We start from the raw sequence: 144,179 nt of genomic DNA, 5'->3' as shown, positions 1-144,179 counted from the left end.
TTTTTGGAACCTGTTTTTTCTTTTTTTTTTCTCTCCGGGATCCCGCACCCTCCATGTGTTCTTTCTCTTATGCTTAAGGCTTCAAAGATGGCGCTGGGGGGCGGGCTGTGGGCGTGACTTCCGGAATCAGAGGTTACCTGGGAGGTGTAGTCCGGCAGATTTGAGAAAAAGTCCTCGTTCCCGCATACTCGAGCTGTGTTTGTAGAGGCTTCTGGTCACCGGGGTTCCATCTGTGGGAGGCGGGATGCGGCACCTACTCCATCTGGAACTTGCGGGTGAACTCGGCTCTTTTTGGAACCTGTTTTTTCTTTTTTTTTTCCCTCCGGGATCCCGCACCCTCCATGTGTTCTTTCTCATGCTTAAGGCTTCAAAGATTGCGCTGGGGGGCGGGCTGTGGGCGTGACTTCCGGAATCAGAGGTTACCTGGGAGGTGTAGTCCGGCAGATTTGAGAAAAAGTCCTCGTTCCCGCACACTCAAGCTGTGTTTGTAGAGGCTTCTGGTCACCGGGGTTCCATCTGGCGGAGGCGGGATGCGGCACCTACTCAATCTGGAACTTGCGGGTGAACTCGGCTCTTTTTGGAACCTGTTTTTTCTTTTTTTTTTTCCTCCGGGATCCCGCACCGTCCATGTGTTCTTTCTCTTATGCTTAAGGCTTCAAAGATGGCGCTGGGGGGCGGGCTGTGGGCGTGACTTCCGGAATCAGAGGTTACCTGGGAGGTGTAGTCCGGCAGATTTGAGAAAAAGTCCTCGTTCCCGCATACTCGAGCTGTGTTTGTAGAGGCTTCTGGTCACCGGGGTTCCATCTGGGGGAGGCGGGATGCGGCACCTACTCCATCTGGAACTTGCGGGTGAACTCGGCTCTTTTTGGAACCTGTTTTTTCTTTTTTTTTTTCCCTCCGGGATCCCGCACCCTCCATGTGTTCTTTCTCTTATGCTTAAGGCTTCAAAGATGGCGCTGGGGGGCGGGCTGTGGGCGTGACTTCCGGAATCAGAGGTTACCTGGGAGGTGTAGTCCGGCAGATTTCAGAAAAAGTCCTCGTTCCCGCACACTCGAGCTGTGTTTGTAGAGGCTTCTGGTCACCGGGGTTCCATCGGGGGGAGGCCGGATGCGGCACCTACTCCATCTGGAACTTGCGGGTGAACTCGGCTCTTTTTGGAACCTGTTTTTTCTTTTTTTTTTCCCTCCGGTATCCCGCACCCTCCATGTGTTCTTTCTCTTATGCTTAAGGCTTCAAAGATGGCGCTGGGGGGCGGGCTGTGGGCGTGACTTCCGGAATCAGAGGTTACCTGGGAGGTGTAGTCCGGCAGATTTGAGAAAAAGTCCTCGTTCCCGCATACTCGAGCTGTGTTTGTAGAGGCTTCTGGTCACCGGGGTTCCATCTGGGGGAGGCGGGATGCGGCACCTACTCCATCTGGAACTTGCGGGTGAACTCGGCTCTTTTTGGAACCTGTTTTTTCTTTTTTTTTTCCCTCCGGTATCCCGCACCCTCCATGTGTTCTTTCTCTTATGCTTAAGGCTTCAAAGATGGCGCTGGGGGGCGGGCTGTGGGCGTGACTTCCGGAATCAGAGGTTACCTGGGAGGTGTAGTCCGGCAGATTTGAGAAAAAGTCCTCGTTCCCGTATACTCGAGCTGTGTTTGTAGAGGCTTCTGGTCACCGGGGTTCCATCTGGGGGAGGCGGGATGCGGCACCTACTCCATCTGGAACTTGCGGGTGAACTCGGCTCTTTTTGGAACCTGTTTTTTCTTTTTTTTTTCCCTCCGGGATCCCGCACCCTCCATGTGTTCTTTCTCTTATGCTTAAGGCTTCAAAGATGGCGCTGGGGGGCGGGCTGTGGGCGTGACTTCCGGAATCAGAGGTTACCTGGGAGGTGTAGTCCGGCAGATTTGAGAAAAAGTCCTCGTTCCCGCATACTCGAGCTGTGTTTGTAGAGGCTTCTGGTCACCGGGGTTCCATCTGGGGGAGGCGGGATGCGGCACCTACTCCATCTGGAACTTGCGGGTGAACTCGGCTCTTTTTGGAACCTGTTTTTTCTTTTTCTTTTTTCCTCCGGGAACCCGCACCCTCCATGTGTTCTTTCTCTTATGCTTAAGGCTTCAAAGATGGCGCTGGGGGCGGGCTGTGGGCGTGACTTCCGGAATCAGAGGTTACCTGGGAGGTGTAGTCCGGCAGATTTGAGAAAAAGTCCTCGTTCCCGCATACTCGAGCTGTGTTTGTAGAGGTTTCTGGTCACCGGGGTTCCATCTGTGGGAGGCGGGATGCGGCACCTACTCCATCTGGAACTTGCGGGTGAACTCGGCTCTTTTTGGAACCTGTTTTTTCTTTTTTTTTTCCCTCCGGGATCCCGCACCCTCCATGTGTTCTTTCTCATGCTTAAGGCTTCAAAGATTGCGCTGGGGGGCGGGCTGTGGGCGTGACTTCCGGAATCAGAGGTTACCTGGGAGGTGTAGTCCGGCAGATTTGAGAAAAAGTCCTCGTTCCCGCACACTCGAGCTGTGTTTGTAGAGGCTTCTGGTCACCGGGGTTCCATCTGGCGGAGGCGGGATGCGGCACCTACTCCATCTGGAACTTGCGGGTGAACTCGGCTCTTTTTGGAACCTGTTTTTTCTTTTTTTTTTCCTCCGGGATCCCGCACCGTCCATGTGTTCTTTCTCTTATGCTTAAGGCTTCAAAGATGGCGCTGGGGGGCGGGCTGTGGGCGTGACTTCCGGAATCAGAGGTTACCTGGGAGGTGTAGTCCGGCAGATTTGAGAAAAAGTCCTCGTTCCCGCATACTCGAGCTGTGTTTGTAGAGGCTTCTGGTCACCGGGGTTCCATCTGGGGGAGGCGGGATGCGGCACCTAATCCATCTGGAACTTGCGGGTGAACTCGTCTCTTTTTGGAACCTGTTTTTTCTTTTTTTTTTTCTTCCGGGATCCCGCACCCTCCATATGTTCTTTCTCTTATGCTTAAGGCTTCAAAGATGGCGCTGGGGGGCGGGCTGTGGGCGTGACTTCCGGAATCAGAGGTTACATGGGAGGTGTAGTCCGGCAGATTTGAGAAAAAGTCCTCGTTCCCGCATACTCGAGCTGTGTTGGTAGAGGCTTCTGGTCACCGGGGTTCCATCTGGGGGAGGCGGGATGCGGCACCTACTCCACCTGGAACTTGCGGGTGAACTCGGCTTTTTTTGGAACCTGTTTTTTCTTTTTTTTTCCCTCCGGGATCCCGCACCCTCCATGTGTTCTTTCTCTTATGCTTAAGGCTTCAAAGATGGCGCTGGGGGGCGGGCTGTGGGCGTGACTTCCGGAATCAGAGGTTACCTGGGAGGTGTAGTCCGGCAGATTTGAGAAAAAGTCCTCGTTCCCGCATACTCGAGCTGTGTTTGTAGAGGCTTCTGGTCACCGGGGTACCATCTGGGGGAGGCGGGATGCGGCACCTACTCCATCTGGAACTTGCGGGTGAACTTGGCTCTTTTTGGAACCTGTTTTTACTTTTTTTTTTCCCTCCGGGATTCCGCACCCTCCATGTGTTCTTTCTCTTATGCTTAAGGCTTCAAAGATGGCGCTGGGGGGCGGGCTGTGGGCGTGACTTCCGGAATCAGAGGTTACCTGGGAGGTGTATTCCGGCAGATTTGAGAAAAAGTCCTCGTTCCCGCATACTCGAGCTGTGTTTGTAGAGGCTTCTGGTCACCGGGGTTCCATCTGGGGGACGCGGGATGCGGCACCTACTCCATCTGGAACTTGCGGGTGAACTCGGCTCTTTTTGGAACCTGTTTTTTCTATTTTTTTCCCTCCGGGATCCCGCACCCTCCATGTGTTCTTTCTCTTATACTTAAGGCTTCAAAGATGGCGCTGGGGGGCGGGCTGTGGGCGTGACATCCGGAATCAGAGGTTACCTGGGAGGTGTAGTCCAGCAGATTTGAGAAAAAGTCCTCGTTCCCGCATACTCGAGCTGTGTTTGTAGAGGCTTCTGGTCACCGGGGTTCCATCTGGGGGAGGCGGGATGCGGCACCTACTCCATCTGGAACTTGCAGGTGAACTCGGCTCTTTTTGGAACCTGTTTTTTCTTTTTTTTTTTCCTCCGGGATCCCGCACCCTCCATGTGTTCTTTCTCTTATGCTTAAGGCTTCAAAGATGGCGCTGGGGGGCGGGCTGTGGGCATGACTTCCGGAATCAGAGGTTACCTGGGAGGTGTAGTCCGGCAGATTTGAGAAAAAGTCCTCGTTTCCGCATACTCGAGCTGTGTTTGTAGAGGCTTCTGGTCACCGGGGTTCCATCTGGGGGAGGCGGGATGCGGCACCTACTCCATCTGGAACTTGCGGGTGAAGTCGGCTCTTTTTGGAACCTGTTTTTTCTTATTTTTTCCCTCCGGGATCCCGCACCCTCCATGTGTTCTTTCTCTTATGCTTAAGGCTTCAAAGATGGCGCTGTGGGGCGGGCTGTGGGCATGACTTCCGGAATCAGAGGATACCTGGGAGGTGTAGTCCGGCAGATTTGAGAAAAAGTCCTCGTTCCCGCACACTCGAGCTGTGTTTGTAGAGGCTTCTGGTCACCGGGGTTCCATCTGGCGGAGGCAGGATGCGGCACCTACTCCATCTGGAACTTGCGGGTGAACTCGGCTCTTTTTGGAACCTGTTTTTTCTTTTTTTTTTCCCTCCGGGATCCCGCACCCTCCATGTGTTCTTTCTCTTATGCTTAAGGCTTCAAAGATGGCGCTGGGGGGCGGGCTGTGGGCGTGACTTCCAGAATCAGAGGTTACCTGGGAGGTGTAGTCCGGCAGATTTGAGAAAAAGTCCTCGTTCCCGCATACTCGAGCTGTGTTTGTAGAGGCTTCTGGTCACCGGGGTTCCATCTGGCGGAGGCGGGATGCGGCACCTACTCCATCTGGAACTTGCGGGTGAACTCTGCTCTTTTTGGAACCTGTTTTTCCTTTTTTTTCCCTCCGGGATCCCGCACCCTCCATGTGTTCTTTCTCTTATGCTTAAGGCTTCAAAGATGGCGCTGGGGGGCGGGCTGTGGGCGTGACTTCCGGAATCAGAGGTTACCTGGGAGGTGTAGTCCGGCAGATTTGAGAAAAAGTCCTCGTTCCCGCATACTCGAGCTGTGTTTGTAGAGGCTTCTGGTCACCGGGGTTCCATCTGGGGGAGGCGGGATGCGGCACCTACTCCATCTGGAACTTGCGGGTGAACTTGGCTCTTTTTGGAACCTGTTTTTTCTTTTTTTTTTTTCCTCCGGGATCCCGCACCCTCCATGTGTTCTTTCTCTTATGCTTAAGACTTCAAAGATGGCGCTGGGGGGGCGGGCTGTGGGCGTGACTTCCGGAATCAGAGGTTACCTGGGAGGTGTAGTCCGGCAGATTTGAGAAAAAGTCCTCGTTCCCGCATACTCGAGCTGTGTTTGTAGAGGCTTCTGGTCACCGGGGTTCCATCTGGGGGAGGCGGGATGCGGCACCTACTCCATCTGGAACTTGCGGGTGAACTCGGCTCTTTTTGGAACCTGTTTTTTCTTTTTTTTTTCCTCCGGGATCCCGCACCCTCCATGTGTTCTTTCTCTTATGCTTAAGGCTTCAAAGATGGCGCTGGGGGGCGGGCTGTGGGCGTGACTTCCGGAATCAGAGGTTACCTGGGAGGTGTAGTCCGGCAGATTTGAGAAAAAGTCCTCGTTCCCGCATACTCGAGCTGTGTTTGTAGAGGCTTCTGGTCACCGGGGTTCCATCTGGGGGAGGCGGGATGCGGCACCTACTCCATCTGGAACTTGCGGGTGAACTTGGTTCTTTTTGGAACCTGTTTTTCCTTTTTTTTTCCCTCCGGGATCCCGAACCCTCCATGTGTTCTTTCTCTTATGCTTAAGGCTTCAAAGATGGCGCTGGGGGGCGGGCTGTGGGCGTGACTTCCGGAATCAGAGGTTACCTGGGAGGTGTAGTCCGGCAGATTTGAGAAAAAGTCCTCGTTCCCGCATACTCGAGCTGTGTTTGTAGAGGCTTCTGGTCACCGGGGTTCCATCTGGGAGAGGCGGGATGCGGCACCTAATCCATCTGGAACTTGCGGGTGAACTCGGCTCTTTTTGGAACCTGTTTTTCCTTTTTTTTTTCCCTCCGGGATCCCGCACCCTCCATGTGTTCTTTCTCTTATGCTTAAGGCTTCAAAGATGGCGCTGGGGGGCGGGCTGTGGGCGTGACTTCCGGAATCAGAGGTTACCTGGGAGGTGTAGTCCGGCAGATTTGAGAAAAAGTCCTCGTTCCCGCATACTCGAGCTGTGTTTGTAGAGGCTTCTGGTCACCGGGGTTCCCTCTGGGGGACGCGGGATGCGGCACCTACTCCATCTGGAACTTGCGGGTGAACTCGGCTGTTTTTGGAACCTGTTTTTTCTTTTTTTTTTCCCTCCGGGATCCCGCACCCTCCATGTGTTCTTTCTCTTATGCTTAAGGCTTCAAAGATGGCGCTGGGGGGCGGGCTGTGGGCGTGACTTCCGGAATCAGAGGTTACCTGGGAGGTGTAGTCCGGCAGATTTGAGAAAAAGTCCTCGTTCCCGCACACTTGAGCTGTGTTTGTAGAGGCTTCTGGTCACCGGGGTTCCATGTGGGGGAGCCGGGATGCGGCACCTACTCCATCTGGAACTTGCGGGTCAACTCGGCTCTTTTTGGAACCTGTTTTTGCTTTTTTTTTTTCCCTCCGGGATCCCGCACCCTCCATGTGTTCTTTCTCTTATGCTTAAGGCTTCAAAGATGGCGCTGGGGGGCGGGGTGTGGGCGTGACTTCCGGAATCAGAGGTTACCTGGGAGGTGTAGTCCGGCAGATTTGAGAAAAAGTCCTCGTTCCCGCATACTCGAGCTGTGTTTGTAGAGGCTTCTGGTCACCGGGGTTCCATCTGGGGGAGGCGGGATGCGGCACCTACTCCATCTGGAACTTGCGGGTGAAGTCGGCTCTTTTTGGAACCTGTTTTTTCTTTTTTTTTCCCCTCCGGGATCCCGCACCCTCCATGTGTTCTTTCTCTTATGCTTAAGGCTTCAAAGATGGCGCTGGGGGGCGGGCTGTGGGCGTGACTTCCGGAATCAGAGGTTACCTGGGAGGTGTAGTCCGGCAGATTTGAGAAAAAGTCCTCGTTCCCGCATACTCGAGCTGTGTTTGTAGAGGCTTCTGGTCACCGGGGTTCCATCTGGGGGAGGCGGGATGCGGCATCTACTCCATCTGGAACTTGCGGGTGAACTCGGCTCTTTTTGGAACCTGTTTTTTCTTTTTTTTTTCCCTCCGGGATCCCGCACCCTCCAGGTGTTCTTTCTCTTATGCTTAAGGCTTCAAAGATGGCGCTGGGGGGCGGGCTGTGGGCGTGACTTCCGGAATCAGAGGTTACCTGGGAGGTGTAGTCCGGCAGATTAGAGAAAAAGTCCTCGTTCCCGCATACTCGAGCTGTGTTTGTAGAGGCTTCTGGTCACCGGGGTTCCATCTGGGGGAGGCGGGATGCGGCACCTACTCCATCTGGAACTTGCGGGTGAACTCGGCTCTTTTTGGAACCTGTTTTTTCTTTTTTTTTTTTCCTCCGGGATCCCGCACCCTCCATGTGTTCTTTCTCTTATGCTTAAGGCTTCAAAGATGGCGCTGGGGGGCGGGCTGTGGGCGTGACTTCCGGAATCAGAGGTTACCTGGGAGGTGTAGTCCGGCAGATTTGAGAAAAAGTCCTCGTTCCCGCATAGTCGAGCTGTGTTTTTAGAGGCTTCTGGTCACCGGGGTTCCATCTGGGGGAGGCGGGATGCGGCACCTACTGCATCTGGAACTTGCGGGTGAACTCGGCTCTTTTTGGAACCTGTTTTTTCTTTTTTTTTTCCCTCCGGGATCCCGCACCCTCCATGTGTTCTTTCTCTTATGCTTAAGGCTTCAAAGATGGCGCTGGGGGGCGGGCTGTGGGCGTGACTTCCGGAATCAGAGGTTACCTGGGAGGTGTAGTCCGGCAGATTTGAGAAAAAGTCCTCGTTCCCGCACACTCGAGCTGTTTTTGTAGAGGCTTCTGGTCACCGGGGTTCCATCTGGGGGAGGCGGGATGCGGCACCTACTCCATCTGGAACTTGTAGGTGAACTCGGCTCTTTTTGGAACCTGTTTTTCCTTTTTTTTTTCCCTCCGGGATCCCGCACCCTCCATGTGTTCTTTCTCTTATGCTTAAGGCTTCAAAGATGGCGCTGGGGGGCGGGCTGTGGGCGTGACTTCCGGAATCAGAGGTTACCTGGGAGGTGTAGTCCGTCAGATTTGAGAAAAAGTCCTCGTTCCCGCATACTCGAGCTGTGTTTGTAGAGGCTTCTGGTCACCGGGGTTCCATCTGGGGGAGGCGGGATGCGGCACCTACTCAATCTGGAACTTGCGGGTGAACTCGGCTCTTTTTGGAACCTGTTTTTTCTTTTTTTTTCCCTCCGGGATCCCGCACCCTCCATGTGTTCTTTCTCTTATGCTTAAGGCTTCAAAGATGGCGATGGGGGGCGGGCTGTGGGCGTGATTTCCGGAATCAGAGGTTACCTGGGAGGTGTAGTCCGGCAGATTTGAGAAAAAGTCCTCGTTCCCGCATACTCGAGCTGTGTTTGTAGAGGCTTCTGGTCACCGGGGTTCCATCTGGGGGAGGCGGGATGCGGCACCTACTTCATCTGGAACTTGCGGGTGAACTCGGCTCTTTTTGGAACCTGTTTTTTCTTTTTTTTTTTTCCTCCGGGATCCCGCACCCTCCATGTGTTCTTTCTCTTATGCTTAAGGCTTCAAAGATGGCGCTGGGGGGCGGGCTGTGGGCATGACTTCCGGAATCAGAGGTTACCTGGGAGGTGTAGTCCGGCAGATTTGAGAAAAAGTCCTCGTTTCCGCATACTCGAGCTGTGTTTGTAGAGGCTTCTGGTCACCGGGGTTCCATCTGGGGGAGGCGGGATGCGGCACCTACTCCATCTGGAACTTGCGGGTGAAGTCGGCTCTTTTTGGAACCTGTTTTTTCTTATTTTTTCCCTCCGGGATCCCGCACCCTCCATGTGTTCTTTCTCTTATGCTTAAGGCTTCAAAGATGGCGCTGTGGGGCGGGCTGTGGGCATGACTTCCGGAATCAGAGGATACCTGGGAGGTGTAGTCCGGCAGATTTGAGAAAAAGTCCTCGTTCCCGCACACTCGAGCTGTGTTTGTAGAGGCTTCTGGTCACCGGGGTTCCATCTGGCGGAGGCAGGATGCGGCACCTACTCCATCTGGAACTTGCGGGTGAACTCGGCTCTTTTTGGAACCTGTTTTTTCTTTTTTTTTTCCCTCCGGGATCCCGCACCCTCCATGTGTTCTTTCTCTTATGCTTAAGGCTTCAAAGATGGCGCTGGGGGGCGGGCTGTGGGCGTGACTTCCAGAATCAGAGGTTACCTGGGAGGTGTAGTCCGGCAGATTTGAGAAAAAGTCCTCGTTCCCGCATACTCGAGCTGTGTTTGTAGAGGCTTCTGGTCACCGGGGTTCCATCTGGCGGAGGCGGGATGCGGCACCTACTCCATCTGGAACTTGCGGGTGAACTCTGCTCTTTTTGGAACCTGTTTTTCCTTTTTTTTCGCTCCGGGATCCCGCACCCTCCATGTGTTCTTTCTCTTATGCTTAAGGCTTCAAAGATGGCGCTGGGGGGCGGGCTGTGGGCGTGACTTCCGGAATCAGAGGTTACCTGGGAGGTGTAGTCCGGCAGATTTGAGAAAAAGTCCTCGTTCCCGCATACTCGAGCTGTGTTTGTAGAGGCTTCTGGTCACCGGGGTTCCATCTGGGGGAGGCGGGATGCGGCACCTACTCCATCTGGAACTTGCGGGTGAACTTGGCTCTTTTTGGAACCTGTTTTTTCTTTTTTTTTTTTCCTCCGGGATCCCGCACCCTCCATGTGTTCTTTCTCTTATGCTTAAGGCTTCAAAGATGGCGCTGGGGGGGCGGGCTGTGGGCGTGACTTCCGGAATCAGAGGTTACCTGGGAGGTGTAGTCCGGCAGATTTGAGAAAAAGTCCTCGTTCCCGCATACTCGAGCTGTGTTTGTAGAGGCTTCTGGTCACCGGGGTTCCATCTGGGGGAGGCGGGATGCGGCACCTACTCCATCTGGAACTTGCGGGTGAACTCGGCTCTTTTTGGAACCTGTTTTTTCTTTTTTTTTTCCTCCGGGATCCCGCACCCTCCATGTGTTCTTTCTCTTATGCTTAAGGCTTCAAAGATGGCGCTGGGGGGCGGGCTGTGGGCGTGACTTCCGGAATCAGAGGTTACCTGGGAGGTGTAGTCCGGCAGATTTGAGAAAAAGTCCTCGTTCCCGCATACTCGAGCTGTGTTTGTAGAGGCTTCTGGTCACCGGGGTTCCATCTGGGGGAGGCGGGATGCGGCACCTACTCCATCTGGAACTTGCGGGTGAACTTGGTTCTTTTTGGAACCTGTTTTTCCTTTTTTTTTCCCTCCGGGATCCCGAACCCTCCATGTGTTCTTTCTCTTATGCTTAAGGCTTCAAAGATGGCGCTGGGGGGCGGGCTGTGGGCGTGACTTCCGGAATCAGAGGTTACCTGGGAGGTGTAGTCCGGCAGATTTGAGAAAAAGTCCTCGTTCCCGCATACTCGAGCTGTGTTTGTAGAGGCTTCTGGTCACCGGGGTTCCATCTGGGAGAGGCGGGATGCGGCACCTAATCCATCTGGAACTTGCGGGTGAACTCGGCTCTTTTTGGAACCTGTTTTTCCTTTTTTTTTTCCCTCCGGGATCCCGCACCCTCCATGTGTTCTTTCTCTTATGCTTAAGGCTTCAAAGATGGCGCTGGGGGGCGGGCTGTGGGCGTGACTTCCGGAATCAGAGGTTACCTGGGAGGTGTAGTCCGGCAGATTTGAGAAAAAGTCCTCGTTCCCGCATACTCGAGCTGTGTTTGTAGAGGCTTCTGGTCACCGGGGTTCCCTCTGGGGGACGCGGGATGCGGCACCTACTCCATCTGGAACTTGCGGGTGAACTCGGCTCTTTTTGGAACCTGTTTTTTCTTTTTTTTTTCCCTCCGGGATCCCGCACCCTCCATGTGTTCTTTCTCTTATGCTTAAGGCTTCAAAGATGGCGCTGGGGGGCGGGCTGTGGGCGTGACTTCCGGAATCAGAGGTTACCTGGGAGGTGTAGTCCGGCAGATTTGAGAAAAAGTCCTCGTTCCCGCACACTTGAGCTGTGTTTGTAGAGGCTTCTGGTCACCGGGGTTCCATGTGGGGGAGCCGGGATGCGGCACCTACTCCATCTGGAACTTGCGGGTCAACTCGGCTCTTTTTGGAACCTGTTTTTGCTTTTTTTTTTTCCCTCCGGGATCCCGCACCCTCCATGTGTTCTTTCTCTTATGCTTAAGGCTTCAAAGATGGCGCTGGGGGGCGGGGTGTGGGCGTGACTTCCGGAATCAGAGGTTACCTGGGAGGTGTAGTCCGGCAGATTTGAGAAAAAGTCCTCGTTCCCGCATACTCGAGCTGTGTTTGTAGAGGCTTCTGGTCACCGGGGTTCCATCTGGGGGAGGCGGGATGCGGCACCTACTCCATCTGGAACTTGCGGGTGAACTCGGCTCTTTTTGGAACCTGTTTTTTCTTTTTTTTTTTTCCTCCGGTATCCCGCACCCTCCATGTGTTCTTTCTCTTATGCTTAAGGCTTCAAAGATGGCGCTGGGGGGCGGGCTGTGGGCGTGACTTCCGGAATCAGAGGTTACCTGGGAGGTGTAGTCCGTCAGATTTGAGAAAAAGTCCTCGACCCGCACACTCGAGCTGTGTTTGTAGAGGCTTCTGGTCACCGGGGTTCCATCTGGGGGAGGCGGAATGTGGAACCTACTCCATCTGGAAATTGCGGGTGAACTCGGCTCTTTTTGGAACCTGTTTTTTCTTTTTTTTTTCCCTCCGGGATCCCGCACCCTCCATGTGTTCTTTCTCTTATGCTTAAGGCTTCAAAGATGGCGCTGGGGGGCGGGCTGTGGGCGTGACTTCCGGAATCAGAGCTTACCTGGGAGGTGTATTCCGGCAGATTTGAGAAAAAGTCCTCGTTGCCGCATACTCGAGCTGTGTTTGTAGAGGCTTCTGGTCACCGGGGTTCCATCTGGGGGAGGCGGGATGCGGCACCTACTCCATCTGGAACTTGCGGGTGAAGTCGGCTCTTTTTGGAACCTGTTTTTTCTTTTTTTTTTCCCTCCGGGATCCCGCACCCTCCATGTGTTCTTTCTCTTATGCTTAAGGCTTCAAAGATGGCGCTGGGGGGCGGGCTGTGGGCGTGACTTCCGGAATCAGAGGTTACCTGGGAGGTGTAGTCCGGCAGATTTGAGAAAAAGTCCTCGTTCCCGCATACTCGAGCTGTGTTTGTAGAGGCTTCTGGTCACCGGGGTTCCATCTGGGGGAGGCGGGATGCGGCACCTACTCCATCTGGAACTTGCGGGTGAACTCGGCTATTTTTGGAACCTGTTTTTTCTTTTTTTTTTCCCTCCGGGATCCCGAACCCTCCATGTGTTCTTTCTCTTATGCTTAAGGCTTCAAAGATGGCGCTGGGGGGCGGGCTGTGGGCGTGACTTCCGGAATCAGAGGTTACCTGGGAGGTGTAGTCCGGCAGATTTGAGAAAAAGTCCTCATTCCCGCATACTCGAGCTGTGTTTGTAGAGGCTTCTGGTCACCGGGGTTCCATCTGGGGGAGGCGGGATGCGGCACCTACTCCATCTGGAACTTGCGGGTGAAGTCGGCTCTTTTTGGAACCTGTTTTTTCTTTTTTTTTCCCCTCCGGGATCCCGCACCCTCCATGTGTTCTTTCTCTTATGCTTAAGGCTTCAAAGATGGCGCTGGGGGGCGGGCTGTGGGCGTGACTTCCGGAATCAGAGGTTACCTGGGAGGTGTAGTCCGGCAGATTTGAGAAAAAGTCCTCGTTCCCGCATACTCGAGCTGTGTTTGTAGAGGCTTCTGGTCACCGGGGTTCCATCTGGGGGAGGCGGGATGCGGCATCTACTCCATCTGGAACTTGCGGGTGAACTCGGCTCTTTTTGGAACCTGTTTTTTCTTTTTTTTTTCCCTCCGGGATCCCGCACCCTCCAGGTGTTCTTTCTCTTATGCTTAAGGCTTCAAAGATGGCGCTGGGGGGCGGGCTGTGGGCGTGACTTCCGGAATCAGAGGTTACCTGGGAGGTGTAGTCCGGCAGATTAGAGAAAAAGTCCTCGTTCCCGCATACTCGAGCTGTGTTTGTAGAGGCTTCTGGTCACCGGGGTTCCATCTGGGGGAGGCGGGATGCGGCACCTACTCCATCTGGAACTTGCGGGTGAACTCGGCTCTTTTTGGAACCTGTTTTTTCTTTTTTTTTTTTCCTCCGGGATCCCGCACCCTCCATGTGTTCTTTCTCTTATGCTTAAGGCTTCAAAGATGGCGCTGGGGGGCGGGCTGTGGGCGTGACTTCCGGAATCAGAGGTTACCTGGGAGGTGTAGTCCGGCAGATTTGAGAAAAAGTCCTCGTTCCCGCATAGTCGAGCTGTGTTTTTAGAGGCTTCTGGTCACCGGGGTTCCATCTGGGGGAGGCGGGATGCGGCACCTACTGCATCTGGAACTTGCGGGTGAACTCGGCTCTTTTTGGAACCTGTTTTTTCTTTTTTTTTTCCCTCCGGGATCCCGCACCCTCCATGTGTTCTTTCTCTTATGCTTAAGGCTTCAAAGATGGCGCTGGGGGTCGGGCTGTGGGCGTGACTTCCGGAATCAGAGGTTACCTGGGAGGTGTAGTCTGGCAGATTTGAGAAAAAGTCCTCGTTCCCGCACACTCGAGCTGTGTTTGTAGAGGCTTCTGGTCACCGGGGTTCCATCTGGGGGAGGCGGGATGCGGCACCTACTCCATCTGGAACTTGTAGGTGAACTCGGCTCTTTTTGGAACCTGTTTTTCCTTTTTTTTTTCCCTCCGGGATCCCGCACCCTCCATGTGTTCTTTCTCTTATGCTTAAGGCTTCAAAGATGGCGCTGGGGGGCGGGCTGTGGGCGTGACTTCCGGAATCAGAGGTTACCTGGGAGGTGTAGTCCGTCAGATTTGAGAAAAAGTCCTCGTTCCCGCATACTCGAGCTGTGTTTGTAGAGGCTTCTGGTCACCGGGGTTCCATCTGGGGGAGGCGGGATGCGGCACCTACTCAATCTGGAACTTGCGGGTGAACTCGGCTCTTTTTGGAACCTGTTTTTTCTTTTTTTTTCCCTCCGGGATCCCGCACCCTCCATGTGTTCTTTCTCTTATGCTTAAGGCTTCAAAGATGGCGATGGGGGGCGGGCTGTGGGCATGACTTCCGGAATCAGAGGATACCTGGGAGGTGTAGTCCGGCAGATTTGAGAAAAAGTCCTCGTTCCCGCACACTCGAGCTGTGTTTGTAGAGGCTTCTGGTCACCGGGGTTCCATCTGGCGGAGGCAGGATGCGGCACCTACTCCATCTGGAACTTGCGGGTGAACTCGGCTCTTTTTGGAACCTGTTTTTTCTTTTTTTTTTCCCTCCGGGATCCCGCACCCTCCATGTGTTCTTTCTCTTATGCTTAAGGCTTCAAAGATGGCGCTGGGGGGCGGGCTGTGGGCGTGACTTCCAGAATCAGAGGTTACCTGGGAGGTGTAGTCCGGCAGATTTGAGAAAAAGTCCTCGTTCCCGCATACTCGAGCTGTGTTTGTAGAGGCTTCTGGTCACCGGGGTTCCATCTGGCGGAGGCGGGATGCGGCACCTACTCCATCTGGAACTTGCGGGTGAACTCTGCTCTTTTTGGAACCTGTTTTTCCTTTTTTTTCCCTCCGGGATCCCGCACCCTCCATGTGTTCTTTCTCTTATGCTTAAGGCTTCAAAGATGGCGCTGGGGGGCGGGCTGTGGGCGTGACTTCCGGAATCAGAGGTTACCTGGGAGGTGTAGTCCGGCAGATTTGAGAAAAAGTCCTCGTTCCCGCATACTCGAGCTGTGTTTGTAGAGGCTTCTGGTCACCGGGGTTCCATCTGGGGGAGGCGGGATGCGGCACCTACTCCATCTGGAACTTGCGGGTGAACTTGGCTCTTTTTGGAACCTGTTTTTTCTTTTTTTTTTTTTCCTCCGGGATCCCGCACCCTCCATGTGTTCTTTCTCTTATGCTTAAGGCTTCAAAGATGGCGCTGGGGGGGCGGGCTGTGGGCGTGACTTCCGGAATCAGAGGTTACCTGGGAGGTGTAGTCCGGCAGATTTGAGAAAAAGTCCTCGTTCCCGCATACTCGAGCTGTGTTTGTAGAGGCTTCTGGTCACCGGGGTTCCATGTGGGGGAGCCGGGATGCGGCACCTACTCCATCTGGAACTTGCGGGTGAACTCGGCTCTTTTTGGAACCTGTTTTTTCTTTTTTTTTTCCTCCGGGATCCCGCACCCTCCATGTGTTCTTTCTCTTATGCTTAAGGCTTCAAAGATGGCGCTGGGGGGCGGGCTGTGGGCGTGACTTCCGGAATCAGAGGTTACCTGGGAGGTGTAGTCCGGCAGATTTGAGAAAAAGTCCTCGTTCCCGCATACTCGAGCTGTGTTTGTAGAGGCTTCTGGTCACCGGGGTTCCATCTGGGGGAGGCGGGATGCGGCACCTACTCCATCTGGAACTTGCGGGTGAACTCGGCTCTTTTTGGAACCTGTTTTTTCTTTTTTTTTTCCTCCGGGATCCCGCACCCTCCATGTGTTCTTTCTCTTATGCTTAAGGCTTCAAAGATGGCGCTGGGGGGCGGGCTGTGGGCGTGACTTCCGGAATCAGAGGTTACCTGGGAGGTGTAGTCCGGCAGATTTGAGAAAAAGTCCTCGTTCCCGCATACTCGAGCTGTGTTTGTAGAGGCTTCTGGTCACCGGGGTTCCATCTGGGGGAGGCGGGATGCGGCACCTACTCCATCTGGAACTTGCGGGTGAACTTGGTTCTTTTTGGAACCTGTTTTTCCTTTTTTTTTCCCTCCGGGATCCCGAACCCTCCATGTGTTCTTTCTCTTATGCTTAAGGCTTCAAAGATGGCGCTGGGGGGCGGGCTGTGGGCGTGACTTCCGGAATCAGAGGTTACCTGGGAGGTGTAGTCCGGCAGATTTGAGAAAAAGTCCTCGTTCCCGCATACTCGAGCTGTGTTTGTAGAGGCTTCTGGTCACCGGGGTTCCATCTGGGAGAGGCGGGATGCGGCACCTAATCCATCTGGAACTTGCGGGTGAACTCGGCTCTTTTTGGAACCTGTTTTTCCTTTTTTTTTTCCCTCCGGGATCCCGCACCCTCCATGTGTTCTTTCTCTTATGCTTAAGGCTTCAAAGATGGCGCTGGGGGGCGGGCTGTGGGCGTGACTTCCGGAATCAGAGGTTACCTGGGAGGTGTAGTCCGGCAGATTTGAGAAAAAGTCCTCGTTCCCGCATACTCGAGCTGTGTTTGTAGAGGCTTCTGGTCACCGGGGTTCCCTCTGGGGGACGCGGGATGCGGCACCTACTCCATCTGGAACTTGCGGGTGAACTCGGCTCTTTTTGGAACCTGTTTTTTCTTTTTTTTTTCCCTCCGGGATCCCGCACCCTCCATGTGTTCTTTCTCTTATGCTTAAGGCTTCAAAGATGGCGCTGGGGGGCGGGCTGTGGGCGTGACTTCCGGAATCAGAGGTTACCTGGGAGGTGTAGTCCGGCAGATTTGAGAAAAAGTCCTCGTTCCCGCACACTTGAGCTGTGTTTGTAGAGGCTTCTGGTCACCGGGGTTCCATGTGGGGGAGCCGGGATGCGGCACCTACTCCATCTGGAACTTGCGGGTCAACTCGGCTCTTTTTGTAACCTGTTTTTGCTTTTTTTTTTTCCCTCCGGGATCCCGCACCCTCCATGTGTTCTTTCTCTTATGCTTAAGGCTTCAAAGATGGCGCTGGGGGGCGGGCTGTGGGCGTGACTTCCGGAATCAGAGGTTACCTGGGAGGTGTAGTCCGGCAGATTTGAGAAAAAGTCCTCGTTCCCGCATACTCGAGCTGTGTTTGTAGAGGCTTCTGGTCACCGGGGTTCCATCTGGGGGAGGCGGGATGCGGCACCTACTCCCTCTGGAACTTGCGGGTGAACTCGACTCTTTTTGGAACCTGTTTTTTCTTTTTTTTTTTCCTCCGGGATCCCGCACCCTCCATGTGTTCTTTCTCTTATGCTTAAGGCTTCAAAGATGGCGCTGGGGGGCGGGCTGTGGGCGTGACTTCCGGAATCAGAGGTTACCTGGGAGGTGTAGTCCGGCAGATTTGAGAAAAAGTCCTCGTTGCCGCATACTCGAGCTGTGTTTGTAGAGGCTTCTGGTCACCGGGATTCTATCTGGGGGAGGCGGGATGCGGCACCTACTCCATCTGGAACTTGCGGGTGAACTCGGCTCTTTTTGGAACCTGTTTTTTCTTTTTTTTTTTTCCTCCGGGATCCCGCACCCTCCATGTGTTCTTTCTCTTATGCTTAAGGCTTCAAAGATGGCGCTGGGGGGCGGGCTGTGGGCGTGACTTCCGGAATCAGAGGTTACCTGGGAGGTGTAGTCCGGCAGATTTGAGAAAAAGTCCTCGTTCCTGCATACTCGAGCTGTGTTTGTAGAGGCTTCTGGTCACCGGGGTTCCATCTGGGGGAGGCGGTATGCGGCACCTACTCCATCTGGAACTTGCGGGTGAACTCGGCTCTTTTTGGAACCTGTTTTTTCTTTTTTTTTTCCCTCCGGGATCCCGCACCCTCCATGTTTTCTTTCTCTTATGCTTAAGGCTTCAAAGATGGCGCTGGGGGGCGGGCTGTGGGCGTGACTTCCGGAATCAGAGGTTACCTGGGAGGTGTAGTCCGGCAGATTTGAGAAAAAGTCCTCGTTCCCGCATACTCGAGCTGTGTTTGTAGAGGCTTCTGGTCACCGGGGTTCCATCTGCGGGAGGCGGGATGCGGCACCTACTCCCTCTGGAACTTGCGGGTGAACTCGACTCTTTTTGGAACCTGTTTTTTCTTTTTTTTTTCCCTCCGGGATCCCGCACCCTCCATGTGTTCTTTCTCTTATGCTTAAGGCTTCAAAGATGGCGCTGGGGGGCGGGCTGTGGGCGTGACTTCCGGAATCAGAGGTTACCTGGGAGGTGTAGTCCGGCAGATTTGAGAAAAAGTCCTCGTTCCCGCATAGTCGAGCTGTGTTTTTAGAGGCTTCTGGTCACCGGGGTTCCATCTGGGGGAGGCGGGATGCGGCACCTACTGCATCTGGAACTTGCGGGTGAACTCGGCTCTTTTTGGAACCTGTTTTTTCTTTTTTTTTTCCCTCCGGGATCCCGCACCCTCCATGTGTTCTTTCTCTTATGCTTAAGGCTTCAAAGATGGCGCTGGGGGGCGGGCTGTGGGCGTGACTTCCGGAATCAGAGGTTACCTGGGAGGTGTAGTCCGGCAGATTTGAGAAAAAGTCCTCGTTCCCGCACACTTGAGCTGTGTTTGTAGAGGCTTCTGGTCACCGGGGTTCCATGTGGGGGAGCCGGGATGCGGCACCTACTCCATCTGGAACTTGCGGGTCAACTCGGCTCTTTTTGGAACCTGTTTTTGCTTTTTTTTTTCCCTCCGGGATCCCGCACCCTCCATGTGTTCTTTCTCTTATGCTTAAGGCTTCAAAGATGGCGCTGGGGGGCGGGCTGTGGGCGTGACTTCCGGAATCAGAGGTTACCTGGGAGGTGTAGTCCGGCAGATTTGAGAAAAAGTCCTCGTTCCCGCATACTCGAGCTGTGTTTGTAGAGGCTTCTGGTCACCGGGGTTCCATCTGGGGGAGGCGGGATGCGGCACCTACTCCCTCTGGAACTTGCGGGTGAACTCGACTCTTTTTGGAACCTGTTTTTTCTTTTTTTTTTTCCTCCGGGATCCCGCACCCTCCATGTGTTCTTTCTCTTATGCTTAAGGCTTCAAAGATGGCGCTGGGGGGCGGGCTGTGGGCGTGACTTCCGGAATCAGAGGTTACCTGGGAGGTGTAGTCCGGCAGATTTGAGAAAAAGTCCTCGTTGCCGCATACTCGAGCTGTGTTTGTAGAGGCCTCTGGTCACCGGGATTCTATCTGGGGGAGGCGGGATGCGGCACCTACTCCATCTGGAACTTGCGGGTGAACTCGGCTCTTTTTGGAACCTGTTTTTTCTTTTTTTTTTTTCCTCCGGGATCCCGCACCCTCCATGTGTTCTTTCTCTTATGCTTAAGGCTTCAAAGATGGCGCTGGGGGGCGGGCTGTGGGCGTGACTTCCGGAATCAGAGGTTACCTGGGAGGTGTAGTCCGGCAGATTTGAGAAAAAGTCCTCGTTCCTGCATACTCGAGCTGTGTTTGTAGAGGCTTCTGGTCACCGGGGTTCCATCTGGGGGAGGCGGGATGCGGCACCTACTCCATCTGGAACTTGCGGGTGAACTCGGCTCTTTTTGGAACCTGTTTTTTCTTTTTTTTTTCCCTCCGGGATCCCGCACCCTCCATGTTTTCTTTCTCTTATGCTTAAGGCTTCAAAGATGGCGCTGGGGGGCGGGCTGTGGGCGTGACTTCCGGAATCAGAGGTTACCTGGGAGGTGTAGTCCGGCAGATTTGAGAAAAAGTCCTCGTTCCCGCATACTCGAGCTGTGTTTGTAGAGGCTTCTGGTCACCGGGGTTCCATCTGCGGGAGGCGGGATGCGGCACCTACTCCCTCTGGAACTTGCGGGTGAACTCGACTCTTTTTGGAACCTGTTTTTTCTTTTTTTTTTCCCTCCGGGATCCCGCACCCTCCATGTGTTCTTTCTCTTATGCTTAAGGCTTCAAAGATGGCGCTGGGGGGCGGGCTGTGGGCGTGACTTCCGGAATCAGAGGTTACCTGGGAGGTGTAGTCCGGCAGATTTGAGAAAAAGTCCTCGTTCCCGCATACTCGAGCTGTGTTTGTAGAGGCTTCTGGTCACCGGGGTTCCATCTGGGGGAGGCGGGATGCGGCACCTACTCCATCTGGAACTTGCGGGTGAAGTCGGCTCTTTTTGGAACCTGTTTTTTCTTTTTTTTTTCCCTCTGGGATCCCGCACCCTCCATGTGTTCTTTCTCTTATGCTTAAGGCTTCAAAGATGGCGCTGGGGGGCGGGCTGTGGGCGTGACTTCCGGAATCAGAGGTTACCTGGGAGGTGTAGTCCGGCAGATTTGAGAAAAAGTCCTCGTTCCCGCATACTCGAGCTGTGCTTGTAGAGGCTTCTGGTCACCGGGGTTCCATCTGGGGGAGGCGGGATGCAGCACCTATTCCATCTGGAACTTGCGGGTGAACTCGGCTCTTTTTGGAACCTGTTTTTTCTTTTTTTTTTCCCTCCGGGATCCCACACCCTCCATGTGTTCTTTCTCTTATGCTTAAGGCTTCAAAGATGGCGCTGGGGGGCGGGCTGTGGGCGTGACTTCCGGAATCAGAGGTTACCTGGGAGGTGTAGTCCGGCAGATTTGAGAAAAAGTCCTCGTTCCCGCATACTCGAGCTGTGTTTGTAGAGGCTTCTGGTCACCGGGGTTCCATCTGCGGGAGGCGGGATGCGGCACCTACTCCATCTGGAACTTGCGGGTGAACTCGGCTCTTTTTGGAACCTGTTTTTTCTTTTTTTTTTCCCTCTGGGATCCCGCACCCTCCATGTATTCTTTCTCTTATGCTTAAGGCTTCAAAGATGGCGCTGGGGGGCGGGCTGTGGGCGTGACTTCCGGAATCAGAGGTTACCTGGGAGGTGTAGTCCGGCAGATTTGAGAAAAAGTCCTCGTTCCCGCATACTCGAGCTGTGTTTGTAGAGGCTTCTGGTCACGGGGGTTCTATCTGGGGGAGGCGGGATGCGGCACCTACTCCATCTGGAACTTGCGGGTGAAATCGGCTCTTTTTGGAACCTGTTTTTTCCTTTTTTTTGTGTGTGTGTCTCAGTGGGATGAAATTGCTGGGCTCTTACTGGACCTGTGAGTCAGATTCCCAGACCATCCTAGCCACTGCCGTCAAGGGCATTCTGGCCTTGGCAGAAGGTCTTGCAGCCTCAGGTCTCGCTGTAGGAGTGCTTATCCTAGCTGAGCCCCTGCGGGAGATAAGCTTCATGTGGAACTCGGTCCCTTTGCTACTCAATGGGCCTGTTTGCACCCTCCATCCTCCCATTTTTCCTGTTTCTTTCACAAGTGAATTTCCTGTATGCTAATAGCCGTCAGCCCCCAGTAAGTTGCTATCCATCCAACACCACGTATGTTCCTTGGTTCAGGGTCTTTTCTGGTAAGGAAACACAGGGCAGGGAAATATGACTCAGTCTGTAATTTAAAGAAACATCATCTTCCTTCTGTTTTCTCTCCTTGGGTCTCTTGATCTTTTCAGGCGCACCTGACTTCCCTCTCTGGATGACAGAGCCCTAGTGATGAAACACTCTCTAGACTGTTGAGAACAGGAAGGCGAAGGGGAAGGGGAAGGGGAAGTGGAAGGGGAGGGCTGAAGGGGAATGGGAAGGGGAAGGGGAAGGGGAAGGGAAGGGAAGGGAAGGGAATGGAAGAGAAGGGAAGGGACTGGAATCTGCCTCCCCGCCCATAAGCAAGGTGGCCACTGCTTCAGAGATTATTGGAAAGCCAAGTATGAACCAACGGTGATAGGGCACCTGCAGTCTCATGGGAAGGGGGACGGTACAGGTTCATCCTTCACACCCTCGGGGTCACGAGATGCCCCCACGAGTGCCTCTCCGGCACAGCCATAACACCAGATGCACAGAAACCAATCTCATAATTATCTGGCTCTTTGCAAAATCCAAAATCGCGCAGCCACTATAGCGGCCGCACAACATTATATGATTCTCGTAACTAGCTATAGAAAACAAAGGATTTCACGATGCCTTTTCAGCAATTCTGATTGTTCGTGGGAGGGAATTTTAAACAATAATGGTGCATCTTTTGTCAAAGTAATGAATGTAATCAATGTAGTGAAGAGGTAAGTAGAAATCATGTGCCTCAGAGGCATTGTGTGGGGTGGGGGGTATATTGGGATTCTTGGTGTTGAAAAATGAGTTCTGGTGAAGGGAATGGTGTTTGATCATTGTATGACCGAGATTGAAACCTGAAAGCTTTGTAACTTTTCCCACAGCGATTCAATAAATAAATATAAGAAGAAAAAATAAGTAAAATTATGAACAAAAGTAAGGTGGAGTTCATGTCCAATTCAATCCATTAATAGGTGGCTTGATAAATAGCAGTGCTGCTAGATTAAAAAAGGAACAGAAGGGAAGGGAAAAGGAAAAGGAGAAAAGAAAAGAAAAGAAAAGAAAAGAAAAGAAAAGAAAAGAAAAGAATAGTTGGTGTTGGTATAAGGAGTCCTTTTCTATTAGTAATGCTAATAGGGCAGAGCTGGGATCCTTGGAGACGCTCTATGGTTCAGAGGGCAGTAGGGCTGAGGTGAGTGAAGACAGGACATCTCACTCTCACCAGGAGCCGTCTTGGCAGTCAATTCCTTGTGCATATGGTGACACTGTGACATTTCCTGTAACTCTTGTTGGCTTTCCAAGATCATAGGATCTGATCTGCTGCTCTAACCAAACAGCAGCATCTAGTCAGAGCACTGGCGGCTCTGCTGAGAACGGGATGAGACTGAGTGTGAAAAGCAAGTGGTATCTGAAGTGGGACTGGGAATGGGAGGAGCAGTCTTCGGACCTTAAGATGTGCTGCCTGGGCTGTATTGTCAGGTTTCTAGTGAGTTCTTGCTTCTGCAGATAATCCCTCATGCTGGGAGAGACTGAACTGCATGAAAATTTGGGATGTTGAGAGTCCCAGAGCTTCATGACACCAATGTCAGTTTAGAAATGAAGTGCAGGGTGACAGACAACAGAAAAGACTGCTGAATCCCAAAATGTCACACAGAGGTATTATCTCTTTCATTATCCTCCGTTATTGATTCTCCACAAAGGCAAAGGTAGAGGTTTTCAAGGCCTTGAATGCAGCCGTGAATCAAAGGTACTTGTTTGTGCTCACTCAAAGGGTTCTCCATTGCCACCATAGTGGCCCATAGCGTCCCCTGAGGAACCTCTTGAGAATTAGGCTTATCCGCTTCCAATATATCCCAGAAGAACCAATAGGAGGTTTGAGACAGTTTACAAATGTGTGCACACTCAATATAAGAGCTCTGGGAAGAATGTGTTAAAACAAGGACCACGCTTATCTGACACCAAGAGATTTAACAGCAAGAAGGGAGCAGTGGGCAGTGGTAGGGCCCAGAACTGCCCCATCTGTGACCTGGGCTCCTCTGTTAGAGCGTATGGCAGTTGGGTACCTTTCTTAACTGAACCCAAGCACTTCTATTAAGTTCCTAATAGGACTACGGAAGCTCGGTTCTCACTCTAGGTGGCAGAGCTCATGTCTTCTCAAGTTCAGAGGCTATCTTCATGTTCTCTCTCAAAAGGAACCACCAAAGAAAGTAAAGAGGTACAGCACACGGCCCAGTACGTGCTCTATGAATTCTCTATTATTAAATTTCAGAACCGTGAAACGTGAGTTAAAACAAGAAAGGTATGAAAATTAAAGTTGGAAAGGTTATATGACCTATTCTAGATTAGAGTAAGGGTAAAGTCAATGCCAGTTTAAACCTAGCTATGTGTTTCAGCATCAGAAAGGGGGTCTCTTAGAGTATATTTCCAAGGACTCTGAATGATCTAGAAATGGTAATCTAGTCGAATAGCAATTTATTTATTAAAATCATGCATAGCATAGTAAAAAAAAATCCAATCTCAGAAAATAAATATCATGTTAAAATAACTGGAAGACCCCGGGTCAGGTAGAAATTCATCTTAAAGTGCATTTGGGAAAGAACCCAAAAAACACTTTCCTTTGTATAATAATAACGCTCTTGCTTGTTTATAACAATGCCTGTTGCAAGCCGGGTAGCCTTGTCACCTCTTCTGGTTCTGCAATGGAGGCATTTATGGGACTCTCCTTTTTTAAGCCATGTTACTCATTGTGTCTACAATCTCTCATTTCTTACAACAGTGACCAAATGACAAACCCTTGTTTTCTAAGCTGTCTGAGGAACACATAGTGACTGACCCTCGGCCTTCCCTTTGCTTGGTCATTTTGGCTAGTTGTTGGAAGATGGTGGTTGTGGTAAAAGAACACATTTCTTTTTCTCTTTTTTATTCTTCAAAGACATAACCTGATTCTGGTAACTATACCTAAAGCATAGAATCTGAAACAGGTACAAACCAGGTAAAAATTGCTCTATTTAATGTCAACTCATATAAAAAATAAAAGTGCACTGAGTCTAGGGGGCGGAGAGATGTACAGAGCAGAAGGTAAATATCTTGCACACAACCAACCCAGATTCAACACCCTAGAATTGCGAGATGCAGCCGGTCGTAGCCCTGGACATCACCATGAGCACTGACCGGTGTTGCCCTGGAGGCTCCCTGTCAGTGCCCTGCACATCCCCGGAGGCCCTTAGTACTTAGTAATACCAGCATGGCTCCTGTGATTCCAAGCACCTGAGATTCTGAACTCTGGCATTGAATCATCATCGTGATTGACAAAGTGTCTGAGGTTCTGTCACTGAGAATGCCCCGGCTGGACTGTGAATGTCACTGGGAGTAAATAAATAACAACATAGAAAACATTATTTCAGAGTTTCAAAACAATTGCCTGTTTCAGGAATTATGCCTCTTGTGATTACTGATGGTAAATTTCTGACAGCTTCATTGCTTCACCTTCATTGATCATATTAATGCAAGTAAAATACCAACTAACATTCCGACTGAAACTACATTTACTGATTGATAAAGAAATTCTTTACTGAATCAAATATAGATAGGCATGTATTGACATTTAAATTGCTAAATTGTAATTCACTGAGACCATATACTGAACATGAGTAAACTTGTTTCAAACAATATCATAGGAAAACCAAGTGTTTACATAGGATTGGTAATAAGTATTTTGTATTTTATAGCTTCCCATTACTTACTACTCTAAACTATAGTGTTAATAAGTTTGTGGTAATTGTATATAGTTCCCCAAACGAGTGATTTGTTGACTTTTGCCTTCACACTCCTGGTCATGAGTCATATGTCACTTGCTTGTCTTTCCACCCTCCATCTTCCACCCTCCCCCTGCTTTTCCTTTCCCTACTTATTTATTTAAAAGTATTACCAACCAGTGAATATAGTAAAGAAATATCATGGCAGCTAGGAACAAAATACTCCAACTGCCTTGAAAATCAGTGCCTAGATTGCAGATGGCTCCTGTTCGGGTTTGCTGCATGTCTTTGAATCTCTGAGCCAGGTGGCATATGTGGTCATCTTCTCCTCCTCTGACTGATTCTAGGCAAGCAGGTTTCTCTGATTTAGAGATGCATAGTATTCTTTTCACAGTATAAATCCATCAGTCTTGCATTTCTAAATAGATGATGGTAGAAATAGGTTCTTTCAGTCTGAGGTTTTAATATTGTGAGTTTCATTATTCTTAGAGCCTCAGTTTTGTAGTCATTACAGCAGTAATAGCCGTTTCCATAGTCTTGTTCAGATGACATTTAAAATTGGATCTCGGAATCCAGAATATTTGACCTAAAAAAGAAAATGTAAATTAGAAACAACAAAAAATGCTGCTTTGAGTTCCAGTGTGTTTCTGTCATTAAGGTGATGAATTTACAGCGAATTCTAAACTATTTTCTTTATCATCTAACTTTATGAATAAGACTTTTGAATTTAAGATAGATGTTTTATATATTCTGGTTAAGGTATTTGTAAATGTTCAAGAATTTGTGCGATTTAAAAATGCACTAATTTGGCATCTAAATTTCAGTGGTTGTGTATGAGTGATGATACAGATGCTAAAAGAAGCACGAGATGGAAAGAATAAAGTTAAAAATTCAATAACTTAGTTTCATTTTTCTGAATTTTTTCGTGTATTTAGAGGTCTAGAAAATATAAAAATAAGCAGGTGCTACAACAATAAAACTGTGATAGAGAAAAATATGGACAGTATTGTCTCTGTTTATGGAGAAGGATGAAGATCAGTGAATATATTTAATTTTGTTATTTTTACGTTTGGGTTACACCAAGCAGTTCTTAGGGTTTACTCCTGACTGTGCTGTATTCAGGGTGCTTCACTCAGATGTCACCCAGGTCCTCTGCATGCCAGGGAAGCTCCCTGCCCGCTGTTATTAATTCTTGTTTGTTTTTTGCCACATTTGCCCAGCAATGCTCAGGGTCACTGCTGTCTCTGTGCCCAGGAATCACTTCTGGTGGTGCACGGTTACCATATCGGGATGGACCTACACCCTGCGCATGCAAGGCATGTGGCCTCCCTACCTTAGTACCGGCTGTCCTGTCTCCCGGGCCCTCCATGTCCCATCACTCGGTCCCTCCCCCTGTCCCATCTCATGGCCACCCTGTAGATTGCAGACTACTAGCCATAAGTGTAGGTCAGGGAGCCCAGGGGGAAAGACTGAACATGCTCTTTGCCAGAAGGTGCTGAGTGAACTGCAGGAGGGTGCAGTGCACTGAGGGAGGGGTGCAGTGCTCTGAAGGAGGGGTGAAGTGCAGATTCCGGGGTGCATCATCTGAGCTCAGGTGCTCTGTCAGCCAGCTTCCCTGTGCGCTGCGGGGTTGCAGTGTTCTCAGGGGCCCACCAAGGGCTTGGGCTTAAGGCTCGTGACCAGGCTCGAGGGTAGCCCAGGAGAAGGCAGGAAACGTTGGCCCCTCCCATCACCCTGGCCCTTGGCGGGGAAAACATGTGGGGAGAAGGCACCAGAGCCTGGTCCCCCAGGCCGTCCCTGCCAAGTACCAGATCCTCACCACTCACTGCAGCCTCGCCGAGAGGAGGGTGTGTTTTCTCCTCGGGTTGGCTCCTTGGCGATCCCCTGGGTTAGGCAGTGCCTGTCGTCCCAAGGAGCAGTTCCTGAATAGGCCCCGCCTGTTGGGTCCACAGGGACTGGGGGAGGTTCATAGGCAGGCCCTGTGCCGCAGAGCAAGTCCTAGCGACTTGTGCGGAGAGATGCCACTGCCCAGGCGCGTTGGGGGTCCCCCACGCCAGGACGGGGGAGGGCGCAGCACCCAGGGTTAGCCGCAGTGCATGAAGATGTGGCTCTGATGCAGAAGATTTCCTTTTTCTCCTATGTTCTCTTCTTTTCTTCTGTGCTTGTGGATAAATGGCGAGCAGAAAGCGAGAAATCAAGCTACAGGGAAAGCAGGAGTTCAATCTGCATTCGCGCTCTTGGCTGACTGGCACACGGAGACAGAATTCAGCATCGATCCCAAGCCCAGGGCGAAGAGATGCTGCTGCAGAACAAGGGGCTGACAGGTATTGAGCCTCCCCTGCAGGAGCATCTTGGTTCCCCTCACGGCTGAGCCGCTTTGCTCATGCCGCTGCCTCTCTTTAAACTAAGCTGATACGGTTCATGAGCTGGAGCGATAGCACAGCGATAGGGCGTTTGCCTTGCATGCAGTCAACTGGCCCACTGGAGTTCGGCTCCTCCGCCCGCTCGGAGAGCCCCGCCAGCTACGGAGAGTATCTCGCCCGCAGGGCAGAACCTGGCAAGCCACCCATGACGTAATCAATATGCCAAACACAGTAACAACAAGTCTCAGGATGGAGAGGTACTGGGACCCCTCCAGCAAATCGATGAACAACGGGAGGACTGTGACTGTGACCTGTGATATGGTCCATCTGACTCGATCTCTCGTTAAATAGTGCTGTCTTCTAGTGATCGATGTTTACCAAGCCTGGAGTGGACCTTGCAAAGCAAAGCAAACTTTATTCCGAAATCTGAAAAATGAGCTGAATAAGATTACTGCATTTTGTTGTAGTAAGAATTTCCTTTCCATTAAACTGTCATTGTCTTGTGATGTTGTGTGTTTAAAGTAAGGACCATCTTGATTTTAGACTGTCAGCGATTTAAAAGAGCTGTTGGCTTGGCAGTTTTACTGTACAGTCTGGCTACCGGATCTGAGGCAAAAAAGACTTTGATGTCCTCTTATTTCGATAATTGACCATAGTAAAATTGGATAGAAAAGGAGAAAATTAGCACCTCTTTTTCTTTATAGCTGACCACTTTTTCGGTTTTTATTCCTTAGATCAAGGGTTACAAACATGGCTTTTCTATATTATGTAACACCCTAGGCATTTTGACAGCTCGCAGTTTTCCAGGGTGCTTGATTGATTTTCCCCTGTCCGGATTGTCATGTAGATGTGTGGACTCTCTGTGGGACCAACTCCAGGCAATGTGTGTGGAGGATGAGAAGGGTGAGAATGGAGAATCTTACTATGATTTGTCAGGCAACAGCGTCAGCTCAGCGGAGGGCTGCTTGAGGATTGGGGTCATGCACAAATGATTGATTTTTAAAACTGCATCAGAGGTGACAGGGTTAGAACCGTGCTTATGTACACGCATGTCCTGTAGAAAATCACTGCCCCTCCTCCAAACACCCAGAATGCCCAAGGCTTCCACCCTTGCCTCATGACCCCTCTAGTGACCCTCATCCTTCTTCCCTCTCTTCCTCTTAAAATCATTTCTGTATTCCAAATCCAGAATATTGTTGTCACTAGATACTTTTCATCCCTTGCTTTTTGTGGGGCCAGGGGTGCCTCCCCAGTGGTGCTCAGGAGGCCTTGGTGATCCCTGGGTGATCTGAGGAGCTGAGCCAGTGCTTCTGTGCCAGGGTCCAAGCATGTGATCCAGGCAGGCCCACGTTCTCATGTCCACCCAGGTCATTTCAGCAGCCCTTCAGAGCTGCCTTGGCATGCTCTGGGAAAACTAGCATATCTCACCAAACATCCCCCTTCAAAGTAGTGGAGGCGCGCCCTCTGGCGATATTTTACTTTCCACAGTTAGCGTCAGAAAAGGACCTCCCTAGTCTTAAAAACAAGTGGAAACAAAGATAAATGTGACTGCACTAAAGGCAGAAGCTCTGAACTTCAACGAAATGATGACCAGAACATAAGTATAGCACACGAATGGGAGAAATATTTACCCAACATTTTTCTGAGAGCGGTTAATATCCCCTTGTGAAGAATTTTGGATATAGCCATTACTATAATATATTGCCACAGTGGTACGCAAATCTTAGTGGTACCTGAGTATAATAAAAAGTTATTAGTTAGATAGAACAAACGTGCATAAATGTTTATCAGATGTTACTGAGTAATGAATTCGCTTGTGGAGTTCTAGTCCTAGTTTTTGAAGCACTATTAGGTTTCGTATTTGCATTTGGGAATAAGCAGCAATTCATCATTATTATTTTCTCTGTATATTGCTATTATTGTCATTTAATTAGTGATTCACTTTAAGAAATTACAAAAGAAGAATTGCAAAATTAAAAGTGAATTATTTCATTTAGGTAAAATTCACATCATGTTAAATGCCCGGGCCCCAAAGGAACCACAGCTGCTGGTAGTGCAAGACTGGAGGGCTGCAGTCAGGCGCGAAGGGCCCTGCTGCCAAGCAGTGGCCTCAGGGCCGAGTTCTCTGTCACTTGTTCTGTCTCTTGTGTTCTATCCCCAGCTGCAACTCCCCACTTCCAAATAACTTCACAATATCCTGTTTCTCAGTAATATAGCATATATACGATCAGCATAATTAAAAGGATGTGCTCATTTTATCTTATGGGTCTACACATCGGAAAATATCCCCATTGAATTTATAATATATACAAGATATCTTATAACATGTATATATGTGTATGAATAACCTGATAACTTGTGTATAAAGAATATGGAGAGTATTTTTATTCTCCTAGTGTTATTCTGTCTATATGACAGGATACTCTATATGTAATATACATACTCAACGTTTGGTTTTGGTCCATAGTCTACTAACTTTTGATATGTAGCCAAGGAAAAGTCTGAGGTATCATTTTTGTTCCTTTGTAGATTTGGATGCACATCAGGACACTTGAAGAATATGTTTATGAGAGGGATAGCTTGGCTGTGTGTGCATGTCTACTATATTATTAAATCTGGAGAGCAACAGCATAACTTGATATGTAAAGATAAAGAGTATTGATTGTCTTCATGTTTAATAAGAAAACTTTTAAATTTTATATGAGAATGAAATACATTATGTTGTCATGATAACACATTTTGAAGTATGTGAAACAAATGCCTAGCAGTTTACAACATATTGTTTTTATACAGATGATGTTTTCAATATCCTGCCAAGAAGAAGGTTTTAAAATATTGATGCAAAGACGAGTACTTTTATCAGAAAATGAAGCACAGAAACTGTGCAAGCAATATGACCATGAAGCTTATTTTGAAGACCTTATAGAAAACATGATCAGGTGAAGTGATTTCAGGTTTAGAAAGTGTGATATGTTTCTGAATCATTTAAATATTTTCCTAACCCTCTATTCTGTTCCCATGGACAAACCTATATAGTCTATAAATATGTGCAGGAGCCTTTTATTTATTTATTTATATATTTATGTATTTATTTATTTGCTACTATCCTACCCACCTCAAATCACAGCCCAAATTCTATCTACGCTAGTCCCTCTGGTGTGTCATGGAGTAATGGAAAGTCCCAGGTAAAGTTGCTGGAGCTCAGTTGAACCAAATCTAGAAATTCACGGTGTGCCACTTCAAGCAGAGAACTTTCTGATTTTCAAGGAATTTGATAATCATAAAGATTACTGGTCCTAGAAGCAAAATGGAATAACAGAAGTAAGATATCAGAAAACGAAGTCAAATCAAAGGTGGACTCTACAGCCAGCAGGGCACATGCATATCCCAGCCAGAGTAGAACAGTAATCTAGGAAGCACCCCTGCAGACCTATGGCCCTTCCCTTGCTTTCCCTACTTCCGTCCTCTTGTAAACATTACTCGTATTCCAAGTGAAGGTTGACTTCTGAATCTTGATAAAGGATTACTCTGACACTTTTGATCCGAGTATCACTGAGTCATTGGGTCAGGCTCTGACCTGCCTGCCTGGTTGGCTGAGAACCACCAGAAATGGCCCGTGAGGTCTCTTGAGCATTGAGGGGCAGGGCTGCAAAAGAAAGTAAACAAATAAATGCATGTGTATTGCTTGTAACTAGTTATCTAAGGGGGTCATAATTTCAATATTTTTTTTTCTAACAGTGCTTCATCTTTAGTCCTTGCTTTGTCAAGAAACAATGGTTTCCGGTACTGGAAAGCGATAATGGGACCAAGTTTTGTTGATGAAGCCAGACAATATTTTCCAGGGAGGTTTCATGTTAGAGGTATGAAACATTTTAAATGGGAGGCATTTTAGTATTTTTAATATAAAGTAATGCCTGTTTTTTTTTCTTTTTGGGTCACACCTGGCGATGCTCAGGGGTTACTCCTGGTTTTGCACTCAGGAATTACTCCTGGCGGTGCTCAGAGGACCATATGGGATGCTGGGAATCGAACCTGGGTTGGCCGCGTGCAAGACAAATGCCCTACCCGCTGTGCTATCTCTCCCGATAGCACAACGGTAGGGCGTTTGCCTTACAAACGGCCAACATGGCCGACCCGAGTTTGATTCCTCCGCCCCTCTCGGAGAGCCCGGCAGGCTACCGAGAGGATCTCGCCTGCACGGCAAAGCCTGGCAAGCTCCCCGTGACGTACTTGATATGCCAAACACAGTAACAACAAGTCTCATGACGGAGACGTTACTGGGCCCGCTCGAGCAAATCGATGAACAACGGGAGGACCGTGAATGCCTGTTTATTTATCAAATAAACTAAACATATTCCAAACTTACATCTCTTTCAAGACTGAAATTATTTTTTATGGATTCCTTTCAGATAGTATCAGCATCAAATTTATTTATGAAGGGTCTACAAATATTTTGTTGGTGTTACATTTTAGAAAGGCTAATAAAGCCATATATTTCAAATATACCATCTGACATACCCCCAAATTATCCTCAAAAATTGGTTTTATTGTCATATTTATACTTGAGATAACTATAATACAGGAAACTGAACTGCCATTGTGTGATTAGCAAACAAATGTCGACAAAATTGTAATTTGTGCTTGAGCCCTGCTTGGGAGCATCCATGCCTTCTCTCTTCTTTACCTCTAAGTGTCAATTACCATGTGGTTATCTTTAAAATTTTAAATTAATCACATCTTTCGTGCCTCCTACGAATCTGTCTACATCAGGGGTGATCTAATGTTGCTTGGTAAACTGTAGGTAATCTATAAACAATGTTCCATTGTCTTATGTTGTATTTTGTGAAATTGTGCTTTAACAGTTTTAACTTCTTTATCTCAAAGTTTATGTGATCAATTTGCAATGTAAAGTTTCCCTATCAACCAACTGAATGGGAGCATTTCATTAGAAGTTGCTGAAAGGGAATACGGTATTTCTTCCCCGCTGAATATACACAACGGGTAGGGAATTTGCCTTGCATGCAGACGAACTGGCCAACCCAGGTTCGACTCCTCCACCCCTCTAGGAGAGCCCGGCAAACTACCAAGAATATCTCTTCCACATGGCAAAGTCTGGCAAGCTACCCATGACATAATCGATATGCCAAACACAGTTTCACAATGGAGATGTTATTGGCCCCGCCCGAGCAAATCAATGAACAACCGAAGGACAGTGACAATGACAGTAACAGAATATACTTTAGCAATGATTAAACCTGACGTACCACTTGAAGAAAGAGGGAAGCCTTTTTAAATGTGTATATTATTCCCCAAACTTTGTTAATTTTAATCTATAGAAGTGTTGAGAAAATACTTTGATGAGCATTCATACACTTTTTAAAAAAACTTTTATTGGTGAAACACCATGAGGTACAGTTGTACACATACAAATTTTTGTGCTTGGGTTTCCATTATACAGTGATCGAGTACCCATCCCCCCACCAGTGCCCATTTTTCACCACCACTGATCCCAGTATCTCTGCCACCCCCCATCCCTTCCATCCCACCCTGCTTCTGTTGCAGGGCATTCCTTTGTGTTCTCTATTGCCTTTTGGGTGCTGTGGTTTGCAAAAGAGGCATTGAGTGGCAATTATGTTTGGTTTATAGTCTACTTTCAACATGCATCTCCCATCATGGGAGGATCCTCCCAACACCCTTTATTTGGTGCTCCCTTCTTTATCTGAGCTGCCTTTTCCCCCAGCATGTGTGACTGGCCTCCAAGCTATGGAGGAGTGAAACTCCTGGTACTTATCTTGGCTATTCTTGGGTGTTAGTCTCCCATTTTGTTACTTTATGTTCCCCAGATGAAGAGCATTCATACATTTGTGTTTAGATTCAACAGATAATTTTTGTCTATTATAAATTTTAATTTTCTTTTTTCTTCCCTCTTTTCTATGCTTCAGTTATAATTTAAATATTACTGAATTATGTTAAATTCCCTTACATAGTTGAGAGAGATGGTATTTTTACTTTCATAAATATATTAGTATGGAAAATTGTTGAAAGTTTCTTAATGGTGTTTCTATTACTGGTACATTCTTACATTACTGCATAAATTCCATATAGCCATAACATATTTTGATTTTTTAATTCAATTTTTACATTTCACTGGGGATTTCTTACATTAGTATACTGAAATTTAAGATATCATATGCCTCTCGTTTTTGTACAAAGTTTTAAACAGTAGAGTACTATTTTATTTCTCAAAGTGTAATTATTTGGCTTTTTTTTTTTGTTTCTGGGGGGCCACACCTGGTGATGCCCAGGGCGTCTCTTGGCTCTGCATTCAGGAATTACTCCTTGTGGTACTTGAGGACCCATTTAGGATGCCAAGGATCGAAGCCAACTTCTCCACGGTACTATCTCTTAAGCTTTCGGCGTTTTTAAGGAATATAATCTGAATATCAATTTTTTAATGATTTTTACACGTTTTATATTCCTAAAGTAGATCACAGGAGTTCATTACAGTAACATTCAAACACCCATCCAGCCAGTGAGCATCTTCCCACAACAACAAGAGGGAAGTGTGTGAAGGTTGTTGAAATTCATTCTGGGGCTAAATGTCAATTTGTAAGACTTTTTTCTTTGGGAAAAGTCCAGGTAGCGCTCTACTTTCAATATATAGAACTTTCCTTGTTCCTTTCCTCTTTAAATTTATTTCTTTTCTACTTCCATCATAGTTTTATCAGAACTTAATGTATTATCATAATTTTTGCTTTAAAGGCTGTTATTGATTACCCCTCATACATTCCACCATAAATATATGTAAGTAGAAGCTAATATCAATTTTTCTTTGTAGATTAACTCCTAATTACAACTCTCAGTAAAATGTACTTGATCAATATTTCCTGTTTTGAGTAATATTTTTAAATATTATTTAACAGGTTCACTATCCATTGTAGCACTCTCCTCCCATTTTTCATCAATCTGCTCGAGCGGGCACCAGTAATGTCTTCATTGTGAGACTTGTTGTTACTGTTTTTGACATATCAAATACACCACGAAGACCTTGCCAGGCTCTGCCGTGTGGACAGGATACTCTCGGTAGCTTGCCGGGCTCTCCAAGAGGGATGGAGGAATCAGACCAGGGTCAGCTGCGTGCAAGGTAAACGCCCTACCCACTGTGCTACCGCCTCATGTCCCCATCCTTAATTCATGTCTTTATAGAATATTACTGCTACATTTCTTTTTTTTTTTCTTTTTGGGTTACACAGGAGAATGACTTACATCGCTTCTTCTGTCAGTCCTACTGATAGAAGTGCCTTCCATCAGAGGCTGTTCCTGCAGGTTCAGAAGGATTACTAGCTCTTTCATCTCTGCTCTGACTGCAAACACATATGTAATTGCACCATTCTCAAACCTCTTTCACGCTATTGAAAAATAATGTCCGCTAGAGAGATTGTATAAGGTAAGTCACATGTCTCACATGCTGCTGACCTGGGTTCGAGCTCCAAAAATGTATAGTTCTTCTGAGCACCACCAGGCATGATCCTTGAGTACAGAGCAGGATTAATATTGAGCACTGCTGAATATGCCTGCCACCCAATAAAAGATAAAGTTTTTGGTGCCCAACCAGCTCACAAAGGTGAGGAAGCAGAAGCAGGACCCCACTTTCAACTAAGTGGGTGAGTCTGAGTGGTCTGGAAAGGGCCAAACCGACACTCTGGGGCCAGCAAGCTCCGGCAGTACAAGAAACAGTCCTCCCCTTCTCACATACCTCAGACCTAGCTAACCTTTAGATGTAAACATCCTCCCCTGTTTATCACAGACCCTGGTCTGGCGAAGTCCCGCCCTACAGGATCCCAGTCCTTGACCTCCGGCCCGGAAATTGTAACTGACCATGTTTTCCTTCCTGTTTCTGACCATGTTTTCCTTCCTGTTTCTGGCCATGTTTTCCTTCCTAGAGACTGTAACTCTTTGCCAGGTAACCGGGGCCAAACAATGTATCCTTTCACGCTTGCTCTCCTGTGCCTCGGTTTTCTTGTTTTGATTCTTTCTGCTCAGTGGAATTTCCTGGAGGGTTTTACAAGAGGAGAGCGAATGAAGAGAGGCTGTGAAGGCTGCTGGGGCCACTGAACCTGCCGGGGGCTTGGCCCGCCCTGCTTCTGCATTCCTCTGCGCCTCTGACTGCTGGACTGTCTCTGTGCACTTTGGTACAACGAAAAGTAAGGCACCCTTGCAATTGAACAGCACTGCCTATTGTTGACTTCCCATCTTTGACTTCACATCTTCTCAGCTTTCAGACAAGACAATTAAGAAAAATTAAAAATTTCTGAGATTTTTGTGTTACATAACTGATTACACCCACATCATTTGCCACCCCTTTAGGCTATTCCTTACATTTTTCTCCAGAGCTTTCCTTTCCTTCCAATTTTCAATGTTTATATTCTGAGGGTAGTCTTTGGTGCTGTCACTTGCCATTTTTTTATGTAGGAGTACTGCTATTTATGCAGCCACTGATTAGCTGATTGAATTGAGCATGAACTCCACCTTTTTTCATAATTTATTTTTTCTTTTATTTATTGAATCACTGTGGGAAAAGTTACTAAGCTTTTGGGTTTAAGTCTTGGTCATACAATGATCAAACACCTTTCCCTTCACCAGTACTCATTTTTCACCACCAAGAATCCAAATATACCCCCCTCCCAACCCTCCCAATGCCTGTGAAGCAGATGATTTCTACTTAACTCTTTTCTACATTGATTACATTCATTATTTCGACAAAAGATTCACCATTATTTAGAATCCCCCCCCCCCAAACAACCAGAATTACTGAAAAGGCATTGTGAAATACTCTTTCCTATAACTGGTTAAGAGAATCATATAACATTGCGCAGCTGCAATAGTGGCTGCGTGATTTTGGATTTCTGCAAAGAGCCAGATAATTACGAGATTGTTTTCTGTGCGTCTGGTGTTATGGCTGTGCTGGAGAGCTGCTACTGGGGGGCAACTCGTGACCTCGGTAGGGCATGAAAGACGAGCCGGTTCCACCCCCCTTCCCATGCGACTGTAGTTGCCCTGTCACCGCGGACTCATACTTGGCTTTCCTATAAGCGCTGAGGCAGCAGCCACCCTGCTGCTGGGGGCGGGGGGGGGGGGGGGGTTGGTGTGGAGAAGGCGGAAGGGAGCAACACCCTTTTGCTCCCGGGGAGGCATGGTGCTGTATTTTAACGTATGGTCCATTCACTTTTCTGCTGCAAGCTGCCGGCCTCTGGACTAAGTCCTTTTGCCTCTGGAGCCATGGGCATGCCAGAGAGCCGCTCCTGGGGGGTAACTCGTGACCTCGGTAGGGCGTGAAGGATGAGCTGGTCTCCCTTCTCATGAGACTGCAGTTGCCCCGTCATGGCCAGCTCATATCTGGATTCCAATAAGCTCTGAGGCGGCAGCCACCTTGCTGCTGCGGGGGGGGGGGGGGGTGCGGGGGGGGGCAAGGCGGAAGGGATCAACACTTTTTCCTTCCCAGAGAGGCATGGCACTGTAGTTTAATGCTTGGTCCATTCACTTTTCTGCTGCAAGCTGCCATGCTCTGGATTAAGCCCTTTTTCCTCTAGAGCCATGGCCGTGCCAGTGAGCCGCTCGTATGGGGCAACTCGTGACCTAGGTAGGGCGTGAAGGAAGAGCCAGTACCGCCCCCTTCCCATGTGATTGCAGTTGTGGGGCTCTCACTTTCTTCCACACACTTTGGTTCATCTTCTCCAATCCTATGACCTTCTTATGAGAAAGGATTCATCTGAAAAATCAGCATCACCTGCTTATATATCCGGACTGTATGTATACACAGTAGCGTCTGACATAGAGGAGGCATGCAAAGCCTCCAGGGCTGTTACAGGAATAGAGTACTATATGTGTTTGATTTTGTTTCTCTCCTTATCTAAAAAATGAGAAAGATCCTATGCTTACAAATGTTTCCTGTCAGAGTCGTCAAAAGTGTTCTCAGTTTCTTTCTACTTGTGTTTCTGGATCACATAAAATGTTGTTAGGGTGCGGTGTCAGATCTCCTTGTAGCAACAAGGACCACGCAGAGAATGCAACCCGCAAACAGGTAGTTTATTGTTTCTGGCTCATCAGGGTCAAGCCGGTTACACAGACACACAGGTCCCGTAGGTCCAGGCCAGACCCCGACCCAGGGTAAGGGAGTAACTTATATGGGCCCTCACTGACCATTACAGCAAAGACCACCATTATCATAACCAATAGATTTATAAGAATCCATTCTTAACCCATCATATTTCTACTACTGAAAGTACATTGTTGCTTAGCCTAGGAGCTTGAAGGGTAACATTTGGAGAAGTGGTTACATTGGATGAGCAAGTGAGCATAGCTTGCAAGGAGTATGCAGTTACATTTAATGAAAAAGCAGGCTCAGAGCATATCCTGCAGGCACACTTAGTTATCGCTGTTAACTTGCAACCCACTTCCCTTGTCACCTGCCCCCATTTGCACATACCCTGGGGCACCTGTATCCAGGCAGCAGCCCCCAGGAAAATAGCAACTTGCCGGGCTCTCCAAGAGGGGCGAAGGAATCAAATCTGGCTCGGCCGGGCTGGCTGCTGCATACAAGGCAAACACCCTACCACCCTACCGCTGTGCTATCGCTCCTGGGATTTGTAATTGGAGGACACAATTTTTTGTACTTCTAGATGGTGTGGGAAGGAAGGCCTGAGCAACATTTAGCAGTGCTCAAACCTCACTTCTAGCTCTGTGCTCAGGGGTCACTGCTGGTGGTGCTCTGGGACATGTGTGTTGCTGGAGATCAAACTTGGGTCAGCGACATACAAGACAAGCATCTTTACCCCTAAATCTCGGCCCCTAAAGAGAAAGTGTTTTTAATTAGAAGACACGATTTCCAGTGTTTGGCTTTGTAAGAGATATATTTTAAAAAGGTTAATCATAATTACCACCAAGTTTAAGATATTTCAAAATAGTGAGAAAAGACTTTTTTGAAACAACTCTAGGAAATGAGAACTATGAAAACTGATATTGAGCACTAGTTCCATAATTAATAGTATTTTATGGCCAAATGACCGTGATCATGTAAACATTTCCAGACTTCCATACTTACAAGTACCCTTTCAATTTGTATGTCTCACCACACGAACCAGCAGCAGCATTCCAGCTCTCCTCCTCCTAAAATGGTGCCTCTCCTCACTATCTCCCAGCCTCTGTCTCTTTACTTCAGTCACCACCTTCTGTTTTCACAGTCAGAATTAATTTTGATTCGGCTGTGTTTAAGACTTAGGTAACTCTCTCTTCTGGGGCCAGAGTGATAGCACATCAGATAGGGCACTCACCCAACCCGGGTTTAATCCGTGGCATCCCCTGTGTTCCTCCAAGCACTGCCAGGAATGAATCCTGAGCACAGAGCCAGAAGGTGTTATGTCCTGGGAAGGTAATTTCGCTCGCACATTGACCAGACCAGATGCCAATGCAAGGCCCCTTGATTGTTAGCTCGAGCTAGGGTCCAAGTCTCATACAACGCAGTGGAGACTTGATAAGGACCCCAACTCCGAATTCTAAGCCATTGATATAGGATTGGGTTACATAGCAGCAGTTTTTGTAGGAACTGGCGATGTGGTTCCAATTTGGATCCCTGTCCAGTCCCGTGACTCCACTGCCTAGGCCCTCTCCACTTGGCTGGGGCCCACTGCCCATGGCCCCTAGTGATAGGCTGTTGCCACAGGGTGGTTTATCTTCCCAGGGTGGTATTTTTTTTTTGGCAGTGGGACTTTGTGATGGGGAAAAGCGAGACTTAGGCATGCTGAGTTTTGGTCTTAAAGTGGAGTCTGTCATGGCTCCACTTCGGCCTCACAAAGGAAGTCCTTCTGAGCACTCCCTGGTGTGACCCTTACCCACCAACTAAAAGACACTTCTAAATAACTTTCTAGGTAACTAATTTTTATAGAATTATTAAAAATTATAGTCCGCGTATACTTTGTAGTTGACACTGAAAATAGGTATTTTTAGTTAGTACAGCCAATTAAGAATTTCTTTCCTTTTCAAGTATATCTTTCCATGAAAAATCATTAGGACATTAAAATAAATGGAAATCTTAGATGCAGATTTTGAATCACTCTTTCTCTCTATTAAAACAGAATTTCAAAATTTGACAAAATATTAACTAATAACATTTCTCACTTAATTACTTAATCACTTAACTTCCCGTTAGTCGACGAGTTGCTCAAGCAGGCGCCAGTAATGTCTCCATTTGTCCCTGTCGCGTGCTAGTGAGCGGTCACGCGGTCTTTTGACAGCCTGTGGAATCTGGTCAGTAACAGCTCTAGTCCAGCGGTCGTCCTTAAATCTCATTACGTGACCAGCCCATCTGATTTTTGACACCTTGGCAAATGAGTCAGCGTCCCTGATTCTTGATTGTCGACAGATGTCAGAACTACGGATTCTTTCTCTCATTTGAGTGAAACGTGATATTCCAAGCATAGCTCTTTCTATTCTTCTTTGGGAGACCTGAATAGCTTTCTCATCCTGTTTGCGTAGGGCCCAGGTCTCTGAGGCATATGTCAATGCAGGAAGCACCGTGGAATCAAAGAGATGTGCCCGGAGCCGGAGGTTCTTCGTCCTCTTAGCTATTTCTTCGACGTTCCTGAAGGCATTCCAAGCTGCTCTCTTCCTCATGCACAGCTCGGGTGCCAGGTCATTTGTCATGTTGACTTCTCAACCTAGGTACACATAGCTGTTGCATTCGGAGATGGTCGTTCCGTTGAGAGTGAATGGGGCATCAGGAACGAGGCTGTTTCTCATAAACATTGTCTTCGTAAGATTCAGCTGTAGTCCTACCTTTCCACACTCACGGTCAAAGTCGGCCAGCATTTGTGCCGCTTGGCTGATGTTTGGTGTTATTAAAACAATGTCATCAGCAAAGCGGAGGTGGTGTAGTTGCCGACCATCTATCTTCACTCCCATTCCTTCCCATTCTAGTCCTCGCATAATTTTCTCGAGGGTGGCACTGAAGAGTTTCGGTGAAATGGTATCACCCTGCCAAACCCCTCTCTTGACATCAACGATCACTTCTTTGTAGAATGGTGAGATCCTGGTAGTGAATCCATAAAACAGCTCACGGAGGATCTTGATGTATTGGACTTGAATGCCCTGATTGGCTAGGGCTTTAACGACCGCTTCCGTCTGAACAGAATCAAAGGCCTTCTTTAAATCAGTGAACGTTAAACAGAGTGGCATCTTGAACTCCCTAGAAACCTCCATGAGTTTGGTTATCGTGTGGATATGGTCGATGGTGCTGAATCCTTCGCAGAACCCAGCTTGCTCGCATGGTTGTCCTTCATCTAGTGTTCTGCTAATCCTATTAAGGATGACTCGAGTGAACAACTTGTAGATGACAGAAAGTAGGCAGATCGGGCGATAGTTGCCAATGTCATGGATGTCTCCCTTCTTGAACAGTAGTACGGTCCTGCTGGTTTTCCATTGGGACGGGACCTTGCATTCAGACAGGTAGCGAGTGAAGAGCCGAGCCAGTGTATTGATGAGTACTGATGGCAGGTTCTTCAGGTGTTCAGGTCTAACCTTGTCTGGGCCGGGTGCTGTTTGTTTCTTTACCGACGAAATGGCGTGTCAGATTTCGGGAGGGAGAACGTTGGGAACGACATATCCATCCTGTGGAATTTGGTATGTTGGCAAGTGGACATGGATATCGAAAAGATTTGAGTAGAAGTCATGGATAATCTTCTCCATTGCCATTCTGGAGGATGTGAAGGAACCATCAGGACGTTGGAGGGCAGCCATCTTGGTCTTGTAGTTGGCGAAGGACAGGCGGGCGTAACAAATCCCTTTCCCAGCTTCTGCCGCATCTACCAGTACTTCTGCTCTTCTCTCTTTGAGGTCTTCCTTGATCGCATCTCTGCACTGCTTTGCGAGCTCATCATTAGATTGCGGTTGCCTGGGGCAAGCGCCGAACCACGCTGACGATTTTAGCTCAAGAGTTTTTGAATACAGGCGTTTTCTTTTGTGGCTATCTCTCTCTTGGTGTTCCTCGCACATTCATGGAGGTGCTGAACCAGTCGATCATATTCCTCACCAATGTTGTCAACAATGGCATCTTCCCATGTTGCCGCAATAATGCCAAAGATTTCCCAGTTGGTGGTCGTTCTGGGAGTTCTCTTCTTGAACTTTGCAGCCCTTTCTCCCCGCTCTGTGAAGTAGAATTTTGCACGAAGGAGACGGTGGTCCCATCCCGTTTGGAATTTTGGGACAACAGCGACATCGGTCAGGCAAAACCCTCAATTGAATATGATGTGGTCTATTTCGTTGTGGAATCGTCCACCGGGAGACTCCCCTGTCCAACGTTTAGATTCTGCCTTCTGGAACTGTGAGTTACCATGGATGGTCTTGGTCGACATGATGAAGTCAGACAGTCTCTCACCCTGTTCGTTCCATTCTAGGCCATGGGTCCCGATGTGAAGTTCTTCAGCTGATCTTCTCGGTCCTATCTTGGCATTAAAATCACCCACAATGATCTTGTAGAAGGTGTGGTCTTCTTTATAGAACTTCTCCAGTTCCATGTAGAACTTCTCGATTTCTCTGTCATCATAATGAGATGTTGGTGCGTAGACAACGAAGATAGAAACTGCAGGCAGTAAGCCACATCTATTCAAATGTAAACGTCCAATTCGCGTTGTTAGGCATTCAGTGAATCAATACTCTTGGCCACGTTTGTGTTGAAAAGGATACTGATGCCTCCGACACCTCTTTTATTGCATATTCCGAGGAAAAATTCTTCTCCAGTGTCAAAAACTGCATGGTGAGATTCGTACCTTCTTGTCTCGGTCAGAACTATGATGGCATACTTGATCATTCGCGCTTCTAACATCAGGTCCTCGATGGATTTATCTGATGCTAGCGTACGTGCATTGAAAGTACAGATGATCATTTTTGTCTTCCTTCCTTGTGGCAGCCTAGTATGGCCTTGAGATTTTGTCAGCCTCTCCTTTCTCATCCTTCTCAGTGCTGCCATGTCGGTGAAGCCTTCAGGGTCAGGTGAATGAGACCAGTGTTAGTTACTGCTTTTGGCATACCGAATACACAACGGATAGCTTGCCAGGTTCTTCCGTATGGGAGGAATACTCTCGGTAGCTTGCCAGTCTTTCCGAGAGGGATAGAGGCTTTTGGAGCGACCTCTAATCACCCTTGTAGGTGTTACATATTTGAACCCTACAAATGTGGTACGACAATTCCGGAAGATGGGTATTTAGTGTCTTATGATGTGTTGCGCGGCCCGAAGTGGCTGCACAGGTCCGGAAAGCATCCTGGAGTGTGGTGAACGCTGGGTAGTGGAGGTAGTGTCACTAAAATTTTCTCACTAAAATTGTTTAATATTTGGAGGAAGTCATACAATTTTGATTTAATATTTCAGAAACTATTTTGGTAGTCTAATCTGATTGCCATCTGCTTAAGTACTTCCATTTTGAGGGAAGCTGGGGAGGCTGTGCCTAGCTACGTCCCTGTAGACCATCTTCACCCTCTAAGACCCATATGGGGACACGCCCCAGGGACAGCTGGCCACTGTGTGGGACACTCACAGCAGCAAGCGTAGGTGAAGCTGGAAGAAGGGGAGCTGTGGGGTGCATGAGGGAGACAAAGGCAGAGGTGTCCTCGGGATTCATTTCCTGTGGCTCCCATCCCAACCTTCGCTCTCTCCCCTTGTACTGGGAGCCCCTGGGGTGCAGTGGCCCTGGCTCACCATGACTCCCCAACACTGCTGCTCTAGACTGTGGATCTAAAGACAGTCCTGGGGAAGGGGTCATTTCTAAGGGTGCGTTTCCAGGGCAACGCACAGTGTCCCATTGGAAAGGGGCCTTTGTGCACCCCCTCCACGCCCAGACGTTGACGAACACCCCGTGTCCACCTCTGCCCCTGTCTTCACATGCGGCTTCCGGGAGCATCTGCGCCTGGTTCTCCCCGGCACAGGCTCCAGGACATGGCGGGGGTGGGCTGGGACAGGGGGCTCTACGCTGTCGTGAGGGCAGCAGTGACCCACCTTTTCGGGGGGAGGGTGGCACCGGATTTGTTTCCCAGGACCTACAGCTCCAGGAGACTGCTGGGGGGGGTGGTGACGGTCCCCCATCCCCCGCCCACCACACACACAAGTTCGCCAGCGCCACGCAATCATGAGTTACTATTTTCTTGAACATTTATTTTTATTATATTTTATCTTTAATTTTGATAAGTGAGACTCCAGGAGGTAGTGTTTCACGTGCTCTCCTGCGATCCCCAGCAACAAAAGAGCCGCTGCAGCCTGCTCTGGCAGCTGTCATGCCGGGGCGGCTGTGCTGCACTGGAGAGGGTAGAGGGACCCCTTGGGCTCTGTCCCCGCCTGTGTCCAGGCCAAAATGGCCACCACCTTCTCCTCCTGTGTCCACGAGGCCCGTCCCGGTCACCGTGGATTGTTGGAGCACTAGCCTGCCTCTCGGCCCCCTCGGGGCGCTGGTCCTGGGGGAAGGCCCGGCTCACAGCGGGGGAGGCTGGCAGCTGCACCCCCGGGAGTCTCAGGGGGGATGTTCCCAGATGGAAGGAGGGAACGGACGGGCAGTCTTGTCCCTGAGGTGGACTCTGGCCAGCGGGAGGCTGGGCAGGGCAGACGGAGAGAAAGAAAAGGACCGGCATATACAGGGCCGGGGCAGGGGGCCTGGCCGATGGCGTTGCCGGTGAACGGCCAGTGTCCGCATGGACTACAAGTGCAGCCCTGTCGTGTTCTGGGTTTTGTGACTCCTCGCCACGCAGAGAGGGCAGAGCCTCGGGGAGCTGCTGCCACCCCCAAAGGACCACGATCTGGAGAGTTGCTGGGCGTCTGACCCCCAACACGCCTGCCCCCCGGAGGAGCAGCACCCTGACTCGGGTCGGGGCGTGGAGGCCACGGTCTGCACGGCGGTCTGGGGCCCATGGGCACAAGGGCACGCCGTGAGTCTTGGCAGGACACAGGGTCCCCAGGGTGATCTGGGCTGGGCTCTGCCTCATGCCCCCGACTCTTCGGCCGGCTCCTGCGAGGTGAGCCGGCAACATAGAGACCTTAGGCACCGGAGGGTGGCCTGCGCACCTGTTGCCCAAAAAGGAGACAGGGTGGAGCAGTGTGTGTAGACACCCCCACTGTGTCCGAGGTGGGCTCCGGTCTGTGGGAGGCTGGACGAGGGCCAGGGGCCTGGCAGCTGTTGTTGAAGGTGTGGCTAGATGCCGGGAATGGCCAGGAAGAAAAAAGCCGCACGTGTCCCAAGAGACTCCCCAAAGTGCAGCCCAGTCGTGTCCTGGTTGTGGCAACTCCTCGCCATGGAGAGCAGGCAGAGCCTCGGGGAGCAGCTGCCACCCCCAAAGGACCACGATCTGGAGAGCTGCTGGGCGTCTGACCCCCCACACGCCTGCCCCCCAGAGGAGCAGCACCCTGACTCGGGTCGGGGCGTGGAGGCCACGGTCTGCATGGCGGTCTGGGGCCCATGGGCACAAGGATACGCTGTGGGGCCTGGCAGGACACAGGGTCCCCTGGGTGCTCTGGGCCAGGCTCTGCCTCGTACCGCGGACTCTTAGGCCGACTCGGGAAAGATGAGCCGGCAGCACAGACCCCTCAGGCGTCAGAGGGTGGCCTAAGCGGCTGTTTCCCAGAAGGAACCTGGAGCCAGGGTGGAGCAGTCCGTACAGAGATGCCCTCTGTGTCCCAGGGGCGGGTACAGAGGTGGATCTACTGAAGTACAGCTGATCGGCACCCGGGGCAGCAGGGGATATGAAGAGGCAAGGATGCCCTGCCGTTCGTCCCCAGCGTGCAGAAAACGGGGGGACGTGATACAGAGGCATACGCTGGTGGCGAGGGTCCTGTGGCTGGAGCCATTGTCTGCAGAGGACACAGGGCACAAGGTTGGAGCCAGGAGGAGAGAGTAGAGGCCCCTGCTGACATGGGTGGGAGACCCCCGGCACCGCCACAGCCTGAGCCTCTCCGCGTCCTCAGGTCCATGATGTCACAGTAGCCTCTGCCCTCTCCCAGGGCCCCCCCCCCCCGCCCATTCCTTGGCTCACTGCACTGTCCCCATGGGAGCACTCGGTCCTGAGGTGTCTGGGGAGGCGGGGAATAGTCACCTGGTCAGCTGAGGGCTCTCCCGCGGTGAAGATGGGCTCCTGCCAGGGAGGAGGGGCCGTCAGGGGTCATGCACAGCTTCCCAGCCAGCCCTGTCCGAGCCCCAAGACCTGCCCAGCCCGTGCCCGAGGCTCCCTGAGGCACCTGCTTCCGGGGAAAGGTCGGACACACCAGCTCCGGGAACCCAGAGCCCAGTGTCCCTCAGGGACCTGTCGTCCATTCTCCTGGGAACCTTGGTCTGTCCTGTGTCCCCAGCCCACCTGGAGGTCAGTCCCACTGCTTCCCACCCTGGTGTGGTTCACTGGGACCCCCAAGGCCTCAGGCTCTGCCTGTCTCCCTCCCGACTCTCCTCCAGTGCCCTCACGGGGCCGCTGTCCACAGGGACATCTTCAACTTGTGGCCTGGTCCGGATGGCCAGGACAGGGAGTGTCCCCTGGGAGAGCCCAGGCGGGAAAGCCAACCCCCTCACCTCGGTGTGTGCAGAGCCTCTCCTCCTCCAGGCAGACTTCCAGTGCTGAGAAGAAAGGGGGAGTGAGGGTCTGGGCCTCTCAGAAACTCAAGGAGCCTCCGCAGGCCTGGGCTCCTGCAGGGAACTGCGGGCTGGGCTCTCGCCTGATTCAGTCCCAGGGACGCTGAGCCCATACTCAGTCCCTGTCAGGCCAGCACGCTGGTGCCAGCAGCACCCTGACCAGTCTGTGCACTGTGCTGCCTCACAGAGGCGCTGGGCCCCCTCTGAGTGTCTCTCAGGTCACCACTGTCCTGTTGGCCCCCGTGGAGGCCCCTATATGAGTGACCCCTGCTCCCGCAGGTCAGGGGGGAAGCGTGTACTCTCCCCGGAGCTGGGATCACACAGGGACAGCTATTTCTCCCACAGTGCGGGAGGGGGTCTCCCACACAGACTCTGGCCCTGAGGTAACTGGGTCCCCCAGAATACCTCGCCCTGTGCCTCACGTCTGCAAGAGAGAGGACTGATGCTCTCATCTGGCCACACGCCCCGTCTGCTTCTTACAAACACACCTGCCCTCAGTCCCCCAGGACGTCTCCAGACTCTACCTGGTGCTGTTCCTTGACCGCAAACGGGCACACATTTTTTCAGCAAAATCCAAAATAGAATTCCATTAAACCCTGAAAGGTAGGGGTCCTCAATCCAGAGAACCAGCCATTCGGGTAGATGTTCAGGAATAATAGGAGAATAAGTGTGAGAATCCATCTAGAAGAGATCAGACACGTATTCGCTTGCCTGTGGCAACTGAGCCAGAGAGCAGCAGGCCCGTTTATATACACTCTGCTGACATCACGGAACCCTGCGGAGTCACAAAGGGTCCCGGGCCGGGGAGGGGACCCCATGCATGGCTGCCACCAGCCCTGCCCCACTCAGGCCTGAGTGGTCTCTCTACCCACCTAGGCCTTCGGTTGCCTTGCCCTCACTTCCCGCCCTTTACAAGCCCCGAGCCCTGCCTCCTGGGCCTGGCCTTGTTCTCTCAGGAACACAGTCACCCCCTCCGTCTGCGCTTGCCGTCTGTCTGCCTCACCGAGCCTCTGACCCTGGCACTTTCCTCTCGGCAGTGTCCTTGTTTCACATCCTCTTTCCTCCAGACTCTCCCAGCAATGTTCCCACATGAACCTGGGCCTCGAGCATCCAGCCCTCTCCCACTGCGTTGGAGCCTCAAAATCCCCCACATCAGTTTGGTCTTTGCTCAGCCTTTACCAAACATCTTTATTTTTTAAATAAAAGCTCTTTCTTTGAAACAAACAAATGAAAAAATTATTTTACTATTGTGTACATACACTAGACTCTCAAAGTGTAATTATTTGGCTTTTTTTTTTGTTTCTGGGGGGCCACACCTGGTGATGCCCAGGGCTTCTCTTGGCTCTGCATTCAGGAATTACTCCTTGTGGTACTTGAGGATCAATTTAGGATGCCAAGGATTGAAGCCAACTTCTCCACGGTACTATCTCTTAAGCTTTCGGCGTTTTTAAGGAATATAATCTGAATATCAATTTTTTAATGATTTTTACACGTTTTATATTCCTAAAGTAGATCACAGGAGTTCATTACAGTAACATTCAAACACCCATCCAGCCAGTGAGCATCTTCCCACCACAACAAGAGGGAAGTGTGTGAAGGTTGTTGAAATTCATTCTGGGGCTAAATGTCAATTTGTAAGACTTTTCTCTTTGGGAAAAGTCCAGGTAGCGCTCTACTTTCAATATATAGAACTTTACTTGTTCCTTTCCTCTTTAAATTTTATTTCTTTTCTACTTCCATCATAGTTTTATCAGAACTTAATGTATTATCATAATTTTTGCTTTAAAGGCTGTTATTGATTACCCCTCATACATTCCACCATAAATATATGTAAGTAGAAGCTAATATCAATTTTTCTTTGTAGATTAACTCCTAATTACAACTCTCAGTAAAATGTACTTGATCAATATTTCCTGTTTTGAGTAATATTTTTAAATATTATTTAACAGGTTCACTATCCATTGTAGCACTCTCCTCCCATTTTTCATCAATCTGCTCGAGCGGGCACCAGTAATGTCTTCATTGTGAGACTTGTTGTTACTGTTTTTGACATATCAAATACACCACGAGGACCTTGCCAGGCTCTGCCGTGTGGACAGGATACTCTCGGTAGCTTGCCGGGCTCTCCAAGAGGGATGGAGGAATCAGACCAGGGTCAGCTGCGTGCAAGGTAAACGCCCTACCCACTGTGCTACCGCCTCATGTCCCCATCCTTAATTCATGTCTTTATAGAATATTACTGCTACATTTCTTTTTTTTTTTCTTTTTGGGTTACACAGGAGAATGACTTACATCGCTTCTTCTGTCAGTCCTACTGATAGAAGTGCCTTCCATCAGAGGCTGTTCCTGCAGGTTCAGAAGGATTACTAGCTCTTTCATCTCTGCTCTGAGTGCAAACACATATGTAATTGCACCATTCTCAAACCTCTTTCACGCTCTTGAAAAATAATGTCCGCTAGAGAGATTGTATAAGGTAAGTCACATGTCTCACATGCTGCTGACCTGGGTTCGAGCTCCAAAAATGTATAGTTCTTCTGAGCACCACCAGGCATGATCCTTGAGTACAGAGCAGGATTAATATTGAGCACTGCTGAATATGCCTGCCACCCAATAAAAGATAAAGTTTTTGGTGCCCAACCAGCTCACAAAGGTGAGGAAGCAGAAGCAGGACCCCACTTTCAACTAAGTGGGTGAGTCTGAGTGGTCTGGAAAGGGCCAAACTGACACTCTGGGGCCAGCAAGCTCCGGCAGTACAAGAAACAGTCCTCCCCTTCTCACATACCTCAGACCTAGCTAACCTTTAGATGTAAACATCCTCCCCTGTTTATCACAGACCCTGGTCTGGCGAAGTCCCGCCCTACAGGATCCCAGTCCTTGACCTCCGGCCCGGAAATTGTAACTGACCATGTTTTCCTTCCTGTTTCTGACCATGTTTTCCTTCCTGTTTCTGGCCATGTTTTCCTTCCTAGAGACTGTAACTCTTTGCCTGGTAACCGGGGCCAAACAATGTATCCTTTCACGCTTGCTCTCCTGTGCCTCGGTTTTCTTGTTTTGATTCTTTCTGCTCAGTGGAATTTCCTGGAGGGTTTTACAAGAGGAGAGCGAATGAAGAGAGGCTGTGAAGGCTGCTGGGGCCACTGAACCTGCCGGGGGCTTGGCCCGCCCTTCTTCTGCATTCCTCTACGCCTCTGACCGCTGGACTGTCTCTGTGCACTTTGGTACAACGAAAAGTAAGGCACCCTTGCAATTGAACAGCACTGCCTATTGTTGACTTCCCATCTTTGACTTCACATCTTCTCAGCTTTCAGACAAGACAATTAAGAAAAATTAAAAATTTCTGAGATTTTTGTGTTACATAACTGATTACACCCACATCATTTGCCACCCCTTTAGGCTATTCCTTACATTTTTCTCCAGAGCTTTCCTTTCCTTCCAATTTTCAATGTTTATATTCTGAGGGTAGTCTTTGGGGCTGTCACTTGCCTTTTTTTATATAGGAGTACTGCTATTTATGCAGCCACTGATTATCTGATTGAATTGAGCATGAACTCCACCTTTTTTTCATAATTTATTTTTTTTTAATTTATTGAATCACTGTGGGAAAAGTTACTAAGCTTTTGGGTTTAAGTCTTGGTCATACAATGATCAAACACCTTTCCCTTCACCAGTACTCATTTTTCACCACCAAGAATCCAAATATACCCCCCTCCCAACCCTCCCAATGCCTGTGAAGCAGATGATTTCTACTTAACTCTTTTCTACATTGATTACATTCATTATTTCGACAAAAGATGCACCATTATTTAGAATCCCCCCACCCCCAACAACCAGAATTACTGAAAAGGCATTGTGAAATACTCTTTCCTATAGCTGGTTAAGAGAATCATATAACGTTGCGCAGCTGCAATAGTGGCTGCGTGATTTTGGATTTCTGCAAAGAGCCAGATAATTACGAGATTGTTTTCTGTGCGTCTGGTGTTATGGCTGTGCTGGAGAGCTGCTACTGGGGGGCAACTCGTGAACTTGGTAGGACATGAAAGACGAGCCGGTTCCACCCCCCTTCCCATGCGACTGTAGTTGCCCTGTCACCGCGGACTCATACTTGGCTTTCCTATAAGCGCTGAGGCAGCAGCCACCCTGCTGCTGGGGGGGTGGGGTTGGGGGGGAGAAGGCGGAAGGGAGCAACACCCTTTTGCTCCCGGGGAGGCATGGTGCTGTATTTTAACTTATGGTCCATTCACCTTTCTGCTGCAAGCTGCCGGGCTCTGGACTAAGTCCTTTTGCCTCTGGAGCCATGGCCATGCCAGAGAGCCGCTCCGGGGGGTAACTCGTGACCTCGGTAGGGCGTGAAGGATGAGCTGGTCTCCCTTCTCATGAGACTGCAGTTGCCCCGTCATGGCCAGCTCATATCTGGATTCCAATAAGCTCTGAGGCGGCAGCCACCTTGCTGCTGCGGGGCGGGGGGGGGGGGGGGCAAGGTGGAAGGGATCAACACCCTTTCCTTCCCAGAGAGGCATGGCACTGTAGTTTAATGCTTGGTCCATTCACTTTTCTCCTGCAAGCTGCCATGCTCTGGATTAAGCCCTTTTTCCTCTAGAGCCATGGCCGTGCCGGTGAGCCGCTCGTAGGGGGCAACTCGTGACGTAGGTAGGGCGTGAAGGAAGAGCCAGTACCGCCCCCTTCCCATATGATTGCAGTTGTGGGGCTCTCACTTTCTTCCACACACTTTGGTTCATCTTCTCCAATCCTATGACCTTCCTATGAGAAAGGATTCATCTGAAAAATCAGCATCACCTGCTTATATATCCGGACTGTATGTATACCCAGTAGCGTCTGACATAGAGGAGGCATGCAAAGCCTCCAGGGCTGTTACAGGAATAGAGTACTATATGTGTTTGATTTTGTTTCTCTCCTTATCTAAAAAATGAGAAAGATCCTATGCTTACAAATGTTTCCTGTCAGAGTCGTCAAAAGTGTTCTCAGTTTCTTTCTACTTGTGTTTCTGGATCACATAAAAAGTTGTTAGGGTGCGGTGTCAGATCTCCTTGCAGCAACAAGCACCACGTAGAGAATGCAACCCGCAAACAGGTAGTTTATTGTTTCTGGCTCATCAGGGTCAAGCCGGTTACACAGACACACAGGTCCCGTAGGTCCAGGCCAGACCCAGACCCAGGGTAAGGGAGTAACTTATATGGGCCCTCACTGACCATTACAGCAAAGACCACCATTATCATAACCAATAGATTTATAAGAATCCATTCTTAACCCATCCTATTTCTACTACTGAAAGTACATTGTTCCTTAGCCTAGGAGCTTGAAGGGTAACATTTGGAGAAGTGGTTACATTGGATGAGCAAGTGAGCATAGCTTGCAAGGAGCATGCAGTTACATTTAATGAAAAAGCAGGCTCAGAGCATATCCTGCAGGCACACTTAGTTATCGCTGTTAACTTGCAACCCACTTCCCTTGTCACCTGCCCCCATTTGCACATACCCTGGGGCACCTGTATCCAGGCAGCAGCCCCCAGGAAAATAGCAACTTGCCAGGCTCTCCAAGAGGGGTGAAGGAATCAAACCTGGCTCGGCCGGGCTGGCTGCTGCGTACAAGACAAACACCCTACCACCCTACCGCTGTGCTATCGCTCCTGGGATTTGTAATTGGAGGACACAATTTTTTGTACTTCTAGATGGTGTGGGAAGGAAGGCCTGAGCAACATTTAGCAGTGCTCAAAGCTCACTTCTAGCTCTGTGCTCAGGGGTCACTGCTGGTGGTGCTCTGGGACATGTGTGTTGCTGGAGATCAAACTTGGGTCAGCCACATACAAGACAAGCATCTTAACCCCTAAATCTCGGCCCCTAAAGAGAAAGTGTTTTTAATTAGAAGACACGATTTCCAGTGTTTGGCTTTGTAAGAGATATATTTTAAAAAGGTTAATCATAATTACCACCAAGTTTAAGATATTTCAAAATAGTGAGAAAAGACTTTTTTGAAACAACTCTAGGAAATGAGAACTATGAAAACTGATATTGAGAACTAGTTCCATAATTAATAGTATTTTATGGCCAAATGACCGTGATCATGTAAACATTTCCAGATTTCCATACTTACAAGCACCCTTTCAATTTGTATGTCTCACCACACGAACCAGCAGCAGCATTCCAGCTCTCCTCCTCCTAAAATGGTGCCTCTCCTCACTATCTCCCAGCCTCTGTCTCTTTACTTCAGTCACCACCTTCTGTTTTCACAGTCAGAATTAATTTTGATTCGGCTGTGTTTAAGACTTAGGTAACTTTCTCTTCTGGGGCCAGAGTGATAGCACATCAGATGGGGCACTCACCCAACCCGGGTTTAATCCGTGGCATCCCCTGTGTTCCTCCAAGCACTGCCAGGAATGAATCCTGAGCACAGAGCCAGAAGGTGTTATGTCCTGGGAAGGTAATTTCGCTCGCACATTGACCAGACCAGATGCCAATGCAAGGCCCCTTGATTGTTAGCTCGAGCTAGGGTCCAAGTCTCATACAACGCAGTGGAGACTTGATAAGGACCCCAACTCCGAATTCTAAGCCATTGATATAGGATTGGGTTACATAGCAGCAGTTTTTGTAGGAACTGGCGATGTGGTTCCAATTTGGATCCCTGTCCAGTCCCGTGACTCCACTGCCTAGGCCCTCTCCACTTGGCTGGGGCCCACTGCCCATGGCCCCTAGTGATAGGCTGTTGCCACAGGGTGGTTTATCTTCCCAGGGTGGTATTTTTTTTTTGGCAGTGGGACTTTGTGATGGGGAAAAGCGAGACTTAGGCATGCTGAGTTTTGGTCTTAAAGTGGAGTCTGTCATGGCTCCACTTCGGCCTCACAAAGGAAGTCCTTCTGAGCACTCCCTGGTGTGACCCTTACCCACCAACTAAAAGACACTTCTAAATAACTTTCTAGGTAACTAATTTTTATAGAATTATTAAAAATTATAGTCCGCGTATACTTTGTAGTTGACACTGAAAATAGGTATTTTTAGTTAGTACAGCCAATTAAGAATTTCTTTCCTTTTCAAGTATATTTTCCATGAAAAATCATTAGGACATTAAAATAAATGGAAATCTTAGATGCAGATTTTGAATCACTCTTTCTCTCTATTAAAACAGAATTTCAAAATTTGACAAAATATTAACTAATAACATTTCTCACTTAATTACTTAATCACTTAACTTCCCGTTAGTCGACGAGTTGCTCAAGCAGGCGCCAGTAATGTCTCCATTTGTCCCTGTCGCGTGCTAGTGAGCGGTCACGCGGTCTTTTGACAGCCTGTGGAATCTGGTCAGTAACAGCTCTAGTCCAGCGGTCGTCCTTAAATCTCATTACGTGACCAGCCCATCTGATTTTTGACACCTTGGCAAATGAGTCAGCGTCCCTGATTCTTGATTGTCGACAGATGTCAGAACTACGGATTCTTTCTCTCATTTGAGTGAAACGTGATATTCCAAGCATAGCTCTTTCTATTCTTCTTTGGGAGACCTGAATAGCTTTCTCATCCTGTTTGCGTAGGGCCCAGGTCTCTGAGGCATATGTCAATGCAGGAAGCACCGTGGAATCAAAGAGATGTGCCCGGAGCCGGAGGTTCTTCGTCCTCTTAGCTATTTCTTCGACGTTCCTGAAGGCATTCCAAGCTGCTCTCTTCCTCATGCACAGCTCGGGTGCCAGGTCATTTGTCATGTTGACTTCTCAACCTAGGTACACATAGCTGTTGCATTCGGAGATGGTCGTTCCGTTGAGAGTGAATGGGGCATCAGGAACGAGGCTGTTTCTCATAAACATTGTCTTCGTAAGATTCAGCTGTAGTCCTACCTTTCCACACTCACGGTCAAAGTCGGCCAGCATTTGTGCCGCTTGGCTGATGTTTGGTGTTATTAAAACAATGTCATCAGCAAAGCGGAGGTGGTGTAGTTGCCGACCATCTATCTTCACTCCCATTCCTTCCCATTCTAGTCCTCGCATAATTTTCTCGAGGGTGGCACTGAAGAGTTTCGGTGAAATGGTATCACCCTGCCAAACCCCTCTCTTGACATCAACGATCACTTCTTTGTAGAATGGTGAGATCCTGGTAGTGAATCCATAAAACAGCTCACGGAGGATCTTGATGTATTGGACTTGAATGCCCTGATTGGCTAGGGCTTTAACGACCGCTTCCGTCTGAACAGAATCAAAGGCCTTCTTTAAATCAGTGAACGTTAAACAGAGTGGCATCTTGAACTCCCTAGAAACCTCCATGAGTTTGGTTATCGTGTGGATATGGTCGATGGTGCTGAATCCTTCGCAGAACCCAGCTTGCTCGCATGGTTGTCCTTCATCTAGTGTTCTGCTAATCCTATTAAGGATGACTCGAGTGAACAACTTGTAGATGACAGAAAGTAGGCAGATCGGGCGATAGTTGCCAATGTCATGGATGTCTCCCTTCTTGAACAGTAGTACGGTCCTGCTGGTTTTCCATTGGGACGGGACCTTGCATTCAGACAGGTAGCGAGTGAAGAGCCGAGCCAGTGTATTGATGAGTACTGATGGCAGGTTCTTCAGGTGTTCAGGTCTAACCTTGTCTGGGCCGGGTGCTGTTTGTTTCTTTACCGACGAAATGGCGTGTCAGATTTCGGGAGGGAGAACGTTGGGAACGACATATCCATCCTGTGGAATTTGGTATGTTGGCAAGTGGACATGGCTATCGAAAAGATTTGAGTAGAAGTCATGGATAATCTTCTCCATTGCCATTCTGGAGGATGTGAAGGAACCATCAGGACGTTGGAGGGCAGTCATCTTGGTCTTGTAGTTGGCGAAGGACAGGCGGGCGTAACTAATACCTTTCCCAGCTTCTGCCGCATCTACCAGTACTTCTGCTCTTCTCTCTTTGAGGTCTTCCTTGATCGCATCTCTGCACTGCTTTGCGAGCTCATCGTTAGCTTGTGGTTGCCTGGGGCAAGCGCCAAACCACGCTGACGATTTTAGCTCAAGAATTTTTGAAGACAGGCTTTTTTTTTGTGGCTTTCTCTCTCTTGGCGTTCCTCGCACATTCACGGAGGTGCTGAACCAGTCGATCGTATTCCTCGCCAATGTTGTCAACAATGGCATCTTCCCATGTTGCCGCAATAGTGCCATAGAGTTCCCAGTTGGTGGTCGTTCTGGGAGTTCTCTTCTTGAACTTTGCAGTCCTTTCTCCCCGCTCTGTGAAGTAGAATTTTGCACGAAGGAGACGGTGGTCCCATCCCGTTTGGAATTTTGGGACAACAGCGACATTGGTCAGGCAAAACCCTCAATTGAATATGATGTGGTCTATTTCGTTGTGGAATCGTCCACTGGGAGACTCCCATGTCCAACGTTTAGATTCTGCCTTCTGGAACTGTGAGTTACCATGGATGGTCTTGTTCGACATGATGAAGTCAGACAGTCTCTCACCCTGTTTGTTCCATTCTAGGCCATGGGTCCCGATGTGAAGTTCTTCAGCTGATCTTCTCGGTCCTATCTTGGCATTAAAATCACCCACAATGATCTTGTAGAAGGTGTGGTCTTATTTATAGAACTTCTCCAGCTCCATGTAGAACTTCTCGATTTCTCTGTCATCATAATGAGATGTTGGTGCGTAGACAACGAAGATAGAAACTGCAGGCAGTAAGCCACATCTATTCAAATGTAAACGTCCAATTCGCGTTGTTAGGCATTCAGTGAATCAATACTCTTGGCCAAGTTTGTGTTGAAAAGGATATTGATGCCTCCGACACCTCTTTTTTTGCATATTCCGAGGAAAAATTCTTCTCCAGTGTCAAAAACTACATGGTGAGATTCGTGCCTTCTTGTCTCGGTCAGACCAATGATGGCATACTTGATCATTTGCGCTTCTAACATCAGGTCCTCGATGGATTTATCTGATGCTAGCGTACTGCATTGAAAGTACAGATGATCATTTTTGTCTTCCTTCGTTGTGGCAGCCTAGTATGGCCTTGAGATTTTGTCGGCCTCTCCTTTCTCATCCTTCTCAGTGCTGCCATGTCGGTGAAGCCTTCAGGGTCAGGTGAATGAGACCAGTGTTAGTTACTGCTTTTGGCATATCGAATACACAACGGATAGCTTGCCAGGTTCTTCCGTGTGGGAGGAATACTCTCGGTAGCTTGCCAGTCTTTCCGAGAGGGATAGAGGCTTTTGGAGCGACCCCTAATCACCCTTGTAGGTGTTACATATTTGAACCCTACAAATATGGTACGAGAATTCCGGAAGATGGGTATTTAGTGTCTTATGATGTGTTGCGCAGCCCGAAGTGGCTGCACAGGTCCGGAAAGCATCCTGGAGTGTGGTGAACGCTGGGTAGTGGAGGTAGTGTCACTAAAATTTTCTCACTAAAATTGTTTAATATTTGGAGGAAGTCATACAATTTTGATTTAATGTTTCAAAAACTATTTTTTGTAGTCTAATCTGATTGCCATTTGCTTAAGTACTTCCATTTTGGGGGAATCTGGGGAGGCTGCGCCTAGCTACGTCCCTGTAGACCATTAATTCATGTCTTTATAGAATATTACTGCTACATTTCTATTTTTTTTCCTTTTTGGGTTACACCTGGTGATGCACAGGGGCTACCCCTGGCTCTGCATTCAGGAATTACTACTGTTGGTTTCTAGAAGTTTCCTGCATCCCGTCTTGGAGCTCACCAATGATTTCCCCAGATGTTGTTACTCCATTGAAATTTCTGCTTCACCTGCCACACTCTTTGCTTCAATCGTTTCTGTTTGTACTTGTCTCAGTTCCACCTCCTACGTTGCTGTGCTTTGCTGACTGATTGAGCCAGTGTTTCTCTGAGCTCAGTAGACATCACATCATCAGAATCTCAGTAGACATCACATCATCAGAAAGTCAAGGAGCCTCCCCAGGCCTGGGCTCCTGCAGGGAACTGCAGGCTGGGCTCTCGCCTGATTCAGTCCCAGGGACGCTGACCCCATTCTCAGTCCCTGTCAGGTCTGCACCCAGGTGCCAGCAGCACCCTGAACAGTCTGTGCACTGTGCTGCCTCACAGAGGCCCTGGGCCCCCTCTGAGGGTCTCTCAGGTCACCACTGTCCTGGTGGCCCCCGTGGAGGCCCCTGTGTGAGTGACCCCTGCCCCGTGGGGTCAGTGACCGCAGGTCAGTGGGGAAGCATGTACTCTCCCCGGACATGGGATGCCACAGGGACAGCCATTTCTCTCACAGTGCTGGAGGGGTTCTCCCTCACAGATTCTGGCCCTGAGGTAAACTGGGTCCCCCAGAACATCTCGCCCTGTCCCTCATGTCTGCGTGAGTGAGGACCGATGCTCTCTCCTGGTCAGACGCCCCGTCTGGTTCTTACAAACACACCTGCCCTCTCTCCCCCAGGAAGTCTCCAGACTCTACCTGGTGCTGTTCCTTGACTGCAAATGGGCAACAAATGTCTTGAGCAAAAGCCAAAAGAGGATTATTAAAACACTTGAAAAGTAGGGGTCCTCAAGGCAGATTACCAGCCATTCAGGCAGATATTGAAGGATTATGGGAGAATAAGACTGAGACTCCATCTTCATGGGATCAGAGAACTAATGACTTGCCTGTGGCAACTGAGCCAGAGAGCAGTAGGCCCGTTTATATACACTCTGCTGACATCACGGAAGCCTGAGGAGTCACAGAGGGTCCCGGGCGGGGGAGGGGACCCCATGCATGGCTTCCATCGCCCTTGCCTCACCCAGGTCTGGGTGTTGTCTCCGCCCGCCTTGGTCTCCGGTTTCTCTGCCCTCCCTGTGTGGCCCTTTCCAGCCCGAGCCCTGCCCCCTGGCCTTCGCTTTGTTCTCTCAGCGACCCAGACACCCTGTGTCTGAGCATTCCGTCTGTTTGCCTCACCGAAACTCTGACCTGACCACTTTCCTATCGGCAGCGTCCTTGTTTCACGTCCTCTTTCCTGCAGACCCTCCCAGCAAAGTTCCTGTGTGATTCTGGAGCTTGAGCTCCTGGCGCTGTCCCTCCTTGTTGGGTCTCGAAATCTTCCACATCAGGTTGGGCATGGTTCAGCCTTTACCACCTCTCCTCAGTGATGCTGGGTCCAATTGCATCTCTGACACCCACTGCACTCAAGGACCGATAAAATACATGGAATCCATCCAACCTCAGGCCATGGGGAGGGGCGTTGATGCCTCATTCTCTGTTGATGCTGAAGGTCATTGACACCATGATTCAGCGTTAATGTGATCCTTTGATAAGCCAGGAAGTCCTTTTCATTGCAGATGTAAACAATCCCCATTTTTATGTTTCTTTGTGGCTGCTTTTTGGTGTCAGCCAGCTATGCTCAGGGCTTCCTCCTGCTCTGCATTCAGAAATCAGCTTTGTTTACAAGAAATTTTGAACTATTTTATTAATATGTTTTTTTTTATTTAACCACTGTGAGATGCGGGTGTGAGATAGTTCCAAAGATTTTCATGCTTGATTTTCATCCCTACAATGTTCCCATACCTGTGACCACCAGTGTACATTTACTAACACCAATATTTCCAGTTTCCCTCCACTGTCCCTCCAAAAGTCTTCTTTTATGAAGGTAATTCCCCCACACACACACATCTTCTCTCTGTTTCTCTATTTGTCTCTTTCTGTTTCTGTGTCTTTCCCTGTATTTCTCTCTGTCTCCTCACTCTTCTTTCTTTACTTTTTGGACAGTATGGTTTGAAATACAGATCTCTCTCTCTCTCTCTCTCTCTCTCTCTCTCTCTCTCTTTGTATTTATATTTATATATACACACACACACATTCAGATAGATCATGTATTTGATGGTCAGTATCAGGATATTCATATCTGTTCCATTGGTCTGTGGGTCTCTCTTGATTCCAATACCATATTCTTTTAATTACTACCACTTTCTAGTAATTTGAATGTGAGGAAGGTGTTGTCTCCCATCTTCTAATCCCCAAGGATTGCTTTTCGCTCTCTGTGGAGGTTTATTTTCCATATAATTTGCAGAATGTTTAATCTATTTGTTTGAAAAAAATCATGGGTATCATTACAGGGTATAGGATAACATTGGTTTCTCCTTTCTCCCTGGGTGCAGGGAGCTTAGGTTTATTGGGTTATACCTATCACACTGCTCCGGAGACACTCCCATTCCCTTGATTGTTGGAATATATCTCTAAACAGTTTTCGGCTTAAAATTGGATGGTCCTTTCTCCCTGGCCACAGGGAGTTTAGGTTTACTGAGTCATAATTATCACAGTTCTCCCAAGGTGCTCCCATTCCTCTTTGTTTATCTATAACCTCTTTCTTTGTGCTCTGCTTCCCCAATAGGTCAATCACCTGTATCCCCTAATCAGACTCCGTTAACTTGTAAGGTCAGATCCTTCTAAGGACACTGACAGGACTTGTGTTGGTAAGTAAAACATTGCCTTTCTCTTTTCTTTATGTCCTTTTCATAGTGACTTCAGAGCAATGTCCTTTTTGTACAGACACAGGAAGACAGTGAATGGTATGCTTTTGAAACTTGAGGGTTAACTGACTCCAGATATTTGCTCCTATTTCCTTGACTTAAGCCTTAGTTGTCCTTAGTTCCTAGCACCCCAGAAGGAAAGTCCCAACCAGAGACTGGACCGACCCAGGGCAGACACTGTGCTTCCCGGCATCAAAATGGTCCAGGCGAAGTGCCATTAATACTTCACTATAAGTCAAGAGCATGGTCATGGGCAAATTCTGTCTTGATTCAAAGAGTAACAACTAGATTAGGACCCTGCTGTGGTTAGGAAATGCATTTTTAGGAGCTTTTTTGGTAGAGTAATTAGGATTTTCTCAATATAGTATCATATCATCTGCAAATAGTGAGCACTTGACTTCTTGCTTTCCTATATAGATGCTTTTGCTATCTTTTTCTTGCCTAAGTACTATGGCAACCATTTCCCGTACTATATTGAACAGGAGTGGTGATAATGGGCAACCTTGTCTTGTGCCTGATCTTAGAGGGAATGCTTTTAATTTTTCCCCATTAAGATTAATTATTGCTATGGGTTTTTCTATATTGAGGAATGTTCCTTCTAATCTCACTTTGTTGAGAGTTTTTGTCATGCTCTATCTTGTCGAATTCTTTCTCTGAATCTATCGGCATGGTTTTTTTTTTTTTTTGGAGGGAGGTGTTGTTGTTTGTTTGGTTTTTTGCGTGTGTCTAACCAGTTTTCCCAGCAGCATTTGTTGGAACAGGCTCTCCTTACTCCATTTCATATACCTAGCCTGTGTTATGAATTAACTGCCCTTACATTAGAGGGTTTACCTCTGAGGTCTTAACTCTGTTCAGGTGGTCTGCTTGTTCTAGTATCATATGCTTTTGATCACTAAAGTTTTGGGAAAAGACAAGTTTGAGAGCAATCACTCCCATCATTTTCTCAGCAATGCTTGGCTTTTCTGATAACTCTTTCCTTCTCCTTTTCTGTTTGTTTCTTGGGAGAGTGGTGTCTGTTGCACACTGGGCTGTCCACTTGACTTATTTCTAGATCTTTGATAAGGGATGCCCCCTGAGATTTCCTGAAGGAGTTAAAAGATATAAGCAGTGCAGAGGATTGACTAGGTACTGACCCATGTGCCTGACAGGCCAGTGCCTTAACCCCTACACTGTCTTTCTGACCTCTGGTAGTTTTTTGGTTTATAAGAATTTTAAAAGTATTTTTTATATGTCCAGAGAGATTGCCATAGACATTTAATTTGCGAATGCATTGTGTCTGTAGGTTGGTCATCTTAACGATGTTGATATTTCCAAGGTATGAACATGGAATATGTTACCATCTCCATGTTGTGTTCAATTTCTTTTATAAGTGAAATAAAAGTTTCATCAGATATTTCTTTGATTTGCTTCGTTTAACTGGTTCTGAGATACTTGGGTTTTTAAAGACACAATCATAAATGGGGTAAATTTTTTTTATCTATATCATTACGTGTTTACATAGGAAGCAACTGTTTTAAGTTATTGTTGTTGTTTTGTTTTTTTCGACATGGACTGTGTAACCTGGTATTATAATGTATAGGCTTGTAGTTTCTTGGGGTTTTTATCTTTAAGTTTTTACACGTACAATATCATGTCATATGTCCACTGCAGCACTGTCCTCCCGATGTCCATTGATTTGCTCCAGCAGGCACCAGTAACGTCTCCATTGTGAGACTTGTTGTTCCTGGTTGTTTTGCATATCGAATATGCCACAGAGAGCCTGCCAGGCTCTGCCACGCGGGCAGTATACTCTTGGTAACTTGCTGGGCTCTCTGAGAGGGACACAGGACTCTAATCCGGGATGGCCACATCAGCAAGGCAAAGCCCCACCACTGTGCTATTACTCCAGCAAGTCATATGTTATTAGTAAATTTTGAGTTTTTTTTTTTAATTTATATTAGTGAAACACCATGAGGAACAGTTGTAGACTTACAAATGTCTTCCTTATGTCTTTGAGTCTTCTTATTAGGTTCTCTTTCAGCTGGCATCCTTTGGACTTCTTGGATCTGGATGCCTGCATTCTCAGCTCTGGGAACTTTTTATTTTGTCTTTTAAACAATTTTCTTAATGAATTAGTGTGAGGTACAGTTAAACTTACAAACTTTCATGCTTATGTTTTAGTCATACATTGATCGAGTACTCATCCCACCACCAGTACTCATTCTCCACCACCAGTGTTCCATGTATCCCTCCCACCACCCCCACCCCATCCCCATCTCCCCTCTGTGACAGGCGCATTCCCTTTTACTCTCTATTTCTCTCCTTGAGGGTGTTGTGTTTGCAATGCAGATATTAAGTGGCGATCATGCACGCTCTATGGTCTACTTTCAGCACACATCTCCCATCCCTAGCGGGCCCTCCAAGCACCCTTTACTTGATGGTCCCTTCTCTACGTGAACTGCCTTTTCCCCCAGTATGCGGGGACTGCTTCCAAGACGTGGAACAATCCTCCTTGTCCTTATCTCTACTCTCCTTGGCTGTTAGTCTCCCATTGTGTTATTTTATATTTCACAAATGAGTGCAGTCTTTCTAGGTCTGTCCCAGTCTTTCTGACTCTTTTCACTTACCATGAGACTTTCCATGTTGATCCACTTCGATGCAAGTTTCATGACTCCATTTTTTCTAACAGCTGTGTAGTATTACTTGTGAAGGTGTGCCCCAGTTTCTTTAACCAGTCATCTGTTCTCGGGCACGTGGGTTTTTTCTAGATCCTGGCTATTGTCAACGGTGCTGCAAAGAACTTACTGTTGCAGATGTCATTTCGACTATACTTTTTCTGCATCTCTGGGATATACTCCCAGAAGTGGTATTGCTGAGTTAAATGGGAGCTCAGTTTCCCATTTTTTTTGAGAAATATTCATACTAGGGGTATGGTGCCGCCAGCAGGTCAAACTGTGCCTGTGAGTCGAGTGCATCAGCCACCTGATGGCGCCTTCAGATTTTCAGATACCCCACAATTGCTGCATGCCTTTGGCCAGACCTCAAAAACTTAGGGCAAAGTTTGCCAAGAAAGTTAATGGCTGAAAGTTAGGTGTGTGGGAGACACACCCACAAACTACCTCGGGCTCACCTATATAATTAGAGGATTGGCCTCTCTGGTTTCTGATCGAACTGCTTAACTGCTATGATCCCAGAGACTCAGAAACAAATCTCAAACACCAATGGCTTTTGGCTGAAGTGCATCCAATCCCTGCTGTAGGTCACAGGCACTGGGCCACCAGAGGTGGAAATAGGTTTCGTGCTTTGGCCTGTTCCCCTGGCAGCCCAGTGGGCGCCATCCTTCAGATTGTCCTATGAAATAAATAAAAACAATTATTATTAAATTTTAAAATATTTACGTAATAAAAGATTGACAACAAATGAAGCTGCCTGTTCCTGTGTCTCAATGGGAACAAATTGCTGGGCTCTTACTGGACCTGTGAGTCAGATTCCCAGACCATCCTAGCCACTGCCGTCAAGGGCATTCTGGCCTTGGCAGAAGGCCTTGCAGCCTCAGCTCTCGCTGTAGGAGTGCTTATCCTAGCTGAGCCCCTGCGGGAGATAAGCTTCATGTGGAACTCGGTCCCTTTGCTACTCAATGGGCCTGTTTGCACCCTCCATCCTCCCATTTTTCCTGTTTTTTTCACAAGTGAATTTCCTGTATGCTAATAGCCGTCAGCCCCCAGTAAGTTGCTATCCATCCAACACCACGTATGTTCCTTGGTTCAGGGTCTTTTCTGGTAAGGAAACACAGGGCAGGGAAATATGACTCAGTCTGTAATTTAAAGAAACATCATCTTCCTTCTGTTTTCTCTCCTTGGGTCTCTTGATCTTTTCAGGCGCACCTGACTTCCCTCTCTGGATGACAGAGCCCTAGTGAGGAAACACTCTCTAGACTGTTGAGAACAGGAAGGGGAAGGGGAAGGGGAAGGGGAAGGGGAAGGGGAAGGGGAGGGGGAATGGAAGAGGAAGGGGAAGGGGAAGGGAAGGGAAGGGAAGGGAAGGGAAGGGAAGGGAAGGGAATGGAAGGGAAGGGTAGGGACTGGAATCTGCCTCCCCGCCCAGAAGCAAGGTGGCCACTGCTTCAGAGGTTATTGGAAAGCCAAGTATGAGCCAACGGTGATAGGGCACCTGCAGTCTCATGGGAAGGGGGACGGTACAGGTTCATCCTTCACACCCTCGGGGTCACGAGATGCCCCCACGAGCGCCTCTCCGGCACAGCCATAACACCAGATGCACAGAAACCAATCTCATAATTATCTGGCTCTTTGAAAAATCCAAAATCGCGCAGCCACTATAGCGGCCGCACAACATTATATGATTCTCGTCACTAGCTATAGAAAACAAAGGATTTCACGATGCCTTTTCAGCAATTCTGATTGTTGGTGGGAGGGAATTCTAAACAATAATGGTGCATCTTTTGTCAAAGTAATGAATGTAATCAATGTAGTGAAGAGGTAAGTAGAAATCATGTGCCTCACAGGCATTGTGTGGGGTGGGGGGTATATTGGGATTCTTGGTGTTGAAAAATGAGTTCTGGTGAAGGGAATGGTGTTTGATCATTGTATGACCGAGATTTAAACCTGAAAGCTTTGTAACGTTTCCCACAGCGATTCAATAAATAAATATAAGAAGAAAAAATAAGTAAAATTATGAAAAAAAGTAAGGTGGAGTTCATGTCCAATTCAATCCGTTAATAGGTGGCTTGATAAATAGCAGTGCTGCTAGATTAAAAAAGGAACAGAAGGGAAGGGAAAAGGAAAAGGAGAAAAGAAAAGAAAAGAAAAGAAAAGAAAAGAATAGTTGGTGTTGGTATAAGGAGTCCTGTTCTATTAGTAATGCTAATAGGGCAGAGCTGGGATCCTTGGAGACGCTCTATGGTTCAGAGGGCAGTAGGGCTGAGGTGAGTGAAGACAGGACATCGCACTCTCACCAGGAGCCGTCTTGGCAGTCAATTCCTTGTGCATATGGTGACACTGTGACATTTCCTGTAAGTCTTGTTGGCTTTCCAAGATCATAGGATCTGATCTGCTGCTCTAACCAAACAGCAGCATCTAGTCAGAGCACTGGCGGCTCTGCTGAGAACGGGATGAGACTGAGTGTGAAAAGCAAGTGGTATCTGCAGTGGGACTGGGAATGGGAGGAGCAGTCTTCGGACCTTAAGATGTGCTGCCTGGGCTGTATTGTCAGGTTTCTAGTGAGTTCTTGCTTCTGCAGATAATCCCTCATGCTGGGAGAGACTGAACTGCATGAAAATTTGGGATGTTGAGAGTCCCAGAGCTTCATGACACCAATGTCAGTTTAGAAATGAGGTGCAGGGTGACAGACAACAGAAAAGACTGCTGAATCCCAAAATGTCACACAGAGGTATTATCTCTTTCATTATCCTCCATTATTGATTCTCCACAAAGGCAAAGGTAGAGGTTTTCAAGGCCTTGAATGCAGCCGAGAATCAAAGGTACTTGTTTGTGCTCACTCAAAGGGTTCTCCATTGCCACCATAGTGGCCCATAGCGCCCCCTGAGGAACCTCTTGAGAATTAGGCTTATCCACTTCCAATATATCCCAGAATAACCAATAGGAGGTTTGAGACAGTTTACAAATGTGTGCACACTCAATATAAGAGCTCTGGGAAGAATGTGTTAAAACAAGGACCACGCTTATCTGACACCAAGAGATTTAACAGCAAGAAGGGAGCAGTGGGCAGTGGTAGGGCCCAGAACTGCCCCATCTGTGACCTGGGCTCCTCTGTTAGAGCGTATGGCAGTTGGGTACCTTTCTTAACTGAACCCAAGCACTTCTATTAAGTTCCAAATAGGACTATGGAAGCTCGGTTCTCACTCTAGGTGGCAGAACTCATGTCTTCTCAAGTTCAGAGGCTATCTTCATGTTCTCTCTCAAAAGGAACCACCAAAGAAAGTAAAGAGGTACAGCACACGGCCCAGTAGGTGCTCTATGAATTCTCTATTATTAAATTTCAGAACCGTGAAACGTGAGTTAAAACAAGAAAGGTATGAAAATTAAAGTTGCAAAGGTATTTTGACCTATTCTAGATTAGAGTAAGGGTAAAGTCAATGCCAGTTTAAACCTAGCTATGTGTTTCAGCATCAGAAAGGGGGTCTCTTAGAGTATATTTCCAAGGACTCTGAATGATCTAGAAATGGTAATCTAGTCGAATAGCAATTTATTTATTAAAATCATGCATAGCATAGTAAAAATAAATCCAATCTCAGAAAATAAATATCATGTTAAAATAACTGGAAGACCCCGGGTCAGGTAGAAATTCATCTTAAAGTGCATTTGGGAAAGAACCCAAAAAACACTTTCCTTTGTATAATAATAACGCTCTTGCTTGTTTATAACAATGCCTGTTGCAAGCCGGGTAGCCCTGTCACCTCTTCTGGTTCTGCAATGGAGGCATTTGTGGGACTCTCCTTTTTTAAGCCATGTTACTCACTTGTGTCTACAATCTCTCATTTCTTACAACAGTGACCAAATGACAAACCCTTGTTTTCTAAGCTGTCTGAAGAACACATAGTGACTGACCCTCAGCCTTCCCTTTGTCTTGGTCATTTTGGCTAGTTGTTGGAAGATGGTGGTTGTGGTAAAAGAACACATTTCTTTTTCTCTTTTTTCTTCTTCAAAGACATAACCTGATTCTGGTAACTATACCTAAAGCATAGAATCTGAAACAGGTACAAACCAGGTAAAAATTGCTCTATTTAATGTCAACTCATATAAAAAATAAAAGTGCACTGAGTCTAGGGGGCGGAGAGATGTACAGAGCAGAAGGTAAATATCTTGCACACAACCAACCCAGATTCAACGCCCTAGAATTGCGGGATGCAGCCGGTCGTAGACCTGGACAACACCATAAGCACTGACCGGTGTTGCCCTGGAGGATCCCTGTCAGGGCCCTGCACATCCCCGGAGGCCCTTAGTAGTTAGTAATACCAGCATGGCTCCTGTGATTCCAAGCACCTGCGATTCTGAACTCTGGCATTGAATCATCATCTTGATTGACAAAGTGTCTGAGGTTCTGTCACTGAGAATGCCCCGGCTGGACTCCTGAATGTCACTGGGAGTAAATAAATAACAACATAGAAAACATTATTTCAGAGTTTCAAAACAATTGCCTGTTTCAGGAATTATGCCTCTTGTGATTACTGATGGTAAATTTCTGACAGCTTCATTGCTTCACCTTCATTGATCATATTAATGCAAGTAAAATACCAAGTAACATTCCGACTGAAACTACATTTACTGATTGATAAAGAAATTCTTTACTGAATCAAATATAGATAGGCATGTATTGACATATAAATTGCTAAATTGTAATTCACTGAGACCATATACTGAACATGAGTAAACTTGTTTCAAACAATATCATAGGAAAACCAAGTATTTACATAGGATTGGTAATAAGTATTTTGTATTTTATAGCTTCCCATTACTTACTACTCTAAACTATAGGGTTAGTAAGTTTGTGGTAATTGTATATAGTTCCCCAAACGAGTGATTTGTTGACTTTTGCCTTCACACTCCTGGTCATGAGTCATATGTCACTTGCTTGTCTTTCCACCCTCCATCTTCCACCCTCCCCCTGCTTTTCCTTTCCCTACTTATTTATTTAAAAGTATTACCAACCAGTGAATATAGTAAAGAAATATCATGGCAGCTAGGAACAAAATACTCCAACTGCCTTGAAAATCAGTGCCTAGATTGCAGATGGCTCCTGTTCGGGTTTGCTGCATGTCTTTGAATCTCTGAGCCAGGTGGCATATGTGGTCATCTTCTCCTCCTCTGACTGATTCTAGGCAAGCAGGTTTCTCTGATTTAGAGATGCATAGTATTCTTTTCACAGTATAAATCCATCAGTCTTGCATTTCTAAATAGATGATAGTAGAAATAGGTCCTTTCAGTCTGAGGTTTTAATATTGTGAGTTTCATTATTCTTAGAGCCTCAGTTTTGTAGTCATTACAGCAGTAATAGCCGTTTCCATAGTCTTGTTCAGATGACATTTAAAATTGGATCTCGGAATCCAGAATATTTGACCTAAAAAAGAAAATGTAAATTAGAAACAACAAAAAATGCTGCTTTGAGTTCCAGTGTGTTTCTGTCATTAAGGTGATGAATTTACAGCGAATTCTAAACTATTTTCTTTATCATCTAACTTTATGAATAAGACTTTTGAATTTAAGATAGATGTTTTGTATATTCTGGTTAAGGTATTTGTAAATGTTCAAGAATTTGTGCGATTTAAAAATGCACTAATTTGGCATCTAAATTTCAGTGGTTGTGTATGAGTGATGATACAGATGCTAAAAGAAGCACGAGATGGAAAGAATAAAGTTAAAAATTCTATAACTTAGTTTCATTTTTCTGAATTTTTTCGTGTATTTAGAGGTCTAGAAAATATACAAATAAAGCAGGTGCTACAATAATAAAACTGTGATAGAGAAAAATATGGACACTGTTGTCTCTGTTTATGGAGAAGGAGGAAGATCAGTGAATATATTTAATTTTGTTATTTTTACCTTTGGGTTACACCAAGCAATTCTTAGGGTTTACTCCTGACTGTGTTGTATTCAGGGTGCTTCACTCAGATGTCACCCAGGTCCTCTATATGCCAGGGAAGCTCCCTGCCCCCTGTTATTAATTCTTGTTTGTTTTTGGCCACATTTACCCAGCAATGCTCAGGGTCACTGCTGTCTCTGTGCCCAGGAATCACTTCTGGTGGTGCACGGTTACCATATCGGGATGGACCTACACCCTGCGCATGCAAGGCATGTGGCCTCCCTACCTTAGTACCGGCTGTCCTGTCTCCCGGGCCCCCCATGTCCCATCACTCGGCCCCTCCCCCTGTCCCATCTCATGGCCCCCCTGTAGATTGCAGACTTCTAGCCATAAGCGTAGATCAGGGAGCCCAGGGGGAAAGACTGAACATGCTCTTTGCCAGAAGGTGCTGAGTGACCTGCAGGAGGGTGCAGTGCACTGAGGGAGGGGTGCAGTGCTCTGAAGGAGGGGTGCAGTGCAGATCCCGGGGTGCATGATCTGAGCTCAGGTGCTCTGTCAGCCAGCTTCCCTGTGCGCTGCGGGGTTGCAGTGTTCTCAGGGGCCCACCAAGGGCTTGGGCTTAAGGCTCGTGACCAGGCTCGAGGGTAGCCCAGGAGAAGGCAGTAAACGTTGGCCCCTCCCATCACCCTGGCCCTTGGCGGGGAAAACATGTGGGGAGAAGGCACCAGAGCCTGGTCCCCCAGGCCGTCCCTGCCAAGTACCAGATCCTCACCACTCACTGCAGCCTCGCCGAGAGGAGGGTGTGTTTTCTCCTCGGGTTGGCTCCTTGGCGATCCCCTGGGTTAGGCAGTGCCTGTCGTCCCAAGGAGCAGTTCCTGAATAGGCCCCGCCTGTTGGGTCCACAGGGACTGGGGGAGGTTCATAGGCAGGCCCTGTGCCGCAGAGCAAGTCCCAGCGAGTTGTGCGGAGAGATGCCCCTGCCCAGGCGCGTTGGGGGTCCCCCACTCCAGGACGGGGGAGGGCGCAGCACCCAGGGTTAGCCGCAGTGCATGAAGATGTGGCTCCGATGCAGAAGATTTCCTTTTTCTCCTATGTTCTTTTCTTCTGTGCTAGTGGATAAATGGCGAGCAGAAAGCGAGAAATCAAGCTACAGGGAAAGCAGGAGTTCAATCTGCATTCGCGCTCTTGGCTGACTGGCACACGGAGACAGAATTCAGCATCGATCCCAAGCCCAGGGCGAAGAGATGCTGCTGCAGAACAAGGGGCTGACAGGTATTGGGCCTCCCCTGCAGGAGCATCTTGGTTCCCCTCACGGCTGAGCCGCTTTGCTCTTGCCGCTGCCTCTCTTTAATCTAAGCTGATACGGTTCATGAGCTGGAGCGATAGCACAGCGATAGGGCGTTTGCCTTGCACGCAGTCAACTGGCCCACTGGAGTTCGGCTCCTCCGCCCGCTCGGAGAGCCCCGCCAGCTACAGAGAGTATCTCGCCCGCAGGGCAGAACCTGGCAAGCCACCCATGACGTACTCAATATGCCAAACACAGTAACAACAAGTCTCAGGATGGAGAGGTACTGGGACCCCTCCAGCCAATCGATGAAAAACGGGAGGACTGTGACTGTGACCTGTGATATGGTCCATCTGACTCGATCTCTCGTTAAATAGTGCTGTCTTCGAGTGATCGATGTTTACCAAGCCTGGAGTGGACCTTGCAAAGCAAAGCAAACTTTATTCCGAAATCTGAAAAATGAGCTGAATAAGATTACTGCATTTTGTTGTAGTAAGAATTTCCTTTCCATTAAACTGTCATTGTCTTGTGATGTTGTGTGTTTAAAGTAAGGACCATCTTGATTTTAGACTGTCAGCGATTTAAAAGAGCTGTTGGCTTGGCAGTTTTACTGTACAGTCTGGCTACCGGATCTGAGGCAAAAAAGATTTTGATGTCCTCTTATTTCGATAATTGACCATAGTAAAATTGGATAGAAAAGGAGAAAATTAGCACCTCTTTTTCTTTATAGCTGACCACTTTTTCGGTTTTTATTCCTTAGATCAAGGGTTACAAACATGGCTTTTCTATATTATGTAACACCCTAGGCATTTTGACAGCTCACAGTTTTCCAGGGTGCTTGATTGATTTTCCCCTGTCCGGATTGTCATGTAGATGTGTGGACTCTCTGTGGGACCAACTCCAGGCAATGTGTGTGGAGGATGAGAAGGGTGAGAAAGGAGAATCTTACTATGATTTGTCAGGCAACAGCGTCAGCTCAGCGGAGGGCTGCTGAGGATTGGGGTCATAAACAAATGTGTTGATTTTTAAAATTGCATCAGAAGTGACAGGGTTAGAACCGTGCTTATGTACACACATGTCCTGTAGAAAATCACTGCCCCTCCTCCAAACCCCCAGAATGCCCAAGGCTTCCACCCTTGCCTCATGACCCCTCTAGTGACCCTCATCCTTCTTCCCTCTCTTCCTCTTAAAATGATTTCTGTATTCCAAATCCAGAATATTGTTGTCACTAGATACTTTTCATCCCTTGCTTTTTGTGGGGCCAGGGGTGCCTCCCCAGTGGTGCTCAGGAGGCCTTGGTGATCCCTGGGTGATCTGAGGAGCTGAGCCAGTGCTTCTGTGCCAGGGTCCAAGCATGTGATCCAGGCAGGCCCACGTTCTCATGTCCACCCAGGTCATTTCAGCAGCCCTTCAGAGCTGCCTTGGCATGCTCTGGGAAAACTAGCATATCTCACCAAACATCCCCCTTCAAAGTAGTGGAGGCGCGCCCTCTGGCGGACATTTTACTTTCCACAGTGAGCGTCAGAAAAGGACCTTCCTAGTCTTAAAAACAAGTGGAAACAAAGATAAATGTGACTGCACTAAAGGCAGAAGCTCTGAACTTCAACGAAATGATGACCAGAACATAAGAATAGCACACGAACGGGAGAAATATTTACCCAACATTTTTCTGAGAGCGGTTAATATCCCCTGTGAAGAATTTTGGATATAGCCATTACTATAACATATTGCCACAGTGGTACGCAAATCTTAGTGGTAGCTGAGTATAATAAAAAGTTATTAGTTAGATAGAAAAAACGTTCAGAAATGTTTATCAGATGTTACTGAGTAATGAATTCGCTTGTGGAGTTCTAGTCCTAGTTTTTGAAGCACTATTAGGTTTCGTATTTGCATTTGGGAATAAGCAGCAATTCATCATTATTATTTTCTCTGTATATTGCTATTATTGTCATTTAATTAGTGATTCACTTTAAGAAATTACAAAAGAAGAATTGCAAAATTAAAAGTGAATTATTTCATTTAGGTAAAATTCACATCATGTTAAATGCCCGGGCCCCAAAGGAACCACAGCTGCTGGTAGTGCAAGACTGGAGGGCTGCAGTCAGGCGCGAAGGGCCCTGCTGCCAAGCAGTGGCCTCAGGGCCGAGTTCTCTGTCACTTGTTCTGTCTCTTGTGTTCTATCCCCAGCTGCAACTCCCCACTTCCAAATAACTTCACAATACCCTGTTTCTCAGTAATATAGCATATATATGATCAGCATAATTAAAAAGATGTGCTCATTTTATCTTATGGGTCTACACATCGGAAAATATCCCCATTGTATTTATAATATATAAAAGATATCTTATAACTTGTGTATATGTGTATGAATAACCTGATAACTTGTGTATAAAGAATATGGAGAGTATTTTTATTCTCCTAGTGTTATTCTGTCTATATGACAGGATACTCTATATGTAATATACATACTCAACGTTTTGTTTTGGTCCATAGTCTACTAACTTTTGATATGTTGCCAAGGAAAAGTCTGAGGTATCATTTTTGTTCCTTTGTAGATTTGGATGCACATCAGGACACTTGAAGAATATGTTTATGAGAGGGATAGCTTGGCTGTGTGTGCATGTCTACTATATTATTAAATCTGGAGAGCAACAGCATAACTTGATATGTAAGATAAAGAGTATTGATTGTCTTCATGTTTAATAAGAAAACTTTTAAACTTTATATGAGAATGAAATACATTATATTGTCATGATAACACATTTTGAAGTATGTGTAACAAATGCCTAGCAGTTTACAACATGTTGTTTTTATACAGATGATGTTTTCAATATCCTGCCAAGAAGAAGGTTTTAAAATATTGATGCAAAGACGAGTACTTTTATCAGAAGATGAAGCACAGAAACTGTGCAAGGAATATGACCATGAAGCTTATTTTGAAGACCTTATAGAAAACATGATCAGGTGAAGTGATTTCAGGTTTAGAAAGTATGATATGTTTCTGAATCATTTAAATATTTTCCTAACCCTGTATTATGTTCCCATGGACAAACCTATATAGTCTATAAATATGTGCAGGAGCCTTTTATTTATTTATTTATTTATTTATTTATTTGCTACTATCCTACCCACCTCAAATCACAGCCCAAATTCTATCTACGCTAGTCCCTCTGGTGTGTCATGGAGTAATGGAAAGTCCCAGGTAAAGTTGCTGGAGCTCAGTTGAACCAAATCTAGAAATTCACGGTGTGCCACTTCAAGCAGGGAACTTTCTGATTTTCAAGGAATTTGATAATCATAAAGATTACTGGTCCTAGAAGCAAAATGGAATAACAGAAGTAAGATATCAGAAAACGAAGTCAAATCAAAGGTGGACTCTACAGCCAGCAGGGCACATGCATATCCCAGCCAGAGTAGAACAGTAATCTAGGAAGCACCCCTGCAGACCTATGGCCCTTCCCTTGCTTTACCTACTTCCGTCCTCTTGTAAAAATTACTCGTATTCCAAGTGAAGGTTGACTTCTGAATCTTGATAAAGGATTACTCTGACACTTTTGATCCGAGTATCACTGAGTCATTGGGTCAGGCTCTGACCTGCCTGCCTGGTTGGCTGAGAACCACCAGAAATGGCCCGTGAGGTCTCTTGAGCATTGAGGGGCAGGGCTGCAAAAGAAAGTAAACAAATAAATGCATGTGTATTGCTTGTAACTAGTTATCTAAGGGGGTCATAAATTCAATATTTTTTTTTCTAACAGTGCTTCATCTTTAGTCCTTGCTTTGTCAAGAAACAATGGTTTCCGGTACTGGAAAGCGATAATGGGACCAAGTTTTGTTGATGAAGCCAGACAATATTTTCCAGGGAGGTTTCATGTTAGAGGTATGAAACATTTTAAATGGGAGGCATTTTAGTATTTTTAATATAAAGTAATTCCTGTTTTTTTTTTCTTTTTGAGTCACACCTGGCGATGCTCAGGGGTTACTCCTGGTTTTGCACTCAGGAATTACTCCTGGCGGTGCTCAGAGGACCATATGGGATGCTGGGAATCGAACCTGGGTTGGCCGCGTGCAAGACAAATGCCCTACCCGCTGTGCTATCTCTCCCGATAGCACAACGGTAGGGCGTTTGCCTTACAAACGGCCAACATGGCTGACCCGAGTTTGATTCCTCCGCCCCTCTCGGAGAGCCCGGCAGGCTACCGAGAGGATCTCGCCTGCACGGCAAAGCCTGGCAAGCTCCCCGTGACGTATTTGATATGCCAAACACAGTAACAACAAGTCTCATGATGGAGACGTTACTGGGCCCGCTCGAGCAAATCGATGAACAACGGGAGGACCGTGAATGCCTGTTTATTTATCAAATAAACTAAACATATTCCAAACTTACATCTCTTTCAAGACTGAAATTATTTTTTATGGATTCCTTTCAGATAGTATCAGCATCAAATTTATTTATGAAGGGTCTACAAATATTTTGTTGGTGTTACATTTTAGAAAGGCTAATAAAGCCATATGTTTCAAATATACCATCTGACATACCCCCAAATTATCCTCAAAAATTGGTTTTATTGTCATATTTATACTTGAGACAACTATAATACAGGAAACTGAACTGCCATTGTGTGATTAGCAAACAAATGTCGACAAAATTGTAATTTGTGCTTGAGCCCTGCTTGGGAGCATCCATGCCTTCTCTCTTCTTTACCTCTAAGTGTCAATTACCATGTGGTTATCTTTAAAATTTTAAATTAATCACATCTTTCGTGCCTCCTACGAATCTGTCTACATCAGGGGTGATCTAATGTTGCTTGGTAAACTGTAGGTAATCTATAAACAATGTTCCATTGTCTTATGTTGTATTTTGTGATATTGTGCTTTAACAGTTTTAACTTCTTTATCTCAAAGTTTATGTGATCAATTTGCAATGTAAAGTTTCCCTATCAACCAACTAAATGGGAGCATTTCATTAGAAGTTGCTGAAAGGGAATACAGTATTTCTTCCCCGCTGAATATACACAGCGGGTAGGGAATTTGCCTTGCATGCAGACGAACTGGCCAACCCAGGTTCGACTCCTCCACCCCTCTAGGAGAGCCCGGCAAGCTACCAAGAATATCTCTTCCACGTGGCAAAGTCTGGCAAGCTACCCATGACATAATCGATATGCCAAACACAGTTTCACAATGGAGATGTTATTGGCCCCGCCCGAGCAAATCAATGAACAACCGAAGGACAGTGACAATGACAGTAACAGAATATACTTTAGCAATGATTAAACCTGACGTACCACTTGAAGAAAGAGGGAAGCCTTTTTAAATGTGTATATTATTCCCCAAACTTTGTTAATTTTAATCTATAGAAGTGTTGAGAAAATACTTTGATGAGCATTCATACAATTTTTAAAAAAACTTTTATTGGTGAAACACCATGAGGTACAGTTGTACACATACAAATTTTTTTTTTTTTTTCCCCTTTATTTTATTTTATTTTTTTTAAAGTTGTAGATTTACAATTTTTTGTGCTTTGGTTTCAATTATACAATGATCAGATACCCATCCCTCCACCAGTGCCCATTTTCCACCACCATGGATAATATCCCTCCCACCCCCATCCCCCCATCCCCCCGTCTCTGTGGCAGGGCAATCCCCTGTGTTCTCTCTCTCCTTTTGGGTGTTGTGGTCTGCAAAAGAGGCATTGAGTGGCAAACATGTTCAGTCCATAGTCTACTTTCGACTAAAGTTTTAAAAAAACTTTTATTGGTGAAACACCATGAGGTACAGTTGTACACATACAAATTTTTGTGCTTGGGTTTCCATTATACAGTGATCGAGTACCCATCCCCCCACCAGTGCCCATTTTTCACCACCACTGATCCCAGTATCTCTGCCACCCCCCCATCCCTTCCATCCCACCCTGCTTCTGTTGCAGGGCATTCCTTTTTGTGCTCTTTTGCCTTTTGGGTGCTGTGGTTTGCAAAAGAGGCATTGAGTGGCAATTATATTTGGTTTATAGTCTACTTTCAACATGCATCTCCCATCATGGGAGGATCCTCCCAACACCCTTTATTTGGTGCTCCCTTCTTTATCTGAGCTGCCTTTTCCCCCAGCATGTGTGACTGGCCTCCAAGCTATGGAGGAGTGAAACTCCTGGTACTTATCTTGGCTATTCTTGGGTGTTAGTCTCCTAGTTTGTTACTTTATGTTCCCCAGATGAAGAACATTCATACATTTGTGTTTAGATTCAACAGATAATTTTTGTCTATTATAAATTTTAATTTTCTTTTTTCTTCCCTCTTTTCTATGCTTCAGTTTTAATTTAAATATTACTGGATTATGTTAAATTCCCTTACAAAGTTGAGAGAGATGGTATTTTTACTTTCATAAATATATTAGTATGGAAAATTGTTGAAAGTTTCTTAATGGTGTTTCTATTACTGGTACATCCTTCCATTACTGCATAAATTCCATATAGCCATAACATATTTTGATATTTTAATTCAATTTTTACATTTCACTGGGGATTTCTTACATTAGTATACTGAAATTTAAGATATTATATGCCTCTCGTTTTTGTACAAAGTTTTAAACAGTAGAGTACTATTTTATTTAAAAATGCATGTGTTGCATCAGGCCAAAATCCATGATATATTGAAGACAAGGTCGGCAAATCCTCCATGATATTGAGACTAATGGTATCTTCAAAGAGGACACTCCACTGACCAAGTGGAAACAGACACAAACAAATGGGGCTATCTTAAATTAAGAAGCTTCTGCACCTGAAAAGATACCATGACCAGAATACAAAGACAATCTTCCGAATGGGAAAAGTTATTAACCCGATACCTATCTGATAAAGGGTTGATATCAAGGATATACAAAGCACTGGTTGAACTCTACAAGAAGAAAACACCTAACCCCATCAAAAAATGGGGTGATGAAATGAACAGAAACTTTCCCAAAGAAGAAATCTGAATGGCTAAGAGGCACATGAGGAAATGCTCCACGTCAGTCATCATCAGGGAGATTCAGATCAAAACAACAATGAGATATTATCTCTCACCACAGAGACGGGTCCACATCCAAAAAAACAAAAGCAACAGGTGTTGGCATGGATGTGGCGAGAAAGGGACTCTGTTTCACTGCTGGTGGGAATGTCGACTGGGTCAGCCCTTTTGGAAAACAGTATAGAAGATTCTCAAAAAATTAGAAATTGAGCTCCCATTTGACCCAGCAATACCACTCCTGGGAATATATCCCAGAGAGGCAAAAAAGTACAGTTGAAATAACATCTGCACTTGTATGTTCATTGCTGCACTATTCACAATAGCCAAAATCCGGAAAACACCTGAGTGCTCAAGAACAGATGACTGGTTCAAGAAACTTTGTTACAATTACTATGCAGCTGTTAGAAAAGATGAAGTCATGAAATTTATATACAAGTCGTACTACATGGAAAGCATCATGCTAAGTAAAATGAGTCAGAAAGAGAGGGACATACAGAGAAAGATTGCTTTCATCTGGGGAATATAAAGTAACAAAATGTGAGATTATCACTTAAGAATAGCCGAGATAAGTACGGGGAGGTTAACTCCATGGCTTGGAGGCCAGCCACACATGCACGGAAGAAGACAACTCAGATGCAGAGAGGAGCACCAAGTAAAGGGTGTTGGCAGGATCCTCCCAGGATGGGAGAAGCATGCTGAAAGTAGACTATAGACTAAACACGGTTGCCACTCAATGCGTCTTTTGCAAACCACAACACCTAAAAGGAGAGAGAGGGAACACAAGGGAATGCCCTGCCACAGGGGTGGGGTGGGATGGGGAGGTGGGGTGTGGGAGGGAGGCTGGGAGCAGTGGGGGTGGGGAATGGGCACTGGTGGAATGATGGGCACTCAGTCATTGTATAACTGAATCCCAAGCACAAAAATGTGTATGTCTACAACTGTACCTCATGGTGTTTCACTAATAAAAAATTTAAATAAAAATATAAAGAAATAAAAATGATGTGTGAGGTGGGGCCAGAGAATCAGTCCAATAGTACCAGCTAGAGGGAGGGTGCTTGACTTGAACTCAGGCAACTTGGGTTCAGTCCACTGCATCCGATATGGTCTCTAGAACCCCACCTGGTATGATTCCTGAGCACAGAGTCAGGAGTAAGCCCTGAGCACAACTCGGAGGAAGAAAGGAAGGAAGGGAGGGAGGGATGAATGGAGGGAGGCAAGAAGTAAGAGAGGAAAGGAGGGGAGGAAGGTAGAGAAATAAGAAAAGATGTGTGGCTGTGTAAAAAACTCTTTAGTGGTGGCCAGGGGGTGGCCTCGACAGCTCTTCTCCTGCCTCTCAGGTTCTGGGTGACCCGGGGCCGCGCCCGCAGCTGGGGCAGCCCGGACCATGGGGCATATGGTGGAGGAGAAGGGTCAAGACGGTTGATTGATCAGATGCCATTTATTCCATTCTCCCCACACGTCAGGCTCCCATTCGAATCTGCTCTGCTCCTCATTCACGTCACCCCCTGTCTCTCCGCTCATCTCTGCACTCTCTTTCGCAGCCTGGGCTCTCTCTCTCTCTCCATGTGCCTGCTCCAGTATTCTTCCACATTCTTCTCTCTCTGTCCCCCTTGCTATTCTCTCTGTGGTCCATCTTGCCGACCTGCTCTCTCTCTCTCATTCTCCAACTCTCTTGCCTCTCCATCTCCCCCACACTCTGGGCTGACACTGAACCCAGTCAGGGAGCAAAATGAACATCAGATAGCACTTCCTGAGAGCCCACCAAATTCAAAGAAAACACCACCTAAAAGGTATTTCAAAGTCCTTTCTGACTTCCCCAGGCAAAATACCTCCTAAGGTCTTTTTGTCCTTTCCTCAGTCCAATATCTATCAACATCTTAATACTAGTTTTTTTTGTATGGACACAGTAAGAGATACCATTGAGGCTTGTAGGGCAGCTCTCAGGGGAACAGCTTGCCACAGACTCAGACTACAGAGCTCAGGCCATATTAATCATTCCTAACCCTAGCAGGGTCCGAATCTAGTTATTACATTTTGGATCATGTCAGAATTTCTCCATGCCCAAATCCTTAACTTAGAGTTAAGCATTATGGCACTTTGGCCAGGCCCATCTCGACGCTAGGGTACTATATAGCTTACCTTTTGCCCTGGCTCCATCCAGTCCCTCATAGGGACCCTGCTTTTGGGGGTGCTAGGAAGTCAGAGCAGCTGAGGCTTAGGTGAGACAACAGATGCCCAGGAGGAAAATAACACTGAGAGTCATATTACAAAGGCATAGCATACACTGTCTTCTTGTATCCATACAAAAAGGACATTGCTCTGAATTAACTATGCAAAGGACTTAGGGAGAAGAGAAAAACAATATTTACTAGTCAACAGAGAAAGAAGTTACAAATAAACACAGAGGAATGGGAGTACTGTGATGGGAGCAACCCAATAAATCTAATTTACCTGAGGCTCTGCAGGAAGGACAAAACAGTGTTATCCTACAGGGTTGGACAGGCAGCTCAGTTGCCTGAGTGCATGGAGACCTAGGTTTCATCCCAGACTCTGTCTGGTCTTCTGAGTCCCTCCAGGAGCAACCCCTGGGCAATGCTCTGGGAGTAGCTCTGAGCACTGCCAGTATAACTCCACACTAAAATCATACTAAACTCACACTAAAATCATAAGTGAAGGTTCAGTACTCTGGAAGCATTTAAACAGCCTTGAGTTTGGTAGATTCTACATCTGCATATCTGCCTTTTGCTTTTTCCCTCTGGGATAGTACATTCATCATTTTCCACCCATTTCTTCTTTACAACTGGTCTATTTAAACTTTCTATCTCCACTACAATTAAGTTTATTAGATCAATTTCAGTTTTCTATGAAATTATGTGTTCAATACCAGTAAAATTTGAAATCTGTTATTATTTGATTTGATTTCCTGCTTCAGTTGTTAGTCCCACTTGAATATTTCTAATTTTGATGTCTTTCAAAGTCAGAAGTTGATATTCTTTTCTTCTAATGCGTTATTTTCAATTTTGGCTAGCACAGCGGGTAGGGCATTCGCCTTACAAGTGGCCAACATGGCTGACCCGAGTTGGATTCCTCCGCCCCTCTCGGAGAGCCCTGCAAGCTACCGAGAGTATTCGATATGCCAGACACAGTAACAACAAAGTCTCCAATGGAGACGTTACTGTGCCCGCTCGAGCAAATCGACAACTATTTCTAGTGTTAGCTTTAATGTTCTTATAGCTTTGAAGCTGGATATTTAATTTATTTTCAATCTTTAGCTTTGCCAATAATTCTTTTTATATTTTTTCTGGAGTGGGCCACACCTGGCAATGCTCAGGGCTTCCTCCTGGCTCTACACTCAAGGATCACTTACGGCGGGGGTTAAGAAAACATATGGGATGCCAGGGATGGAACACAGGTCACGTGCCTGCAAGGCAAGCACCCAACCTTTGTACTATTGCTTCAACCCCTTGTCAATAAATTTTTATAGGGGCCATGCCCAGCAATTGTTAGGATAAGGGACCACTCCTAGTAATACTTCAAAGCAGCAGGCTGAAGTGTGACGCTTGAGTCCATCAGTATTTGGGGGCAACCTGGGCTACACCCAGTGGGGCTCAGTGAGGAGATCTGGGGGAGGGGGGCACCGGATTTGTTTCCCAGGAGCTATAGCTCCAGGAGACTGCTGGGGGGGGTGACGGTCCCCCATCCCCCGCCCACACCACACACAAGTTCGCCAGCGCCACGCAGTCATCAGTTACTATTTTCTTGAACATTTATTTTTATTTTATTTTATCTTTAATTTTGATAAGTGAGACTCCAGGAGGTAGTGTTTCACGTGCTCTCCTGCGAACCCCAGCAACAAAAGAGCCGCTGCAGCCTGCTCCGGAAGCTGTCATGCCAGGGCAGCTGTGCTGCACTCGAGAGGGTAGAAGGACCCCTTGGGCTCCATCCCCGCCTGTGTCCAGGCCAAAATGGCCACCACCTTCTCCTCCTGTGTCCACGAGGCCCGTCCCGGTCACCGTGGATTGTTGGAGCACTAGCCTGCCTCTCGGCCCCCTCGGGGCGCTGGTCCTGGGGGAAGGCCCGGCTCACAGCAGGGGAGGCTGGCAGCTGCACCCCGGGAGTCTCAGGGGGGGTGTTCCCAGATGGAAGGAGGGAACGGACGGGCAGTCTTGTCCCTGAGGTGTGATCTGGCCTGCGGGAGGCTGGGCAGGGCAGACGGAGAGAAAGAACAGGACCGGCATATACAGGGCCGGGGCAGGGGGCCTGGCTGATGGCGTTGCCGGTGAACGGCCAGTGTCCGCATGGACTACATGCAGCCCTGTCGTGTTCTGGGTTTGGTGACTCCTTCCCATGCAGAGAGGGCAGAGCCTCGCGGAGCTGCTGCCACCCCCAAAGGACCACGATCTGGAGAGTTGCTGGGAGTCTGACCCCCAACACGCCTGCCCCCCGGAGGAGCAGCACCCTGACTCGGGTCGGGGCATGGAGGCCACGATCTGCACGGCAGTCTGGGGCCCATGGGCACAAGGGCACGCCGTGAGGCTTGGCAGGACACAGGGTCCCCATGGTGATCTGGGCCGGGCTCTGCCTCATGCCATCGACTCTTCGGCCGGCTCCTGCGAGGTGAGCCGGCAGCATAGAGACCTTAGGCACCGGAGGGTGGCCTGCGCACCTGTTGCCCAAAAGGGAGCCAGGGTGGAGCAGTGTGTGCAGACCCTCCCACTGTGTCCGAGGTGGGCTCCGTTCTGTGGGAGGCTGGACGAGGGCCAGGGGCCTGGCAGATGTTGTTGAAGGTGTGGCTAGAGGCCGGGAATGGCCAGGAAGAAAAAAGCCGCACGTGTCCCAACAGACTCCCTGAAGTGCAGCTCAGTCGTGGCCTGGTTGTGGCAACTCCACGCCATGGAGAGCAGGCAGAGTCTCGGGGAGCTGCTGCCACCCCCAAAGGAGCACGATCTGAAGAGCTGTTGGGCGTCTGACCCCCCACACGCATGCCCCCCAGAGGAGCAGCACCCTGACTCGGGTTGGGGCGTGGAGGCCACGGTCTGCATGGCGGTCTGGGGCCCATGGGCACAAGGACACGCTGTGGGGCCTGGTAGGACACAGGGGCCCCTGGGTGCTCTGGGCCAAGCTCTGCCTCGTACCGCTGACTCTTAGGCCGACTCGGGAAAGCTGAGCCGGCAGCAGAGACCCCTCAGGCGTCAGAGGGTGGCCTAAGCGGCTGTTTCCCAGAAGGAACCTGGAGCCAGCGTGGAGCAGTCCGTACAGAGATGCCCTCTGTGTCCCAGGGGCGGGTAGAGAGGTGGATCTACTGAAGTACAGCTGATCGGCGCCAGGGGCAGCAGGGGACATGAAGAGGCAAGGATGCCCTGCAGCTCGTCCCCAGCGTGCAGAAAACGGGGGGACGTGGTACAGAGGCATACGCTGGCGGCGGGGGTCCTGTGGCTGGAGCCATTGTCTGCAGAAGACACAGGGCACAAGGTTGGAGCCAGGAGGAGTGAGTAGAGGCCCCTGCTGACATGGGTGGGAGACCCCCGGCACCGCCACAGCCTGAGCCCCTCCGCGTCCTCAGGTCCACGAGGTCACAGTAGCCTCTGCCCTCTCCCAGGGCCACCCCCCCCCCCGCCCATTTCTTGGCTCACTGCATTGTCCCCATGGGAGCACTCGTTCCTGAGGTGTCTGGGGAGGCGGGGGATAGTCACCTGGTCAGCTCAGGGCTCTCCCGCGGTGAAGATGGGCTCCTGCCAGGGAGGAGGGGCCGTCAGGGGTCATGCACAGCTAACCAGCCAGCACTATCCGAGCCCCAAGACCTGCCCAGCCCGTGCCCGAGGCTCCCTTAGGCACCTGCTTCCAGGGAAAGGCCGGACACACCAGCTCCGGAAACCCAGAGCCCAGTGTCCCTCAGGGACCTGCCGTCCACTCTCCTGGGAACCTTGGTCTGTCCTGTGTCCCCAGCACACCTGGAGGGCAGTTCCACTGCTTCCCACCCTGGTGTGGTTCACTGGGACCCCCAAGGACTCAGGCTCTGCCTGTCTCCCTCCCGACTCTCCTCCATTGCCCTCACGGGGCCGCTGTCCACAGGGACATCTTCAACTTGTGGCCTGGCCCGGATGGCCAGGACAGGGAGTGTCCCCTGGCAGAGCCCAGGCGGGAAAGCCAACGCCCTCACCTCGGTGTGTGCAGAGCCTCTCCTCCTCCAGGCAACCTTCCAGTGCTGAGAAGAAAGGGGGAGTGAGGGCCTGGGCCTCTCAGAAACTCAAGGAGCCTCCCAAGGCCTGGGCTCCTGCAGGGAACTGCAGGCTGGGCTCTTGCTTGATTCAGTCCCAGGGACGCTGAGCCCATTCTCAGTCCCTGTCAGGCCAGCACCCTGGTGCCAGCAGCACCCTGACCAGTCTTTGCACTGTGCTGCCTCACAGAGGCCCTGGGCCCCCTCTGAGGGTCTCTCAGGTCACTACTGTCCTGTTGGCCCCCGTGGAGGCCCCTGTGTGAGTGACCCCTGCCCCCGCAGGTCAGGGGGGAAGCGTGTACTCTCCCCGGAGCTGGGATCCCACAGAGACAGCAATTTCTCCCACAGTGCGGGAGGGGGTCTCCCACACACACTCTGGCCCTGAGGTAACTGGGTCCCCCAGAATACCTCGCCCTGTGCCTCACGTCTGTGAGAGAGAGGACTGATGCTCTCACCTGGCCACACGCCCCGTCTGCTTCTTTCAAACAGACCTGCCCTCAGTCCCCCAGGACGTCTCCAGATTCTACCTGGTGCTGTTCCTTGACCGCAAACGGAAAACACATTTTTTCAGCAAAAACCAAAATAGAATTCCATTAAACCCCGAAAGGTAGGGGTCCTCAATCCAGAGAACCAGCCATTCGGGTAGATGTTCAGGAATAATAGGAGAATAAGTGTGAGAATCCATCTAGAAGAGATCAGACACGTATTCGCTTGCCTGTGGCAACTGAGCCAGAGAGCAGCAGGCCCGTTTATATACACTCTGCTGACATCACGGAACCCTGCGGAGTTACAAAGGGACCCGGGCCGGGGAGGGGACACCATGCATGGCTGCCACCAGCCCTGCCCCACTCAGGCCTGAGTGGTCTCTCTACCCGCCTAGGCCTTCGGTTGCCCTGCCTTCACTTCCCGCCCTTTACAAGCCCCGAGCCCTGCCTCCTGGGCCTGGCCTTGTTCTCTCAGGAACACAGTCACCCCCTGCGTCTGCGCTTGCCGTCTGTCTGCCTCACCGAGCCTCTGACCCTGGCACTTTCCTCTCGGCAGTGTCCTTGTTTCACATCCTCTTTCCTCCAGACTCTCCCAGCAATGTTCCCACATGAACCTGGGCCTCGAGCATCCAGCCCTCTCCCACTGCGTTGGAGCCTCAAAATCCCCCACATCAGTTTGGTCTTTGCTCAGCCTTTACCAAACATCTTTATTTTTTAAATAAAAGCTCTTTCTTTGAAACAAACGAATGAAACAATTATTTTACTATTGTGTACATACACTAGACTCTCAAAGTGTAATTATTTGGCTTTTTTTTTTGTTTCTGGGGGGCCACACCTGGTGATGCCCAGGGCTTCTCTTGGCTCTGCATTCAGTAATTACTCCTTGTGGTACTTGAGGACCCATTTAGGATGCCAAGGATCGAAGCCAACTTCTCCACGGTACTATCTCTTAAGCTTTCGGCGTTTTTAAGGAATATAATCTGAATATCAATTTTTTAATGATTTTTACACGTTTTATATTCCTAAAGTAGATCACAGGAGTTCATTACAGTAACATTCAAACACCCATCCAGCCAGTGAGCATCTTCCCACAACAACAAGAGGGAAGTGTGTGAAGGTTATTGAAATTCATTCCTGGGCTAAATGTCAATTTGTAAGACTTTTCTCTTTGGGAAAAGTCCAGGTAGCGCTCTACTTTCAATATATAGAACTTTCCTTGTTCCTTTCCTCTTTAAATTTTATTTCTTTTCTACTTCCATCATAGTTTTATCAGAACTTAATGTATTATCATAATTTTTGCTTTAAAGGCTGTTATTGATTACCCCTCATACATTCCACCATAAATATATGTAAGTAGAAGCTAATATCAATTTTTCTTTGTAGATTAACTCCTAATTACAACTCTCAGTAAAATGTACTTGATCAATATTTCCTGTTTTGAGTAATATTTTTAAATATTATTTAACAGGTTCACTATCCATTGTAGCACTCTCCTCCCATTTTTCATCAATCTGCTCGAGCGGGCACCAGTAATGTCTTCATTGTGAGACTTGTTGTTACTGTTTTTGACATATCAAATACACCACGAAGACCTTGCCAGGCTCTGCCGTGTGGACAGGATACTCTCGGTAGCTTGCCGGGCTCTCCAAGAGGGATGGAGGAATCAGACCAGGGTCAGCTGCGTGCAAGGTAAACGCCCTACCCACTGTGCAACCGCCTCATGTCCCCATCCTTAATTCATGTCTTTATAGAATATTACTGCTACATTTCTTTTTTTTTTTCTTTTTGGGTTACACAGGAGAATGACTTACATCGCTTCTTCTGTCAGTCCTACTGATAGAAGTGCCTTCCATCAGAGGCTGTTCCTGCAGGTTCAGAAGGATTACTAGCTCGTTCATCTCTGCTCTGACTGCAAACACATATGTAATTGCACCATTCTCAAACCTCTTTCACGCTCTTGAAAAATAATGTCCGCTAGAGAGATTGTATAAGGTAAGTCACATGTCTCACATGCTGCTGACCTGGGTTCGAGCTCCAAAAATGTATAGTTCTTCTGAGCACCACCAGGCATGATCCTTGAGTACAGAGCAGGATTAATATTGAGCACTGCTGAATATGCCTGCCACCCAATAAAAGATAAAGTTTTTGGTGCCCAACCAGCTCACAAAGGTGAGGAAGCAGAAGCAGGACCCCACTTTCAACTAAGTGGGTGAGTCTGAGTGGTCTGGAAAGGGCCAAACCGACACTCTGGGGCCAGCAAGCTCCGGCAGTACAAGAAACAGTCCTCCCCTTCTCACATACCTCAGACCTAGCTAACCTTTAGATGTAAACATCCTCCCCTGTTTATCACAGACCCTGGTCTGGCGAAGTCCCGCCCTACAGGATCCCAGTCCTTGACCTTCGGCCCGGAAATTGTAACTGACCATGTTTTCCTTCCTGTTTCTGACCATGTTTTCCTTCCTGTTTCTGGCCATGTTTTCCTTCCTAGAGACTGTAACTCTTTGCCTGGTAACCGGGGCCAAACAATGTATCCTTTAACGCTTGCTCTCCTGTGCCTCGGTTTTCTTGTTTTGATTCTTTCTGCTCAGTGGAATTTCCTGGAGGGGTTTACAAGAGGAGAGCGAATGAAGAGAGGCTGTGAAGGCTGCTGGGGCCACTGAACCTGCCGGGGGCTTGGCCCGCCCTGCTTCTGCATTCCTCTGCGCCTCTGACCGCTGGACTGTCTCTGTGCACTTTGGTACAATGAAAAGTAAGGCACCCTTGCAATTGAACAGCACTGCCTATTGTTGACTTCCCATCTTTGACTTCACATCTTCTCAGCTTTCAGACAAGACAATTAAGAAAAATTAAAAATTTCTGAGATTTTTGTGTTACATAACTGATTACACCCACATCATTTGCCACCCCTTTAGGCTATTCCGTACATTTTTCTCCAGAGCTTTCCTTTCCTTCCAATTTTCAATGTTTATATTCTGAGGGTAGTCTTTGGGGCTGTCACTTGCCTTTTTTTTATGTAGGAGTACTGCTATTTATGCAGCCACTGATTATCTGATTGAATTGAGCATGAACTCCACCTTTTTTTCATAATTTATTTTTTTTTAATTTATTGAATCACTGTGGGAAAAGTTCCTAAGCTTTTGGGTTTAAGTCTTGGTCATACAATGATCAAACACCTTTCCCTTCACCAGTACTCATTTTTCACCACCAAGAATCCAAATATACCCCCCTCCCAACCCTCCCAATGCCTGTGAAGCAGATGATTTCTACTTAACTCTTTTCTACATTGATTACATTCATTATTTCGACAAAAGATGCACCATTATTTAGAATCCGCCCCCCCCCCAACAACCAGAATTACTGAAAAGGCATTGTGAAATACTCTTTCCTATAGCTGGTTAAGAGAATCATATAACGTTGCGCAGCTGCAATAGTGGCTGCGTGATTTTGGATTTCTGCAAAGAGCCAGATAATTACGAGATTGTTTTCTGTGCGTCTGGTGTTATGGCTGTGCTGGAGAGCTGCTACTGGGGGGCAACTCGTGACCTCGGTAGGGCATGAAAGACGAGCCGGTTCCACCCCCCTTCCCATGCGACTGTAGTTGCCCTGTCACCGCGGACTCATACTTGGCTTTCCTATAAGCGCTGAGGCAGCAGTCACCCTGCTGCTGGGGGGGTGGTTGGGGGGGAGAAGGCGGAAGGGAGCAACACCCTTTTGCTCCCGGGGAGGCATGGTGCTGTATTTTAACGTATGGTCCATTCACTTTTCTGCTGCAAGCTGCCGGGCTCTGGACTAAGTCCTTTTGCCTCTGGAGCCATGGGCATGCCAGAGAGCCGCTCCTGGGGGGTAACTCGTGACCTCGGTAGGGCGTGAAGGATGAGCTGGTCTCCCTTCTCATGAGACTGCAGTTGCCCCGTCATGGCCAGCTCATATCTGGATTCCAATAAGCTCTGAGGCGGCAGCCACCTTGCTGCTGCGGGGGGGGGGGGGGGGGGGGGGGCAAGGCGGAAGGGATCAACACCCTTTCCTTCCCAGAGAGGCATGGCGCTGTAGTTTAATGCTTGGTCCATTCACTTTTCTGCTGCAAGCTGACATGCTCTGGATTAAGCCCTTTTTCCTCTAGAGCCATGGCCGTGCTGGTGAGCCGCTCGTAGGGGGCAACTCGTGACCTAGGTAGGGCGTGAAGGAAGAGCCAGTACCGCCCCCTTCCCATGTGATTGCAGTTGTGGGGCTCTCACTTTCTTCCACACACTTTGGTTCATCTTCTCCAATCCTATGACCTTCCTATGAGAAAGGATTCATCTGAAAAATCAGCATCACCTGCTTATATATCCGGACTGTATGTATACACAGTAGCGTCTGACATACAGGAGGCATGCAAAGCCACCAGGGGTGTTACAGGAATAGAGTACTATATGTGTTTGATTTTGTTTCTCTCCTTATCTAAAAAATGAGAAAGATCCTATGCTTACAAAAGTTTCCTGTCAGAGTCGTCAAAAGTGTTCTCAGTTTCTTTCTACTTGTGTTTCTGGATCACATAAAATGTTGTTAGGGTGCGGTGTCAGATCTCCTTGCAACAACAAGGACCACGTAGAGAATGCAACCCGCAAACAGGTAGTTTATTGTTTCTGGCTCATCAGGGTCAAGCCGGTTACACAGACACACAGGTCCCGTAGGTCCAGGCCAGACCCCGACCCAGGGTAAGGGAGTAACTTATATGGGCCCTCACTGACCATTACAGCAAAGACCACCATTATCATAACCAATAGATTTATAAGAATCCATTCTTAACCCATCCTATTTCTACTACTGAAAGTACATTGTTCCTTAGCCTAGGAGCTTGAAGGGTAACATTTGGAGAAGTGGTTACATTGGATGAGCAAGTGAGCATAGCTTGCAAGGAGCATGCAGTTACATTTAATGAAAAAGCAGGCTCAGAGCATATCCTGCAGGCACACTTAGTTATCGCTGTTAACTTGCAACCCACTTCCCTTGTCACCTGCCCCCATTTGCACATACCCTGGGGCACCTGTATCCAGGCAGCAGCCCCCAGGAAAATAGCAACTTGCCAGGCTCTCCAAGAGGGGTGAAGGAATCAAACCTGGCTCGGCCGGGCTGGCTGCTGCGTACAAGGCAAACACCCTACCACACTACCGCTGTGCTATCGCTCCTGGGATTTGTAATTGGAGGACACAATTTTTTGTACTTCTAGATGGTGTGGGAAGGAAGGCCTGAGCAACATTTAGCAGTGCTCAAAGCTCACTTCTAGCTCTGTGCTCAGGGGTCACTGCTGGTGCTGCTCTGGGACATGTGTGTTGCTGGAGATCAAACTTGGGTCAGCCACATACAAGACAAGCATCTTAACCCCTAAATCTCGGCCCCTAAAGAGAAAGTGTTTTTAATTAGAAGACACGATTTCCAGTGTTTGGCTTTGTAAGAGATATATTTTAAAAAGGTTAATCATAATTACCACCAAGTTTAAGATATTTCAAAATAGTGAGAAAAGACTTTTTTGAAACAACTCTAGGAAATGAGAACTATGAAAACTGATATTGAGAACTAGTTCCATAATTAATAGTATTTTATGGCCAAATGACCGTGATCATGTAAACATTTCCAGACTTCCATACTTACAAGCACCCTTTCAATTTGTATGTCTCACCACACGAACCAGCAGCAGCATTCCAGCTCTCCTCCTCCTAAAATGGTGCCTCTCCTCACTATCTCCCAGCCTCTGTCTCTTTACTTCAGTCACCACCTTCTGTTTTCACAGTCAGAATTAATTTTGATTCGGCTGTGTTTAAGACTTAGGTAACTCTCTCTTCTGGGGCCAGAGTGATAGCACATCAGATAGGGCACTCACCCAACCCGGGTTTAATCCGTGGCATCCCTGTGTTCCTCCAAGCACTGCCAGGAATGAATCTTGAGCACAGAGCCAGAAGGTGTTATGTCCTGGGAAGGTAATTTCGCTAGCACATTGACCAGACCAGATGCCAATGCAAGGCCCCTTGATTGTTAGCTCGAGCTAGGGTCCAAGTCTCATACAACGCAGTGGAGACTTGATAAGGACCCCAACTCCGAATTCTAAGCCATTGATATAGGATTGGGTTACATAGCAGCAGTTTTTGTAGGAACTGGCGATGTGGTTCCAATTTGGATCCCTGTCCAGTCCCGTGACTCCACTGCCTAGGCCCTCTCCACTTGGCTGGGGCCCACTGCCCATGGCCCCTACTGATAGGCTGTTGCCACAGGGTGGTTTATCTGCCCAGGGTGGTATTTTTTTTTTGGCAGTGGGACTTTGTGATGGGGAAAAGCGAGACTTAGGCCTGCTGAGTTTTGGTCTTAAAGTGGAGTCTGTCATGGCTCCACTTCGGCCTCACAAAGGAAGTCCTTCTGAGCACTCCCTGGTGTGACCCCTACCCACCAACTAAAAGACACTTCTAAATAACTTTCTAGTTAACTAATTTTTTTAGAATTATTAAAAATTATAGTCCGCGTATACTTTGTAGTTGACACTGAAAATAGGTATTTTTAGTTAGTACAGCCAATTAAGAATTTCTTTCCTTTTCAAGTATATCTTTCCATGAAAAATCATTAGAACATTAAAATAAATGGAAATCTTAGATGCAGATTTTGAATCACTGTTTCACTCTATTAAAACAGAATTTCAAAATTTGAAAAAATATTAACTAATAACAATTCTCACTTAATTACTTAATCACTTAACTTCCCGTTAGTCGACGAGTTGCTCAAGCAGGCGCCAGTAATGTCTCCATTTGTCCCTGTCGCGTGCTAGTGGGCGGTCACGCGCTCTTTTGACAGCCCGTGGAATCTGGTCAGTAACAGCTCTAGTCCAGCGGTCGTCCTTAAATCTCATTACGTGACCAGCCCATCTGATTTTTGACACCTTGGCAAATGAGTCAGCGTCCCTGATTCTTGATCGTCGACAGATGTCAGAACTCCGGATTCTTTCTCTCATTTGAGTGAAACGTGATATTCCAAGCATAGCTCTTTCTATTCTTCTTTGGGAGACCTGAATAGCTTTCTCATCCTGTTTGTGTAGGGCCCAGGTCTCTGAGGCATATGTCAATGCAGGAAGCACCGTGGAATCAAAGAGATGTGCCCGGAGCCGGAGGTTCTTCATCCTCTTAGCTATTTCTTCGACGTTCCTGAAGGCGTTCCAAGCTGCTCTCTTCCTCATGCACAACTCGGGTGCCAGGTCATTTGTCATGTTGACTTCTCAACCTAGGTACACATAGCTGTTGCATTCGGAGATGGTCGTTCCGTTGAGAGTGAATGGGGCATCAGGAACGAGGCTGTTTCTCATAAACATTGTCTTCGTAAGATTCAGCTGTAGTCCTACCTTTCCACACTCACGGTCAAAGTCGGCCAGCATTTGTGCCGCTTGGCTGATGTTTGGTGTTATTAAAACAATGTCATCAGCAAAGCGGAGGTGGTGTAGTTGCCGACCATCTATCTTCACTCCCATTCCTTCCCATTCTAGTCCTCGCATGATTTTCTCGAGGGTGGCACTGAAGAGTTTCGGTGAAATGGTATCACCCTGCCAAACCCCTCTCTTGACATCAACGATCACTTCTTTGTAGAATGGTGAGATCCTGGTAGTGAATCCATAAAACAGCTCACGGAGGATCTTGATGTATTGGGCTTGAATGCCCTGATTGGCTAGGGCTTTAACGACCGCTTCCGTCTGAACAGAATCAAAGGCCTTCTTTAAATCAGTGAACGTTAAACAGAGTGGCATCTTGAACTCCCTAGAAACCTCCATGAGTTTGGTTATCGTGTGGATATGGTCGATGGTGCTGAATCCTTCGCAGAACCCAGCTTGCTCGCATGGTTGTCCTTCATCTAGTGTTCTGCTAATCCTATTAAGGATGACTCGAGTGAACAACTTGTAGATGACAGAAAGTAGGCAGATCGGGCGATAGTTGCCAATGTCATGGATGTCTCCCTTCTTGAACAGTAGTACGGTCATGCTGGTTTTCCATTGGGACGGGACTTTGCATTCAGACAGGTAGCGAGTGAAGAGCCGAGCCAGTGTATTGATGAGTACTGATGGCAGGTTCTTCAGGTGTTCAGGTCTAACCTTGTCTGGGCCGGGTGCTGTTTGTTTCTTTACCGACGAAATGGCGTGTCAGATTTCAGGAGGGAGAACGTTGGGAACGACATAGCCATCCTGTGGAATTTGGTATGTTGGCAAGTGGACATGGCTATCGAAAAGATTTGAGTAGAAGTCATGGATAATCTTCTCCATTGCCATTCTGGAGGATGTGAAGGATCCATCAGGACGTCGGAGGGCAGCCATCTTGGTCTTGTAGTTGGCGAAGGACAGGCGGGCGTAACGAATACCTTTCCCAGCTTCTGCCGCATCTACCAGTACTTCTGCTCTTCTCTCTTTGAGGTCTTCCTTGATCGCATCTCTGCACTGCTTTGCGAGCTCAACGTTAGCTTGCGGTTGCCTGGGGCAAGCGCCAAACCACGCTGACGATTTTAGCTCAAGAATTTTTGAAGACAGGCGTTTTTTTTGTGGCTATCTCTCTCTCTTGGCGTTCCTCGCACATTCATGGAGGTGCTGAACCAGTTGATCGTATTCCTCACCAATGTTGTCAACAATGGCATCTTCCCATGTTGCCGCAATAGTGCCAAAGAGTTCCCAGTTGGTGGTCGTTCTGGGAGTTCTCTTCTTGAACTTTGCAGCCCTTTCTCCCTGCTCTGTGAAGTAGAATTTTGCACGAAGGAGACGGTGGTCCGATCCCGTTAGGAATTTTGGGACAACAGCGACATTGGTCAGGCAAAACCCTCAATTGAATATGATGTGGTCTATTTCGTTGTGGAATCTTCCACCGGGAGACTCCCATGTCAAACGTTTAGATTCTGCCTTCTGGAACTGTGAGTTACCATGGATGGTCTTGGTCGACATGATGATGTCAGACAGTCTCTCACCCTGTTCGTTCCATTCTAGGCCATGGGTCCCGATGTGAAGTTCTTCAGCTGATCTTCTCGGTCCTATCTTGGCATTAAAATCACCCACAATGATCTTGTAGAAGGTGTGGTCTTCTTTATAGAACTTCTCCAGCTCCATGTAGAACTTCTCGATTTCTCTGTCATCATAATGAGATGTTGGTGCGTAGACAACGAAGATAGAAACTGCAGGCAGTAAGCCACATCTATTCAAATGTAAACGTCCAATTCGCGTTGTTAGGCATTCAGTGAATCAATACTCTTGGCCAAGTTTGTGTTGAAAAGGATACTGATGCCTCCGACACCTCTTTTATTGCATATTCCGAGGAAAAATTCTTCTCCAGTGTCAAAAACTGCATGGTGAGATTCGTGCCTTCTTGTCTCGGTCAGACCAATGATGGCATACTTGATCATTCGCGCTTCTAACATCAGGTCCTCGATGGATTTATCTGATGCTAGCGTACATGTATTGAAAGTACAGATTATCATTTTTGTCTTCCTTCGTTGTGGCAGCCTAGTATGGCCTTGAGATTTTGTCGGCCTCTCCTTTCTCATCCTTCTCAGTGCTGCCATGTCGGTGAAGCCTTCAGGGTCAGGTGAATGAGACCAGTGTTAGTTACTGCTTTTGGCATATCGAATACACAACGGATAGCTTGCCAGGTTCTTCCGTGTGGGAGGAATACTCTCGGTAGCTTGCCAGTCTTTCCGAGAGGGATAGAGGCTTTTGGAGCGACCCCTAATCACCCTTGTAGGTGTTACATATTTGAACCCTACAAATATGGTACGAGAATTCCGGAAGATGGGTATTTAGTGTCTTATGATGTGTTGCGCAACCCGAAGTGGCTGCACAGGTCCGGAAAGCATCCTGGAGTGTGGTGAACGCTGGGTAGTGGAGGTAGTGTCACTAAAATTTTCTCACTAAAATTGTTTAATATTTCGAGGAAGTAATACAATTTTGATTTAATGTTTCAAAAACTATTTTTTGTAGTCTAATCTGATTGCCATTTGCTTAAGTACTTCCATTTTGGGGGAATCTGGGGAGGCTGCGCCTAGCTACGTCCCTGTAGACCATTAATTCATGTCTTTATAGAATATTACTGCTACATTTCTATTTTTTTTTCCTTTTTGGGTTACACCTGGTGATGCACAGGGGCTACCCCTGGCTCTGCATTCAGGAATTACTACTGTTGGTTTCTAGAAGTTTCCTGCATCCCGTCTTGGAGCTCACCAATGATTTCCCCAGATGTTGTTACTCCATTGAAATTTCTGCTTCACCTGCCACACTCTTTGCTTCAATCGTTTCTGTTTGTACTTGTCTCAGTTCCACCTCCTACGTTGCCGTGCTTTGCTGACTGATTGAGCCAGTGTTTCTCTGAGCTCAGTAGACATCACAGTGTCCCTAAATTCTTTATGTGAGAGTTTGCAGATCTAGTTGATACAGATAGAACCTTCTAGGCTATTGTCTTCACTCCATGGGCTCGGTGGGCTTTTGTGCTGCTTCTTGTTATCTCTGCGGGACGTGCTGATGGTCCTCAGACAGGAGATCTCCAAGGTGGATGGAAGGGATGATTCCACAGGGCATGCCAGGCAGGCCTGGTGCTGCTGAGAATGCCGTGGTGGACAGTGCTGTGTGCCGTCCCGGGCCAGCGGAGACGGTGCTGACCAAGGTCATGCAGCGCCAGTAGGCCGACTTGCCAGTAGGACCGGAAAGCGTCCTGGAGTGTGGCGACGGCTGGGTAGTGGAGGTAGTGTCACTAAAATTTTCTCACTAAAATTGTTTAATATGTGGAGGAAGTCCTACCATTTTGATTTAATGTTTCAAAAACTATTTTGGTAGTCTAATCTGATTGCCATCTGCTTAAGTACTTCTATTTTGAAGGAAGCAGGGGAGGCTGTGCCTAGCTACGTCCCTGTAGACCATCTTCACCCTCTAAGACCCATATGGGGACACGCCCCAGGGACAGCTGGCCACTGTGCGGGACACTCACAGCAGCATGCGTAGGTGAAGCTGGAAGAAGGGGAGCTGTGGGGTGCATGAGGGAGATAAAGGCAGAGGCCAGGTGTCCTCGGGATTCATTTCCTATGGCTCCCATCCCAACCTTCGCTCTCTCCCCTTGCATTGGGAGCCCCTGGGGTGCAGTGTCCCTGGCTCACCATGACTCCCCAACACTGCTGCTCTAGACTGTGGATCTAAAGACAGTGCTGGGGAAGGGGTCACTTCTCAGGGTGCGTTTCCAGGGCAATGCAGAGTGTCCCATTGGAAAGGGGCCTTTGTGCACCCCCTCCACGCCCAGACGTTGACGAACACCCCGTATCCACCTCTGCCCCTGTCTTCACATGCGGCTTCCGGGAGCATCTGAGCCTGGTTCTCCCCCGCACAGGCTCGAGGACATGGAGGGGGTGGGCTGGGAAAGGGGGCTCTACGCTGTCGTGAGGGCAGCAGTGACTCAACCTTTTGGGGGGGAGGGTGGCACCGGATTTGTTTCCTAAGAGCTCCAGCTCCAGGAGACTGCTGGGGGGGGTGACGGTCCCCCATCCCCCGCCCACCCCACACACAAGTTCGCCAGGGCCGCGCAGTCATGAGTTACTATTTTCTTGAACATTTATTTTTATTTTATTTTTTCTTTAATTTTGATAAATGAGACTTCAGGAGGTAGTGTCTCACGTGCTCTCCTGCGATCCCCAGCAGCAAAAGAGCCGCTGCAACCTGCTCTGGCAGCTGTCATGCCGGGGCGGCTGTGCTGTACTGGAGAGGGTAGAGGGACCCCTTGGGCTCCGTCCCCGCCTGTGTCCAGCCTGAAATGGCCACCACCTTCTACTACTGTGACCACGAGGCCCGTCTCGGCCACCGTGGATTGTTGGAGCACTAGTCTGCCTCTCGGCCCCCTCGGGGGGCTGGTCCTGGGGGAAGGCACAGCTCACAGCGGGGGAGGCTGGCAGCTGCACCCCCGGGAGTCTCAGGGGGGGTGTTCCCAGATGGAAGGAGGGAACAGACGGACAGTCTTGTCCCTGAGGTGGGCTCTGGCCTGCGGGAGGCTGGGCAGGGCAGACGGAGAGAAAGAACAGGACCGGCATATACAGGCCCGGGGCCGGGGGACTGGGCGATGGCGTTGCCGGTGAACGGCCAGTGTCCGCATGGACTACAAGTGCAGCCCTGTCGTGTTCTGGGTTTGGGTGACTCCTCGCCATGCAGAGAGGGCAGAGCCTCGGGGAGCTGCTGCCACCCCCAAAGGAACACGATCTGGAGAGTTGCTGGGCGTCTGATCCCGCACACGCCTGCCCCCCGGAGGAGAAGCACACTGACTCGGGTCGGGGCGTGGAGGCACGGTCTGCACGGCGGTCTGGGGCCCATGGGCACAAGGACACGCTGTGGGGCCTGGCAGCACACAGGGTCCCCAGGGTGCTCTGGGCCAGGCTCTGCCTCGTACGGCTGACTCTTAGGCCGACTCGAGAAAGCTGAGCTGGCAGCAGAGACCCCTCAGGCGTCAGAGGGTGGCCTAAGCGGCTGTTTCCCAGATGGAACCTGGAGCCAGGGTGGAACAGTCCGTACAGAGATGCCCTCTGTGTCCCAGGGGCGGGTAGAGAGGTGGATCTACTGAAGTACAGCTGATCAGCGCCCGGGGCAGCAGGGGACATGAAGAGGCAAGGATGCCCTGCGGCTCGTCCCCAGCGTGCAGAAAACGGGGGGACGTGGTACAGAGGCATATGCTGGCGGCGGGGGTTCTGTGGCTGGAGCCATTGTCTGCAGAGGACACAGGGCACAAGGTTGAAGCCAGGAGGAGAGAGTAGAGGCCCCTGCTGACATGGGTGGGAGACCCCCGGCACCGCCACAGCCTGAGCCCCTCCGCGTCCTCAGGTCCATGAGGTCACAGTAGCCTCTGCCCTCTCCCAGGCCCCCCCCCCCCCGCCCATTCCTTGGCTCACTGCAATGTCCCCATGTGAGCACTCGGTCCTGAGGTGTCTGGGGAGGCGGGGGATAGTCATCTGGTCAGCTCAGGGCTCTCCCGCGGTGAAGATGGGCTCCTGCCAGGGAGGAGGGGCTGTCAGGGGTCATGCACAGCTTCCCAGCCAGCCCTGTCCGAGCCCCAAGACCTGCCCAGCCCGTGCCCGAGGCTCCCTGAGGCACCTGCTTCCGGGGAAAAGCCAGACACACCAGCTCCGGGAACCCAGAGCCCAGTGTCCCTCAGGGACTTGCCGTCCACTCTCCTGGGAACCTTGGTCTGTCCTGTGTCCCCCGCCCACCTGGAGGGCAGTTCCACTGCTTCCCACACTGGTGTGGTTCACTGGGACCCCCAAGGCCTCAGGCTCTGCCTGTCTCCCTCCCAACTCTCCTCCAGTGCCCTCACGGGGCCGCTGTCCACAGGGACATCTTCAACTTGTGGCCTGGCCCGAATGGCCAGGACAGGGAGTGTCCCCTGGCAGAGCCCAGGCGGGAAAGCCAACCCCCTCACCTCGGTGTGTGCAGAGCCTCACCTCCTCCAGGCAGCCTTCCAGTGCTGAGAAGAAAGGGGGAGTGAGGGCCTGGGCCTCTCAGAAACTCAAGGAGCCTCCCCAGGCCTGGGATCCTGCAGGGAACTGCTGGCTGGGCTTTCGCCTGTTTCAGTCCCAGGGACGCTGAGCCCATTCTCAGTCCCTGTCAGGCCAGCACCCTGGTGGCAGCAGCACCCTGACCAGTCTGTGCAGAGTGCTGCCTCACAGAGTCCCTGGGCCCCCTCTGAGGGTCTCTCAGGTCACTACTGTCCTGTTGGCCCCCGTGGAGGCCCCTGTGTGAGTGACCCCTGCCCCCGCAGGTCAGGGGGGAAGCGTGTACTCTCCCCGGAGCTGGGATCCCACAGAGACAGCAATTTCTTCCACAGTGCGGGAGGGGGTCTCCCACACACACTCTGGCCCTGAGGTAACTGGGTCCCCCAGAATACCTCGCCCTGTGCCTCACGTCTGCGAGAGAGAGGCTGATGCTCTTTCCTGGCCACACGCCCCGTCTGCTTCTTACAAACACACCTGCACTCAGTCCCCCAGGACATCTCCAGACTCTATCTGGTGCTGTTCCTTGACCGCAAACGGGCAACACATTTTTTCAGCAAAATCCAAAATAAAATTCCATTAAACCCCGAAAGGTAGGGGTCCTCAATCCAGAGAACCAGCCATTCGGGTAGATGTTCAGGAATAATAGGAGAATAAGTGTGAGAATCCATCTAGAAGAGATCAGACAAGTATTCGCTTGCCTGTGGCAAGTGAGCCAGAGAGCAGCAGGCCCGTTTATATACACTCTGCTGACATCACGGAACCCTGCGGAGTCACAAAGGGTCCCGGGCCGGGGAGGGGACCCCATGCATGGCTGCCACCAGCCCTGCCCCACTCAGGCCTGAGTGGTCTCTCTACCCGCCTAGGCCTTAGGTTGCCCTGCCCTCCCTTCCCGCCCCTTCCAAGCCCCGAGCCCTGTCTCCTGAGCCTGGCCTTGTTCTCTCAGGAACCCAGTCACCCCCTGCGTCTGCGCTTGTCGTCTGTCTGCCTCACCGAGCCTCTGACCCTGGCACTTTCCTCTCGGCAGTGTCCTTGTTTCACATCCTCTTTCCTCCAGACTCTCCCAGCAAAGTTCCCACATGAACCTGGGCCTCGAGCATCCAGCCCTCTCCCACTGCGTTGGAGCCTCAATATCCCCCACATCAGTTTGGTCTTTGCTCCGCCATTACCAAATATATTTATTTTTTAAATAAGAACTCTTTCTTTGAAACAAACAAATGAAACAATTATTTTACTATTGTGTACATACACTAGACTCTCAAAGTTTAATTATTTGGCAATTTTTTTTTTTGTTTCTGGGGGGCCACACCTGGTGATGCCCAGGGCTTCTCTTGGCTCTGCATTCAGGAATTACTTCTTGTGGTACTTGAGGGCCCATTGAGGATGCCAGGGATCGGAGCCAGCTTCTCCACGGTACTATCTCTTAAGCTTTCGGCGTTTTTAAGGAATATAATCTGAATATCAATTTTTTAATGATTTTTACACGTTTTATATTCCTAAAGTAGTTCACAGGACTTCATTACAGGTAACATTCAAACACCCATCCAGCCAGTGAGCATCTTCCCACCACAACAAGAGGGAAGTGTGTGAAGGTTGTTGAAATTCATTCTGGGGCTAAATGTCAATTTGTAAGACTTATCTCTTTGGGAAAAGTCCAGGTAGCCCTCTACTTTCAATATATAGAATTTTCCTTGTTCCTTTCCTCTTTAAATTTTATTTCTTTTCTACTTCCATCATAGTTTTATCAGAACTTAATGCATTATCATAATTTTTGCTTTAAAGGCTGTTATTGATTACCCCTCATACATTCCACCATAAATATGTGTAAGTAGAAGCTAATATCAATTTTTCTTTGTAGATTAACTCTTAATTACAACTCTCAGTAAAATGTACTTGATCAATATTTCCTGTTTTGAGTAATATTTATAAATATCATTTAACAGGTTCACTATCCATTGGAGCACTCTCCTCCCATTTTTCATCAATCTGCTCGAGCGGGCACCAGTAATATCTTCATTGTTAGACTTGTTGTTACTGTTTTTGACATATCAAATACACCACGAGGACCTTGCCAGGCTCTGCAGTGTGGACAGAATACTCTCGGTAGCTTGCCGGGCTCTCCAAGAGGGATGGAGGAATCAGACCCGGGTCAGCTGCGTGCAAGATAAACGCCCTACCCACTGTGCTAAAGCCTCATGTCCCCTTCATTAATTCATGTCTTTATAGAATATTACTGCAACATTATTTTTTCTTTTTGGGTTACACCTGGCAATGCACAGGGGCTACCCCTGGCTCTGCATTCAGGAATTACTCCTGGCGGTGCTCGGGAGACCATCTAGGATGCTGGGAATTGAACCCGGGTCAGCCGCATGCAGTGCGAATGTCCTACCCGCTGTGCTATCTCTCGCACAGTGGGTAGGGCGTTTGCCTTACATGCAGCCGAGCCAGCCAACCCGAGTTTGATTCCTCGGCCCCCTGAGACAGCCCAGCAAGCTACCAGAGTATCTCGCCCGCACGGACAAGCTTGGCAAGCTACCCACGACGTATTCGCTATGCCAAACACAGTAACAACAAGTCACGATGGGGACGTTATTGGGCCCACTAGAGCGAATCGGTGAACAACGGAAGGACAGTGCTACAGTGCTACTGCAACATGAGACAGATTGTCTTAATTGAAAGCATTACCCAAAACTGTGTTTTGAAATGTAAGTTGCTGTGTCTTTGTTCTTACTCTTTTGGAGGAGCGACACTAAAAGCAGAAAATGAACTAGAGTCATGTCTTTGTTTTGTGAAATGAGAGGGAAAACTGTTCACGTGAAGTATAGACCTCAAGAACACTCTCAGAAAGATCACTTTTAGAAAAGTGAAAGCTGAAGTTCTGCAAATTATGAGTGCTACTAGTGAATTTGAAAACCCTGAGTCTTATTTGTACAAGAGCAAATAAGTTTCTTTGAGGAAGTAGGAGAATGACTTTAGGTGTTGGGGAACAGTTTTCTTCAAAGTACCCAGAGACGTTGCGCACCAGCTCCAGGCAGACGTGGGACCAAGGATGATGGGCACTCAGAGAAACACCCTCCGGGAGCAGCTGATGGCTGTTCACTTTCTTGCCAAATACACACATATTTTATAGAAGGTCTCGGCTTACAAGAACGTGCAATCACATGAAGTTCAGCTTGATTGGCCTATCATCTTTTCTTCTCTGCTTTGCTCCAGTAGAATCCCAATTATGGCTAGGATGACCTGCTAAGCGTAGGTGGCAGTTTCTGTGTCTTTGGCGCATGTGACTAGGAGGTTGAGTGGGGCTCAAGGCTCAGCAGCCCGTGCTGACACCCTATTCTTGCCAAGTTTGCCAAATACTTGCTCTTGTGATGCTTCGCTTCTGGGACGCTTTGCAAGGTCAGGTCTTATCTACTCCAGTGCCTGTCGCCATGATCCACATCTAGATAGTTCCACACTGTACAAAGTTCCCTCTTAACACTGCTTTTCGCTGTTCCATATGGTCTGATAAATCCTATCTTTATTCTCCTTTATTTTCAGGAATCTTCTGATTTCTTCTCATCGACCAATAGTTCTATGCTGCTTTTGTCTTCCTGTTCTTTGGGGATTCTGGTGATTCTTATACTGTTCCTCTTCAACTCACCCTGTACTTCTCTGGTGTGCTGTCTATCGCTTTTGGGATTTCCTTCCACCTTCTGTTGGTTTCTAGAATTTTCCTGCATCCCGTCTTGGAGCTCACCAATGATTTCCCCAGATGTTGTTACTCCATTGAAATTTCTGCTTCACCTGCCACACTCTTTTCTTCAGTCGTTTCTGTTTGTACTTGTCTCAGTTCCACCTCATACTTTGCTGTGCTTTGCTGACTGATTGAGCCAGTGTTTCTCCTAGCTGAGTAGACATCACATCATCAGAAACTCAGTAGACATCACATCATCAGAAAGTCAAGGAGCCTCCCCAGGCCTGGGCTCCTGCAGGGATCTGCAGGCTGGGCTCTCGCCTGATTCAGTCCCAGGGACGCTGACCCCATTCTCAGTCCCTGTCAGGCCACCACCCTGGTGCCAGCAGCACCCTGACCAGTCTGTGCACTGTGCTGCCTCACAGAGGCCCTGGGCCCCCTCTGAGGGTCTCTCAGGTCACCACTGTCCTGGTGGCCCCCGTGGAGGCCCCTGTGTGAGTGACCGCTGCCCCGTGGGGTCAGTAACCGCAGGTCAGTGGGAAGCATGTACTCTCCCCGGACCTGGGATCCCACAGGGACAGCCATTTCTCTCACAGTGCTGGAGGGGTTCTCCCTCACAGATTCTGGCCCTGAGTTAAACTGGGTCCCCCAGAACATATCGCCCTGTCCCTCATGTCTGTGAGAGAGAGCACTGATGCTCTCTTCTGGTCAGACGCCCCGTCTGGTTCTTACAAACACACCTGCCCTCTCTCCCCCAGGAAGTCTCCAGACTCTACCTGATGCTGCTCCTTGACTGCAAACGGGCAACAAATGTCTTGAGCAAAAGCCAAAAGAGGATTGTTAAAACACTTGAAAAGTAGGGGCCCTCAAGGCAGAGAACCAGCCATTCAGGCATATATTGAAGGATTATGGGAGAATAAGACTGAGACTCCATCTTCATGGGATCAGAGAACTAATGACTTGCCTGTGGCAACTGAGCCAGAGTGCAGTAGGCCCGTTTATATACACTCTGCTGACATCACAGAAGTCTGAGGAGTCACAGAGGGTCCCGGGCGGGGGAGGGGACTCCATGCATGGCTTCCATCACTCTTGCCTCACCCAGGTCTGGGTGGTGTCTCCGCCGGCCTTGGTCTCCGGTTTCTCTGCCCTCCCTGTGTGGCCCTTCCCAGCCCGAGCCCTGCCCCCTGGCCTTGGCTTTGTTCTCTCAGGGACCCAGACACCCTGTGTCTGAGCTTTCCGTCTGTTTGCCTCACTGAAACTGTGACCTGGCCATTTTCCTATCGGCAGCGTCCTTGTTTCACGTCCTCTTTCCTGCAGACCCTCCCAGCAAAGTTCCTGTGTGATTCTGGAGCTTGAGCTCCCGGCGCTGTCCCTCCGTGTTGGGTCTCGAAATCTTCCACATCAGGTTGGGCATGGTTCAGCCTTTACCACCTCTCCTCAGTGATGCTGGGTCCATTGCATCTCTGACACTCACTGCACTCAAGGACCGATAAAATAAATGGAATCCATCCAACCTCAGGCCATGGGGAGGGGCGTTGATGCCTCATTCTCTGTTGATGCTGAAGGTCATTGACACCATGATTCGGCGTTATTGTGATCCTTTGACAAGCCAGGAAGTCGTTTTCATTGCAGATGTAAACAATCCCCATTTTTATGTTTCTTTGCGCCTGCTTTTTGGTGTCAGCCAGCTATGCTCAGGGCTACCTCCTGCTCTGCATTCAGAAATGAGCTTTGTTTACAAGAAATTTTGAACTATTTTATTAATGTATTTTTTTTATTTAACCACTGTGAGATGCGGGTGTGAGATAGTTCCAAAGTTGTTCATGCTTGATTTTCAGCCCTACAATGTTCCCATACCTGTGACCACCAGTGTACATTTACTAACACCAATATTTCCAGTTTCCCTCCACTGCTCCCCCAAAAGTCTTCTTTTATGAAGGTAATTCCCCCCACACACACACCTTCTCTCTGTTTCTCTATTTGTCTCTTTCTGTTTCTGTGTCTTTCCATGTATTTCTCTCAGTCTCCTCACTCTTCTTTCTTTCCTTTTTGGACATTATGGTTTGAAATACAGATCTATCTCTCTCTCTCTCTTTTTGTATTTATATTTATATATACACAGACACAAATACAGATAGATCATGTATCAGTATCAGTATTGATGGTCAGTGTCAGGATATTCATATCTGTTCTATTGGTCTGTGGGTCTCTCTTGATACCAATACCATGTTCTTTTAATTACTACCACTTCCTAGTAATTTGAAGGTGAGGAAGGTGTTGTCTCCCATCTTCTAATCCCCAAGGATTGCTTTTAGCTATCTGTGGAGGTTTATTTTCCATATAATTTGCAGAATGTTTAATCTATTTGTTTGAAAAAAATCATGGGTATCATTACAGCGTATAGGATAACATTGGTTTCTCCTTTCTCCCTGGGTGCAGGGAGCTTAGGTTTATAGGGTTATACCTATCACACTGCTCCGGAGACACTCCCATTCCCTTGATTGTTGGAATATATCTCTAAACAGTTTTCAGCTTAAAATTGGATGGTCCTTTCTCCCTGGCCACAGGGAGTTTAGGTTTACTGAGTCATAATTATCACAGTTCTCCCAAGGTGCTCCCATTCCTCTTTGTTTATCTATAACCTCTTTCTTTGTGCTCTGCTTCCCCAAAAGGTCAATCACCTGTATCCCCTAATCAGACTCCGTTAACTTGTAAGGTCAGATCCTTCTAAGGACACTGACAGGACTTGTTTTGGTAAGTAAAACATTGCCTTTCTCTTTTCTTTATGTCCTTTTCATAGTGACTTCAGAGCAATGTCCTTTTTGTACAGACACAGGAAGACAGTGAATGGTATGCTTTTGAAACTTGAGGGTTAACTGACTCCAGATATTTGCTCCTATTTCCTTGACTGAAGCCTTAGTTGTCCTTAGTTCCTAGCACCCCAGAAGGAAAGTCCCAACCAGAGACTTGACCGACCCAGGGCAGACACTGTGCTCCCCGGCATCAAAATGGTCCAAGCGAAGTGCCATTAATACTTCACTATAAGTCAAGAGCATGGTCATGGGCAAATTCTGTCTTGATTCAAAGAATAACAACTGGATTAGGACCCTGCTGTGGTTAGGAAATGCATTTTTAGGAGCTTTTTTGGTAGAGTAATTAGGATTTTCTCAGTATAGTATCATATCATCTGCAAATAGTGAACACTTGACTTCTTGCTTTCCTATATAGATGCTTTTGCTATCTTTTTCTTGCCTAAGTACTATGGCAACCATTTCCCGTAATATATTGAACAGGAGTGGTGAGAATGGGCCAACTTGTCTTGTGCCTGATCTTAGAGGGAATGCTTTTAATTTTTCCCCATTAAGATTAATTATTGTTATGGGTTTTTCTATATTGAGGAATGTTCCTTCTAATCTCATTTTGTTGAGAGTTTTTGTCATGCTCTATCTTGTCGAATTCTTTCTCTGAATCTGTCGGCATGGGTTTTGGTTGGTTTTTTTTTTTTTGGAGGGAGGTGTTGTTGTTTGTTTGGTTTTTTGCATGTGTCTAACCAGTTTTCCCAGCAGCATTTGTTGAAACAGGCTCTCCTTACTCCATTTCATATACCTAGCCTGTATTATGAATTAACTGCCCTTACATTAGAGGGTTTACCTCTGAGGTCTTAACTCTGTTCAGGTGGTATGCTTGTTCTAGTACCATGTGCTTTTGATCACTAAAGTTTTGGGAAAAGACAAGTTTGAGAGCAATCACTCCCATCATTTTCTCAGCAATGCTTGGCTTTTCTGATAACTCTTTCCTTCTCCTTTTCTGTTTGTTTCTTGGGAGAGTGGTGTCTGTTGCACACTGGGCTGTCCACATGACTTATTTCTAGATCTTTGATAAGGGATGCCCCCTGAGATTTCCTGAAGGAGTTAAAAGATATAAGCAGTGCAGAGGATTGACTAGGTACTGACCCATGTGCCTGACAGGCCAGTGCCTTAACCCCTACACTGTCTTTCTGACCTCTGGTAGTTTTTTGGTTTTATAAGAATTTTAAAAGTATTTTGTATATGTCCAGAGAGATTGCCATAGACATTTAATTTGCGAATGCATTGTGTCTGTACGTTGGACATCTTAACGATGTTGATATTTCCAAGGTATGAACATGGAATATGTTACCATCTCCATGTTGTGTTCAATTTCTTTTATAAGTGAAATAAAAGTTTCATCAGATATTTCTTTGATTTGCTTCGTTTAACTGATTCTGAGATACTTGGGTTTTTAAAGACACAATCAAAAATGGGGTAAAATTTTTTTTATCTATATCATTACGTGTTTACATAGGAAGCAACTGTTTTAAGTTATTGTTGTTGTTTTGTTTTTTTCGACATGGACTGTGTAACCTGGTATTATACTGTATAGGCTTGTAGTTTCTTGGGTTTTTTATCTTTAGGTTTTTGCACGTACAATATCATGTCATATGTCCACTGCAGCACTGTCCTCCCGATGTCCATTGATTTGCTCCAGCAGGCACCAGTAACGTCTCCATTGTGAGACTTGTTGTTCCTGGTTGTTTTGCATATCGAATATGCCACAGAGAGCCTGCCAGGCTCTGCCACGCGGGCAGTATACTCTTGGTAACTTGCTGGGCTCTCTGAGAGGGACACAGGACTCTAATCCGGGATGGCCACATCAGCAAGGCAAAGCCCCACCACTGTGCTATTACTCCAGCAAGTCATATGTTATTAGTAAATTTTGAGTTTTTTTTGTAAATTTATATTAGTGAAACACCATGAGGAACAGTTGTAGACTTACAAATGTCTTCCTTATGTCTTTGAGTCTTCTTATTAGGTTCTCTTTCAGCTGGCATCCTTTGGGCTTCTTGGATCTGGATGCCTGCATTCTCAGCTCTGGGAACTTTTTATTTTGTCTTTTAAACAATTTTCTTAATGAATTAGTGTGAGGTACAGTTAAACTTACAAACTTTCATGCTTATGTTTTAGTCATACATTGATCGAGTACTCATCCCACCACCAGTACTCATTCTCCACCACCAGTGTTCCATGTATCCCTCCCACCACCCCCACCCCATCCCCATCTTCCCTCGGTGACAGGCGCATTCCCTTTTACTCTCTATTTCTCTCCTTGAGGGTGTTGTGTTTGCAATGCAGATATTAAGTGGCCATCATGCACGCTCTATGGTCTACTTTCAGCACACATCTCCCATCCCTAGCGGGCCCTCCAAGCACCCTTTACTTGACGGTCCCTTCTCTACGTGAACTGCCTTTTCCCCCAGTATGCGGGGACTGCTTCCAAGACGTGGAAAAATCCTCCTTGTCCTTATCTCTACTCTCCTTGGCTGTTAGACTCCCGTTGTGTTATTTTATATTTCACAAATGAGTGCAGTCTTTCTAGGTCTGTCCCAGTCTTTCTGACTCATTTCACTTACCATGAGACTTTCCATGTTGATCCACTTCGATGCAAATTTCATGACTCCATTTTTTCTAACAGCTGTGTAGTATTACTTGTGAAGGTGTGCCCCAGTTTCTTTAACCAGTCATCTGTTCTCGGGCACTTGGGTTTTTTCTAGATCCTGGCTATTGTCAACGGTGCTGCAAAGAACTTACTGTTGCAGATGTCATTTTGACTATACTTTTTCTGCATCTCTGGGATATACTCCCAGAAGTGGTATTGCTGAGTTAAATGGGAGCTCAATTTCTCATTTTTTTTGAGAAATATTCATACTAGGGGCATGGTGCCGCCAGCAGGTCAAACTGTGCCTGTGAGTCGAGTGCATCAGCCACCTGATGGCGCCTTCAGATTTTCAGATACCCCACAATTGCTGCATGCCTTTGGCCAGACCTCAAAAACTTAGGGCAAAGTTTGCCAAGAAAGTTAATGGCTGAAAGTTAGGTGTATGGGAGACACACCCACAAACTATCTCGGGCTCACCTATATAATTAGAGGATTTCCTCTCTGGTTTCTGATCGAACTGCTTAACTGCTATGATCCCAGAGACTCAGAAACATATCTCAAACACCAATGGCTTTTGGCTGAAGTGCATCCAATCCCTGCTGTAGGTCACAGGCACTCCCATTTTTCCTGTTTCTTTCACAAGTGAATTTCCTGTATGCTAATAGCCGTCAGCCCCCAGTAAGTTGCTATCCATCGAACACCACGTATATTCATTGGTTCAGGGTCTTTGCTGGTAAGGAAACACAGGGCAGGGAAATATGACTCAGTCTGTAATTTAAAGAAACATCATCTTCCTTCTGTTTTCTCTCCTTGGGTCTCTTGATCTTTTCAGGCGCACCTGACTTCCCTCTCTGGATGACAGAGCCCTAGTGAGGAAACACTCTCTAGACTGTTGAGAACAGGAAGGGGAAGGGGAAGGGGAAGGGGAAGGGGAAGGGGAAGGGGAGGGGGAATGGGAAGAGGAAGGGGAAGGGGAAGGGAAGGGAAGGGAAGGGAAGGGAAGGGAAGGGAAGGGAAGGGAAGGGAAGGGACTGGAATCTGCCTCCCCGCCCAGAAGCAAGGTGGCCACTGCTTCAGAGATTATTGCAAAGCCAAGTATGAGCCAACGGTGATAGGGCACCTGCAGTCTCATGGGAAGGGGGACGGTACAGGTTCATCCTTCACACCCTCGGGGTCACGAGATGCCCCCACGAGCGCCTCTCCGGCACAGCCATAACACCAGATGCACAGAAACCAATCTCATAATTATCTGGCTCTTTGCAAAATCCAAAATCGCGCAGCCACTATAGCGGCCGCACAACATTATATGATTCTCGTAACTAGCTATAGAAAACAAAGGATTTCACGATGCCTTTTCAGCAATTCTGATTGTTGGTGGGAGGGAATTCTAAACAATAATGGTGCATCTTTTGTCAAAGTAATGAATGTAATCAATGTAGTGAAGAGGTAAGTAGAAATCATGTGCCTCACAGGCATTGTGTGCGGTGGGGGGTATATTGGGATTCTTGGTGTTGAAAAATGAGTTCTGGTGAAGGGAATGGTGTTTGATCATTGTATGACCGAGTTTTAAACCTGAAAGCTTTGTAACTTTTCCCACAGCGATTCAATAAATAAATATAAGAAGAAAAAATAAATAAAATTATGAACAAAAGTAAGGTGGAGTTCATGTCCAATTCAATCCGTTAATAGGTGGCTTGATAAATAGCAGTGCTGCTAGATTAAAAAAGGAACAAAAGGGAAGGGAAAAGGAAAAGGAGAAAAGAAAAGAAAAGAAAAGAAAAGAAAAGAAAAGAATAGTTGGTGTTGGTATAAGGAGTCCTGTTCTATTAGTAATGCTAATAGGGCAGAGCTGGGATCCTTGGAGACGCTCTATGGTTGAGAGGGCAGTAGGGCTGAGGTGAGTGAAGAAAGGACATCGCACTCTCACCAGGAGCCGTCTTGGCAGTCAATTCCTTGTGCATATGGTGACACTGTGACATTTCCTGTAACTCTTGTTGGCTTTCCAAGATCATAGGATCTGATCTGCTGCTCTAACCAAACAGCAGCATCTAGTCAGAGCACTGGCGGCTCTGCTGAGAACGGGATGAGACTGAGTGTGAAAAGCAAGTGGTATCTGCAGTGGGACTGGGAATGGGAGGAGCAGTCTGTGGACCTTAAGATGTGCTGCCTGGGCTGTATTGTCAGGTTTCTAGTGAGTTCTTGCTTCTGCAGATAATCCCTCATGCTGGGAGAGACTGAACTGCATGAAAATTTGGGATGTTGAGAGTCCCAGAGCTTCATGACACCAATGTCAGTTTAGAAATGAGGTGCAGGGTGACAGACAACAGAAAAGACTGCTGAATCCCAAAATGTCACACAGAGGTATTATCTCTTTCATTATCCTCCGTTATTGATTCTCCACAAAGGCAAAGGTAGAGGTTTTCAAGGCCTTGAATGCAGCCGTGAATCCAAGGTACTTGTTTGTGCTCACTCAAAGGGTTCTCCATTGCCACCATAGTGGCCCATAGCGCCCCCTGAGGAACCTCTTGAGAATTAGGCTTATCCGCTTCCAATATATCCCAGAATAACCAATAGGAGGTTTGAGACAGTTTACAAATGTGTGCACACTCAATATAAGAGCTCTGGGAAGAATGTGTTAAAACAAGGACTACGCTTTTCTGACACCAAGAGATTTACCAGCAAGAAGGGAGCAGTGGGCAGTGGTAGGGCCCAGAACTGCCCCATCTGTGACCTGGGCTCCTCTGTTGGAGCGTATGGCAGTTGGGTACCTTTCTTAACTGAACCCAAGCACTTCTATTAAGTTCCTAATAGGACTACGGAAGCTCGGTTCTCACTCTAGGTGGCAGAGCTCATGTCTTCTCAAGTTCAGAGGCTATCTTCATGTTCTCTCTCAAAAGGAACCACCAAAGAAAGTAAAGAGGTACAGCACACGGCCCAGTACGTGCTCTATGAATTCTCTATTATTAAATTTCAGAACCGTGAAATGTGAGTTAAAACAAGAAAGGTATGAAAATTAAAGTTGGAAAGGTTATATGACCTATTCTAGATTAGAGTAAGGGTAAAGTCAATGCCAGTTTAAACCTAGCTATGTGTTTCAGCATCAGAAAGGGGGTCTCTTAGAGTATATTTCCAAGGACTCTGAATGATCTAGAAATGGTAATCTAGTCGAATAGCAATTTATTTATTAAAATCATGCATAGCATAGTAAAAAAAAATCCAATCTCAGAAAATAAATATCATGTTAAAATAACTGGAAGACCCCGGGTCAGGTAGAAATTCATCTTCAAGTGCATTTGGGAAAGAACCCAAAAAACACTTTCCTTTGTATAATAATAACGCTCTTGCTTGTTTATAACAATGCCTGTTGCAAGCCGTGTAGCCCTATCACCTCTTCTGGTTCTGCAATGGAGGCATTTATGGGACTCTCCTTTTTTAAGCCATGTTACTCACTACAATCTCTCATTTCTTACAACAGTGACCAAATGACAAACCCTTGTTTTCTAAGCTGTCTGAAGAACACATAGTGACTGACCCTCAGCCTTCCCTTTGTCTTGGTCATTTTGGCAAGTAGTTGGAAGATGGTGGTTGTGGTAAAAGAACACATTTCTTTTTCTCTTTTTTCTTCATCAAAGACATAACCTGATTCTGGTAACTATACCTAAAGCATAGAATCTGAAACAGGTACAAACCAGGTAAAAATTGCTCTATTTAATGTCAACTCATATAAAAAATAAAAGTGCACTGAGTCTAGGGGGCGGAGAGATTGTACAGAGCAGAAGATAAATATCTTGCACACAACCAACCCAGATTCAACGCCCTAGAATTGCGAGATGCAGCCGGTCGTAGCCCTGGACATCATCATGAGCACTGACCGGTGTTGCCCTGGAGGCTCCCTGTCAGGGCCCTGCACATCCCCGGAGGCCCTTAGTACTTAGTAATACCAGCATGGCTCCTGTGATTCCAAGCACCTGAGATTCTGAACTCTGGCATTGAATCATCATCTTGATTGACAAAGTGTCTGAGGTTCTGTCACTGAGAATGCCCCGGCTGGACTCCTGAATGTCACTGGGAGTAAATAAATAACAACATAGGAAACATTATTTCAGAGTTTCAAAACAATTGCCTGTTTCAGGAATTATGCCTCTTGTGATTACTGATGCTAAATTTCTGACAGCTTCATTGCTTCACCTTCATTGATCATATTAATGCAAGTAAAATACCAACTAACATTCCGACTGAAACTACATTTACTGATTGATAAAGAAATTCTTTACTGAATCAAATACAGATAGGCATGTATTGACATTTAAATTGCTAAATTGTAATTCACTGAGACCATATACTGAACATGAGTAAACTTGTTTCAAACAATATCATAGGAAAACCAAGTGTTTACATAGGATTGGTAATAAGTATTTTGTATTTTATAGCTTCCCATTACTTACTACTCTAAACTATAGTGTTAATAAGTTTGTGGTAATTGTATATAGTTCCCCAAACGAGTGATTTGTTGACTTTTGCCTTCACACTCCTGGTCATGAGTCATATGTCACTTGCTTGTCTTTCCACCCTCCATCTTCCACCCTCCCCCTGCTTTTCCTTTCCCTACTTATTTATTTAAAAGTATTACCAACCAGTGAATATAGTAAAGAAATATCATGGCAGCTAGGAACAAAATACTCCAACTGCCTTGAAAATCAGTGCCTAGATTGCAGATGGCTCCTGTTCGGGTTTGCTGCATGTCTTTGAATCTCTGAGCCAGGTGGCATATGTGGTCATCTTCTCCTCCTCTGACTGATTCTAGGCAAGCAGGTTTCTCTGATTTAGAGATGCATAGTATTCTTTTCACAGTATAAATCCATCAGTCTTGCATTTCTAAATAGATGATGGTAGAAATAGGTTCTTTCAGTCTGAGGTTTTAATATTGTGAGTTTCATTATTCTTAGAGCCTCAGTTTTGTAGTCATTACAGCAGTAATAGCCGTTTCCATAGTCTTGTTCAGATGACATTTAAAATTGGATCTCGGAATCCAGAATATTTGACCTAAAAAAGAAAATGTAAATTAGAAACAACAAAAAATGCTGCTTTGAGTTCCAGTGTGTTTCTGTCATTAAGGTGATGAATTTACAGCGAATTCTAAACTATTTTCTTTATCATCTAACTTTATGAATAAGACTTTTGAATTTAAGATAGATGTTTTATATATTCTGGTTAAAGTATTTGTAAATGTTCAAGAATTTGTGCGATTTAAAAATGCACTAATTTGGCATCTAAATTTCAGTGGTTGTGTATGAGTGATGATACAGATGCTAAAAGAAGCACGAGATGGAAAGAATAAAGTTAAAAATTCAATAACTTAGTTTCATTTTTCTGAATTTTTTCGTGTATTTAGAGGTCTAGAAAATATACAAATAAAGCAGGTGCTACAATAATAAAACTGTGATAGAGAAAAATATGGACAGTATTGTCTCTGTTTATGGAGAAGGAGGAAGATCAGTGAATATATTTAATTTTGTTATTTTTACGTTTGGGTTACACCAAGCAGTTCTTAGGGTTTACTCCTGACTGTGCTGTATTCAGGGTGCTTCACTCAGATGTCACCCAGGTCCTCTGCATGCCAGGGAAGCTCCCTGCCCGCTGTTATTAATTCTTGTTTGTTTTTTGCCACATTTGCCCAGCAATGCTCAGGGTCACTGCTGTCTCTGTGCCCAGGAATCACTTCTGGTGGTGCACGGTTACCATATCAGGATGGACCTACACCCTGCGCATGCAAGGCATGTGGCCTCCCTACCTTAGTACCGGCTGTCCTGACTCCCGGGCCCTCCATGTCCAATCACTCGGCTCCTCCCCCTGTCCCATCTCATGGCCACCCTGTAGATTGCAGACTACTAGCCATAAGCGTAGATCAGGGAGCCCAGGGGGAAAGACTGAACATGCTCTTTGCCAGAAGGTGCTGAGTGAACTACAGGAGGGTGCAGTGCACTGAGGGAGGGGTGCAGTGCTCTGAAGGAGGGGTGCAGTGCAGATCCCGGGGTGCATGATCTGAGCTCAGGTGCTCTGTCAGCCAGCTTCCCTGTGCGCTGCGGGGTTGCAGTGTTCTCAGGGGCCCACCAAGGGCTTGGGCTTAAGGCTCGTGACCAGGCTCGAGGGTAGCCCAGGAGAAGGCATGAAACGTTGGCCCCTCCCATCACCCTGGCCCTTGGCGGGGAAAACATGTGGGGAGAAGGCACCAGAGCCTGGTCCCCCAGGCAGTCCGTGCCAAGTACCAGATCCTCACCACTCAATGCAGCCTCGCCGAGAGGCGGGTGTGTTTTCTCCTCGGGTTGGCTCCTTGGCGATCCCCTGGGTTAGGCAGTGCCTGTCGTCCCAAGGAGCAGTTCCTGAATAGGCCCCGCCTGTTGGGTCCACAGGGACTGGTGGAGGTTCATAGGCAGGCCATGTGCCGCAGAGCAAGTCCCAGCGAGTTGTGCGGAGAGATGCCCCTGCCCAGGCGCGTTGGGGGTCCCCCACGCCAGGACGGGGGAGGGCGCAGCACCCAGGGTTAGCCGCAGTGCATGAAGATGTGGCTCTGATGCAGAAGATTTCCTTTTTCTCCTATGTTCTCTTCTTTTCTTCTGTGCTAGTGGATAAATGGCGAGCAGAAAGCGAGAAATCAAGCTACAGGGAAAGCAGGAGTTCAATCTGCATTCGCGCTCTTGGCTGACTGGCACACGGAGACAGAATTCAGCATCGATCCCAAGCCCAGGGCGAAGAGATGCTGCTGCAGAACAAGGGGCTGACAGGTATTGGGCCACCCCTACAGGAGGATCTTGGTTCCCCTCACGGCTGAGCCGCTTTGCTCTTGCCGCTGCCTCTCTTTAAACTAAGCTGATACGGTTCATGGGCTGGAGCGATAGCACAGCGATAGGGCGTTTGCCTTGCACGCAGTCAACTGGCCCACTGGAGTTCGGCTCCTCCGCCCGCTCGGAGAGCACCGCCAGCTATGGAGAGTATCTCGCCCGCAGGGCAGAACCTGGCAAGCCACCCATGACGTACTCAATATGCCAAACACAGTAACAACAAGTTTCAGGATGGAGAGGTACTGGGACCCCTCCAGCCAATCGATGAACAACGGGAGGACTGTGACTGTGACCTGTGATATGGTCCATCTGACTCGATCTCTCGTTAAGTAGTGCTGTCTTCTAGTGATCGATGTTTACCAAGCCTGGAGTGGACCTTGCAAAGCAAAGCAAACTTTATTCCGAAATCTGAAAAATGAGCTGAATATGATTACTGCATTTTGTTGTAGTAAGAATTTCCTTTCCATTAAACTGTCATTGTCTTGTGATGTTGTGTGTTTAAAGTAAGGACCATCTTGATTTTAGACTGTCAGCGATTTAAAAGAGCTGTTGGCTTGGCAGTTTTACTGTACAGTCTGGCTACCGGATCTGAGGCAAAAAAGACTTTGATGTCCTCTTATTTCGATAATTGACCATAGTAAAATTGGATAGAAAAGGAGAAAATTAGCACCTCTTTTTCTTTATAGCTGACCACTTTTTCGGTTTTTATTCCTTAGATCAAGGGTTACAAACATGGCTTTTCTATATTATGTAACACCCTAGGCATTTTGACAGCTCGCAGTTTTCCAGGGTGCTTGATTGATTTTCCCCTGTCCGGATTGTCATGTAGATGTGTGGACTCTCTGTGGGACCAACTCCAGGCAATGTGTGTGGAGGATGAGAAGGGTGAGAAAGGAGAATCTTACTATGATTTGTCAGGCAACAGCGTCAGCTCAGCGGAGGGCTGCTTGAGGATTGGGGTCATGAACAAATGTGTTGATTTTTAAAACTGCATCAGAGGTGACAGGGTTAGAACAGTGCTTATGTACACACATGTCCTGTAGAAAATCACTGCCCCTCCTCCAAACCCCCAGAATGCCCAAGGCTTCCACCCTTGCCTCATGACCCCTCTAGTGACCCTCATCCTTCTTCCCTCTCTTCCTCTTAAAATCATTTCTGTATTCCAAATCCAGAATATTGTTGTCACTAGATACTTTTCATCCCTTGCTTTTTGTGGGGCCAGGGGTGCCTCCCCAGTGGTGCTCAGGAGGCCTTGGTGATCCCTGGGTGATCTGAGGAGCTGAGCCAGTGCTTCTGTGCCAGGGTCCAAGCATGTGATCCAGGCAGGCCCACGTTCTCATGTCCACCCAGGTCATTTCAGCAGCCCTTCAGAGCTGCCTTGGCATGCTCTGGGAAAACTAGCATATCTCACCAAACATCCCCCTTCAAAGTAGTGGAGGCGCGCCCTCTGGCGGATATTTTACTTTCCACAGTTAGCGTCAGAAAAGGACCTTCCTAGTCTTAAAAACAAGTGGAAACAAAGATAAATGTGACTGCACTAAAGGCAGAAGCTCTGAACTTCAACGAAATGATGACCAGAACATAAGTATAGCACACGAACGGGAGAAATATTTACCCAACATTTTTCTGAGAGCGGTTAATATCCCCTGTGAAGAATTTTGGATATAGCCATTACTATAACATATTGCCACAGTGGTACGCAAATCTTAGTGGTAGCTGAGTATAATAAAAAGTTATTAGTTAGATAGAAAAAACGTTCAGAAATGTTTATCAGATGTTACTGAGTAATGAATTCGCTTGTGGAGTTCTAGTCCTAGTTTTTGAAGCACTATTAGGTTTCGTATTTGCATTTGGGAATAAGCAGCAATTCATCATTATTATTTTCTCTGTATATTGCTATTATTGTCATTTAATTAGTGATTCACTTTAAGAAATTACAAAAGAAGAATTGCAAAATTAAAAGTGAATTATTTCATTTAGGTAAAATTCACATCATGTTAAATGCCCGGGCCCCAAAGGAACCACAGCTGCTGGTAGTGCAAGACTGGAGGGCTGCAGTCAGGCGCGAAGGGCCCTGCTGCCAAGCAGTGGCCTCAGGGCCGAGTTCTCTGTCACTTGTTCTGTCTCTTGTGTTCTATCCCCAGCTGCAACTCCCCACTTCCAAATAACTTCACAATATCCTGTTTCTCAGTAATATAGCATATATACGATCAGCATAAATAAAAGGATGTGCTCATTTTATCTTATGGGTCTACACATCGGAAAATATCCCCATTGAATTTATAATATATAAAAGATATCTTATAACATGTATATATGTGTATGAATAACCTGATAACTTGTGTATAAAGAATATGGAGAGTATTTTTATTCTCCTAGTGTTATTCTGTCTATATGACAGGATACTCTATATGTAATATACATACTCAACGTTTGGTTTTGGTCCATAGTCTACTAACTTTTGATATGTAGCCAAGGAAAAGTCTGAGGTATCATTTTTGTTCCTTTGTAGATTTGGATGCACATCAGGACACTTGAAGAATATGTTTATGAGAGGGATAGCTTGGCTGTGTGTGCATGTCTACTATATTATTAAATCTGGAGAGCAACAGCATAACTTGATATGTAAAGATAAAGAGTATTGATTGTCTTCATGTTTAATAAGAAAACTTTTAAATTTTATATGAGAATGAAATACATTATGTTGTCATGATAACACATTTTGAAGTATGTGTAACAAATGCCTAGCAGTTTACAACATGTTGTTTATATGCAGATGATGTTTTCAATATCCTGCCAAGAAGAAGGTTTTAAAATATTGATGCAAAGACGAGTACTTTTATCAGAAAATGAAGCACAGAAACTGTGCAAGCAATATGACCATGAAGCTTATTTTGAAGACCTTATAGAAAACATGATCAGGTGAAGTGATTTCAGGTTTAGAAAGTGTGATATGTTTCTGAATCATTTAAATATTTTCCTAACCCTGTATTCTGTTCCCATGGACAAACCTATATAGTCTATAAATATGTGCAGGAGCCTTTTATTTATTTATTTATATATATATTTATTTATTTATTTGCTACTATCCTACCCACCTCAAATCACAGCCCAAATTCTATCTACGCTAGTCCCTCTGGTGTGTCATGGAGTAATGGAAAGTCCCAGGTAAAGTTGCTGGAGCTCAGTTGAACCAAATCTAGAAATTCACGGTGTGCCACTTCAAGCAGAGAACTTTCTGATTTTCAAGGAATTTGATAATCATAAAGATTACTGGTCCTAGAAGCAAAATGGAATAACAGAAGTAAGATATCAGAAAACGAAGTCAAATCAAAGGTGGACTCTACAGCCAGCAGGGCACATGCATATCCCAGCCAGAGTAGAACAGTAATCTAGGAAGCACCCCTGCAGACCTATGGCCCTTCCCTTGCTTTCCCTACTTCCGTCCTCTTGTAAACATTACTCGTATTCCAAGTGAAGGTTGACTTCTGAATCTTGATAAAGGATTACTCTGACACTTTTGATCCGAGTATCACTGAGTCATTGGGTCAGGCTCTGACCTGCCTGCCTGGTTGGCTGAGAACCACCAGAAATGGCCCGTGAGGTCTCTTGAGCATTGAGGGGCAGGGCTGCAAAAGAAAGTAAACAAATAAATGCATGTGTATTGCTTGTAACTAGTTATCTAAGGGGGTCATAATTTCAATATTTTTTTTTTCTAACAGTGCTTCATCTTTAGTCCTTGCTTTGTCAAGAAACAATGGTTTCCGGTACTAGAAAGCGATAATGGGACCAAGTTTTGTTGATGAAGCCAGACAATATTTTCCAGGGAGGTTTCATGTTAGAGGTATGAAACATTTTAAATGGGAGGCATTTTAGTATTTTTAATATAAAGTAAAGCCTGTTTTTTTTTCTTTTTGGGTCACACCTGGCGATGCTCAGGGGTTACTCCTGGTTTTGCACTCAGGAATTACTCCTGGCGGTGCTCAGAGGACCATATGGGATGCTGGGAATCGAACCTGGGTTGGCCGCGTGCAAGACAAATGCCCTACCCGCTGTGCTATCTCTCCCGATAGCACAACGGTAGGGCATTTGCCTTACAAACGGCCAACATGGCCGACCCGAGTTTGATTCCTCCGCCCCTCTCGGAGAGCCCGGCAGGCTACCGAGAGGATCTCGCCTGCACGGCAAAGCCTGGCAAGCTCCCCGTGACGTACTTGATATGCCAAACACAGTAACAACAAGTCTCATGACGGAGACGTTACTGGGCCCGCTCGAGCAAATCGATGAACAACGGGAGGACCGTGAATGCCTGTTTATTTATCAAATAAACTAAACATATTCCAAACTTACATCTCTTTCAAGACTGAAATTATTTTTTATGGATTCCTTTCAGATAGTATCAGCATCAAATTTATTTATGAAGGGTCTACAAATATTTTGTTGGTGTTACATTTTAGAAAGGCTAATAAAGCCATATATTTCAAATATACCATCTGACATACCCCCAAATTATCCTCAAAAATTGGTTTTATTGTCATATTTATACTTGAGATAACTATAATACAGGAAACTGAACTGCCATTGTGTGATTAGCAAACAAATGTCGACAAAATTGTAATTTGTGCTTGAGCCCTGCTTGGGAGCATCCATGCCTTCTCTCTTCTTTACCTCTAAGTGTCAATTACCATGTGGTTATCTTTAAAATTTTAAATTAATCACATCTTTCGTGCCTCCTACGAATCTGTCTACATCAGGGGTGATCTAATGTTGCTTGGTAAACTGTAGGTAATCTATAAACAATGTTCCATTGCCTTATGTTGTATTTTGTCATATTGTGCTTCAACAGTTTTAACTTCTTTATCTCAAAGTTTATGTGATCAATTTGCAATGTAAAGTTTCCCTGTCAACCAACTGAATGGGAGCATTTCATTAGAAGTTGCTGAAAGGGAATACAGTATTTCTTCCCCGCTGAATATACACAGCGGGTAGGGAATTTGCCTTGCATGCAGACGAACTGGCCAACCCAGGTTCGACTCCTCCACCCCTCTAGGAGAGCCCGGCAAGCTACCAAGAATATCTCTTCCACATGGCAAAGTCTGGCAAGCTACCCATGACATAATCTATATGCCAAACACAGTTTCACAATGGAGATGTTATTGGCCCCGCCCGAGCAAATCAATGAACAACCGAAGGACAGTGACAATGACAGTAACAGAATATACTTTAGCAATGATTAAACCTGACGTACCACTTGAAGAAAGAGGGAAGCCTTTTTAAATGTGTATATTATTTCCCAAACTTTGTTAATTTTAATCTATAGAAGTGTTGAGAAAATACTTTGATGAGCATTCATACACTTTTTAAAAAAACTTTTATTGGTGAAACACCATGAGGTACAGTTGTACACATACAAATTTTTGTGCTTGGGTTTCCATTATACAGTGATCGAGTACCCATCCCCCCACCAGTGCCCATTTTTCACCACCACTGATCCCAGTATCTCTGCCACACCCCATCCCTTCCATCCCACCCTGCTTCTGTTGCAGGGCATTCCTTTGTGTTCTCTTTTGCCTTTTGGGTGCTGTGGTTTGCAAAAGAGGCATTGAGTGGCAATTATGTTTGGTTTATAGTCTACTTTCAACATGCATCTCCCATCATGGGAGGATCCACCCAACACCCTTTATTTGGTGCTCCCTTCTTTATCTGAGCTGCCTTTTCCCCCAGCATGTGTGACTGGCCTCCAAGCTATGGAGAAGTGAAACTCCTGGTACTTATCTTGGCTATTCTTGGGTGTTAGTCTCCTATTTTGTAACCTTATGTTCCCCAGATGAAGAGCATTCATACATTTGTGTTTAGATTCAACAGATAATTTTTGTTTATTTTAAATTTTAATTTTCTTTTTTCTTCCCTCTTTTCTATGCTTCAGTTTTAATTTAAATATTACTGAATTATGTTAAATTCCCTTACAAAGTTGAGAGAGATGGTATTTTTACTTTCATAAATATATTGGTATGGAAAATTGTTGAAAGTTTCTTAATGGTGTTTCTATTACTGGTACATCCTTCCATTACTGCATAAATTCCATATAGCCATAACATATTTTGATTTTTTAATTCAATTTTTACATTTCACTGGGGATTTCTTACATTAGTATACTGAAATTTAAGATATTATATGCCTCTCGTTTTTGTACAAAGTTTTAAACAGTAGAGTACTATTTTATTTAAAAATGCATGTGTTGCATCAGGTCAAAATCCATGATACATTGAAGACAAGGTCGGCAAATCCTCCATGATATTGAGACTAATGGTATCTTCAAAGAGGACACTCCACTGACCAAGTGGAAACAGACACAAACAAATGGGGCTATCTTAAATTAAGAAGCTTCTGCACCTGAAAAGATACCATGACCAGAATCCAAAGACAATCTTCCGAATGGGAAAAGTTATTAACCCGATACCTATCTGATAAAGGGTTGATATCAAGGATATACAAAGCACTGGTTGAACTCTACAAGAAGAAAACACCTAACCCCATCAAAAAATGGGGTGATGAAATGAACAGAAACTTTCCCAAAGAAGAAATCTGAATGGCTAAGAGGCACATGAGGAAATGCTCCACGTCAGTTATCATCAGGGAGATTCAGATCAAAACAACAATGAGATATTTTCTCTCACCACAGAGACGGGTCCACATCCAAAAAAACAGAAGCAACAGGTGTTGGCATGGATGTGGCGAGAAAGGGACTCTGTTTCACTGCTGGTGGGAATGTCGACTGGGTCAGCCCTTTTGGAAAACAGTATAGAAGATTCTCAAAAAATTAGAAATTGAGCTCCCATTTGACCCAGCAATACCACTCCTGGGAATATATCCCAGAGAGGCAAAAAAGTACAGTTGAAATAACATCTGCACTTGTATGTTCATTGCTGCACTATTCACAATAGCCAAAATCCGGAAAACACCTGAGTGCTCAAGAACAGATGACTGGTTCAAGAAACTTTGTTACATCTACACGATGGATTACTATGCAGCTGTTAGAAAAGATGAAGTCTTGAAATTTATATACAAGTGGTACTACATGGAAAGTATCATGCTAAGTGAAATGAGTCAGAAAGAGAGGGACATAAAGAGAAAGATTGCTTTCATCTGGGGAATATAAAGTAACAAAATGTGAGATTATCACTTAAGAATAGCCAAGCTAAGTACCAGGAGGTTAACTCTATGGCTTGGAGGCCAGCCACACATGCACGGAAGAAGACAACTCAGATGCAGAGAGGAGCACCAAGTAAAGGGTGTTGGCAGGATCCTCCCAGGATGGGAGAAGCATGCTGAAAGTAGACTATAGACTAAACACGGTTGCCACTCAATGCCTATTTTGCAAACCACAACACCTAAAAGGAGAGAGAGGGAACAAAAGGGAATGCCTTGCCACAGGGGTGGGGTGGGATGGGGAGGTGGGGTGTGGGAGAGAGGCTGGGAGCACTGGGGGTGGGGAATGGGCACTGGTGGAATGATGGGCACTCAGTCATTGTATAACTGAAACCCAAGCACAAAAATGTGTAAGTCTACAACTGTACCTCATGGTGTTTCACTAATAAAAAATTTAATTAAATATATAAAGAAATAAAAATGCATGTGTGAGGTGGGACCAGAGAATCAGTCCAATAGTACCAGCTAGAGGGAGGGTGCTTGACTTGAACTCAGGCAACTTGGGTTCAGTCCACTGCATCCGATATGGTCTCTAGAACCCCACCTGGTATGATTCCTGAGCACAGAGTCAGGAGTAAGCCCTGAGCACAACTCGGAGGAAGAAAGGAAGGAAGGGAGGGAGGGATGAATGGAGGGAGGCAAGAAGTAAGAGAGGAAAGGAGGGGAGGAAGGTAGAGAAATAAGAAAAGATGTGTGGCTGTGTAAAAAACTCTTTAGTGGTGGCCAGGGGGTGGCCTCGACAGCTCTTCTCCTGCCTCTCAGGTTCTGGGTGACCCGGGGCCGCGCCCCCAGCTGGGGCAGCCCGGACCATGGGGCATATGGTGGAGGAGAAGGGTCAAGACGGTTGATTGATCAGATGCCATTTATTCCATTCTCCCCACACGTCAGGCTCCCATTTGAATCTGCTCTGCTCCACATTCAAGTCACCCCCTGTCTCTCCGCTCATCTCTGCACTCTCTTTCGCAGCCTGGGCTCTCTCTCTCTCTCCATGTGCCTGCTCCAGTATTCTTCCACATTCTTCTCTCTCTGCCCCCCTTGCTATTCTCTCTGTGGTCCATCTTGCCGTCCTGCTCTCTCTCTCTCATTCTCCAACTCTCTTGCCTCTCCAACTCCCCCACACTCTGGGCTGACACTGAACCCAGTCAGGGAGCAAAATCAACATCAGATAGCACTTCCTGAGAGCCCACCAAATTCAAAGAAAACACCACCTAAAAGGTTTTTCAAAGTCCTTTCTGACTGCCCCAGGCAAAATACCTCCTAAGGTCTTTTTGTCCTTTCCTCAGTCCAATATCTATCAACATCTTAATACTAGTTTTTTTTTTTGTATGGACACAGTAAGAGATACCATTTAGGCTTGTAGGGCAGCTCTCAGGGGAACAGCTTGCCACAGACTCAGACTACAGAGCTCAGGCCATATTAATCATTCCTAACCCTAGCAGGGTTCGAATCTAGTTATTACATTTTGGATCATGTCAGAATTTCTCCATGCCCAAATCCTTAACTTAGAGTTAAGCATTATGGCACTTTGGCCAGGCCCATCTCGACGCTAGGGTACTATATAGCTTACCTTTTGCCCTGGCTCCATCCAGTCCCTCATAGGGACCCTGCTTTTGGGGGTGCTAGGAAGTCAGAGCAGCTGAGGCTTAGGTGAGACAACTGATGCCCAGGAGGAAAATAACACTGAGAGTCATATTACAAAGGCATAGCATACACTGTCTTCTTGTATCCATACAAAAAGGACATTGCTCTGAATTAACTATGCAAAGGACTTAGGGAGAAGAGAAAAACAATATTTACTAGTCAACAGAGAAAGAAGTTACAAATAAACACAGAGGAATGGGAGTACTGTGATGGGGGCAACCCAATAAATCCAATTCACCTGAGGCTCTGCAGGAAGGACAAAACAGTGTTATCCTACAGGGTTGGACAGGCAGCTCAGTTGCCTGAGTGCATGGAGACCTAGGTTTCATCCCAGACTCTGTCTGGTCTTCTGAGTCCCTCCAGGAGCAACCCCTGGGCAATGCTCTGGGAGTAGCTCTGAGCACTGCCAGTATAACTCCACACTAAAATCATACTAAACTCACACTAAAATCATAAGTGTAGGTTCAGTACTCTGGAAGCATTTAAACAGCCTTGAGTTTGGTAGATTCTACATCTGCATATCTGCCTTTAGCTTTTTCCCTATGGGAGAGTACATTCATCATTTTCCACCCATTTCTTCTTTACAACTGGTCTATTTAAACTTTCTATCTCCACTACAATTAAGTTTATTAGATCAATTTCAGTTTTCTATGAAATTATGTGTTCAATCCCAATAAAATTTGAAATCTGTTATTATTTGATTTGATTTCCTGCTTCAGTTGTTAGTCCCACTTGAATATTTCTCATTTTGATGTCTTTCAAAGTCAGAAGTTGATATTCTTTTCTTCTAATGCGTTATTTTCAATTTTGGCTAGCACAGCGGGTAGGGCATTCGCCTTACAAGTGGCCAACATGGCCGACCCGAGTTGGATTCCTCCGCCCCTCTCGGAGAGCCCGGCAAGCTACCGAGAGTATTCGATATGCCAGACACAGTAACAACAAAGTCTCCAATGGAGACGTTACTGTGCCCGCTCGAGCAAATCGACGACTATTTCTAGTGTTAGCTTTAATGTTCTTATAGCTTTGAAGCTGGATATTTAATTTATTTTCAATCTTTAGCTTTGCCAATAATTCTTTTTATATTTTTTCTGGAGTGGGCCACACCTGGCAATGCTCAGGTCTTCCTCCTGGCTCTACACTCAAGGATCACTTACGGCGGGGGTCAAGGAACCATATGGGATGCCAGGGATGGAACACAGGTCAGGTGCCTGCAAGGCAAGCACCCAAGCTCTGTACTATTGCTTCAACCCCTTGTCAATAAATTTTTATAGGGGCCATGCCCAGCAATTGTTAGGATAAGGGACCACTCCTAGTAATACTTCTAAGCTGCAGGCTGAAGTGTGACGCTTGAGTCCATCAGTATTTGGGGGCAACCTGGGCTACACCCAGTGGGGCTCAGTGAGGAGATCTGGGGGAGGGGGGCACCGGATTTGTTTCCCAGGAGCTCCAGCTCCAGGAGACTGCTGGGGGGGTGACTGTCCCCCATCCCCCGCCCACCCCACACACAAGTTCGCCAGCGCCACGCAGTCATCAGTTAATATTTTCTTGAACATTTACTTTTATTTTTTTTTATCTTTAATATTGATAAGTGAGACTCCAGGAGGTAGTGTTTCACGTGCTCTCCTGCGATCCCCAGCAACAAAAGAGCCGCTGCAGCCTGCTCCGGGAGCTGTCATGCCGGGGCGGCTGTGCTGCACTGGAGAGGGTAGAAGGACTCCTTGGGCTCCGTCCCCGCCTGTGTCCAGGCCAAAATGGCCACCACCTTCTCCTCCTGTGTCCACAAGGCCCGTCCTGGCCACCGTGGATTGTTGGAGCACTAGCCTGCCTCTCGGCCCCCTCGGGGCGCTGGTCCTGGGGGAAGGCCCGGCTCACAGCAGGGGAGGCTGGCAGCTGCACCCCGGGAGTCTCAGGGGGGGTGTTCCCAGATGGAAGGAGGGAACGGACGGGCAGTCTTGTCCCTGAGGTGCGCTCCGGCCTGTGGGAGGCTGGGCAGGGCAGACGGAGAGAAAGAACAGGACCAGCATATACAGGGCCGGGGCCGGGGGCCTGGCCGATGGCGTTGCCGGTGAACGGCCAGTGTCCGCATGGACTACAAGTGCAGCCCTGTCGTGTTCTGGGTTTGGTGACTCCTTCCCATGCAGAGAGGGCAGAGCCTCGCGGAGCTGCTGCCACCCCCAAAGGACCACGATCTGGAGAGTTGCTGGGCGTCTGACCCCGCACACGCCTGCCCCCCTGGAGGAGCACCACCCTGACTCGGGTCGGGGCATGGAGGCCACGATCTGCACGGCAGTCTGGGGCCCATGGGCACAAGGGCACGCCGTGAGGCTTGGCAGGACACAGGGTCCCCATGGTGATCTGGGCCGGGCTCTGCCTCATGCCCCCGACTCTTCGGCCGGCTCCTGCGAGGTGAGCCGGCAGCATAGAAACCTTAGGCACCAGAGGGTGGCCTGCGCACCTGTTGCCCAAAAAGGAGCCAGGGTGGAGCAGTGTGTGCAGACCCCCCCACTGTGTCCGAGGTGGGCTCCGGTCTGTGGGAGGCTAGACGAGGGCCAGGGGCCTGGCAGATGTTGTTGAAGGTGTGGCCAGAGGCCTGGAATGGCCAGGAAGAAAAAAGCCGCACGTGTCCCAACAGACTCCCCGAAGTGCAGCCCAGTCGTGTCCTGGTTGTGGCAACTCCTCGCCATGGAGAGCAGGCAGAGCCTCGGGGAGCTGCTGCCACCCCCAAAGGACCACGATCTGGAGAGCTGCTGGGCGTCTGACCCCCCACACACCTGCCCCCCAGAGGAGCAGCACCCAGACTCGGGTCGGAGCGTGGAGGCCACGGTCTGCATGGCGGTCTGGGGCCCATGGGCACAAGGACACGCTGTGGGGCCTGGCAGGACACAGGGTCCCCTGGGTGCTCTGGGCCAGGCTCTGCCTCGTACCGCTGACTCTTAGGCCGACTCGGGAAAGCTGAGCCGGCAGCAGAGACCCCTCAGGCGTCAGAGGGTGGCCTAAGGGGCTGTTTCCCCAGAAGGAACCTGGAGCCAGGGTGGAGCAGTCCGTACAGAGATGCCCTCTGTGTCCCAGGGGCGGGTAGAGAGGTGGATCTACTGAAGTACAGCTGATCGGCGCCCGGGGCAGCAGGGGACATGAAGAGGCAAGGATGCCCTGAGGCTCGTCCCCAGCGTGCAGAAAACGGGGGGACGTGGTACAGAGGCATACGCTGGCGGCGGGGGTCCTGTGGCTGGAGCCATTGTAGGCAGAGGACACAGGGCACAAGGTTGGAGCCAGGAGGAGTGAGTAGAGGCCCCTGCTGACATGTGGGAGACCCCCGGCACCGCCACAGCCTGAGCCCCTCCGCGTCCTCAGGTCAATGAGGTCACAGTAGCCTCTGTCCTCTCCCAGGGCCCCCCCCCCGCCCATTTCTTGGCTCACTGTACTGTCCCCATCAGAGCACTCGGTCCTGAGGTGTCTGGGGAGGCGGGGGATAGTCACCTGGTCAGCTCAGGGCTCTCCCGCGGTGAAGATGGGCTCCTGCCAGGGAGGAGGGGCCGTCAGGGGTCATGCACAGCTTCCCAGTCAGCCCTGTCTGAGCCCCAAGACCTGCCCAGCCCGTGCCCGAGGCTCCCTGAGGCACCTGCTTCCGGGGAAAGGCCGGACAGACCAGCTCCGGGAACCCAGAGCCCAGTGTCCCTCAGGGACCTGTCGTCCACTCTCCTGGGAACCTTGGTCTGTCCTGTGTCCCCCGCCCACTTGGAGGGTAGCTCCACTGCTTCTCACCCTGGTGTGGTTCACTGGGACCCCCAAGGCCTCAGGCTCTGCCTGTCTCCCTCCCGACTCTCCTCCAGTGCCCTCACGGGACCGCTGTCCACAGGGACATCTTCAACTTGTGGCCTGGCCCGGATGGCCAGGACAGGGAGTGTCCCCTGGCAGAGCCCTGGTGGGAAAGCCAACCCCCGCACCTCGGTGTGTGCAGAGCCTCTCCTCCTCCAGGCAGCCTTCCAGTGCTGAGAAGAAACAGGGAGTGAGGGCCTGGGCCTCTCAGAAACTCAAGGAGACTCCCCAGGCCTGGGATCCTGCAGGGAACTGCAGGCTGGGCTCTGGCCTGATTCAGTCCCAGGGACGCTGAGCCCATTCTCAGTCCCTGTCAGGCCAGCACCCTGGTGCCAGCAGCACCCTGACCAGTCTGTGCACTGTGCTGCCTCACAGAGGCCCTGGGCCCCCTCTGAGTGTCTCTCAGGTCACCACTCTCCTGTTGGCCACCGTGGAGGCCCCTGTGTGAGTGACCCCTGCCCCCGCAGGTCAGGGGGGAAGCGTGTACTCTCTCCGGAGCTGGGATCCCACAGGGACAGCTATTTCTCCCACAGTGCGGGTCGGGGTCTCCCACACAGACATTGGCCCTGAGGTAACTGGGTCCCCCGGAATACCTCGCCCTGTGCCTCACGTCTGAGAGAGAGAGGACTGATGCTCTCACCTGGCCACACGCCCCGTCTGCTTCTTACAAACACACCTGCCCTCAGTCCCCCAGGACGTCTCCAGACTCTACCTGGTGCTGTTCCTTGACCGCAAACGGAAAACACATTTTTTCAGCAAAATCCAAAATAGAATTCCATTAAACCCCGAAAGGTAGGGGTCCTCAATCCAGAGAACCAGTCATTCGGGTAGATGTTCAGGAATAATAGGAGAATAAGTGAGAATCCATCTAGAAGAGATCAGACAACTCATGGCTTGCCTGTGGCAACTGAGCCAGAGAGCAGCAGGCCCGTTTTTATACACTCTGCTGACATCACGGAACACTGAGGAGTCACAAAGGGTCCCTGGCCGGGAAGTGGACCCCATGCATGGCTGCCACCAGCCCAGCCCCACTCAGGCCTGAGTGGTCCCTCTACCCGCCTAGGCCTTAGGTTGCCCTGCCCTCCCTTCCTGCCCCTTCCAAGCCCCGAGCCCTGCCTCCTAGGCCTGGCCTTATTCTCTCAGGAACCCAGTCACCCCCTGCGTCTGCGCTTGCCGTCTGTCTGCCTCACCGAGCCTCTGACCCTGGCACTTTCCTCTCGGCAGTGTCCTTGTTTCACATCCTCTTTCCTCCAGACTCTCCCAGCAATGTTCCCACATGAACCTGGGCCTCGAGCATCCAGCCCTCTCCCACTGCGTTGGAGCCTCAAAATCCCCCACATCAGTTTGGTCTTTGCTCAGCCTTTACCAAACATCTTTATTTTTTAGATTAAAACTCTTTCTTTGAAACAAACAAATGAAACAATTATTTTACTATAGTGTACATACACTAGACTCTCAAAGTGTAATTATTTGGCAATTTGTTTTTTGTTTCTTGGGGGCCACACCTGGTGATGCCCAGAGCTTCTCTTGGCTCTGCATTCAGGAATTACTCCTTGTGGTACTTGAGGACCCATTGAGGATGCCAGGGATCGAAGCCAACTTCTCCACGGTACTATCTCTTAAGCTTTCGGCGTTTTTAAGGAATATAATCTGAATATCAATTTTTTTAATGATTTTTACACGTTTTATATTCATAAAGTAGTTCACAGGAGTTCATTACAGGTAACATTCAAACACCCATCCAGCCAGTGAGCATCTTCCCACCACAACAAGAGGGAAGTGTGTGAAGGTTGTTGAAATTCATTCTGGGGCTAAATGTCAATTTGTAAGACTTTTCTCTTTGGGAAAAGTCCAGGTAGCGCTCTACTTTCAATATATAGAACTTTCCTTGTTCCTTTCCTCTTTAAATTTTATTTCTTTTCTACTTCCATCATAGTTTTATCAGAACTTAATGTATTATCATAATCTTTCCTTTAAAGGCTGTTATTGATTACCCCTCATACATTCCACCATAAATATGTGTAAGTAGAAGCTAATATCAATTTTTCTTTGTAGATTAACTCCTAATTACAACTCTCATTAAAATGTATTTGATCAATATTTCCTGTTTTGAGTAATATTTTTAAATATTATTTAACAGGTTCACTATCCATTGTAGTACTCTCCTCCCATTTTTCATCAATCTGCTCGAGGGGGCACCAGTAATGTCTTCATTGTGAGACTTGTTACTGTTTTTGACATATCAAATACACCATGGACCTTGCCAGGCTCTGCCGGGTGGACAGGATACTCTCGGTAACTTGCCGGGCTCTCCAAGAGGGATGGAGGAATCAGACTCCGGTCAGCTGCGTGCAAGGTAAACGCCCTACCCACTGTGCTACCGCCTCATGTCCCCTTCCTTAATTCATGTCTTTATAGAATATTACTGCTACATTTCTTTTTTTTTTCTTTTTGGGTTACACAGGAGAATGACTTACATCGCTTCTTCTGTCAGTCCTACTGATAGAAGTGCCTTCCATCAGAGGCTGTTCCTGCAGGTTCAGAAGGATTACTAGCTCGTTCATCTCTGCTCTGACTGCAAACACAGTATGTAATTGCACCATTCTCAAACCTCTTTCACGCTCTTGAAAAATAATGTCCGCTAGAGAGATTGTATAAGGTAAGTCACATGTCTCACATGCTGCTGACCTGGGTTCGAGCTCCAAAAATGTATAGTTCTTCTGAGCACCACCAGGCATGATCCTTGAGTACAGAGCAGGATTAATATTGAGCACTGCTGAATATGCCTGCCACCCAATAAAAGATAAAGTTTTTGGTGCCCAACCAGCTCACAAAGGTGAGGAAGCAGAAGCAGGACCCCACTTTCAACTAAGTGGGTGAGTCTGTGTGGTCTGGAAAGGGCCAAACCGACACTCTGGGGCCAGCAAGCTCCGGCAGTACAAGAAACAGTCCTCCCCTTCTCACATACCTCAGACCTAGCTAACCTTTAGATGTAAACATCCTCCCCTGTTTATCACAGACCCTGGTCTGGCGAAGTCCCGCCCTACAGGATCCCAGTCCTTGACCTCCGGCCCGGAAATTGTAACTGACCATGTTTTCCTGCTTCTGCGTTCCTCTGCGCCTCTGACCGCTGGACTGTCTCCGTGCACTTTGGTACAACGAAAAGTAAGGCACCCTTGCAATTGAACAGCACTGCCTATTGTTGACTTCCCATCTTTGACTTCACATCTTCTCAGCTTTCAGACAAGACAATTAAGAAAAATTAAAAATTTCTGAGATTTTTGTGTTACATAACTGATTACACCCACATCTTTTGCCACCCCTTTAGGCTATTCCTTACATTTTTCTCCAGAACTTTCCTTTCCTTCCAATTTTTAATGTTTATATTATGAGGGTAGTCTTTGGGGCTGTCACTTTACTTTTTTTTATGTAGGAGTACTGCTATTTATGCAGCCACTGATTATCTGATTGAATTGAGCATGAACTCCACCTTTTTTTCATAATTTATTTTTTCTTTTATTTATTGAATCACTGTGGGAAAAGTTCCTAAGCTTTTGGGTTTAAGTCTTGGTCATACAATGATCAAACAACTTTCACTTCACCAGTACTCATTTTTCACCACCAGGAATCCAAATATACCCCCCTCCCAACCCTCCCAATGCCTGTGAAGCAGATGATTTCTACTTAACTCTTTTCTACATTGATTACATTCATTATTTCGACAAAAGATGCACCATTATTTAGAATCCCCCCCCCCCCCAACAACCAGAATTACTGAAAAGGCATTGTGAAATACTCTTTCCTAGAGCTGGTTAAGAGAATCATACAACGTTGCGCAGCTGCAATAGTGGCTGCGTGATTTTGGATTTCTGCAAAGAGCCAGATAGTTACGAGATTGTTTTCTGTGCGTCTGGTGTTATGGCTGTGCTGGAGAGCTGCTACTGGGGGGGCAACTCGTGACCTCGGTAGGGCATGAAAGACGAGCCGGTCCCACACCCCTTCCCATGCGACTGTAGTTGCCCTGTCACCGCGGACTCATACTTGGCTTTCCTATAAGAGCTGAGGCAGCAGCCACCCTGCTGCTTGGTGGGGGGGGGGGGGGTTGGGGGGGAGAAGGCGGAAGGGAGCAACACCCTTTTGCTCCCGGGGAGGCATGGTGCTGTATTTTAACGTATGGTCCATTCACTTTTCTGCTGCAAGCTGCCGGGCTCTGGACTAAGTCCTTTTGCCTCTGGAGCCATGGCCATGCCAGAGAGCCACTCCTGGGGGGTAACTCGTGACCTCGGTAGGGCGTGAAGGATGAGCTGGTCTCCCTTCTCATGAGACTGCAGTTGCCCCGTCATGGCCAGCTCATATCTGGATTCCAATAAGCTCTTAGGCGGCAGCCACCTTGCTGCTGCGGGGCGGGGGGGGGGGGGGGGGGGGGGGCAAGGCAGAAGGGATCAACACCCTTTCCTTCCCAGAGAGGCATGGCGCTGTAGTTTAATGCTTGGTCCATTCACTTTTCTGCTGCAAGCTGACATGCTCTGGATTAAGCCCTTTTTCCTCTAGAGCCATGGCCGTGCCAGTGAGCCGCTCGTAGGGGGCAACTCGTGACCTAGGTAGGGCGTGAAGGAAGAGCCAGTACTGCCCCCTTCCCATGTGATTGCAGTTGTGGGGCTCTCACTTTCTTCCACACACTTTGGTTCATCTTCTCCAATCCTATGACCTTCCTATGAGAAAGGATTCATCTGAAAAATCTGCATCACCTGCTTATATATCCGGACTGTATGTATACCCAGTAGCGTCTGACATAGAGGAGGCATGCAAAGCCACCAGGGGTGTTACAGGAATAGAGTACTATATGTGTTTGATTTTGTTTCTCTCCTTATCTAAAAAATGAGAAAGATCCTATGCTTACAAATGTTTCCTGTAAGAGTCGTCAAAAGTGTTCTCAGTTTCTTTCTACTTGTGTTTCTGGATCACATAAAATGTTGTTAGGGTGCGGTGTCAGATCTCCTTGCAGCAACAAGGACCACGCAGAGAATGCAACCCGCAAACAGGTAGTTTATTGTTTCTGGCTCATCAGGGTCAAGCCGGTTACACAGACACACAGGTCCCATAGGTCCAGGCCAGACCCCGACCCAGGGTAAGGGAGTGACTTATATGGGCCCTCACTGACCATTACAGCAAAGACCACCATTATCATAACCAATAGATTTATAAGAATCCATTCTTAACCCATCCTATTTCTACTACTGAAAGTACGTTGTTCCTTAGCCTAGGAGCTTGAAGGGTAACATTTGGAGAAGTGGTTACATTGGATGAGCAAGTGAGCATATCTTGCAAGGAGTATGCAGTTACATTTAATGAAAAAGCAGGCTCAGAGCATATCCTGCAGGCACACTTAGTTATCGCTGTTAACTTGCAACCCACTTCCCTTGTCACCTGCCCCCATTTGCACATACCCTGGGGCACCTGTATCCAGGCAGCAGCCCCCAGGAAAATAGCAACTTGCCGGGCTCTCCAAGAGGGGCGACGGAATCAAACCTGGCTCGGCCGGGCTGGCTGCTGCGTACAAGGCAAACACCCTACCACCCTACCGCTGTGCTATCGCTCCTGGGATTTGTAATTGGAGGACACAATTTTTTGTACTTCTAGATGGTGTGGGAAGGAAGGCCTGAGCAACATTTAGCAGTGCTCAAACCTCACTTCTAGCTCTGTGCTCAGGGGTCAGTGCTGGTGGTGCTCTGGGACATGGGTGTTGCTGGAGATCAAACTTGGGTCAGCCACATACAAGACAAGCATCTTAACCCCTAAATCACGGCCCCTAAAGAGAAAGTGTTTTTAATTAGAAGACACGATTTCCAGTGTTTGGCTTTGTAAGAGATATATTTTAAAAAGGTTAATCATAATTACCACGAAGTTTAAGATGTTTTAAAATAGTGAGAAAAGACTTTTTTGAAACTACTCTAGGAAATGAGAACTATGAAAACTGATATTGAGAACTAGTTCCATAATTAATAGTATTTTATGGCCAAATGACCGTGATCATGTAAACATTTCCAGACTTCCATAATTACAAGCACCCTTTCAATTTGTATGTCTCACCACACGAACCAGCAGCAGCATTCCAGCTCTCCTCCTCCTAAAATGGTGCCTCTCCTCACTATCTCCCAGCCTCTGTCTCTTTACTTCAGTCACCACCTTCTGTTTTCACAGTCAGAATTAATTTTGATTCGGCTGTGTTTATGACTTAGATAACTCTCTCTTCTGGGGCCAGAGTGATAGCACATCAGATAGGGCACTCACCCAACCCGGGTTTAATCCGTCGCATCCCCTGTGGTCCTCCAAGCACTGCCAGGAATGAATCCTGAGCACAGAGCCAGAAGGTGTTATGTCCTGGGAAGGTAATTTCGCTCACACATTGACCAGACCAGATGCCAATGCAAGGCCCCTTGATTGTTAGCTCGAGCTAGGGTCCAAGTCTCATACAACGCAGTGGAGACTTGATAAGGACCCCAACTCCGAATTCTAAGCCATTGATATAGGATTGGGTTACATAGCAGCAGTTTTTGTAGGAACTGGCGATGTGGTTCCAATTTGGATCCCTGTCCAGTCCCGTGACTCCACTGCCTAGGCCCTCTCCACTTGGCTGGGGCCCACTGCCCATGGCCCCTACTGATAGGCTGTTGCCACAGGGTGGTTTATCTGCCCAGGGTGGTATTTTTTTTTGGCAGTGGGACTTTGTGATGGGGAAAAGCGAGACTTAGGCCTGCTGAGTTTTGGTCTTAAAGTGGAGTCTGTCATGGCTCCACTTCGGCCTCACAAACGAAGTCCTTCTGAGCACTCCCTGGTGTGACCCCTACCCACCAACTAAAAGACTCTTCTAAATAACTTTCTAGGAAACTAATTTTTTAGAATTATTAAAAATTATAGTCCGCGTATACTTTGTAGTTGACACTGAAAATAGGTATTTTTAGTTAGTACAGCCAATTAAGAATTTCTTTCCTTTTCAAGTATATCTTTCCATGAAAAATCATTAGGACATTAAAATAAATGGAAATCTTACATGCAGATTTTGAATCACTCTTTCACTCTATTAAAACAGAATTTCAAAATTTGACAAAATATTAACTAATAACATTTCTCACTTAATCACTTAATCACTTAACTTCCCGTTAGTCGACGAGTTGTTCAAGCAGGCGCCAGTAATGTCTCCATTTGTCCCTGTCGCGTGCTAGTGGGCGGTCACGCGTTCTTTTGACAGCCCGTGGAATCTGGTCAGTAACAGCTCTAGTCCAGCGGTCGTCTTTAAATCTCATTACGTGACCAGCCCATCTGATTTTTGACACCTTGGCAAATGAGACAGCGTCCCTGATTCTTGATCATCGACAGATGTCAGAACTCCGGATTCTTTCTCTCATTTGAGTGAAACGTGATATTCCAAGCATAGCTCTTTCTATTCTTCTTTGGGAGACCTGAATAGCTTTCTCATCCTGTTTGCGTAGGGCCCAGGTCTCTGAGGCATATGTCAATGCAGGAAGAACAGTGGAATCAAAGAGATGTGCCCGGAGCCGGAGGTTCTTCGTCCTCTTAGCTATTTCTTCGACGTTCCTGAAGGCGTTCCAAGCTGCTCTCTTCCTCATGCACAGCTCGGGTGCCAGGTCATTTGTCATGTTGACTTCTCAACCTAGGTACACATAGCTGTTGCATTCGGAGATGGTCGTTCCGTTGAGAGTGAATGGGGCATCAGGAACGAGGCTGTTTCTCATAAACATTGTCTTCGTAAGATTCAGCTGTAGTCCTGCCTTTCCACACTCACGGTCAAAGTCGGCCAGCATTTTTGCCGCTTGGCTGATGTTTGGTGTTATTAAAACAATGTCATCAGCAAAGCGGAGGTGGTGTAGTTGCCGACCATCTATCTTCACTCCCATTCCTTCCCATTCTAGTCCTCGCATGATTTTCTCGAGGGTGGCACTGAAGAGTTTCGGTGAAATGGTATCACCCTGCCAAACCCCTCTCTTTTTTTTTTTCCCCCTTTATTTTATTTTATTTTTTTTAAAGTTGTAGATTTACAATTTTTTGTGCTTTGGTTTCAATTATACAATGATCAGATACCCATCCCTCCACCAGTGCCCATTTTCCACCACCATGGATAATATCCCTCCCACCCCCATCCCCCCATCCCCCCGTCTCTGTGGCAGGGCAATCCCCTGTGTTCTCTCTCCCCTTTTGGGTGTTGTGGTCTGCAAAAGAGGCATTGAGTGGCAAACATGTTCAGTCCATAGTCTACTTTCGACATGCATCTCCCCTCCTGGGAGGATCCTCCAAACATCCTTTATTTGGTGCTCCCTTCTCTATCTGAATAGCCCTTTCCTCTAGGATACCCGGCTGGCCTCTAAGTTATGGAGTAATCCTCCTGGTGCTGATCTCAGCTATTCTTGGGTATTAATCTCATACTTTGTTACTTTATATCCCCCAGATGAATGCAATCTTTCTATGTCTATCCCTCTCTTTCTGACTCATTTCGCTTAGCATGATACTTTCCATATTGTACCACTTGTATGTAAATTTCATGACTTCATCTTTTCTAAGAGCTACATAGTACTCCATTGTGTAGATGTACCAAAGTTTCTTTAACCAGTCATCTGTTCTTGGGCATTCAGGTTTCTTCCAGTTTCTGGCTATTGTAAAGAGGGCTGCAATGAACAAACAAGTGCAGATGTCACTTCGACTATACATTTTTGCCTCTCTGGGATATATTCCCAGGAGTGGTATTGCTGGGTCAAATGGGAGCTCAATTTCTAATTTTTTGAGAATCGTCCATACTGTTTTCCAGAAGGGCTGAACCAGTGGACATTCCAACCAACAGTGAAGGAGTGTCCCTTTCTCGCCACATCCACGCCAGCATCGGTTGCTTTTGTTCTTTTGAATGTGGGCCAGTCTCTGAGGTGTGAGATGGTATCTCATTGTGGTTTTGATCTGCATCTCCCTGATGATTAATGATGTAGAGCATTTTCTCATGTGCTTTTTTGCCATTCGGATTTCTTCTTTGAGAAAGTTTCTGTTCATTTCATTGCCCCATTTTTGGATGGGGTTGGATGTTTTCTTCTTGTGGAGTTTAACCAGTATTTTGTATATCCTGGATATCAACCCCTTGTCAGATGTGTATTCGGTGAATATCCTTTCCCATTCTGTAGACTGTCTTTGTATTTTGGTCACTGTTTCTTTGGAGGTGCAGAAGCTTCTTAGTTTAAGATAGTCCCATTTATCTATCTCTGTTTTCACTTGCTCGGCCAGTGGCGTGGCATCTTTGAAGATACCATTAGCTTCAATGTCATGGAGGGTTTTGCCAACTTTATCTTCAATGTACCTTATGGTTTCTGCAAACCCCTCTCTTGACATCAACGATCACTTCTTTGTAGAATGGTGAGATCCTGGTAGTGAATCCATAAAACAGCTCACGGAGGATCTTGATGTATTGGGCTTGAATGCCCTGATTGGCTAGGGCTTTAACGACCGCTTCCGTCTGAACAGAATCAAAGGCCTTCTTTAAATCAGTGAACGTTAAACAGAGTGGCATCTTGAACTCCCTAGAAACCTCCATGAGTTTGGTTATCGTGTGGATATGGTCGATGGTGCTGAATCCTTCGCAGAACCCAGCTTGCTCGCATGGTTGTCCTTCATCTAGTGTTCTGCTAATCCTATTAAGGATGACTCGAGTGAACAACTTGTAGATGACAGAAAGTAGGCAGATCGGGCGATAGTTGCCAATGTCATGGATGTCTCCCTTCTTGAACAGTAGTACGGTCCTGCTGGTTTTCCATTGGGACGGAACCTTGCATTCAGACAGGTAGCGAGTGAAGAGCCGAGCCAGTGTATTGATGAGTACTGATGGCAGGTTCTTCAGGTGTTCAGGTCTAACCTTGTCTGGGCCGGGTGCTGTTTGTTTCTTTACCGACGAAATGGCGTGTCAGATTTCGGGAGGGAGAACGTTGGGAACGACATATCCATCCTGTGGAATTTGGTATGTTGGCAAGTGGACATGGCTATCGAAAAGATTTGAGTAGAAGTCATGGATAATCTTCTCCATTGCCATTCTGGAGGAGGTGAAGGATCCATCAGGACGTCGTAGGGCAGTCATCTTGGTCTTGTAGTTGGCGAAGGACAGGCGGGCGTAACGAATACCTTTGCCAGCTTCTGCCGCATCTACCAGTACTTCTGCTCTTCTCTCTTTGAGGTCTTCCTTGATCGCATCTCTGCACTGCTTTGCGAGCTCGACGTTAGCTTGCGGTTGCCTGGGGCATGCGCCAAACCACGCTGACGATTTTAGCTCAAGAGTTTTTGAAGACAGGCGTTTTTTTTTTTTTTGTGGCTATCTCTCTCTTGGCGTTCCTTGCACATTCATGGAGGTGCTGAACCAGTCGATCGTATTCCTCATCAATGTTGTCAACAATGGCATCTTCCCATGTTGCCGCAATAGGGCCAAAGAGTTCCCAGTTGGTCTTGGTTCTGGGAGTTCTCTTCTTGAACTTTGCAGCCCTTTCTCCCCACTCTGTGAAGTAGAATTTTGCACAAAGGAGACGGTGGTCCGATCCCGTTTGGAATTTTGGTACAACAGCGACATCGGTCAGGCAAAACCCTCAATTGAATATGATGTGGTCTATTTCGTTGTGGAATCATCCACCGGGAGACTCCCATGTCCAACGTTTAGATTCTGCCTTCTGGAACTGTGAGTTACCATGGATGGTCTTGGTCGACATGATGAAGTCAGACAGTCTCTCACCCTGTTCGTTCCATTCTAGGCCATGGGTCCCGATGTGAAGTTCTTCAGCTGATCTTCTCGGTCCTATCTTGGCATTAAAATCACCCACAATGATCTTGTAGAAGGTGTGGTCTTCTTTATAGAACTTCTCCAGCTCCATGTAGAACTTCTCGATTTCTCTGTCATCATAATGAGATGTTGGTGCGTTGACAACGAAGATAGAAACTGCAGGCAGTAAGCCACATCTATTTAAATGTAAACGTCCAATTCGCGTTGTTAGGCATTCAGTGAATCAATACTCTTGGCCAAGTTTGTGTTGAAAAGGACACTGATGCCTCCGATACCTCTTTTATCGCATATTCCGAGGAAAAATTCTTCTCCTTTGTCAAAAACTGCATGGTGAGATTCGTGCCTTCTTCTCTCGGTCAGACCAATGATGGCATACTTGATCATTCGCGCTTCTAACATCAGGTCCTCGATGGATGTATCTGATGCTAGTGTACGTGCATTGAAAGTACAGATGATCATTTTTGTCTTCCTTCGTTGTGGCAGCCTAGTTTGGCCTTGAGATTTTGTCGGCCTCTCCTTTCTCATCCTTCTTAGTGCTGCCATGTCGGTGAAGCCTTCAGGGTCAGGTGAATGAGACCAGTGTTAGTTACTGGTTTTGGCATATCGAATACACAACGGATAGCTTGCCAGGCTCTTCCGTGCGGGAGGAATACTCTCGGTAGCTTGCCAGTCTTTCCGAGAGGGATAGAGGCTTTTGGAGCGACCTCTAATCACCCTTGTAGGTGTTACATATTTGAACCCTACAAATATGGTACGACAATTCCGGAAGATGGGTATTTAGTGTCTTTTGATGTGTTGCGTTGCCTGAAGCGGCTGCACAGGTCCAGAAAGCGTCCTGGAGTGTGCTGAACGCTGGGTAGTGGAGGTAGTGTCACTAAAATTTTCTCACTAAAATTGTTTAATATTTGGAGGAAGTCATACAATTTTGATTTAATGTTTCAAAAACTATTTTTGTAGTCTAATCTGATTGCCATTTGCTTAAGTACTTCAATTTTGGGGGAATCTGGGGAGGCTGCGCCTAGCTACGTCCCTGTAGACCATTAATTCATGTCTTTATAGAATATTACTGCTACGTTTCTTTTTTTTTTTTTTCCTTTTTCTGTTACACCTGGTGATGCACAGGGGCTACCCCTGGCTCTGCATTCTGGAATTACTACTGTTGGTTTCTAGAAGTTTCCTGCATCCCGTCTTGGAGCTCACCAATGATTTCCCCAGATGTTGTTGAAATTTCTGCTTCACCTGCCACACTCTTTGCTTCAATCGTTTCTGTTTCTACTTGTCTCAGTTCCACCTCATACGTTGCTGTGCTTTGCTGACTGAGCCAGTGTTTCTCTGAGCTCAGTAGACATCACAGTGTCCCTAAAGTCTTTATGTGAGTGTTTGCAGAGCTAGTTGATACCGATAGAACCTTCTAGGCTATTGTCTTCACTCCCTGGACTCGGTGGGCTTTTGTGCTGCTTCTTGTTATCTCTGCGGGAGGTGCTGATGCCCCTCAGACAGGAGATCTCCAAGGAGGTGCTGGCCATCAGCATGGAAGGGATACTTCCACAGGGCATGCCAGGCAGGCCTGGTGCTGCTGAGAGTGCCGTGGTGGACTGAGCTGGGTGCCGTCCCGGGCCAGCGGAGACGGTGCTGACCAAGGTCATGCAGCGCCAGTAGGCGGACTTTCCAGTAGGTCCGGAAAGCGTCCTGGAGTGTGGCGACGGCTGGGTAGTGGAGGTAGTGTCACTAAAATTTTCTCACTAAAATTGTTTAATATGTGGAGGAAGTCCTACCATTTTGATTTAATGTTTCAAAAACTATTTTGGTAGTCTAATCTGATTGCCATCTGCTTAAGTACTTCCATTTTGAGGGAAGCTGGGAAGGCTGTGCCTAGCTGCGTCCCTGTAGACCATCTTCACCCTCTAAGACCCATATGGGGACACGCCCCAGGGACAGCTGGCCACTGTGTGGGACACTCACAGCAGCATGCGTAGGTGAAGCTGGAAGAAGGGGAGCTGTGGAGTGCATGAGGGAGACAAAGGCAGAGGCCAGGTGTCCTCGGGATTCATTTCCTGTGGCTCCCATCCCAACCTTCGCTCTCTCCCCTTGCATTGGGAGCCCCTGGGGTGCAGTGTCCCTGGCTCACCATGACTCCCCAACACTGCTGCTCTAGAATGTGGATCTAAAGACAGTCCTGGGGAAGGGGTCACTTCTCAGGGTGTATTTCCAGGGCAACGCACTGTATCCCATTGGAAAGGGGCCTTTGTGCACCCCCTCCACGCCCAGACGTTGACGCACACCCCGTGTCCACCTCTGCCCCCGTCTTCACATGCGGCTTCCGGGAGCATCTACGCCTGGTTCTCCCCCGCACAGGCTCCAGGACACGGCGGGGGTGGGCTGGGACAGGGGGCTCTACGCTGTCGTGAGGACAGCAATGATCCACCCTTTTCGGGGGGAGGGTGGCACTGGATTTGTTTCCCAGGAGCTCCAGCTCCAGGAGACTGCTGGGGGGCGGTGGTGACGGTCCCCCATCCCCCGCCCACCCCACACACAAGTTCGCCAGGGCCGCGCAGTCATGAGTTACTATTTTCTTGAACATTTATTTTTATTTTATTTTATCTTTAATTTTGATAAGTGAGACTCCAGGAGGTAGTGTTTCACGTGCTCTCCTGCGATCCTCAGCAGCAAAAGAGCCGCTGCAGCCTGCTCCGGAAGTTGTCATGCCGGGGCGGCTGTGCTGCACTGGAGAGGGTAGAGGGACCGCTTGGGCTCCGTCCCCGCCTGTGTCCAGCCTGAAATGGCCACCAACTTCTCCTCCTGTGTCCACGAGGCCCTTCCCGGCCACCGTGGATTGTTGGAACACTAGCCTGCCTCTCGGCCCCCTCGGGGCGCTGGTCCTGGGGGAAGGCCCAGCTCACAGCAGGGGAGGCTGGAAGCTGCACCCCCGGGAGTCTCAGAGGGGGTGTTCCCAGATGGAAGGAGGGAACGGACGGGCAGTCTTGTCCCTGAGGTGGGCTCTGGCCTGCGGGAGGCTGGGCATGGCAGACGGAGAGAAAGAACAGGACCGGCATATACAGGGCCGGGGGCCTGGCCGATGGAGTTGCCGGTGAACGGCCAGTGTCCACATGGACTACAAGTGCAGCCCTGTCGTGTTCTGGGTTTTGTGACTCCTCGCTATGCAGAGAGGGCAGAGCCTCGGGGAGCTGCTGCCACCCCCAAAGGACCACGATCTGGAGAGTTGCTGGGCGTCTGACCCCCCACATGCCTGCCCCCCGGAGGAGCAGCATCCTGACTCGGGTCGGGACGTGGAGGCCACGGTCTGCACGGTGGTCTGGGGCCCATGCGCACAAGGGCAGACCGTGAGGCCTGGTAGGACACAGGGTCCGCAGGGTGATCTGTGCCGGGCTCTGCCTCATGCCCCCGACTCTTCGGCCTTCTCCTGCGAAGTGAGCCGGCAGCATAGAGACCTTAGGCACTGGAGGGTGGCCTGCGCACCTGTTGCCCAAAAAGGAGCCAGGGTGGAGCAGTGTGTGCAGACCCCCCACTGTGTCCGAGGTGGGCTCCGGTCTGTGGGAGGCTGGACGAGGGCCAGGGGCCTGGCAGATGTTGTTGAAGATGTGGCTAGAGGCCTGGAATGGCCAGAAAGAAAAAAGCCGCAGGACTCCCAACAGACTCCCCGAAGTGCAGCCCAGTCGTGTCCTGGTTGTGGCAACTCCTCGCCATGGAGAGCAGGCAGAGCCTCGGGGAGCTGCTGCCACCCCCAAAGGACCACGATCTGGAGAGCTGCTGGGCGTCTGACCCCCCACACACCTGCCCCCCAGGGAGCAGCACCCTGACTCGGGTCGGGGCGTGGAGGCCACGGTCTGCATGGCGGTCTGGGGCCCATGGGCACAAGGACACGCTGTGGGGCCTGGCAGGACACAGGGTCCCCTGGGTGCTCTGGGCCAGGCTCTGCCTCGTACCGCTGACTCTTAGGCCGACTCGGGAGAGCTGATCCGGGAGCAGAGACACCTCAGGCGGCAGAGGGTGGCCTAAGCGGCTGTTTCCCAGAAGGAACCTGGAGCCAGGGTGGAGCAGTCCGTACAGAGATGCCCTCTGTGTCCCAGGGGCGGGTAGAGAGGTGGATATATTTCTGAAGTATAGCTGATCGGCGCCCGGGGCAGCAGGGGACATGAAGAGGCAAGGATGCCCTGTGGCTCGTCCCCAGCATGCAGAAAACCGGGGGACAGGGTACAGAGGCAAACGCTGGCGGCGGGGGTCCTGTGGCTGGAGCCATTGTCTGCAGAGGACACAGGGCACAAGGTTGGAGCCAGGAGGAGAGAGTAGAGGCCCCTGCAGACATGGGTGGGAGACCCCCGGCACCCCCACAGCCTGAGCCCCTCCCCCTCCTCAGGTCCATGAGGTCACAGTAGCCTCTGCCCTCTCCCAGGGCCCCCCCCGCCCATTTCTTGGCTCAATGCACTGTCCCCATGGGAGCACTCGGTCCTGAGGTGTCTGGGGAGGCGGGGGATAGTCACCTGGTCAGCTCAGGGCTCTCCCGCGGTGAAGATGGGCTCCTGCCAGGGAGGAGGGGCCGTCAGGGGTCATGCACAGCTTCTCAGCCAGCCCTGTCCGAGCCCCAAGACCTGCCCAGCCCGTGCCCGAGGCTCCCTGAGGCACCTGCTTCTGGGGAAAGGCCGGACACACCAGCTCCGGGAACCCAGAGCCCAGTGTCCCTCAGGTACCTGTCGTCCACTCTCCTGGGAACCTTGGTCTGTCCTGTGTCCCGAGCCCACCTGGAGGGCAGCTCCACTGCTTCCCACCCTGGTGTGGTTCACTGGGACCCCCAAGGCCTCAGGCTCTGCCTGTCTCCCTCCCGACTCTCCTCCAGTGCCCTCACGGGGCCACTGTCCACAGGGACATCTTCAACTTGTGGCCTGGCCCGGATGGCCAGGACAGGGAGTGTCCCCTGGCAGAGCCCAGGCGGGAAAGCCAACCCCCTCACCTCGGTGTGTGCAGAGCCTCTCCTCCTCCAGGCAGCCTTCCAGTGCTGAGAAGAAAGGGGGAGTGAGGGCCTGGGCCTCTCAGAAACTCAAGGAGCCTCCCCAGGCCTGGGCTCCTGCAGGGATCTGCAGGCTGGGCTCTGGCCTGATTCAGTCCCAGGGACGCTGAGCACATTCTCAGTCCCTGTCTGGCCAGCACCCTGGTGCCAGCAGCACCCTGACCAGTCTGTGCACTGTGCTGCCTCACAGAGGCCCTGGGCCCCCTCTGAGGCTCTCTCAGGTCACCACGGTCCTGTTGGCCCCCGTGGAGACCCCTGTGTGAGTGACCCCTGCCCCCGCAGGTCAGGGGGGAAGCGTGTACTCTCCCCGGAGCTGGGATCCCACAGGGACAGCTATTTCTCCCACAGTGCGGGAGGGGGTCTCCCACACAGGCTTTGGCCCTTAGGTAACTGGGTCCCCCGGAATACCTCGCCCTGTGCCTCACGTCTGAGAGAGAGAGGACTGATGCTCTCTCCTGGCCACACGCCCCGTCTGCTTCTTTCAAACACACCTGCCCTCAGTCCCCCAGGACGTCTCCAGACTCTACCTGGTGCTGTTCCTTGACCGCAAACGGGCAACACATTTTTTCAGCAAAATCCAAAATAGAATTCCATTAAACCCCGAAAGGTAGGGGTCCTCAATCCAGAGAACCAGCCATTCGGGTAGATGTTCAGGAATAATAGGAGAATAAGTGTGAGAACCCATCTAGAAGAGATCAGACAAGTATTCGTTTGCCTGTGGCAACTGAGCCAGAGAGCAGCAGGCCCGTTTATATACACTCTGCTGACATCACGGAACCCTGCGGAGTCACAAAGGGTCCCGGGCCGGGGAGGGGACCCCATGCATGGCTGCCACCAGCCCTGCCCCACTCAGGCCTGAGTGATCTCTCTACCCACCTAGGCCTTAGGTTGCCCTGCCCTCCCTTCCCGCCCCTTCCAAGCCCCGAGCCCTGCTTCCTGGGCATGGCCTTGTTCTCTCAGGAACCCAGTCACCCCCTGCGTCTGCGCTTTCCGTCTGTCTGCCTCACCGAGCCTCTGACCCTGGCACTTTCCTCTCGGCAGTGTCTTTGTTTCACATCCTCTTTCCTCCAGACTCTCCCAGCAAAGTTACCACATGTATCTGGGCCTTGAGCATCCAGCCCTCTCCCACTGCGTTGGAGCCTCAAAATCCCCCTCATCATTTTGGTCTTTGCTCAGCCTTTACCAAACATCTTTATTTTTTAAATAAAAACACTTTCTTTGAAAGAAACAAATGAAACAATTATTTTACTATTGTGTACATACACTAGACTCTCAAAGTGTAATTATTTCGCAATTTTTTTTTGTTTCTGGGGGGCCACACCTGGTGATGCCCAGGGCTTCTCTTGGCTCTGCATTCAGTAATTACTCCTTGTGGTACTTGAGGACCCATTAAAGATACCAGGGATCGAAGCCAGCTTCTCCACGGTACTATCTCTTAAGCTTTCGGCGTTTTTAAGGAATATAATCTGAATATCAATTTTTTAATGATTTTTACACGTTTTATATTCATAAAGTAGTTCACAGGAGTTCATTACAGGTAAAATTCAAACACCCATCCAGCCAGTGAGCATCTTCCCACCACAACAAGAGGGAAGTGTGTGAAGGTTGTTGAAATTCATTCTGGGGCTAAATGTCAATTTGTAAGACTTTTCCCAAAGACTTTTCTCTATGGGAAAAGTCCAGGTAGCGCTCTACTTTCAATATATAGAACTTTCCTTGTTCCTTTCCTCTTTAAATTTTATTTCTTTTCTACTTCCATCATAGTTTTATCAGAACTTAATGTATTATCATAATTTTTGCTTTAAAGGCTGTTATTGATTACCCCTCATACATTCCACCATAAATATGTGTAAGTAGAAGCTAATATCAAAATTTCTTTGTAGATTAATTCCTAACTACAACTCTCAGTAAAGTGTACTTGATCAATATTTCCTGTTTTGAGTAATATTTTTAAATATCATTTAACAGGTTCACTATCCATTGTAGCACTCTCCTCCCATTTTTCATCAATCTCCTCGAGCGGGCACCAGTAATGTCTTCATTGTGAGACTTGTTGTTACTGTTTTTGACATATCAAATACACCACGAGGACCTTGCCAGGCTCTGCCGTGTGGACAGAATACTCTCGGTAGCTTGCCGGGCTCTCCAAGAGGGATGGAGGAATCAGACCCGGGTCAGCTGCGTGCAAGGTAAACGCCCTACCCACTGTGCTAAAGCCTCATGTCCCCTTCATTAATTCATGTCTTTATAGAATATTACTGCAACATTTTTTTTTCTTTTTGGGTTACACCTGGCAATGCACAGGGGCTACCCCTGGCTCTGCATTCAGGAATTACTCCTGGCGGTGCTCGGGAGACCATCTAGGATGCTGGGAATTGAACCCAGGTCAGCCGCATGCAGTGCAAATGTCCTACCCGCTGTGCTATCTCTCGCACAGCGGATAGGGCGTTTGCCTTACATGCAGCCGAGCCAGCCAACCCGAGTTTGATTCCTCGGCCCCTCTGAGAGGGCCCAGCAAGCTACCAGAGTATCTCGCCCGCACGTACAAGCTTGGCAAGCTACCCACAACGTATTCGCTATGCCAAACACAGTAACAACAAGTCACGATGGGGACGTTATTGGGCCCACTAGAGCGAATCGGTGAACAACGGAAGGACAGTGCTACAGTGCTACTGCAACATGAGACCGATTGTCTTAATTGAAAGCATTACCCAAAACTGTTTTGAAATGTAAGTTGCTGTGTCTTTGTTCTTACTCTTTTGGAGGAGCGACACTAAAAGCAGAAAATGAACTAGAGTCATGTCTTTGTTTTGTGAAATGAGAGGGAAAACTGTTCACGTGAAGTATAGACCTCAAGAACACTCTCAGAAAGATCACTTTTAGAAAAGTGAAAGCTGAAGTTCTGCAAATTATGAGTGCTACTAGTGAATTTGAAAACCCTGAGTCTTTTTTGTACAAGAGCAAATAAGTTTCTTTGAGGAAGTAGGAGAATGACTTTAGATGTTGGGGAACAGTTTTCTTCAAAGTACCCAGAGACGTTGCGCACCAGTTCCAGGCAGACGTGGGACCAAGGATGACGCGCACTCAGAGAAACACCCTCCGGGAGCAGCTGATGGCTGTTCACTTTCTTGCCAAATACACACATATTTTATAGAAGGTCTCGGCTTACAAGAACATGCAATCACATGAAGTTCAGCTTGATTGGCCTATCATCTTTTCTTCTCTGCTTTGCTCCAGTAGAATCCCAATTATGGCTAGGATGACCTGCTAAGCGTAGGTGGCAGTTTCTGTGTCTTTGGCGCATGTGACTAGGAGGTTGAGTGGGGCTCAAGGCTCAACAGCCCTTGCTGACACTCTGTTCTTGCCAAGTTTGCCAAATACTTGCTCTTGTGATGCTTCGCTTCTGGGCCGCTT

Source organism: Sorex fumeus, unplaced genomic scaffold (assembly GCF_029834395.1).
Source record: "Sorex fumeus unplaced genomic scaffold, SorFum_2.1 ptg000032l, whole genome shotgun sequence".
In the NCBI taxonomy this organism is placed as follows: domain Eukaryota; kingdom Metazoa; phylum Chordata; class Mammalia; order Eulipotyphla; family Soricidae; genus Sorex; species Sorex fumeus.
Note: the sequence above shows the minus strand (reverse complement) of the source record.